Below are 144,179 nucleotides of genomic sequence, written 5' to 3'. Positions count from 1 at the left end.
CTTGAGACGGACAACATCGTGCTCGACAAAACAACACTGACAACGTTTGGGAGGTGATTCCTGACAACAATATAATTCAAAAAGTATAGACCAACCTGTGTGCACAAATGCTTCCTTTCGGAGATATAGGCTGCCGAAAACATGAAAAAATGAACTTTACGGATCCATTGCTCCACAACCATGGGACTCACTGTAGTTAGGAACTAGCATGTGCCCTATCCAAATTCCGAGTTTCAGAATCCTGTGGTACTTCCACAACAATTTTTGTAGCGGTACTTGTTGAGTACTTCAAAATTATATGCCCGTAGCCAAACTCATTTTATAAAAATTGTTGCGTGAGTACCTAAATATTCTGAAACATGTATTTTTGGATAGCGCACGTATTTGTTCCTTAGTGAAGTCTTGACCCAATTGCGGTAGGTCCCATAGTTTTGGGCATTTAAAGTTCAAGTTTTCATGTTTTCTGCATCCTATAACTCCGAAATGAAGCATTTGTGCACTCAGATTAGTCTATACTTTTTATCTTACCTTGGTGTCAGGAATCACCTCTCAAACGTTGTCGGTGTTGTTTCGAAACACCCTGTATAGACTTAAGGATCGATTGTGGGAAGACGATACACATTACAGCATTCATATATCATTTACGCTTTATACTTATTTATTTCTGAGAAGATCTTCGATAGTGTTAAAAGACATTACAGTTGACGAGGAGAGTGGAGGGAAATGGTTTCCCATGATAAGAGTCGTTTCTGCCTCTGGCACACGCTGTTATTATACACGGAATATGTCTAACATCTTGTATGCCCGTAATATTCCACACACACGTATTACTTGCCTCTGGAATTCATTCAGGGAAGTGTAACTAGGATTTGTTAATTTGTGGCATGTTCAGCCCTGGCATTCTTAACTAAGCTGGACAGTTTGCAGGATCCCAATTTCAGATGTCAACTCTCATCTTTATACCACCTTGGTAACTTAGTATGTATCTTGTTGAGGGTAAACTACATTTCGGATAACTTCTTTAAAAGTAAGAAGGCTGTCCACAAGTTTGAAGTAATTTGATCTTTTATCCTGTGAGAATGAACATGCAATCAATTAGAGATGGGGAACTTTGAATATTCAAAGTGATCGTTAGAGATTGTTTAAAGTTCATTATTGATATTATTCTTGAGGAGTAGTGACCGATAAACTAGCTCACCTAACATTAGAAGAAAAATACAACTCGGTTCTTTGATAGAACCAATTTGAGATACGCGGTCACTTGCTGTCAACGCGTCACAGATTAAAACACCATACAGCACAGTGAACTCTCGCGGCAGCGTTGAGAGTGATGACTTTTTTTTTTATACATACTCGTCATTCTCTCCATTTGCATGGCGTATCACCGCTTGAAATTCATTGCCAGCTGAGTGAGGCATGTGATGATGATGTCATAGATGTGTCTGATGTTCCTTCATGTGTGTAACAGTTTGAAGAAGGCTGAACGTCGTGCGACAACAAACCGAAACATTCTCGGCCACGTACAAGCCGATATGACGACATTATCGAACGAGTAGAGAAAGTTGTTTTGGAGGATCACAGCATGAGTGTGGAACACGTAGCCTCCATAGTTGGCATTTCCGTGGGATGTGTGCACTATGTTGTCATATGTCTCACTCAACTGGCGATGAATTTCAAGGAGAGTCACACCACGCAAGTGGAGAAAATGAATGATTGCACGCTACTTTTGTAATGAAAAAATGTCGATTTTTGTTTTATGAGAATCGTAAGTATCAAAACCAGTCACCACTCTCTTTGCTGCCGCTAGAGTTCGGTGTGCCGTATTTGTCACGCACTGATAACAAGTGCTCACGTATTGTTAAATAAATAACACGATTCTATCTGTTACCAGTCAAAAGAAAGAAGAATTGGAGGTGTTGTAACTTGAATGCACGTCGTACGTTCATACCAAGGTAGAAAAGACAATTTTATGCCTTGGAATTCTTATCAGCTTAAGAGGCCTAAACACTGCGAAATTAAAAGACCGCTAATTTTACACTAATTATGTGATATCTTCAAATAGATAAAAAATAATAGAAATGTGGAACAAGGGCGCCCTAGAAAATATTATTTTGGATGATGTAACATTATCACGAGTCACTTAGTAGCTTACAGTGTGCATCCATTTAGAAACGCGAAAATAAATTCCGATTCTCTAAATGGTTGTAAACCGAAAGCAGATAAGTGAATTGTGATAACCACATTTTATGTAAAATAATATTGTATGGGAACTCTTGTTCCACATTTTGATTATCTTTTATCTATTTTAAGATATCATGTAATTACTGTAAAATTACAGTATTTTTATTTCGTCTTGATGGGCATCTTAAGTTTTTTGTTAGTTCCGCTAATAAGGATTCTATTAGACAATAATCTCGTCCTGGATATATTCTGAGTACAACTTTGGTTGTTATATATATATATATATATATATATATATATATATATATATATATATATATATATATAAATGCTTTAGGTAGATGGATTATATTTTAGATGATAAGAACTGTACATATTATCGTCTGCGAAGTGATAGAATATCCTAATATAAGACCAAAAATTGAACTACCTTTGATAAAAGTTTTATTAAAGCATAAATAATGAATGAGGGTATTGGTTTCATAAAGCATATTAGATCATTAGTAAATAAATACTTATCTCTGAAATTAATAACCTGTTCAGGAATTATTGAGATGGAACGGTTATCAGAAATAAATATTTTTGAAATCTGGAAATCAACTGAATGTGTCCTTACGTTGTCCATTGTAATTTTTTAACTATTTGTGTATTGAATGTAAGATACTTGTAATAACACAGGCCGACGTTTTTAAACTTTTGAAAAGTTAAAGAAACAAAACTCACTGATTCTGACTAATTTTTAGGTCCCTCAATATAAATATGATACCCATTTTACTACATTAGCTCGCCATTTTGTGTAACGCATAGTTGCCAGATTTACCATAATAGGAAAAATGAACTATCATGAAGTACACCGGCCAATGAGCTGTTTGTGTACCGAAAGGGAATCAACTTCATTTCGACAGTTGGTCAAGAACGATATTCAGTTTTAAAAATTCTTAAAATTAATGTATTGAATCAAATCAGTTAAAAAACTATGTATTCTGTTTGTGTATTAGCACTAAAAACTATATATATATATATATATATATATATATATATATATATATATTCTGTTAGTGTAGGCCTAGTAACATTTACATATACAGTGTAATTTGTAAAGTCTAATGTTTAGAGCTGCAAATAACACCATCTGCTTTACTTTTTTTCTTTTATGAAATGTCGGGTCCGCTCTCTTTACCAACCAGCAAGAGTCCCCCATCATTGCAGGGTCCCAACGTCCTTGATATCGAGTTTCCATCGTTCTTATATCCTGGTGAAACCGTTCTCCCACTTCGTCGCTTACATCTGCAAGATATTCTGGAAAGAAGTTGAGGTGGGAGTGCAGAAAGTGGATTTTTAAAGACATTCCCAGAGCTTCATATGCGACCAGAAGTTGCTGCACCAAAGCTTCGTAATTTCTACCTTTAGTTTTGCCAAAAAAAAAAAAAAAAAAAAAAAAAACTTTTACAACTTGAACAAAAGCACGCCAGGCACTTAACTCTTTGTCGTTTAAACTCTTTTCAAAAAATTCGTCATGGATAAGTTTCCGAATATCAATCAGGTCCTGTGAAAACTCCTTCTTTTAATTTACAATCACTTAGTTTTGGAAAACACTGTCTAAGATACTTATATCCTCCACCTTCTTTGTCCATAGCTTTTACGAAATTCTTCATGAGGCCCAAATTAATATGAAGAGGTGGAAGCAGCAGCTTGGCTGGATCGATCAGAGGCTCATACTTGACATTGTTGGTAAATGTCTCTCTGGAGGGGGGCACTCTTTTGTGAAAAATGTTTTCCTGTGGCTCTTGAGTTCCAAAGATACAAAAAACAACAGTCCTTTTAAATCCACCTTGCAGACCAAGTAATATAGCAATAACTTTCAAATCTCCGCAAATTTGCCAACCATATTCTTTGTAGTAATACGATTTAAAATGAGTGCGAGATTCTCGTAAGTATCTTTCATCGAAACAGAGAGTGCCACAGGAATAGACGGCAACTTATCTCCATTATGACGTAAAACTGCTTTCAGACTGTACTTAGACGAATCTATGAAAATGCACCAATCGGATGGACCATGTTGAATTTCTAATTCATTCTTCAGACCTTTGAGTTGAGTTGAGTTGATTTTAGTTTAGCGTCCCTTAAAGCAGCGAGGCTATATGAGACGTGGACCTACTGATTAACGTGGAATCCGAACCACATGAGCTCCCGCCGGGGATCGAACCCGGATCTCCCACGCCTTCAGACCTTTGATGTTCGTGCATACACAAAGGAAACGTTCCATTCTGTAGTATTCTGAAAAGGGCTCGTTCCTTTTCCTGTAGTGAGTGTAAGTAGTTTCAGGAGCCAGTAAATTCTACTCTTTGAGTCCAGCACCGAAAGTTGAGCTTTCTCTTTCGAAAGTTGCAACTCTCTCACTAAATCATTCAACTCATGTTGTAGGATGAAGCGAGGCTCATCTTTTACGTGGAAGAAACTGTTTCTCGGATCTTCATCTGCAAATATTGAGTTGGTGTCCTCATCGCTTCCTGTAGGCGCTGTAATATCGATAGTTCCCCAATCTTTCGGAGTAGTAGGTACAGGTAAATTTTCTCCATGGGACACTGGTCTGATCGCGGATTGCAAGTTTGGGTATTTGATAGCACGTTGTTTCTTCTTGTTACTTCCTGCTGTATTCGTCATACAGAAATAGCAATCATCATAATGATTCCGGGGTTCTCTCCATATCATTGGAACAGCAAAAGGCATCCTTCGTTTGATTTCTTTAATCCAGGCAGTCAGAGTCGCATAACACATCAAACATGAGGGCCCAGCTTTTAACTTGATCACCGATCTTGCAACCAAAATAAAAATAATATACTTTCTTAACGTCATCATTTATCGATCTAATCTGCGACTTAACCATAAATACGTCGCAGATATAACAAAATCTGTCCGGTGAGTTTTTACATCCTCTGCGGGAAGAACTTGACATTTGGCACAGGAAAGTGAAACTTAGAGCAACAGCACAACCACTTATTCCATAAAATCACTAAAAGATACCGAAAACACAGGCAAACAGTTATAAAAATACGGTAAAATAAAACTGAAGTTACTGACGTAAAAATTCCAAGTCAATTTTCCCGACAAAATACTTATACACTTGAGAGATTACTTACTGCAATGCATAAGAGCAAGACTGAGTCACGCAATAACGGCGCGGTCAGCGCTCTTTTTCGCCCGCGTCATCCTGCCGCTCATTGTTGCTACATAGACCCTATTTTTTAAACTCTGTTTCAATGGTCTAAAAACAAACAAACAAAGGAGGGAGAGGAACACCAGTATCAAGCATTTCAAACATCCCCGTCCTCCCGGTATTCATTGTTATATATATATATGCCAACAACAAGGGGGTCCTATCTGTCACCAACTGACTGAAATCTAATTTATTTCTTACTCAAGTAGCATTGTCAGACCTGTTACTTCGATGACAACTGAAGCCATCCCAACAAAATGTCAAAATTGGCAACAATGCATAACGCCAAAATACGAGCCAAGGTAGTAAAACGGCTATCAATTTCGAATTCAGCATCATAAAATTAGTCAGAATCAGAGGTTTTCCTTTCTGTAACTAAACTGACGTCGGCCAGTGTAATTAATTTCTTATATTCCTGTTATGATAAAAATGCCTTGTGTCCATCTTAAACACAAACTAAATACAACGTTCTCAAAGGCTGTCTATAATCTTTATTATAAATTAATGAGAAATGTTACAGTTGGAATAATAGTCTGAAGAAGAAAGTGATATACTTCCCAAACTGTAACATTTTTAATTAATTTATAATCAAGATTATAGACAGCCTTGTAAGAAAGTTGTATTTAGTTTGTGCTTATATTCCTGTAAATTTATTCTAAATTTGTTGTCAGAAATGAAACAAATATTTTCATTATCTTTTTTTTGAACACATTTTCAACGTATCTTAGTTGGTTTCTGTAAGACTCATTCCTTTTTTATTTTTTAAAAAAATCTTTCTTTTAACCAAAATAATGCGTATGGTACAGTAATTGAAAGTAAAAAACGCCAAATTATTCGCTTTCATTCAGCAAAGGCACTTAAGCGGGAATTTTCTATACATGACTGAAATACTTCATACACATTTCATAACGGTGTTCCATGTTATAAAATAAAATGTAAAATATTTAAAGAGTTTTGAATACGCAATAAAATTCTCAATTAAGCTCTCACCAGAGTTTTGTGATGTCGTATTTACTATGCATAATTAAAGTTTCAACAGACACGACAAATACTCTCTAAAATTCTCAAAAGTACTAGTTTGAAATGTCGACATAAATGAAGCAATATATATATATAAAGGTACGTGTAATTGAATTTGAGAAGTTCAGAAGGCATTTTTCCGTTTTTTAAGAACAATCTATAGTTTTCTCTCTCTCCCTCGGTACACAACTTGAGCTATTAAATAAAATGGTAATTTATTATATAGTCAAAGCGAACAGAAAACTCTTTACGCCAATTAACCTTTTCCCTAAGTAAGAAGGATTCATTAGACTTGCGGAAGCGAAGTATCTCACTCTTTGATAACATCTGCTGAGCCTGTAGGGGAAACTGTAAACTTCATAGACAACCAAGAGAGGGGAGGGGGACGCCTCCATCTGTTCATGAATATGTACATCATCAGTCTATAGAAAAATAATTAAGTGAGGCAGTTGGCCACACACATTTCATCTATGGGAGGGAAAAGACCTTCAGAATTTCAGTTTCATTCTGTGAGCCTTTCTCACCGCTCTGTCAATATTTATCCTCCATTTAAAGCTTTTCGTATACAGTAGCTAAAGTTTAAGCATATTATTTTATTATGTGATTGATGAGATATTTGCATACTTAATACAAACAGTCATGCAACCTATTAATGAAAGAAGTACGCAACGGTGAAAGAAAGAAATTTTTCAGTAAAATCTGAAATATCAAGTACACTTGAAGTTTTTTCTCGCTTTATTTCGAAACAACATTTCTCATATTTCCTCCTAATACATTGACTTTACTCACCTTTATTCTACCTTTTCATACTATCCAAGCGACAGAAACATCACACAGAAATACCTATGACAGTTAAAAAATGCACATGCTTCAAGTACATTAAACATCCGATAATATTATTTCTGCCTGTAAATAATAATAATAATAATAATAATAATTGATGAATCGAATGTTAGCTAGTGAACCTTCTTTTCTATTATTAGTGAATCAACATAAAAAACAACACTACGTTACTGCTCCGCAGTGGCGTATTTAAGAGGGATTCCGGGCTTAAGCCCCCCAAAATTTTATTTGCTATTTAAAAGTAAATGAAATATTTTGCATAATTTTCAGTTTTCCAGGAATAAAGTTAGCAAAGTCCTCTCTCCCCGAAACAAAATCGCAAATACGCCACTGCTGCTCCGGGTTGGATTTTAGGTTAAAGTCTATGTTTTCTTTACAAATACGTAACGTCAATGTTTCATTAGAAAACTCAACTGACAAGTTTTGCAGTTCTACGAGTCTATAATATAGATGTAATATAGTAAACATTTATTTATCTTTTTCTACATGACAAAATTATGAACAACTGCTCGAAATACTGAAGTAGTTTCTTTGCTTAATATCTTTTAATATGACTTTCTGTTCAAGAATATATATATCAGAGATGTAAAGAAAAGAAGAAAAAGAAATTAAAAGTAAAAAAAGAGAGAAGGAAATGACTTTTTTTAGATTAACGTCCTGCGTTTATTGCATTTAGACTAAAGGATTGAGATTATTACTGAAATAAACTTTGAAGTTAACTTCTTTTTTGCTCTCTCACCGAAAATCGAATCCGGGACTATGTGCATATTAGAGATAAGACAAAAGCAAGTTGTAATTTGGTTTAAGATATGTATATTACTTAATTTCCCATACTACGTAGCTGTGACGTATTTACAGTTTTCTTGCAATCATACATGATATAGGAAACGTTAGTGTTCTTTTCAATAAATTGCAGATATTTTTACCCTAAAGAACATAATTTCTCGCAGACAGGATTCGAGTCCATCTTTAAACCATCATTTTTAGAGGTTCTGTGATGCTATAAGCAAACCACGAAGGTATGCTAAGTTTCGTTTGCAGTGCTTTGCGTATATCTTTGTGATCCTGTCTCCCATCGAAAATTGTAAACTAGGAATTTAGTTTCTTCATTATATATATAAAATTGTGGCTGAGAATGTTCTAAAACTGTTCGGAATGAAGGTCGCCATTGATGATACGTCTTTTACAAACGAACTCAAAATGAATTATGCCCTCGTAGTTCCACTACATGGAGGGTATTATTTTATGCTCGAAACTGTTGTTTGACGACCGATTCAAGAAATTAATTCAACACTCTCTTGTTTGTTCTGATCCCTAAAAAAGGCACATCCATTGTTTTTTCGTATGTGCAATCTGCCTCAGAAAACGCACATAACCTGAATTTTACAGCTGTTATCGGCACTCGCCTACTCTCTTATGACCACGATGTGAGGATACACTTCCGCGAAGCAATGAGGCAGTCTTGATGGTTTCCCCGAGTTCGTGAAGAGCACACACTACGTGCACTGGTGCATGCTGAGTTGGCTTGACACTCGTAGTGTGCTGGTGAATGGATTTTCTTCAATTGGTTGTCGTGTGACCGTACCCTACGACAGCTAGACCATGCCTGATCGATACTTTTAAAACTTGCATGACATTTCTGGAACCAACGAGTTATTGTGTTGTGGTTCACTATACCTTCCACTATAGGTTGATGCCGCAGCATTATGTTCGAATTTCAACTCATATAGTAACGGTTCACGTATCATATGTTCTTCAACATTGATTGCCACTGTTACTAAAAACTGACTGAAGATACTTACGGAGTTGCGACCTCTGTGTTCAATAGTTCGATTGTCCTGGATCAATCTAGCCTTGTACTTATAGTGGATCACCGATACACACTTGCTTGCTGTTTGAATTTGTTGAACATCATCTGACAGCTGACGGTTGAAGCTAGTAGATGTTTAACCAATATTGAATTCTTAGTATCAGACGGAAGATATTGCGTCGTGTAATTGAGTAAACTTTCCACAAATCTTCAGTACATTTTAAGAATTTATTTCAATAAACGCGCAAATACTGAGGAGGCTTATGAAGAAACTTGAGCTGTTTATGGGGAAGACATGTTATCAAACGCTGCAGTAAACACATGATTCAGTTGCTTTTGTTCTTTAAATGTTGGCGTCCAAGATACACATTGGATTCGGGGATCAAGAGCAGCAATACTGGAGAATATTTTGATACAAACGTGTAATACAGTCAGGTAAGCATTCATGGCATAACCAAGAATCTAAACATCCATCACCACACATTGAAACATTGTTAAACCATTTACAGATAGCTAACTACCTAAAGAAGCTCGAAGTTTCTGTGCCACATAAATTGATTCAGAAATATTTAGCCGATCAAATTTCTATCTGATAATCTCTTCTGAAACGTAACTAACTAGAGATATTTATGAACCAGTTGTAATGAGAAGTAAACCTATGATAGCAATTAGTGAAAACTATCATGAGCGAAGCTAGGAGAAGTTTCACGGTCTGTGGCAAAGTTCACAGTTACTCCAATGACGTTTATGATATATGCTAGATGGTAGATATGGCATCACGAGACCGCAGAAGACGTAGTAATTTAAAGTGAACATAAAACGGCTAAATGACTATGGGTTACAGAACAAATGTTGCAGGACATGAGGGAAAGGAATAAGTGAAACAAGTTAATATAGAGATGTCATATAGAGTTGGTATACAGAATCATGATACCGATGACTAGGAAATCAATCCCAGAGAAATGTGAAAATTATAGAACTATCAGTCTCATATTGGATGCACAAAATTTTGCTTCTAATGATGAACAGACTGTTGTATGGAAGAACAAATGGAAAAATTGAGGAGGTACAATTCGGGTTCAGTAGAGGTAAGGGCACAAGAGATGAAATTTGATTATTAAAGATGGTCGGCGAAAGATTTATAGAAAAAGGAAAATAAGTGTGTGTAACATATATTGATATTGAAAAGGCTTTCGACCTCGTGAATTCGGAATCCTTGTTGGGACTTCTAAAGAAGGTTTGATTGAAATTCAAGGATCCAAAACTTCATAAGAAATGTGTTTATGAACCAACAAATAAGTGTTAGAACAGGGGATGAAGTGACACAGGGGAGTGCAATTGGAAGGGAAGTTCGACAGGGATGCTGTCTCTCGCTTACATTATTTTATATCTATCTAGAAGATATAGTGAAAAGAGTCTACATAATCAAGATTGCATTCCGGTAGGAGGTAGAATGTTTAGACCTATACTGTTTGCAGATGTTTCGGCACTTGTAGAGAAATCTGAAAAGAAAATTAATAAGGTATTAGAAAACTTTAGGAAGGGTTTGAAGAATAGGGGATCAAAATAAATGTTAGAAAGACAAAAGGCATGGTGATCGGAACAAAGAGCATTGTGTCAAACATACAAATAGGAGTGGAGAAAATAGGACAGGTGACTAGATTTCGATACTTTTCCCAGTATTATTAATTATGATAAGAAATGCGAACTTGAAATAAAAGCATGGGTACGAATGGTGTAAGAAGACTTTAGAATGAAAATCTATTTTGTTAGACCTTGAATAAAGAGTTGAGAAAAATACTCATAAAATGCTTCGTGTGGAGTATTGTACTGTATGAAGCAGAAACATGAACATTATGCAAAAATGATGAGAAATGACGGGAAGCGTTCGAAATGGGCTTAAATTTTGTACTAAGTAATTATCAGATAGAGGAAAAGTCTAACATAGTCCACATCATCACCAAACTAACAGTGTTGCCATCTCAATATAAAGTTTGTTTTATTCAAATAGTACTACGTAAGATCATATTAAATTTAAAATTTACATGTGAATCGAAACATTAAAAACTTCACTTTATTATTCAGTGTTGTCAACTATGGCTGCTAGAGTATCACAAGTATCCAAATTTCGGAGGACTCTAAAATTGTAATAAAACAACGTACATACATGAGGCGACGAGCATCTAAAGTGTCTTAGTGTCGGAACTATGATGATGATAATGATGCGTTTCGGACAAATAGAAACAAAGCTAGAAGAAATTGAAAATTCCTCTTTTTATACAGGCTTTATTTCGCAAAAGTGCTCAGATAAGCGCCATATCTAAGGTGTTAGATGGTTTTCAACTGGTAAATTAATCATAATTCAATTCACAGCAATTTGATATCTTAAACTGCTCGGGAGATATGATAAACATTGGTCTGTTCTCTCACTTTCTGTAACTTGTTTGCGTAGATTACTAGTTTTGCGAAACAATGCTAATCCTAATATATATAAGGGAAACATGTCACACTAACCTGGAACATTGTAAAAGTTTGCTAAAGCATTTGTAGTGTTCATAGTAGAAAAACAAATGCACAATGTGATTTTCTTATACTAGAAGAAAAATGTCTCAGTGCATTAAACTAATTCCTGACAGTAAACGTTCACGCTAATAGGTCTCAATATGTACACTATCTCTTGACTGTCTGACTAATACAGACCGCTAACTGAGAGAATATGTCACATAATGAGGATGACCTTGCAAAATTGCTTCAAAATATAGTATAAATTTGGGATGGATGGAGATTAACTGAAGAAATGTTAACCGTAAAAAAAGGTTTTAATTAAGTACGCTCTTAACATATAGTAAGCTGATAACCAACATCTAGAACTCAACACCTAGCTCAAGTAGGGTAAGTTGTTCAAACACGGCACCCCTAGGGACTTTGTTCCGGAATAGCAAGAAAATATAGATTTTGAAGAAAATGCAATTTAATTATTAACACTATTGTTTTTAGGTTATCAGAAAATACAGGTTTTATCCACTAACCAGACATCTAGTCTGCACAATAAAACAAAATAACGGGTATTAGAAAGTAGACTGTTTTTGCAAGCATTTGTTAAAGTCGGTCTACCGTTGAAAGATCGGTTGTGCGAGGATGAATCCCCTTAAATTGTACTCCGATATATATTAAATAATCTTAATGTTATAAACAAGTGAACAATAAGACTTCAGCATGTGTATTCCATATTCCATATACCCACTATAAACCGTCACTAATCACTACAAAGAGTACCTTCCAATTTGGACTCTATCTCGCCCAATAGATGCGTGATGGAACCAAACCTTGCAGTCGTTACACTTGAACCAGTTCTTCACATCAACTGTAATAATAACAGCCACACTTACAAGAATGGATTGAGATTCTTTTCTTGAGATTCCTTTCCCTCGATTTTTACAACTCTTTTGCGCCTGAATACCTTCCTTTCTTGACTGTTCATTTCAGCAACAAACAATGCACCAAAAATACAATTTCCATGATACAAAAGTACGACTTACAGTAATTAGGTCAATTCTGATTCTGGTCACCGGTGCATGCTTCCGACTAAACCATCTTCTGACAGCTAATTACCTGCTTATGTTATGTGCATTCATGAAAATGGAACATAGAGATGAGCCTTGTTACTCTTGTATTGCATATCATTGCAAGACACATGTTTATTAATCTAAATTCTCAATATATTAAACCAATATAACAATAGTTGTTGTAGCCGACTTACCCCACGTGACTTATGCACAGAAGGGGCCGTCTTACGACAACCCCTATCAAGCAGACAAAAAACAAAGGACACGCTTCTACGTTGTTGCATTCAAACCAGGAAGCAGAACTGGATGCTGGACACCTCATGTAATACTCCTATACACCTAACTTTTATATAACTACAGATTCGATTCTTTATCTCGCCTTTTTCATTAACCAGAGAGTTATATCAGCCATTTTGATAGTGGTATTTTTTATCACTTACCTTTGTGTTTAGGTGTATGCAGAAGGATGCTTCCTTTTACCAACACGGCGCATATGTCACTCAATTTCAGAAAGCCTCACTGCGTCTTGGAACAGGAACCGTTAGCTCCAAATTTCGCTGTGAAACACAACGTTGCGAGTAGGCCGTCTTTAACAAATGGCCATCTTTGAAGAAATGATCCTAAACGATGTATGAATTTCTGGCAAAACTCATTAATCTTCGTTTCAACATTTCATATATTCCATGATAACAGCACTATGTTTGGTTTTCGTCCATGTATAACTGGGCCAATTATATAACGGGCCTTGAGTTTGATCTCATATGTCCCTATTCGGGCATAGAAATTTATATACGTATTCGCTTATGATTCACATATGTCCCTGTGAGGTGATAACAATTACATCGCGGTAGGTTAGTCTTGACAATGTTTCAGATACACCAATGCGACCGGACGATAGAACATTAAATTAAATTGTTCTTAATATATCAAGGCAATATACCTAGGACAGATTCTAATTGTAAGGCTACCGCAAAAGATCTCAACAATATAAATATTGTTGAATTGTATAAGCATTAATTTAAATATACTAAAATGGAAAGAACAAATTAAATATTATATTTTCATGCCTTAAAATGGAAATTTATTTTATCGTTATATTATGTAATTATATGATTTTGAAAGGATATGTAACACTTGAATTTTTAGATTTTAATTGACGTAACTGAAAGTCACTACACAATACATACAACACTTTAAATTATAAATTGGAATATATATATATATATATATATATATATATATATATATATATATATATATATATATATATATATATATATATATATAATATTGGCATATGAATTTGTTTGACTTTAACGTAATTAAATCGTTTTTGTAATAATTTCAAAATTTACGTCTTGTATATCACTCGCGAAAGACACGGTTGACTGGTATATAGGGTGTTTCGAAACAACACCTATAACGTTTGGGAGGTGATTCCTAACACAAAGATAAGACAAAAAGTATAGCCTACGGTAGGTCCCTTAGTTTTGGAGCTATGGACCTTCAAAGTTCATTTTTTCATATTTTCAGCATCTTATAACTCTGAAAGGAAGCATTTGTGCATGTAGGTTGGTCTCCGCGTTTTGTTTTTCTTGATGTCAGGACTCACCTCCTACACGTTGTCGGTGTTGTTTTGAAACACTCTGTATATTCATTGTTTCATTAGTGATAATTAGTGATATCTCATTTTTTAAAAATCATATATAGATGAACTTTCCTGGGTTACTTATCATTTTAAATGATGTATCCTTATTCTTCTGAAGAAGACGACTTCAATAGCATGTCACTTCGTGTCGTAACATTCTTCTTTGTAACTGAATATACTAAATAATTATTGTCTATGGGACTTTCTCACAGTAATTAAACTATTCGTATTCGGGATTTTGACATATATGAACTGTCATGAATAATTTTATGTTTTGTGTCTATTCTGTAGTCTCAATCTATAATGGTACATTGCACTGACTGTTGGTCGCACAGTCACTGCAAGTCTACTGGCTCTTGATTCTACAGCCTGTCTTGCTTCTATTAAAAGGAAATTCTCAATTTAACTGACAACGTGAATTGAATAATTAAATTGCTGATGTAATTATTAAAGTGATGTATGATTTTACTAATTGAGAGGTGTTGTTAGGATTCTTTCTTTCTTCATTATTAAGCAAGGAGAAGTGAAAAAGTCCAATTGCATCTTGGACGAAGTCAACAGTTCTCACTCTCAAACGTATATGTAAGTACATTTAAAAATAGCACATTTCCAAGATTTTTTAATACGAGGGCTCACCAAAAAGTAAAAATTGATATAACACATCCATGTGCTATACCATACGAGTAGTCTTAAACTAAATTTCATATATTTTTTTTCCTGGCAACTATGAAACAAATTATTTGTAACCTATCTTTTAAGGATTCTCTTTAACTTAGATATGGTGTTACTACATATTTCTTGTTCACCTGGATGTTGTGAAATAGTATAGTCTCTTCTCTTAACCATGCATAATTATACTAATTAATCATACCGATAATGTGTTCGTCTGTTTCCGGAAGAATTGGCTTTGTTAATAAATGGGCAAGCTCAAAATTTTGTTCTTAAATATTTTTAAAAGTAATTCTAAACGTAGTTCTATACAAAATTTCAATTCTAAGCCCAAAATCCCAATAGAATTGAGACAGGTTCCTTACGTCAAGATGCAATTCGGAAATTTAGTCTTACACTATCGCTAATGAAGGAGACATATACCAACGTTATTATCGAGATAATCATGTTATCGCGATAACTTGTAAATTATTACTATACATGACTCCATATTTCAATATCTCTATATTAACCTTTTCTCCCCATCATTGAAATATTTAGTTCTCTATTATGCACTCCATTTTTTAAGTTTTTCGTTCAAATTACATTTTTCAAAATGGAAATATTAGTTACGTTTTTTCTTATTGTTTAATTTCAGTTTTAATTGCTTTCCTCAGTGACCTACCTTCAACCTCTGTAGTGAGAGACGAAATGTATGTCGCAATCTTATAGTTTCTTCTTGGTAGTAATTCACTAACAGGCCGTCATCATAATCACAAGCACAGTGGCACTCGGGGCAATCAAGTTGATTACTCTTTATCTTTCCAAAGAATCCAAGAGGGCGCATCCGTGGATTTAACATCATTATGAATATGGTTCTGATGTTCTGCACGCGTGCTGATTGATGGTTTTCTCATGTTAAGTCACAACGAAAAGAAAAGGCTGTAACAGTGAGCCCTGCTTTTTTTTCTTTTTCTTTTTCTCTCTCTCTCTTTTTTTTCGATTTGTAAAGATAAAATTCTTCCCTAGCTCTTCCGAATGGTAATCATTTTGTGGGGAGGAAGTTTCGTGAAGGTTGATTATGATATCTAACCAGAATATTTCCTGTCGAGAACTAACAACTGAAAAATTGTTAGACATGCATTTATAATAGAAATGAAAATGGAAGAGCAGATAGCGTGCATAAAGAACAGCTTATTCTGAAGATCCTGCTATTATAAGTAGTGCAGCTGCAAGTAATGATTAAACAGTCTTCACAGCGTTGCAACAGTTAATTACGGAAGAGAAGACCAGACATTCTACACTCAAGAGCTACGAATGATTTGGCTAATGTTATAGTAAACATCTTTTTGTCCTAAGTCATTGAATGAGCTATGATGTAAGTCATGTTAGTTATCTAAGTATCAATAAGGACTTCCGATTGGGTCCTGTATTTCTGTTGGGTAAGAAGAATAGAACTCTGAATGTTCTTAGGAATTTTCCTTTAAAGTTACCAAATAGTTAAAATAAAACATTTCAGTTTAACGTCCCACGTTTATGCCCTTTTAGACTAAATGAGACGAATAATTAAGGCAAGAGAATGACGTTGAATGAATCTCTTCAAGAATGTGGGAGGAAACGGAAGTATCTCGAGAGAATCTATGGACAACAGAAAGGATCTATGGCAAGAATCAGCACAGGATCTACTGAAAACCAGGATACTGCTGCTCACAGCATCATAGAGTCCACACCAGAGACAGAGCGAGTCATGTGCTCTTTTATGAGTCCGCCACTCATAAACACGGCCCGTGGTTTGAAATAAGGTGAACAACGACTCACACGAACATGTCAAACGTTTCAGACATTAGACACCCAAGCTGCAATTCTCACGCTCATCAACTCTTCACACCTCTCGAGCAACAGTTGAGATTTTTTAACATATGGCTTCCTTACCGCAAGAGAATATCCAAGTTCTTATCCTTATGATGCATCGTCTGTTGAATTCAATTAGATATACGCGTTAATAAGCTCCATGTATTCTGTTAAGTTTCACGGATGTTGCATGGATCGTTAAGTATAATCATTTAAAAATCTTTGTTTTACGTACCACGTTTATGCCGGTTAGGATAAAGGAGGCTGTGATGGTAAAAAATACAGGAAATGGTAAAATGAAATATGTGGGAGGAAACGAGAGAACCCACGATCACGGTGTTTGTCCACCACAAAGTTCACTTGGCTCGAACTGCGATCGAACCAAGGATCCTATGACCAGAGGTGCACCACAGGCTCTACCACTGAGCCACCGCGGCCCCTCTTGTATAATCCTTTAATACATATATTAACTTATAACCATACATTAACCTATATATCTATAAGATCTGCATTTCGTACCTCTCAATGCTGCATTTTAAATATCCTGCATGGGAACGCATTTTGGAGTATTCAATTTAAATACATGAAACTAGCTCAAACGTGGAATACACAAAGAAATTGGTCGATAGTGGTGATTCTAACATGATTCTAGAGGGGGCACAGAGAATATATTATACCAGGTGTTGAGAAAATGTGGTAACATTTTCGAGCGGCAGTACAAAACTAACTAAATAAATAAATGAAAAGAATGGGAAGATAACATTTAGCAGATCGAATTCATATTTGCGAATCTCTATTGAAACGTAACGAACTCGATCCATTTACGAAGGAGTTGTTATAAGAAGTGGATAACCTACGACAAGAATTTATGAAAAGGATCGTGGTTGAAGACAGATGAAAATCCGTAGATTTAACAAAGCCTCCACTAACTAAAATTAAATTTATGATGAACGCATGATGGGAGTGGAATCCCACTATGCATCATGAGCAGCTGCAGCGGGCAGAACGATAGACTTAGGCCCGTATTGTGGACGAGAAAAATGCCAGACAGTATACATACTTAAAGTCCTGTCTGAAATTGAAAGAACCTGGCTGAGAGTTCTTACTGTCAGATTATCATTTGTTTCGGCCTCTGCAGAGCTTACTGAATAGTGTTCAATTACTTTCAATAAAAGTCTGTGGAAACCTCATGTTACATTTTTTTTGACCAGAAACTACAACAGTTCTATGGCCATGGAATTATCGTGTTGCTGGAACAGAAGTATATATTCTTTCCTAATATTAGTCTCAAAAGTATGACAGTAACATTAAATATATTTTCAACTTTGGTCGAAAGGCTAAATATTTTGGGATAATCTGATATATATGGTTATCAAAATTATGAAAACAAGAAAAGAAAATATACCTATTAATTAATCCAGTACGGAACAATCATTAGCAGGCAAAATAGCTCTGATTCGTCATGAAATGGAAACATATAGGTCATGAATGGTTATTGTACCTTAAGTTTCAATGCTCTTATAGATATCAATTTCTGTACCATTTGAGTATAATTTCTTTCTACAGTTATAAAAGACGAAAATAGGGACAACCCTCATATTACTTTCCTTGAATTACCAAGTATTAACCTTATTTATAAACATACCACCTTACAGAACCCAACATAAGGAAACCATATGTTAAGTACTTTGGATAGATCGTCTTAAACTTATTTTAGCAGTATTACGTCAATACTTATTTAGATTTTTATTTAATTTAGCGTTAGGTATTAGAAGCCGACGCTGTCAGATTCTTCTATATTAACTTCCTGCAAAGAACAATTAATGTATCTTGACAATATTGTGCGCAAAAGGCCATACAAATCCAGACGAAGCCTTTACAGAAGAACAGGGATTAGGTATTGGATTATATCAAGCACGACTAAAAATGAAAAAAGTATCAAAGGAGCATGACCCTTCTTTTTAACAAATGTACTGAACTGGATAACACCATCTGCTTTGCTAAAATAAATGATCTCTCTAACGAGTTATTTAGTTTCTTTTGTATTGAGAAAATACATTTATTTGTATGTTTTTCTTCTTTCCAGTTCGTAAGTATTCCTGATGTAATTAATAATAACTTGGTTGGTTTACTCGTGTGATTCGCGTTTAGTCTCCAATTTAGCAGCAATACTATATGCAACGTGGACCTATTACCTTAGCGGAGAATCTGAATCTAGTGCTAATCGAATCCGGACCTCCCGCATAAAAGGCATGCATACTAACAGTATGGCCACCAGGGATCTGTTTAATAATTTGTTGTAACACATTTAAAAACAAATTCTTTCATTCCGAATATAATTAAGATGCTGACTCAACTTCTGAACTCCATTCTACTCTTTTGAAGCGTTATATAAATCATTAATACTTAGCAAATTTATCGAATAATGATATACTAAGTCCATGCTGAAAATGTGTAATATTAGATTCTTTATGAACCAAATTTTGTTCCATTAAAGTAAACCTAGTTGTTAATCTACAGGATTTTTTATTTATTTGCCAGCAAAGTCTCTGTTAGGTGATAACTTAAAAGTACCCTAACTTAGTGCTAGAATTATACATGTCCCATTTATTAATACACACCTTAACAATACTTTTGTATGCCCTTCGTTGTGCGGTAGTGTTAATCTTGTAACTGGTCTGTCACAAACCAAGCAGTTGATAGCTAAAAAATGCATTGTCGGAATCGTGCAAATGACGATGCAAAATTTACTACTTAATTTAGCTTCAATGGTGAACTGATCAGGAGGTAGAGTTGAAAGTTATGTTGAATGAGGAGTATACATTTAGCATATTTGTCTCATGATGCACGATAATGTACTTGTGAAAATTTGCACATAAAGGCGATTGTTGCGGTTTGTAAATCATAGGTGGTGTTATAAAACAAACTACACTAATCAACACTGCATTTAAATTCTTTCCTGCCGGAAATGTGTAATGATGTTATTCCATTCGTAAAAACTTTATTTCTGGTTCATGATGATGGTATTAGGTTTTGTCACTTATACTCCATAGACTCTTTCCTTTCAATATATCTAAAGAACTTCTTGTTAGTGTTTTCTGTAAACATTGCGTTTATGCTTTAAATAATTGTCTTCAGAACTGCATTAAGGTAGCATCTTCGTGGAAAGGCACTGAACTTGAAATAATAAGAGTTTACTTTATTATTAGACACATGTTAAAAGCAGGGGCAAAAGATGTTTCAATACCTTCATGCTGCAGTTATTTATTACTTACACCGCGTTATGTGTCACATTTTTGTGCAATTCTATCCAGAGTAACAAATATATTTAATGATAGTGAAAATCATTTCCACATTGCATTACAACCAGAAGGTTAGTGAGCGACTATTACATGCCTGATCTTCGATGCTTCTGTTTCCATTTTTTATAATGTTTTACTCGTATCTATTTTTAACGTCAATACATACATCTCCATACGCATACTGATTCCCATTATGGATTTCAGGAGGAGGAGTTTCCTCCTTAACAAGAAATTTAATAACAGAACAGTGTTCTCACAAACGAAATATCACTCTCAGCCATTTTTGAAGAATTGCATGCGCTCATATGGATGAAGTCATAGTACATCTACGTGTTCAGTGAAGTAAGTTTGCTATTAGTTACGTTGTCTGCTTATGTGATGGATTGTGATTCTTAGTATTACTCTCACTAATACCCTCTTACTGACTTTATACATTTTTATCTCCTTGAAACTTACAATATTTATTATAAGTACATTAGTACATAAACATCAGTTCATATGCATCACTAATGATTTCATATTTTCCATTTAATATTGTTTCCTAAAAGCGCTAGACGTTTCTAATAATTTCCTCCAGAACTGCATTAAGGTAGCATCTTTGTAGAAAGGCACTGACATTGAAATAATAAGAATTTACGTTATTATTACACACATTCTTGAAAAAATGAAACAGAAAGAGATTCATATGAACTTGGTACATATCTAAGCTCAAAAACAAAGACTGCCTTCCAGAGACTAAATCCAAAAGTTGAACCTAGATTTTTGAATCTACACTTACAGGGAAATTTATTTTCCCTCCATTCTGACAAAAAGTCACATTTGTGGTCTTACAAAGACAATTGACCATCTGGAAATTACCACCAATAAATATACAATTGGTATATAGTATACAATAATACACATGCATTATCGATGCAGTCGAAACCTAGCATAATAAGTGATACGGAGTTCAGCACTTATGCTACATAAGGGGTCGTTGAAGCCTTCTTAATGTTCCTCTTCGAGAATCACGTTCCCCAATTAGATCAATGGTGAGAGCTGTGCGATACTCATTTCAGTTACTAATATTTGTCCTCGAGTAATGTGACTTGGCTCCTTATATGTGATTGACTATAGTAAAGTGCAAGATACGAAACATCTGACTCGAGAAAATTCGATAGAGAGTTCCCACCTCTTTAAGCAGCTTGCCCCTTTCACAGTGTTGTTGGACCTCACTTTCACCACATAAACGAACATGACAAATCTCGCATAGGGCTCGATTGACACCCGTAAATGCACACAATGATGAGTAGAGAAAGTGAAACCGGTCTTGAAATTACTAGGGCCTCTCATTATCATGCGAGGTTGCAACGTAGGGATCAACTTCAGTTGACGAGGTGAACCTTGCAGAAGTATTTCCAGCTTTACATTAAAAAGAATAAAATCACAGTACTAAGACAATAATTTTCTGTTTAATTTCTAACAACCTGAAGATCGTATCTTCCCATTTCAATACGATAGTGTTTATACTATAGAGACAACATTTGTTATTTTACTTTTAATTCATAAATATACTTTAAAATGTTCCCTGGTGGCTACATGGTTAGCATGCGTGAGAGCTCCGGATTCGGTTCCTAGAGGTCTCACATGATTCTATATTTAATATTCAGCTGTAGGTCTGCACTTAAGGTAGCTTCAGTTTCGCTAAGGGACGTTAAACTGAAGTAAAGAAATATATTTTAGAAAATAATTAAGAAACCTTACTTCTATCAATTACGCATTATTAATACAAAAGCATTAATTTCAATATTTTCAGGATGTTGCTTGGTTAGATTTGGGTTTACTGTCCATCGTAGCACCAAGGCTATACGATAAGTGGAACTACAGCTTAACATGCAATCTGAACCAAATAAGCTCCACAGAGAATCGAACCCGGATCGCGCCCGCTAAAAATTCATACATTAACTATATAGCCACGAGAACTAATTTGAAAGCGTATATTATTATTATTATTATTAATAATAATAATAATAATAATAATAATAATAATAATAATAATAATAATAATAATAATAATAATAATAATAATATTGATGTTTCCTTTTTCATTGATAGCTTATATCGGAGAAGAATGTATATGCTGTTTCTAGGCTATAATTTGAACTACAGAAGAAAAATTAAGTTAAAGCACTCTTAAATAACATTTTTAAATGTCAATACTACAAGCAGCGCAATAACTGCACACTGAAACCTATTTAGCTGTTACCTAGTAAGTTCTAAACTTCATCCACTCTTTTCATCAAGGTCGTTTATTCATTTTCAATTTAACGTCTTACGATTATGCTCCAAGGGTAAGAGAGATGATGATAATAATGAACTAAATGGTGGAATGAAGAAAACGTTACACCGTACGAAACGCGAAAACCATGGCAAAATACTACACACTGTTTTTGTCCAACAGGAAATCCATTTAACGCGAACTCTAAGCAAATTAGGGACCCAACCGCTCAAAAGGTGAACGTTTTACTACTGAGTCATAGTGACCCATCCTTGAAGATCTTGTATTCGTTGCAAGATTCATTATGAGAACATAGGAAAACTAAAAAGGCACGTCTGTCAATTAAGGTAACTGCAAGTATATACGAAAGTTCAGCTAAATACGCCAAGTGGTCAATGCTGGGACGTTTACGACGAAATCCGCTAGAAGGCTTCTCCAATATGTGCCATGGGCTTGGAAAAGTCCGATTTGACAAATACTCTGGGAGATAGCACTGAGACTGCCACGCTGTGCAGTATTGTTTGTTGCGGAAAGATTACGTGGAAGGACGTTATTATTTCAACAGAGGTAAGAATCCGTTATTAGTACCGTACTAACCCAGAACATTGCCGACTGTTTACAGCAATGTACAGCGTATTTTGTGTCCTCTAAAAACACTTTGTTTTGTAAGTATAACTTTAGTATGTGTGATTTCATGGCTACGATGCAGCGAAATACGCCAGGGCTTGTGCGGGATTGACTGCAGAAGAGAAAGATGTTTTCATTTGTCCCATGTTCCATGTAATATGAGTGTAGCTATTTTTTAAAGAAGAAGTACAGTGACACTGTTTATCTTCTTATGGTCTAAAACCTTTCATCCTGGAACTTCATTTCAACTTCGGAGATTATCGTTTTGCATTTTATCTTTTCATCTTCATCTTGAACTTTGGTTATTCTATTATTTTGCTTCAGTCATGCTCGCCCAGAGCTTACGCCGCATTTTCTTTCCTCACGCTGTTGGTACAAGTATTACTATTACCTTAACACTAAAACTAGTCTATAACTTTGTAGTAGTATTAGTAGTATTAGTAGTGGTCTCACAAGACATCACATGCCGAGTCTCATCTCAAGATTCATTCAACACCAAGGAAGATGTAATGATTAACCACAAAAACACTAGGGATCTTATTTCTGTTTTATCCTTATGTTTTGGCTGTTACATTTCTATTAGAATGTTTCATGAGATTGTTCACACGGATTTTTTCGCCTCGATGCAACATCACTCTAGAGTAATGATCTCGAAGTCAAGATCACTCAAGGGCAAAGACCTTAAGGTTAAAGTCAAGTCTCGTCGTCAACAGTTATTTTCTTTTAGGTTTCACTATATCTTTCTTTTCTGTTTCTCGCGCTTCCATAAGAATGTTCCCACGAGGAAGATTGTTTCTATGAGAATGTTCCAACGATCATGACAATGTTTCCATGGATTTTTCCCACGGCCCAACGTTGCTCAAGGCAATGACTTAAAGTCAAGGTCAATGACCCTCCCCTTCAAGGTCAAGGTTAAGGTCAAAACTAAAGGTAAAACAGTTTTTTGACTCGGCGTGCTATAGACACCCTTATCTACTCCTGGCAGTGGAGGGAAACAAAGCAGGGCTTCTTCGGTCGTCATAAACGAAACTCCTGCAGGATAGAATCCTGGAATGTGTGATCGCTAGTACAGTGTGGAAACCTGGAAAACTTGAAGAAAGAAATGGAACTAATGAAGATAAATATCTTATGAATCAGCGAAGTTAGGTGACCTGATGAAGGAGACTTCTGGAACGAGGATTTTATAATGATTTATTCAGTAGCTGTAAACGGTACAGCAGGATTCGAGTTTGTCTTGAATGAGAAGATAGAACAGAAAGTTATAGGCAGTTGTTAGCATACACGACTCTAAAAGTGCATTACCACTTGCAATTCTCCCTTTCCTGTGATAGTAGGCAACCCAAAAACAGGGTCGTTGGGGTGGTTGAGAATTAGAAAGGCGTTGGAAGAAACCTCAATTTTGTTACAAATATATCAACGTGACAAACTGCAGATAAGGGAATAAAATGAATTCTTAAGAATGACAGGTTTCTTATCGTAAGGGCAATGGATGACAAAAAATTACAAAATAATCTTACTTAGTACTTCCAATAAGATGAATAGAAAGAAATAGATATCAGAGGAAAGCAGTTTCTCTTCTTCTCCCCCAAAGAAAAGTAAACTCTTAAAAATCAAAAGGGTTACATAGTGTAAACTTTTAATATAAAAGTCTAACAGCACAAAAACATTCACTCGATACGGAGAGGCAAACACAGAATAAGTGACACTAGTTATGTAAAAGATTTGTAGGTCTCCAATGCAAGAGATAGCACCCTATTGTAAACTCCGTATGTGTACATTTGTGAACAAAAATTGATATATTTTTCCTGATCGTTTCGTTAAATCTGCTCGATTAACTTCTGGCGTACTCACGCATGAGCGTCTGAACATGACATAGATTTTTTCCGGTAACCTCGAGTGCAAGTGGCAACTGCCTTTCAATTGTTTTTAGATGGCAGGTGTTGGTGGAACACAGACTTTTGTAAGTTTGAAAAGCAAGTATCATTTTCGCCCAAATATATTATTGTTACAATCAAGGTATTTTTGTGTTAAACAATTAAAGTTTCAGAGACTTGTTGGCGATTATTAGCTTCGCTTTATCTCTTGAGAACAAAAAGCAATGAGAACTTATTTTTTAATGTCCACAATTGTCTACACTGGTTTTATATTAGATAATTGTTTCTCTATATTCTTGCGTATACCTTTTTAGGTTTGTTTTGCAACAAAATTGTACATGTTTGAAACGAAACATGATATTAAATGCATTGAAGGAAGTAAAATATATTTTTTAACGATAGCATTATTTAATTATCATTATTAGAAAGTATAGAAGAATTTGTAACTATAATAATTTCTACTATTTGTTCTAATCATTGATGTAACAAAATTGCAAGCATATAGTCAACGGTTTCATTCTTTTCATTCTTAGGAGTGCTTACCACAAAAGATGTCTAGATTTGCTTTAGGGTTCAGATATCGACGATCCAGATGAGTATCCAGATTTTATGGATAATGTCTCCAGAAATTCTAGCAGTGAAGATAGCGATGGCGGTGTTGCAACAGACGAAAATAACAAGCAATAAACTGTTGTACTCGTTATCTGTTCTAAAAAACTGAATTACATACACGAGTTTATTTGGCCAATCAGAGGCGGGTCCATTTAGTTGTAGTGCGATACGTTCAAATTTGAATTTTTACTACCTCAGAATTTTGTCCAATCTTTATTCAACCAAGAAAAGAATTTGTACAATCCGCGGTAAAAAACCTGCAACATGAGCATATAAGTTTATTGTGAAATGACGAAGTCTTTTGCTCCAAAATAAGTGTGCACGGGAGGAGGCCGAGGTTTATCCTGGCGTGATTCGTTCCACTTAGACGTTATGTTCATTCCCTGTGCTGTTAGGCGTAGTTTCACAATAAACTTACATCCTCATGTTGCAGGTTTTTTGCCGCGGATTGTACAATCCAAATAAACGACGGAAGGGTATTTCAAAATGTGACCACTTAAATTATCTATAGCGCGACAATTTCTAAATAAACAAGCTTGTGAGTGGAAAAATAACTTTGTGTAGATAATTCAATTTCTTAGATCCCAGCCCACGCCAAGTGAACTTTGTGGTGGCAAACACCGTGTGCGTGGGTTTTCTCGGGGTTCTCCCATTTTCTCCCACTTTCTTCATTCCACCATTTCATTCATTCCTCATCATCACCGTCTCCTTTAACCTGACCGGCTAACCGTTGGACGTAAAACTCAAATATTTCATTTCATTTTTTCAATTTCTTAGAATAGATAACGAGTACAATTTATTGTTTACCATTTTCGTCTCTTGCAACACCGCCATCGCTATCTTTACAGCTAGAGTTATTGTAGTCATCATCCATAAAGTCTGGATCATTATCTTAATCTTCGATATCTGAACCCTAAAGCAAATTTAGAACATCTTCTGTGATTAGCACTACTAAGACTGAAAAGAACGGAAACATTGACAATATGCTAGTTTTTGAAAAGTAGAGATGAAAATTGCTTTTACTTGTTCCACAAAAATAAGAAAATGGATATTCAGAAACACAAAAAACAATTTGATGTCATGTTATGTTCTTAAGAAAGGAGAAAAATGTAAAGAAAACATTACTAAATAAAATAGTGTAGTATTCTGTTCATGCTATTTTTGGTGTACAAATGTAGCTGTTGTTTTATTGTTTCACAACAATGTAATATGTCAGAAGATAGGTGTAGTATAGCAAGAAACGGTATAAATGTATACTAATTGTTCACAAATATTTAGATATGCAATTGCTTTTTTACTGAAGCAATTTGCACAAACGTGGACATAATATTTTCTTGTAAAACAATAAACAAATTCAAATTCTGAAATATAAATTGAAAAATATTATTTCAAATGCTACAGGATACAAACAATTGAAACATGTTACCGAAAGAGTTAAGAACTCGTTTCCCTTTCAAAATTTCTGACTCTGCCCTAGAGCATGTCTGCACATAGCTGTCATGTGTGCACTTTTTGTCAATGAGCTGTTCCCAAAGCCAAACGATATGGAAATCTCCGATAGAGAGGAACAGAAAACTTTCTTATATGATAAATTCCAGGTGAAGGTTCGAAGCACTTGCTTTAGGCAAGTACTTTTTTGTTTCATTTTCGGAAACAAAAAAAAATTTGCGGCTAAGAAATTACAGTATATAATATGCAAAGTTGGATTTATTAAAATGGAAAGGTTGAAATTTGATATACAACAGTGAAATTTAATAATCAAACAACCCTTCCACCACCAACTTTGACCCCGTCTTCTTTGTTTCTTATGGCGCTCAGCCGCTATAACTTTGCACATATATACATATTTTCACATCCACTATTAGGCGCACTGTGTTTAATCCCGCAACTCGATTCATCCATTTGGACTCTTTACTTGTCAGTGAGAGTGATAACAGGGTAAAGACCAAACAATGCATATGTATATAATATAAGTGCTAGAACCTAATTAAAATTAAGAGAAACTCTTACCTGCACAAGGTACTTATAGTTAATATTGAAAAATGCTTTATTTCTTAGTATTACAGAACATTATTACAGAAATATGAAATAGAGTTGAGTTGATTTTGAGTCTAATGCCCCTTTCAGCAGCGAGGCTACATGAGACGAGGCCTATTGATTAACGTGAAATCCGAACCACATGAGCTTCCGCCTGGAATCGAACTCAGGCCTTCCACGCCAAAGGCAATATATACAATTAAATTGTAAATTAATATATCTGTTTTTCACTCAATAAAATTGTTTGTTATTCTTCCCTTTCTGAATCTGTGTTACTCGAATAATTATTTCCAGCTTCTACGCAGTGAAAATGGCATTTCATCCTTTGTAAATATCTGGAACATATTTGACATGCAATTTCAGCACATCTTGCAACTGACTGGTGCTTATTGGAGTACATTTTTAATAAGAAACTAAGAACGAAAATCAGATATGTATTTGGTCTTTGTCTGGTTTTCATTGTCAACAGAAAAAAAACTAAGTTTTAAAGTCCTCTGATGGAGAAATGGGTAAACATATAACTCTTTCGTCACATATAGCTTGTTGCAATATAACCAGTTGTTTATATTTTACATTAAAGAAATGAAAAAAATAAACTTTTCACACATCATATTGTATGGAATCATTACCATATGGACTTGAATCAAATAAAATATTTATAAATAAACTACTAAAAGTAGTTTCATTTAATAAATAGAGTTAATGCTTGAAACTTACATTGCAAATCTTTTATTTATAGATTTTCTATTCTATAAATAAAAGAAAGGAGTCATTTTATATCAAAGATAACTGTGCAACAAAGAGTGATACAAAGTCCATGTTCCATTGTTTCATTTTGATAGTATAGTTCTTCACGTTTTCTATTGAATAGCTTCGTTGAGATCAAGGCACAGTGTTTGGCTTCGTGATGGACTCATTCTTCGCTGTCAGGAGATAAAGCAACCTCAAGTAGAAACGATGTTTGTTCTAGCTGAAAGACGATGTCTGGAACTTCAGCTATGACAAAGAACTTCATAACCCATCTTGTATGAGACTAGCATTATTCCTTAGACATATACGTGTTCTATCGATCATAAACTTGTTCAAACGAGCAAGGAAATGTACTAAATACCTGCTGATATTCGTTGTTTAGATATAAATATATTTCATACATAGAATATTTTTTAGATAATCTGTTGAATTATTATTCGGAATTTTTAAATCTTTGAAAGAACGAAAAATTTTTTTTTCTTTAGTTAAAGTACAGCGATTTCGTCATCACTCTCTTCACTAGGACGATGACTCAGTAATAGAGCGCTGACTCCTGGTGGTATATTTTAGGGGTCGCAGGCTCACTGATAGAGCGTTCACTTCTGATGGTACATCCCTTTTTTAGTTATGAGATATAATTATTGTACGTAAAATTAAGAATTTCATACATTTAATTTCATCAGTAATAGACCAGCTCCTTTAATTATGGAGGTGGGACGATTTCTCGGTGAAAAAGCCTTCACAAGTTTGTTATTGATCGTGACTCTTTCCTTACTTTTAGCCACTGACATACACGTGTGGTAGAAACCTAAGAATATCATAAAATTTATTTCATCAGTAATAATCCATTATCTTCACTTGGCGGAGGGGGAATGGTTACCTGGTGAAGAGCGCTCACTTCTGGTTCTACGTCTCTTTTAGGCATGGACATTCCCATGAGACGGACACTTGAGAATTTGATTCGTTTGATTTCATTAACAATAAATTATCCTTTTGACTTAGGGAGAGAAACACGTAACTCAGTGAAAGAGCGTTCACTTATTTGTAACTGCTAACTACTGGTTCTAGCTTTCATTTCTTTTAACCATGGACATTCACGTGCGACCCAATATTAAGAATTTTTTATTTAATTTCATCAGTAATAGATCACCTAAGGGAAAAAGCAGGGCGATTCAATGAAAACGTCTTTTTTTGATGCTACATCTCTTTTAGAAATAAGGGCTTAAATTTGGAACGTGAAGTGTAATGAAAACACACTCTTGAATAATAATAATAATAATAATAATAATAATAATAATAATAATAATAATAATAATAATAATAATAATAATAATAATAATAATAATAATATTATTATTATTATTATTATTATTATTATTATTATTATTATTATTATTATTATTATTATAAATAGATGAATGATCCAAAGTGCTACAAAGAAACAACAACAGAAATATTCCCACTATCCCCTATCAGGATACATGCGTACCATGTCATTAAGATAACAAAAAATAAATGCAAAAATAGACAATAGAAGTAATTAAGTAATTTCATTCCGAGAATATAATTTTATCTATCTATCTATCTATCTATCTATCTATCTATCTATCTATCTATCTATATATATATATATATATATATATATATATATATATATATATATGTATATACAGGGTAGTCCAGTTTAATCTTTGCACGGAAATATCTCGAAGATGGTTGAAGATAAATGAACCGAACAAAAACTCAAATAAGAAATGCCATGAGGCACATCGAATGGTATTATCGTGGTACTCCCCAGGGCCTGCTTTCATGGGGACTCAGGGCCCAACCTTGAAAGTTTAAATGGAAACATGGTCGAGTGATATATCGCTCGATAGATCTTTAAAAAGTAAAAAGCACTGTGGTAAAAATTTTTCATATCGGTCACCATTTCCAAAATGGACACCATAACATGGTGCTTGTATCAGATAAAACGTCTAGTGGCACTAATTGAAAACGGTTGGAGATAAATGAACGGAACAAAGCGTGAAACAGGAAAATGACATAAGACACGTCCAATGATGTATCGGTGCCTCCAGGGCCGCTCTTCATGGGGACACACGGCTACCTTCAAAACTTTAGGTAGAAACATGGGTCGAGTAATATCTCGTTCGATAGATCTTTAATAACTTAAGAGTAATATGGCAAAAGATTTTGCATATCCGACACCGTTTTCAACCGTCAAGACATGGTACCTGTATCAGATAACACATCCAGTACCACTAATATGAAAATAATTTACATAACCTACATAATAATTAACATGATGTATTACTAAAATCTTTGTTTCACATTTCAGTTGCTTCTTTTTTTCACATAAAATCACACTTTACAATACAAATGGGTGTTAACCTTCAAACCGAATTTCACCTTATTTTTATTAATTGCACTACCGGTTACTTGTACACAACAATGTTTCACACAAACCATACCTATTGCAAGTAAAAGTGGGGTTCTAATTTGAGATTTTGTTATTCATTCCAGCTTCACCCACTTACGGAGGAAGGTAGGAAATATAATTTTCTAAGAACTCAATTTTCTCCTTTCCATTACGTCATTTTTAGTTAAAACATCTTTTCCTCCATTGCATTATTCTTGAGCCGTGGAATGACAATTATCCTCTGTGATTTCCTATGCGAGTTTTTATCCTGTTCATTTCCAACCGTTTTCATATTAGTGATACTGGACGTTTTATCTGATACAGGTAAAACATACAGATGCATGTCTTGGCGGCTATTTTGAAAATGTTGACCCATCTGAAAAATGTTTTGTCACAACGCAGTTTAGTGTTTGAAGATCTATCGAAAGAGATATCACTCGACCCATGTTTCTATTTAAAATTTCGACGTTGGGCCCTGATCCCACATGAAAGGCGGCCCTGGAGACATCGAGACAACATCATTCGTCGTGCCCTATGTCATTTTCCTGTTTTACTTTTTGTTCTGTTCATTTATCTCTAACCGTTTTCATATTAGTGGTAGTAGATGTTTTATCTGATAGAGGTAGAATTCTTGGCGGCCATTTTGAAACGGTGACCGATATGAAAAATCTTTTGTGACAGTGCTCTTTAGTTTTTAAAGATCTATCGAACGAGATATCACTCGACTAATGTTTTCATTTAAACTATCAAAGTTGGAGCCTGGCCTCCATGAAGAGCGGCCTTGGAGGGCACCGCGATAATACCATTCGATGTGCTCCATCGCATTTCCTATTTGAATTTTTGTTCGGCTCATTTATCTTCAACTGTTTTCGAGATATTTTCGTGGAAAAATTAATATATATATGATTTACTGCACTTTGTTACTGATGGCACAAACGTGTTCAATCATATTTGCTGTTCCTACGCTAGTAGTTGTACTCAAGTCTCTTCCGTCTCGGGTTAAGTTTCATCTCAGTTATATAAAAAATATTACGTCAGATTTTATTACAATATATTTCGCTCTCAGACTACATAATAACCAATCATCTGCAATATTAGAATCTATCATTATTTTTCAGAGTCAAACATACAGTTGCATAATGTTCTTTCTCTAATGTCCTTTCGCATAGTTTACTAACAGACACTAGCAGCTCAGAGTCTTTAACTATTATATAAAGTTACAATATAACTTAAGCTAATATATTAAGTTTAAACATATTATATATATATATATATATTTGCATTCAGACGAGAAAAAACGAAATTAATGTCAAGTATTTGAGGTTCGGGTCTCCTTCATTCTTATGAATATAAATGACGTGCATTGTGGTAGATGACTTAACTCTGATGCTACCACACGTCTGGTTCAATCCCTGGAAAAGTGAGTTTGTGGTGAACAATCAAGGATATGATCCAAATACATTTCCTACTTTACAATTCGACCTCCACGAATTCCTCACCAATCATGAAATACATCTTCCATACTAAAATTACTTACTTCAAATCCTGAGCACATTCTGTTAAGATACGCGATTCCTTCCTTACCGAAGTGATTTTTTTTCTTGAGAATCTGCTACGCAGCTCATGGAACACGTAACGGGCGCACTACCTGTGCGACTATACAGACACACCCGTGTCAGTAGTAGTACTATCTGAGAGATTACAGCACCATCTCATATGGGGAGGGAGTGAAAATGGTACTGCGAAAATACTGATAACATCGTTGAACAAGGTCATAGAAACTCGCCAAGGAAAATTTCGTAGCTTTCGGAAAGGAATAACATTTATTCCCCGGGCCCCTTATTACAATCATCATTAATTCACATAACTTCGACAATATAAAATGCCAAATCTAATATAGTAATATGATTTGAGATATGGCTAACTTCTCTCCAAATCTTTGGGCTCCATCAGGAATAGAACCAGGAATCAATTGTGTTTGGAGTACATATTAACATTATTGCATACAGAGAGAACTTGCTTGTTTAAACAAAGATCTAGCAAGTTTTAAAGTGTGTTGTATGAAACAAGATAATCTATTACATATTTTAACATATAATATTGTTTCAATTTTTTAAGTGTCTCAAAGGTCCCCTGACATGGGGTCACTATGTTATCAGAGTTACAACAAAATGTAAGAGGGGAAACCGTCTCTAAATATGATGCTTTTAATAAAAAATGAAGGAGTTTTTATTTTTTAAAATTGGGCTGTACACTCTTGTAAATGAAAATGCAACGTTGCCATTTAACTGGAACCACAACATAAATGATTGCAGTTAGTGTTTGAAATGGGGGCTTGCCATCGACACGTCAGCATAAAAGACAGTAACTTCATTCACTTATGTTGTGGGTTCAAATAAATGGCAATTTTGCATTTTCATTTAGTATTGGGCACATAAAAATTGCACAGCCCAAACGGCTCGTCTGACTTTTTTAAAAAATCCTTCATTTTAAATTTAAAACATCGTATTTAGAGACGGTTTTCCCTCTTACACTTTGTTGTAACTCTGATAATAATATATCGTTCAGAATACTGTTCGAGTTACCCTACGTCAAGGGACTTTTGGGACACCCTATCTATCTATCTATCTATCTATCTATCTATCTATCTATCTATCTATATATATATATATATATATATATATATATATATATATATATATATATATATATATATATATATATATATGAGTGTATGTGTAGTTTTTTTAAGTACATAGTTCATTTGTATTATCATCAGGCGTTTTCTCTTTTCACATAACACTGTGCTCATTCGTAGTAAAAATGAGGAGTGTTTACTTTTATTTTTATTTGCTTAACAAGATAACAGAGAAACTAATGTGACTTGAATAGCATACTCAAGTGGCAATCTGGGGGCGTGGTGGCTCTGTGGTAGAGCGTTCATCTCCGGTGCTTGCGGCTCCTGGTTCGATCGCAGCTCTCGCCGTGTTGACTTTTTGGTAGACAAACACAGTGCTCGCGAGTTTTCTCGCGGTTCTCCCGTTTCCACCCACTTTCTTCATTCCACCATTTCACTCATCTCTCATCATCACCGTGTCTCATTTAGCCTAACCGGCATAAACGTAGGACGTAAAACCTAAAGATTTCATTTTTTTCAAGTGGCGATCTGATATAAGACCTTAATATATTAAAACTCAACTGATATTTGGGGCCGCTCTGTTTTAGAACCGAAAACAATATGAACAATGATTGAGAAAGGGACTTTCCCGTTTAAAACGCAACACCTTTAACATCAACACATTTATAAGGCACACAACAAGAAACTGTTTTCAAAAGTAAAGGATTTTTTTCTTCTGAAAGTCATACTTTTACTGAGAGAATGTCTTGGCATTCGATAATTTTAATGTGGTAACCCTAGGCTAACTGAAAGTTTTGCTTGTTGATTAATATTCAATATACACCTTGCAGTGGTAAACATGTCGTTCAGAATACTATTCCTAAAAGGGCACTTCTAGTTGCCGGCCTTCTTATGACTCTTGTTATTGGTAAAGAACAAAAGGTTCCGTCAATTTTTCGTTAATAGTCCGTTGAATGTCGAAACTTCGGTAGATCTGAATCATACATATAAAAGAAACAAACAGATTCCGTGGAATTTTCGTGAAAGTAGGACTCCCTCCCTCACAGCTGAGCGTGATATGAACATTTCCCCTCCTTCACAGAAAGGCATATGAGAATCAGAAAGTAATTCAACATGCGTCAGTGATCTTTGCGCCCGGTTCAGTAGACCTTTATATATTCCTTTGTCTTACCAAATTTACTAAGACAGTTTGTGAAAGTTTAAGGTTTACTATCGTTTCTGCATCGACGGACTTTCAACTTACTTCAGCCATAAATGAAAAATAAATCATAACACCAGAAACTACAGTTAAAAACATGTTTTAACAAATCTTACAGTTGAGAAAGTTTTACAAATTCAGAGAAAATAGGTCCTACTAGAATTTACGTGTATTTGTTTTAAAGTGAAATGTTTGTTTTACTTAAGGGCTATGAATTAAGACGTAGATTTTAGTCTACGGAATATAAGCACATCTGCAACTAAGTACTGACTGCTAATTGGAAGATGTAAATATTGTATTTAGTCTTGTCAGGTGAAATTTAGGATTCTGTTGTGTCACTGACGTTACATAAGAGTGGATGTAAGGTTGAATATACAGTTTGAATTTATAAAAATTGTTTCCACCTGGAATTGATCTAAAGTTCCTTGAATATATGTAACAAATCTCAACATTCGTTTATAAATATTAATTTATGCATCTACTAAATCAACAGTGATACATAATGACGATTTACCATCAAAATGCCTTTCAAACATTTCGGAAAAGTTCTCTTTTTTTTAAAAAAACTAACAGTAACTGCCTGCAGGAGAATCTAGCAGATCTCTATCTTTGCAGATTAATGATAATGCTATCCATAAATCGTGCAGCAACATAATTTGTTTTATAGCTGCATATGTTTGGTCTTAACAGTCTTAATAAAAATGATAGATGAATGCTGAAAAACTAAACTCACGGACAGAACTCTGATGAATGTTATTTTCGTTACTATAGGCCTAACATGTTCTGTGGCTCGTATGTTTATCACTTTGTTTTCCTCTTAACATGCAAAATATTCGTTTATCTTCTTACTCTTTTGCATATGTAACTCTACAAAATTAATTTACTTTTTCTGTACTTCAATGTATTTTGAGTTTTATCTCATCGCAGTTTTTCCCCTTTGTAAAGAACGCTATGTTCCCACCCACTACAATGTGCGAATAACCTCTATAGAGGCAGACGTGATAAGAAGGATGGTACCAAGTATACGTGTACATAATACTTCATAATCTTGTCAAATACGAACAACGACGGAATACAAATAATAACTGACATCTGTGCATTACATACGAATATATTACAGAAAGGTTAATTATCAAGATTAGTAACGATTTATATTAGGAAACAACACACTTCAAAAAATACGGAAAAAATATATTTTAAAAACTATTCAAGTTATTTACCACTATACGTCAAGAGTTTAAATTTGCTATATACTCATACATCCCACCCCGACACACACATGCATGTATACGAAGGGTGATAATTAATTTTCAAACTAATGTAACTTAAAAACTAACGTAATGAAAAAGTTTAAATTTTCCAGAATGCAAACGTCATTAAAGGGTCATTGTTCAATATATTCACCACAAGCAGTGCTGACCAGGAACGAGCAGGAACACGTCATCCGGACATCCGAATCAGGCCTAGTCCATTCGATATGTAACAAAGAAATGTTCATGCACAAGAAAATGGTGCCATGGACAACGGAGTAAGTCCTTGGGGCCTATTAACCCTGCTAGTATAAAGAAAATCGAAGATTCGTAGTGAAATAGCTATTGCACCAACACTGTTCATTGGCAAGTCATGGTTTGCAGTTCATTTTCTTCCGCATGAAACAAGTTTCCCAGGGGTGCTATGTATGAGGGCCCATAACGTACTTTAACTGGGGAAAATTGGGAGAATGTCGGGGAAATTTCCTCCAGAAATCCATCCCATTCAACTTTAGACTCCTCTTGGATGGCAGACTATTTCCCCCGGATGTGTTATGGCATTCACTCTGGCTGCAATCCCGAGAACATTGGATTATTAGTAGACGCCAGTAAAAGTTCAAGATAATCGTGACTAACCTCTAAGGGGAGGACATTTGCAGAAAGCTTAACAGATTACAGACATTCCGCCAGACCAAAGGAAAGTTGTTATCTCGGTTGGCTTTGCTACTACTTTGCAGAGACCGAGTATCATTCCAGACTTCGCCAAGGTAATCAGTCATATCAAGTCACAAAAGGCACAGTCGGTCCTTGTTAGGACCAGCCATGTTCTAGTCAGGGAACAGATACAGGAACTTCACAGAAGACTAGATCAGCACGACAGTGAATTGAAACTTCTTCTTCTGTATCTACCAACGGTGCTCCATACCTGGAACTGGGTATGCGTAGATTCCACCACGTATGCATATGGCAGCAAGCAGCATGGATTACTCACAATTCCTCTTAAGAAGAAATTCGAAAAGCTTAACAGTAGACAAAACCCTGAACCCTGAACAAAATCCTGAGCAGATAAAAAGTAGTACTGAATCTCTCCTGCAAAATACTAAGTGAAGCAAGTACAAGTATTCTATACAAAGGCCTGAAATTAGCTCCAACACCAGAACACCTTCCCATTTCAGAAACCGTAAGCGGTATTGAACAGGCCATAAAACACTTAGACCAAGAAACAGCAGACCACTACGTACAGAAGCCACTACGGTCCTTATGACGACAAATCAGCAGAAACCAAAATACAACTATCCAGAGAAGAAAGGAAAGCCCTAAATGACCAACGAGTAGATGACAGCATCATAATATTACCAGCAGGCTATAAGAATACGACCGCTATTCTCAACAAGGAAGACTACCACTCAAAACTGACATGCCTACTGGAAGATCCAGCATACAGGAAAATTAACAGAGATTCAACCAAGGCCATCGAAAAGAGAACCTCCATATTAATACAAAGTTCCAGCCTGAATGAAGAAGAAAAGAAGAGTCTTCCGGTTCAATACCACCAAATGTTTATGGCCTTCCAAAGATACACAAAACAGAAGTTCCATTATGACCTATAGCTAACACCATATGAGGCCCCACGTACCACCTGGCCAAGAGATTAACAGGACTGTAACAGCTACTAACAGGAGAGTGTATACAACATATAAATTTCAACAATCCCGCACAATTACTACACAGCATCAGAACAACGCAGAAGACATATTTGTCAGCTTTGATTTGGTTTCTCTCTTCATGACGATACCACTAAAAGATTCTATCAAACTCCTGAAATGTTACTTTAACAAGGACATAAATACATCTCTTCTGACACACTCTAACGTCTACCTATTCAGTTGTCATGGCAATTTCTATGAACAAAGAGCTGGAGTGGCAACGGGTTCTCCTCTCTCTCCAGTAATAGCAAACTTCTATATGGAGCATTTTGAACACCAAGCACTGGAAGCGGCAACATATAAACCTAAGATATTTTACAGATATGTAGGTGACACTTTCGTCATTAGCCCCATGCCAGGCAGAAACTCGACGAATTATTATATATGAATTTTATACACCACAACATTCAGTTCACGCTGGAAACAGATGGAAGTACTCGTATACAAGAAATTAGATGGAAGTCTAGGCCACTCAATTTACAGAAAGTCCACGCACACCGATCTCTACCTCGATAGTACCAGTTTTCATCATCCTTCACAGAAGATGGGGATGTTACATACTTTAATACACAGAGCATATCAAATAGTAGATGGAGATAATATATGCATAGAACTCTCTCACCTGGAAACAGTGTTCAAATTCAACAGATATTCGTCGAAACAGATCAAGACAGCCATGAGAAAATACATTAATGGAAATTGTGCCACGAAAGAGGACAATTCGGCAGATAAGGAAAATATTGCAGTTATGCCATACATGGGAATATCTCCAATCAACTAGCAAGACTACTGAAGAAATTCAGCATCAAGACGGTACATTGGCCTCCACTCTAAGATGAGGAGTTTTACCAACCCCAAAAAGACCCATTGCCATCTGTAGGAACACACGTGAATGTAACACCACTTACATGGGCAAAACGGGAAGGAATATTGTAGACAGAATGAAAGAATACCAGCGACACACCAGACTGAAACAACAGAAAAAATATGCAATAGCCGAACATTGCACACAATACAATTATACGGCTATGTGGGACCAAATTGAAGTTCTAAAGAAAAGCAAACAGTTCTGGGATAGGAAAATACATGAAGCTCGATTCATTTTGAGGTAGCGTTTTCTCAGAAGCTCAAATCTAGTATTATTTTGAAGCTACCAATAATCTTGTAAGAGTTATTACGTTTGAAAAACGAAATGCTTCCATTTAGTTATATTATTGTGGTTATGGACCACGAATTTGTAAGAATTTTGGAGATATTTTATACAAACTGGAAACAAACTGCTAGAGAAGGTTATGAACTACAAATAAGTTTTTCCCATCAAGATGATTCATACATCATTATGAGGAAAAGAAAAATTATAACTTGGGAGAAATTGAAATATCCGTTATTAATGTAGCAACTTTGTGGTAAGTTTTCAATAAGTTTTCAACCTTATTTGCTACACGGTTTGATGTCACTTTTGTCACATCAAGGAAAAGATTGCCTATTCGCCTTCACTATCTGTAAAAAAACTGTTACTGATCCTTATTTTTCGTAAAAACGTTGTTGTAATCTTCTGTTCGTTTCACTCCCTTTTCTGCTGCATCGTTTGTCACGGAAATGAATTTAACTATTGTCTTCCTTGAATATAGTCATTGTTATTTGACCATGAATTCGGACACACTCAAGATACAGTTTGGGTATTTTAAATCTGTCGAGCAAAAATTGTTTGTTATAACAAAATCATTGATTTCTCTTTTCACAAGAATTTAATGGTATCACTTCTTGCGTCAAGCCTCTTTGCTGCTTCACGGTCTCTCCTTACAGTTTTAATTCTTTCAAACAACTTTTGTTTTTCCACTATGCTAACTTCACCATCAAAGAACCCCAATGCTACGTATTCCTCATTCAAGCACTAGAGATGCCGAAAACGTTTAGAAAGATACACTTCAGATAATTCAGTATATATTTGTCTATTACTGTACAAACCTTTAAAAAATTGTAAGTCTTGTAATGGTGAATGGTTTACTTGATCACATTTAAATCAAGCTTGAAGATATAGTCGTATCAGAAAAATGCATGCTCTCCGAAGACACGTTTTTATTTGCTTCGTTACAAGAAGTTGTTGACGAAAGAGATATATTTTTAAGCAGTAGATTGCTTTTCCCATCCACCTTGCATGGGGAATTGCTCCAAGCAAACGAAAGAAAACTCTTCGAGGAGGTATTCCACCCAAGAATATGATGGTGAGTTCTAACAATTCTCTGTCATCTTCTCTGCATTGTCCTGCTCCTACAAGTTTGATAGCAAATTTCAACACTTCATTTCTTACATCTGAAATATTGTTTCTTATGCCATCATCATCAATTTCTGGAATAAAGTTAGTACAATCTATTTTAGATCACTCATTTTGAAAATGCTTAAATAGGGGAACGTCCGGTCCAGATGCAAACGAAACACGACACTTGTCAAATACACCTTTTAAAACGAATTCATAAATGCAGTGTCTACAAAGAAGGTATAGAAGATTATTTTGGAGCATCTGCTCTAGCAGGATTCAAGCACAGTTCACATGACACATATTGCAGGAAGTAGTGTGACAACAAACTGCCTGCACGAACTTTACCAAGTTGCATTCTTCAAGCTAACGAACTGTAGTATGTTTCCTCTTGATGATGACAAACTGAGAACACAAATTAGCCTCTCGTGGCTATCTCCTGTAATAAATATTAATAACCCGTCGATAGTCTTTCTACCAGTCAAATTCAGCATTAGGTTTCCGTCCCATTGCACAACTAACGCACATGTTCCACTCCGAAATTGTTTTTGTGGTCTTATGCAACTCCGCTACGGATTTTCGCTCAGCATCGGTGAATAGAAGACCTATTTATCACTAGTTACTCTACATTATGGCCTAATCCTTCTGCCGTCGCTGTCGTATGTATTGTTGCTCTATCAGTGGCCTTATATCGATCAAGACCAGCAACGTGTCTTGGAGTAATAAAATTAGTTTTTCCCCTTTTACATCTCTTGCAATGTCTGGGCGCACACAAGCATCCATATTTACATCTTCTCTAACATTCTCAACTGGGTTTTCCTCTTCATTTCTTGAAATCCTCTTCATTTCTTTTGGAGTATAAAATTCAAATCAATCATTTTCTGAAGTGCATTTTTCTTTGGAGTTCCCCTCTCTTTTGAAGCCGTGCATATCTTTTTTGTTCATTTCCCGTCAAACTAATGTTTTTACTTTTAGTCGTGTAAGAGTTATTACCTGTGAAAAAGATAAATCATTTTACAGGTAATAATTCTTAGACGACTAAAGCTATCTTTAAAACAGTGCCAGATTTGTGCTTCTAGATCCCAAAACGATGTGTCATATGGCCCTCTTCCTATTTAAAAATTTTGACCTGAATCCAAGATGGCGGAGTTCAAATGGTCGCTATGACAGTATTATACAACATTAGATGCGTTTCTTCATCTAGTTCCATTATCCGGGGTATCTTCGCATTCCCTTAAGTCGTTTCTAAATTACAAGAGTTTATTCCAGATTTTATTTCCATATACTGTGTATTATAATCGGATTCAAAATTTTAGGTCACTTGAGCCACCATTTAATATTATTCAATGGAGCTAATTTTTCTCCTGACTTAATTTGGTCCCATATGGAACCATTTTATGGGGTTCGTCCAAAGAAATTCAGAAATCAAAAATTAAGGACCACCCTAAGCTATTCATTTGTACACACAAGCCCTCCATCACCAGAGACGAAGGTTATCATTTACCTGACATCTGGCGGCAGGTACTCAGTACGAAAAGAACAAACAGCCGATCAGAGAACTACAGGAACGTCAGAGCACAACGTTGGCGAATAACAACAACCCATAGAAACGCAGCAATCCCTTAAGACTACAATATAAATAGTACGAGCAGCACACTTGAATCCATAGCTCTGAAGATGTTACCGCTGTATGGTAACGAAAGCTCAGAACAACAACATTCACTCTGTAAGCAATCCCGAGAACATTGGATTAATAGCCAACAAATCTTCAAGATCTTCTTTGCAATTTAATGACTTTCCTAACTTTCAATAACGGATGCACGGTGGCTCAATGGTAGAACATTTACCTTTAGTATACAGGATCCCTGGTTCGATACCCGGCCAAGTAAATATGTGGTGGATAACATCGTGTCTGTAGATTTCCTCTGGGTATTACCGTTTCTTCCTACATTCTCATGCTACCCATTGCCCATTCCTATATATTGGGTGTTTCAAATAAATTATTCAGTACTTATATATAACAAATGGTTGGAAATAAAGGAATGAAAAAATGGAGACAGAAAAATGTCAGAGAACACACCGAAGGGCTTTCCTTGCCTCATATGATCTACTAACAAAGATCTCTGGGGTGCCAAAATATTAGATTGTACGATTTGACTTATTTACATCACTAGAAAAATGTAATGAAATCTTTGTTTAAGGTCTCACGATTAGGCTATTTAGACTACGGGGGGCTGACGATTAAGAAAATTTTCCCTACTATATACAACGACTCACCAAAGGTAGTCATCAACCTGGTTCGGCTAATAATATAAATAGATTTCGAGTGGTAGTAATTGTTTACACATTAAAATATCTTCTGTGATTACATTTACTAGTATTCTCACCTTTTATATTGAAATCACAAAACGATGATACGTATTAAACAATTTTATTCGTTGATTTTCTTTGAACGAATATGCACATAGACTGTATTGCAATCGTACATGTTTGTTAGGTATCTATCAACAACAACATAGCAACTCATTATCCTATAATGTATATTTCTTACATATATTAGAAACATTCTTCTTTTGTTATTTTTAAATTAACATTATATCTGGTATAGTGCTTATATAGAAGCACTTTCTGCCCATAAATACAAGTAATTATCAATTTATACAAGTATCCCGTTGTATATACAACATTTGTTTAGTTTTTCATGATTGTTTCAATGATGTGAACTGTTTCGTATCTTTCGGGTGAATTCCGGTGCCCCATGATGAGGGACCTGTCGGGAAAGCCAGAGCATTTCAGTTGATTTGCACTATGGCGTTTGTTACCTTGTTTTCCTTTCATTCTTTTATGTCTAGCTGTTTGTGTTTTATAAACATTTGACGTTTTACCTGAATATACAAGATATCACAATTAAGTGATGCTAATTTCTTAAATAGTCCCCCTATAAAATGTCTTTTTTTCTACAAAGGTTGTTTGTTTTTTCATGATTTTCAATAATGTAACTAAGTACGTACTTTACTATTTAAAAACTTCGTGTAAGACACCGGAACCCGATGATAGGGTAGCATGCGGAGAAATTAGAGCATTCAATTTAATGAACCGACTGATTTTTGTATCATATTTTAGCTTCATCCTTATATCGCCAACCATCTGTGATTTACAAGAATTGGACGTCTTATTTGAAATACCCGGTATATATATTCAATCTGCAGGAAAACAGCACAAAATTCCAGGAAGTGGTTCCTTACATAAAGTGAAAGAATTAAATTCTAATAAACACGGATCGAATGACATCTTGTCTGAGAGTTAGAAACCACTGAAAATCATAAATATCGTGTTTTAAATTGCAGTAGCTTAAACACAATGTATCTTTCCCAATCGGCCCAAGCAATTACATAGAAACAAGTACACTCACTATCTAAGGTAAATATACGTTTCCGAACCAACCGGTACTTTGGCAACAAATTTTGTAAGACACTAGTACAGTGATACACTTTTAAGTATTAATAAAACATTAATACGAATATTCAATTGGATAATTTAAAATGATTTTATTTATGTGTTCTTAGTTTAAAATGACTAATATCATCTTTCTATTTCATGTAACAACCAATGTGGTTGTCAAGAGTTATGAAACTACACGTAACATATTTTATATTCCAATCTTTAAAGAAAAGTTTCATATCATATCAAATTTCGATATTAAAATATAATTTAGTAACGTAAACAACTGATATTTATTTCGTTCTTCGTTTCAAATATGAAAATTACCAAGATATTACAATTCGGTAATCGTTTCTATCTTGAAAAATATTTATAATTGTAATTGTTTTAACAATAGCAAGGAATTATACAAATTAATCGTTAGAAAATTAAGAAAAAATACAATAAAAATATCGTTCAATTGACAGAGAATTGAAGCCAAATATCTTGTTTGATGAGGATTTCTCTACCACTTATGACATATTTTTCTGTAACTCTGTTACTTGTTATTATTAATAACACAACAAAACAATTAAATTGTTATTTTGCACTTAATTATCCGCAGGTGCAGTAGGAAAAGGTGAGAAAAACACGTAAACATCTAGAAGTTGGAAGGAATAGGACGGAAACTGCAACTTACCGATTGCCTGATAGATGCCTTTTTTTAAAAATTCAAAACAACAACTATGCAATTTATAATGTTATTATTATTATTGCCGTCTCCCTTAATCTTGCAATATGATTGCGGGACGTTTATAGGCTGAGGCGTTTCGAAGCCGTGTGACGTTTCGCCAGCTTCCTTCGTCTAAGCGAAATACCTGCCGAACAAATACAGACATTAACGTTGGGTCAAAAGAATGTAAAGAAAGTCACACCACACCAAAATGATGCATACAGAAAGAAGTAGAGCGAGCTGTATAAATTGACTCTCCAAACAGAGAAGGGAATTCACCAAATAATAGTGCTACAGTTTAGGCTATGATAGAGACAAGTTGAGAGATGTGTAATAAGACCGAAATGGTAATATTATTATTTATTGAAACTTATTTGCTTTAGTCAGGTTTTACTTTTGTTTAAGGCAGCACAGTTCCAAAATTAGAATGAGATCATTCAGACAGTGAATTGATTACGTAAAGCTCGGGTTCGTTCTACGTAAAATTACAGGTGTAGTATTAATGCTTAAAGAAATGCGGAAATAACGCAATGAAATTCATGTCATAGTTTTAGTGGTATTGTATTAGTAGTGTAAAAGAGACAAGCAAATGTAAATTTCACAATAGAATTATGCAATAAAATATAATACTGGCAAGCTGTTATAGTAAGTCGTTCCTAAGAGAAACTCAACTGAAGAATGCAGAAAATTAGCTGAAGTAATTAGATATGATCCCAATTGTTAGACCAAGAAGGTAAATTGCTTTCAGGGATTACCAAAACTTCAATATTGGATTTACTGCGCGCTAGGTTTCAATGGTTTGTATTTCTTAAATAAATAGATATGGAAAATTATCCTTAACTTCTCAGGAAACTGAGTCAAACTCTTTGTAACGAATTACGTTTATGTCCCAAAAGGTACTATACAAAAAACTAACCACTTCATTCTAGTATTTTTAATCATGTTAAATTCAAGACTTCTTTTAACATGATAGTTGAATATACAATAGACTAGCATTATACAATAATGAATATATGTTACAGAAAAATAAAACATATTTCCCAGAACTGAAGGATGATCTAGACTTATCAATATTGTAAAACGTAAGAAGGATGATTAAGAGACTCCAAAATAAGCCAAGTTACTGGTGCTACAACCAGGAGTGCGCTTTTATTTTGTCCCCAACATGATATATTTTATGATAATTCTTACACTTTTACTTGTATTAAATATTGATAATTATATGGGTTATGCACATGTAATCCTTACTATTATTTAAAATGTTTTAATTAACTCGAAATCAGTGAAATAAATAAATAACAAAAACGTAATTGCTGCTAAGGTAAGTGTGGGTTCGAATTTGACCCCATGCGGACTTAATGTTACAATATTCAATTTGGATTTCTAGAGTTAAATGAAATGTATTTTACGTGCTAATTAGTATGATAGAAAATGTCAGTATTTTAAAATTATTTTCATAAAGACAAAGTCATACTTACCTCTATGATATTCCAGCTTCAGTTCACAAAATAGGAGTATAGCATCCAATTATTTTAACGAATTTTTAAAAATGAATTGCTGTTTAATTATTTTAATTATTATGTTGTTATAATTATTTTAATCAATGGGATATCATTTTCTGATTGACATATCGAAGTTCTATGTAAAATTTGTTTTGATCAAAAGTGTAATAAGGATTTCTTTTTAAAGTAATTTAATCACTAATATAAATATATTATAATAAATAAATTGGTAATATTTCTAAATAAGGAAATCAAATTGAGAAGTCAAGATCAGTGCAGATCATAGTTCGTTTAATAAGGGACATATAAAGTTACAGTGACTAAGAAGACTAGGCACATGAAATTTCGTACGCAGAGGGAGCATCTTTTCAGTAACATGCATTCAAACCGTGTAAGTGAAAGACTGCTTCAGTTACCATTAATTCTCTCAGACACCGCAGCTATTTTACTTTTTCTATCGAAACTTTTTACATGAAGCACGATTCGTTTCTTTTTTTCTTTCTGCTACACACGAAAAGAAACTTTCATCTATCTAAATAGACAGTAAGGAACCGAGACAAAAGGAATGGGGCGGAACAGAACATATCGATGTAAAAGATGTGTGCTTGAAAGAAGTAAGCGAAGCTTTCTCTTTCCAGCTTACCACCCCGCTGTTGGTTCAGTTGAGTTCAGCATTGCTAGGAATACACATTTATCTGTAGGTCTACAATTAGTTGAAATCAATTCGTAAAATAATAATTTATGGTATGATCTACACGTTTTGAAACTGATAAATACATAGTTCTACACAAGTATGTAAGATTTCCAACATAAATATGTTAACCTTTAACAACACACGCTCATCTCTCAGACTGCTCAAGGTACCACTCACTAGCTTTTTTTCTTTTTTCCTGTTGCAAAATTACATTTCTCTACCACCTGTCGTTTCTTGTGCTGCTGCCGTTGCAACCTCACTGTAATGTGTTTGTAGCTCTTATAGGGATCACATGATTAATTGTTCATTCTGGCTTGCCGTCTGAGAGACGGGCGTGTGTTGTAACGTAATGCATGTTGTCCCTGGTCCTTCGCTTGTTGTGAGCTTAAACGACCCATCTTTTCGGAATGTTGTTACCCAGTGGTTGGAGAAAGAAGAAGGAAGTGATGAAGATTTGACAGTTGAAGAAAACTTTTATTTAGAATCGAACCATGATGCAAATACTATGATCGGAGCATGAATTGTACCATGAGTGTAATGTTAAGATTTGCCGCCATTGTACAAAGCAAAAAGTAAAAGCAAGCAAAACGACTCGGTGTTTTTGTTTTAAGAATATTAATTAATCTTGATCACAATGGGAATGGAAAAGATAGTGGTCTCTGGTACAGTTTATAATAACTCAAATATTGAAATTCATAGCAGAGTTTAATTTTCCATTTAAAAGCATGACTTTATAGACACCGTGTATTTATTCTTAAAATGTTTGCCTTTTTATAAGTTTGTGTATTTTTCATAAAAAAAAACCTTTTAATTTTTCAGGTGTATTATGTTGTTTCTGTGGACTATAGTAAAAGTGTTTTTTTTTTCAATAGTAATATAGTACTATTAAAATAGACAAAAGTTTTCGTCAACATATTTTGTATTTGTAATAGTTATCATGTAACGAATTTTCTAACGGCTATTTGCATTTATTTTGTTAAGTAAACATTGACAGAGAATAAAAATGCACAACTTTTATTGTTCAGTACAAACATCGGCTAATAAGGACTGTAAATTCCAGACGGAGTCTCACAAACGGGCCTGTGTTGTTATGTCAAAAATTTTGGCGTGTGTTGTTACGGGTTAAATGGATACTTTGAAGCGACTACTAACAGTGAACTATACAACATAATATGGAACTCACAAATCGAAATATATAATGTTACATTATTTATTAATAATAACATATAAGATATATAATATATTATTTTACATTTGCTTTTGTAAAACGCGTGTGGATAATATTGTGTTTATTATGCTTACTAAAAATTCAAATGCTTTAGTAGGTTTAGGAACCACAGCAAGTCATTCTGCACTTTTAACCTTCAAATGTATTGTCTGTTAACATTTCCTTTGGAAAAAAATATTAAAGAAATCTTCTCTCCTTTTAAGGTTTTCATTTATTTTAATGAAAGTAGTATTTTTGAATAGAGCTATTTTGGATAGGTGTTAATGAACAAACCGTAAGTTAATTTAGTTTCTCCTATAGAAAGATTGAAATAACTGGGAATAAAGGAATGAATAAATACATAAATTACTTTTAAAATTTATTAGAGTTTTTGCTATTTAAAGTTTTATTTTTCTTTTATTAGTGACACTGCACATTTCAAAAATGTTTGATATAAGCAGTTATGAGTTCTTTCGCTACTCTTAAGCTGGAAAGGTATTTTTTTCTTTAAACCAGAGGTAAGGATAGGAATTGTTGAACTAGGGGCACGAGTGAAAAACGGAAATATACAATTGCAAATTCCCCGTATATATAGACTTGCCTTTGAAACGCCAGTGCGAATAAAATAAACTACAGATGGAATATATTTTCTTTTTTCTTTTTTATTTACCTATAAACAACTCAGTAGGGATTATGTAGATTATATACTCTTAATGATGGTCGTGATTAATATTGTAAGATCAGAAACACTGATCGTTTGACAATTTCTTGTCGTGGGAATTACATTTTAATCCTAGTATCTGATATCTAAAATTATTTTTATCAGAGAAGTACAAAAGAGTTTCAATTTTGATCTTTTATTAAATCTCCAAGCGTATCAAGTAATACAAATAATATAATCAACTACAAATTGAAGTGTTAATATTTCGATGATGTTTTATAAAAAGGGTATATCAACATAACGCCAGCTTTAAAAGAGCGTATTTAAAAGTATAGTTTACTCATTTCGTTAATTTCTTATACATCAATAATTAAGACATTTTAATGAAATGTAGTATACATACATGCTACAAGATTGACGCATATAACATATAAATAACTGTCGGTATTACATAAGAGGCAATGGGGGGCATGAGCAACTCCGAACTCACACCAGGTAACTTGTCAATATAGACCAAGACGGAAACTGATATTATACTAAACTCTTTCGAATTTGATTATCGACACTTCTGGTATGACTGATGCTGTTTGTCAATAAAGTATGAAAATTAATATGGCCCAGTTTAGTATACTACGTCTGTGTATTGCAGCACTTGACAGAGGGGAAACTTACTTGTATACACATGGTAACTATATCATTATATTGGTTTTCTAATTTATTGTATCATTATGTTTCCTATGTCTAATAAAAAAGTTGGAAATTGCTTTTCTCGATCTTCCTTAATTTACATTTATTTCATTGAAACGGAAAATTCATTATATCTTATGTTCTTTAAAAAACGTAAATATGTAAAGCTTACTTTTACATAATGAGATTTTAATTTTTGCTCTCCCTTTTATTTAATCTTTTTCAAAGTTTTACAGAAGACTGAGACATCTTCTGAGTACAAATGTTGTCCTAAAACCGTAAAATGAGGATAAGATGGGTTTGTGCGAGCTTCGATCTCTTCCATGATCCTGTATTATCAATATGAACATGAGTCATAACGAGGTACAGAGAGCCAAAAATACAAAATCTCCTGATCTTGTTCGTCTTTACTCGAAATCAGATGCATCAGACAAATGATTATAAAAAATTATTTTTTTTCAAATGGAAAACAATAAAAGCGAACTAATATATTATGGTGGTGTCCTCACTAATACGATAGTATTATCATCGGTTCCGATTTTGTTGGGGCAATCTTCATCTCGGAGAAATTTTCCCATGTCTCGACGTAGCACTGTCGGGACGTTAAAATATCCTAACTTTCATGTTTATTAGTGAAGATTGTCACTATTATTATTATTATTAGACTATTATTATTATTATTATTATTATTATTATTATTATTATTATTATTATTATTATTATTAATAATAATATTGAAATTTAATTTCAACATTGTTATTCATAATCTGCAGAATAAGAGGAAACATCACTACAATAACAGACAAATACGAACCATATGGTCCTATACATAAGCTACATACAACTTAACTTAATAGCTTATGTAATATGAATAATCAGACGTCATGTTTATTACTTTTAAATTAATTGTAATCATGTATCTACAAGTTTTGCAGACAGAATATTGTAACACAATTCCATCACGGTCTTGAGAGAGTGTTATTGTTTAGACAAGCTACCAATGTCTCAGGGTTTACTGGCCAAATGTCTCAAAGAATACCGTTGCTATTCAAAGGACAATCGTATTTCACATACAACACTCTTAAGGAAATGTTAATGTCAAGGCAAGAACTAAAAGTGTAAACTAAAGAAATCAAATGTTAATTTTTTATGAAGATAAACTTTCTTTTGTTATAAAGATGTTGGTATATTATTCTAAATACTCCTGCGCATGTGATCCGATTTTCAGGTGTGTCTCTCACTGTAAGACTTTACAATTCAAATTCCTGGTAGAGGTCGTTACAAATCTTTAACACGTTGTAAATCTAGTTTGAAATAGCAAACTGTATACAAAATTTACCACTAGGAAACTTCATGAACTAATGGCATAAATTAGTCATATTTGTAGTACGTACGTATGCTATATATAAGTCCAGAATGCCCATTTTTCACACTGGAAGACTAAGTTTTATGGAAAATAATGGAAATATCTGTAGGGTAAATAAGGTAGGGATGAATCACTTGTCTCCAATAATACGTATCATTGTACATGTATCATTGTGCATATTTTTCTGGGGCTTTCCGTACTACAAATACAGGTTTTTAGGATAAAAAAAGAAATATTTCTACACAAAATTTAAGCTTGAAAAAATAGCTGACTCGTCCATCTATCCCATAGTACTATGGATTAGATGATCTTTGAACAGTGGCATGGATGGACCATTTGTAGAATCTGAACAATAAAGAAATAAGCGCACAATTTCGAAGTTTTGTCTTTAACTAAGTTATGTTTATAAAATATATACTATTTATTTATTTGTTTATTGCATTAACACATTACATTATTAATTTTCCTTCCAATGTTTTTTATTGAAATATAATATTGATCTAATATGATCTAATATTGATTATTCAGATTCAAATATTGAAAGTGTAAAAATGTACTTCCTTTTTTAACATGTAATGTAGAAAAGAATAATTTGTAAGTGAGAAGAATACCTAAGTTGAAAAGAGAATGCGGATAATTACATTGTACCGTACATTGAATCTTATTTTGGCTATTTGAAAAATTTGCCACACGAATCACAAATATTATCATATTTTGAACAGTCTTCATGTAATCAGCCTTCACACATAATACACTCTACGCAATCGTTTTCTCTTATCATTTCCGCCACATCCAACGCATTCGTTTTCACAAACCCCGTGTGCGTGGGTTTTCTCGGGGTTCTCCCGTTTCCTCCCACTTTCTTCATTCCACCATTCCATTCATTTCTCATAATCACCGTCTCCTTCAGCCTAACCGGCATAACCTTGAGACGTAAAACTCAAAAGATTTCATTTCATTTTTTTCATCCATTTTCATCGTACTCTATTTTATCACTGTCAGGATATTATAGATTGATCACCGTTGGTGGATGGAGATGAAAATCGGATCGGAATTTTCTTCTAGTTATTATTTGTCTCTTGTTTCTTGCGGTCGATTTGATGCACAAAATCTTCCTTTTCCAGTTTCTCTATAAGCTGACGTATTCATCTAAAGTGAGTAATTTTGGTAAACCCTTGCTACTTTTCCTAGCAGATTCTAGAAGATTTAGAGAAGGAACTGGTGATATTGAATTCAATATTTTAGAAGATAATTTTTTGGGTAGTTTCAAGGATCTTATAAAATAGAGGATCTGCCCTTAAACAAAATCTTGAAGCCATACGTCACAGTTTCGCTACCCCTACTCTGCCCACTCGCAATGTTTTGAGCCAACAATTATGGCGGAAACGAAAATAGCCAATCAGACGATGGTAGAAACGAAAGTAGCCAATCAGATGTGCCGATGCTCGGTTGGTTTTTGGCTTCACCGATTTAATAGGGTGAAGATACATTTGGGCAGATCCTCTATTTATAACATCCTTGGGTAGTTTCGTCTAACATCGGATATACGAGCAAGACAAAATAATAGCGTAATGCTATTATTTTTCACTAGAAAAGTTTCGGTGCAATTTGGAACCAACAGCGATTGTCAACGGGTGAACAATAGTACCTCTATTTTTCCTCATAACAGCGGTATGGCTTCCTTGTGTTTGGAAAATTATACTGAATCTAATTACTTTTAAATCTTTAAATTTTAAACGCTGAAACTCCGTTGTTTTCATTAACACGTCCTATTATGATAAACACGCTAATCGGAAACAAGAGCGAAATAATGAAGTTTAAGAACATGGAATATTGCTTCCAATAAAATGTACTAAAACAAGTTTAACCTACCGGAAATTAAAAAAAAAAAACAAATCTCGTCCTGTACAAATGTGGGATCTTCTACTTGAGGAAAACACACAATGTCTAGATACATAAACCATGACACTAGACCAATATTTGCGCTGCACTATGAAGGGTAGTTTAAGAATTATGGACCTGGTCCATCACACCCACAAAGTTCATTTGTATGACTTACTTTTTTTCTGTTCCCAAATTTCCTTTCGATTCAAATTTGGTATCACTAGACTTTTCTAAACTCTCACGGAATAGCTTCTAAATAACTGTTATTTACTGTTTTTCTCAGCTCTGAAACTTAGTCAAATCGACTTCTCGCATGATATATTCTGTAGGCCAAATATATATAGTATACAAATTTCTAGTCTGTAAGCTATGCACATCGAAGGAACTTCATAATAATAATAATAATAATAATAATAATAATAATAATAATAATAATAATAATAATAATAATAATAATAATAATAATAATAATAGTTTTAATCAAGCTACATATCAATCGGAGTGGCTATAATATAAACTTTATGTTACACACAGAACAGGATAGATGCTATACAAAAAAAAAAAAAAAAAAAGTCAATCAATTTCAACTTCGTAGAGCAAGAAATGTCTTACGTCTCTTTCCATGCTCTTAGATTTTGAGTTTCAGAAGATTCTGATTTCTAAGTGGCTATTAGTCTGAGAAGAACATTAGTGCAAAATTTCATTTATCTAAGGCACAGTGTTTCGAATATCTGAAGGATGGCAGAAAATTTTACAAGCCTTCATTTCCCTTGGAGGTCGCATTTCGATAAAAATCCGTCTTACTCCCAGCCTACGGTTCAATGAGAAAAATTGCGCAAAATAACACAAAATACGTCCTTACCTATGGTCGACGACCCAAGGAAAATATTGACACAAACATTCAAGATTGTACGCCTAACGATGTCTGAGATCTGTTGATCAGTGAATCAATAAGTGAATAAGTTGATTTGCTCTGATCTAGGATTACTAGTTCATTTCTCCTCATTTCTTCCATTACTTGCATGAAATGGCTTTACATATTGCTTTGGGAAGGTGCAACCATAATCGTAACCTTTTACATATTTTTGAACTTCCATTAACCAACTAGTCCGCAGCAAGCATCCAGTACGAGTGCTGCATCTCATATTAGGGAAAGAGCTGTGGGAAAGTTCTAGAATAAGAAGAATTTGTGGTGGGCGAAGATGCAATAATAATCATACAGTATCAAATTTATCATTGTAGTCAGTTGTTTGGATGTATCGTTGTTTTTGTAACTCATGAAATGAATATGACTGAAAATGAGTATGAAGTGCTGCAGAAACTATACAACCTAAGCAAAGTAGTTATTAAGACGAATTCTGAGTTTCAATCTTCTGCCCAGGCCGACTCTAGACGTGATGGAACACGTGAGGAGGACCTCTTAGTAACAAACGGATTTACTGTGTAGAATATGAAGATTAGATGAGGCGGGATATACGATGTGCTAGATACCAGGATGATACAAGGAACTTAGCCTACTTTGATATGCTGTGCTAAATGCAACTTTGGATCTCAGGAGGAAGTGTGTCCTTATATGGCATGAAAAAGGATAGTGGTGTAGGAGTGTTTTGATGACTGAGTGTAGGAAGCATTGCTATAGGCTGTTGCAAAGAAAACAGTTGCTCATTTTCATAGTGTTTACGAATGTATTTGAGATGGAGAGCTAGATGATATAATACGGTCACAGACTCAGAAATTTACTGTGAAACGCAGTTAGCATATTGTTCCATAATTAGCAGATTTTATTAATAATATACGCTTGCCGATATTCGTATGGAGAAACCATATGTCAGAGCGAGTCGTAGAAAAAAGTTATATATGTTAGGTACTGTTGAGGTATACACAAGTATGGAATTGTTCTGGGGTAGGGTATAGTGGTTAATGGTAAGGGCAAGACGATCTTGATTTCGACGAAATAATTGATGGAATGAAGAATATGACTTGGGTTCTGGTGGCGTTAATCGTTAATCACCATGTCACTAGTTGCTAAGTCTGTTGATAGATTCGATTGATAGATAGATAGACAGACAGACAGACAGACAAACAGACAGATAGATAGATAGATAGATAGATAGATAGATTGATTGATTGATTGATTGATTGATTGATTGATTGATTGATTGATTGATAGTTTCGCAATATTTATTAGTTAAATAGTTACGGAGGCTGTGTCGCCAGCATACGGGAAATTATGATCATTATGAGGTATGGACGGCATATCACTAACAGAGAGCATATATAAAAGTGGAAACAATGCAGAGTTTTAACGTACACTACTGCGATTATACATAGGATGATAGATACTGAAATGTACCTAGATATATGCTAGACGGTTGGTAAGAAAGTTAAACATGAAGCGGACGTACGTGTAAGGAAGACAGTTGTTTATGGAGAAGTACTAGGTGCAAGACTTTATCAAATGCCTTATCCTGATCAAATAATACCAAACATGAAGTCTTCAAAGAGCTATAATAGTGATCATATATTCATATTGGTGAGTCGAAGTAACTGATCTTTAATACTAAAGCCTGGGCGGAATCCAGCTTGATATTAAGGAAGCATATTGTTGACCGTGTGAAATCTGTTGATACGTATATGTTCCAGAATTTTGCAGCAAATGGTAGTTAATTGTATTGGTAGGCATGATGATACTGTATTTAGAGGTAACCGTTTATATTAATTATTAAGTATCAAATATCATGTCACTAATCAATTAACCACCACCATAAATGAATAACATTTTTTGTATTTCATACCAAATCTTTGTTACTTCATAATGTTAATTATTAATCTTTTTAATTTTTATCTATTTTATTTTAATATTTATGTACTTATTTTTATTTTCATATACTTGTCAAAAACACAGAACGTAAAAAATACTGAAAGATATTGCGTGTAGATCTGACAATCGCCAATTGCGTTTTTCTCACCCTGCTGACATTTACACGAAAGAGAGAAAGAGAAAACGATTTTGGTTTGATCCTGTAATCACGTAGATTCAGGTCGTTCTGTTAACTTTTTAATTTCCTTCTTTGGAAAGCTTCATAGTGGCGACATCTTGTGTGAATTGAGAGGAAATTGCCGATGAAGTCTTAGAAGGTGAGAAGATAGGGTGACTTTTTCCCCTCTGAATTTCTCTCCTTGATTCAATAAATTTTCTCACGAAAACAGTTTTAAACCAGAGAACAACCTTTTCCGTCTACTAAACTACTAGACCATTTAAGAAGACCGACACAGAGAAAAAATGTTAGGGTGAGATGTGTGAAAGGGGTTTGGTCGTCAGGGTTTAACCATACACTGTCTATTCCCATCTACGTCAATTGATCGATATTCAATTTTCTTGAACTTTCAGCATGAAGGGAAGGTGTCAGAACTGCAGATTGCTTCCGTCTCTAAATTGTATCTTTCCCATCCCTCTTCCTCCTTATTCTAAATGAAACTTGTACATTTCTTGGTAGGTTCCTCTCCACGAAACTTGCATTTTCTTAATTTATCGAGTACCTAATATCCTCAACGTAGCATTTATTATAAACACAATACTCAGTTCATTAACAAAATTGTAATATTAGGTTGGTTATTTTATGTGATAAGAACCGAGGATATTTCAGACGTAGACATAAAATTTAACGTGGGATCTAAACTACAAGAATTCTGACAAAGAAATGGTAACGGCACGCTCTGAATACAGGAACGACAACCATATAACCATGACCGGGCTCAGTAAAATTAAGCATCTGAGAATTTAATGAAATAGTGTAATGAAGGGTAAGTACCTGTTAGTATTTATCCTTTGAGGAATTGTTTCTTTCTCATCTTTAAGTGTGGTTTGTTGCCGAAATCAAATCTATTTATAAAGGAAGCTTGCACTGTAGTTTTCAGACATAGATTGCCATCATGATTAAAGGTTAAATATATTCCCCTTGATGTTGGAAACCCTGGTTCAATTTGCATCTACACAATCTCCTATAACTTCAATGCTGAATTAATCATTAACCGCTTCCCGGATTAACCCGAGTTATTTCGTTTTACTAAGTAGATAAGTTCTGGTCGAATTTTTTCCCAAACGTGACTATGTTGTACACGAAATACCTCGCAATAAATCACGAAAGAACGGTCGACGAAACAAAGTTCAAATTTATTCGTCCTGGTCCAAATTGAAGCACATGCGGAAATCTTAATAACTCGGGTTGCTCCGCCAGGAACTGGTTACCTCGGATAAAGTGGACCGGGAAATGGTTAAATTGAAGACAGCTGACCTTTCTGAAGTTTTCCATGAATAATGACCAATAATCATTAAAAATGTATTTATATTTTTTATCAGCAGCCGCTATTGGGTATGTCAATCACCTTGTTTCATAGCCATTTAAAATATAATATTATTTGTATTGGTTTCGTTGCAAACGGAAGAAAAAATCACATGGTTCTTACTTTGGTCATTATGAAATAAAATAAATAGAAATATGCTGTTGTCAAGTGGTATCATTTTACCTCTAGAGGGAAGCAATTACTCCATTCTCTGAGTTCGAGTGTGGATATATTTAAATCAATATTATAATAATAACATGTCAACGTAAAACATGAATTCTACTAATATAGGAAAGCTTTCTCTCTCTCTCTCTCTCTCTCCAAAAGCAAACTCTAAAAGTCACACTATTGAATTGTAATTAGATAGCTTACAGTAAACAAACCTAGAATACAGATATTAGATATGTGAAGGGAACAAATTATGAAGCAATAATGAAGTAAACTTCGTGCCATGCCTGCATGCTTCACGTCTACGGAGTAGCTATGGTATTTGGTCTTCAACAATTAACAGACAGTCTCATATTTCCTAAAGTGAGGAAAGGAAAATTTTAGAAGCTTAATGCAATATCTTAATAAAATACTAAGATAAAATTTATATTACTTGGCATTAAGTTTGCGAATTCACAATTGAAGTCAGAAATATTGATCTCGAATTTAAATGGAGCGTATAACATCATAAACGTGATTCAATTCGCTTACTGAGAAGCATTTCAATTAATGTTCTTGCTGTACTAGTGATGAACTATTTAAAAAGTTGGAAGTGATTTATGCAATACGAAAGAAGTTTGATTAGCAGTTAGAATGAAATGTAATGCAATCTTAGGGTGCAACCACTACTCTCTTTAGGATGAGAGAAATGATGTCCTTTGAATGCACCGTAAAATCAAGCTTTTATATTTATTGTGTATGTCTCGTCTTTCGGAAAATTAATTTAGTAGTGACGTGGGAGAAGACATGAAAGTTTACGTTTCTGTGAATTCGTACCTCTATCTATGTGATTTTTAAGCGAAAGAGTTGTATTCTTTAATTAAGCATTTTCAGTTAATCTTATTTTTATACGAGGATAGTAAAACATATGTACATTGTTACAACAGAGAAATTAGTACATTTTGAATTACTTTTAAAATTTTCGCAGTACACTAGTGAAAACGAAATATGTGCTGCTAAATAGGGAAGTTTTATTAGTCGATTATAATATGTTTCTAGAATACAGATCACAGTTTCAGCAACTACCCGAGTGAAAAATCAGAAAATAGACAAAAGGTTATATTATATACCTAGGTATCATGCTTGCGTATAAAAAATAGCATACATTTCGTTTCGTTCAACTGTTCAGTGGCTCGTCGCTTGCAATTTTCTCTAAGAAATTGACGTTAACACCATCTTCTAACATTGTATTTCCCTAAAACGACTTGCGTGTTGGATTATTGTTTTTATTAGTTGAAATGCTTATGGCAATAATGGGAATATTGTACATTTTTGGGGAAATTTCCAATTTTTTGCCTCCACTTTAAGGCTTTATCTATGGCAACAGATAAAAGCGTGAAAGTTTACGCAACTTCAGTGCACGTACAAATGTATCTAGTAAGGATATAAAATTTGCCTCTATCACTGCATTATGTATCAACATATTTAAATCTGAAGTTGACAATCGTTCAACTTCTCTTCATTTAATGAGAACATAGACAAGTATACATATCATACTTTTGCATGGAAAAAAGAAAAAGAAAAATACTAAATTGGAACAAAGAAACATTTGAGGTCTTACTAATAATATTTGTGCTGACTAACAGTACTTACAGCAACATTTGATAAACTTTATTTGCTTCTACTATTTCTTTATCTATATTAGTAACAATTAATCTAATCTTGTTTGTGATCGCAACATGATTGAACAGTTGGACCGATTGACATGAACTTGTGAACGTAGAATCTTCTTTGAGCTGGGCTTTTATCGCGCAACTGAATAGTAAAATCTGTGCAGTAGTGGTTAGTGCAGTTAAAACTTTATACCAGAAACAATATTTCAGAACACAATAATGGACACATTAATTATTATGTTTAAATATCAGCCATGTTTCATTGTTATATGTCATCAAATATTTTCTACAATTTGTAACGATATTCAGCTTAAACCATTGGAACTGAGAAAACAAAGCAACTTAAGAACGAAAACCGGACATGCAACTTCTAATGACAGAGGTAGAATAACACAGTGAAATGCAATCATACTGCTGCATATTCCCAAATAAGCTTTGTTATTTTGGAAACCTTTGATTGCCCAGAGAGAGAGGGGATCTCTCTCAAGACTAGCTGCCGGGGACACTTGCGGTTATTAACCTTCCCGAGGACATCGTCTGCCCAGAGGACATTATGCCGAGTTTTGTCGCAATCAGAAAGACAATATTTTTCATAAATTGTAGTCTCAAGCATCAATCGATGCATGAATGTAAAATTCCTTAAGAAATAAGAATGTCAGCGACTTTCTCTTCTTCCTATAGTTTCTTGCACTTACTCATCGCCTTTTTGTTTACCTTCCGTCATGATTTCTTTCTATTTATTTTCGCTAATTGGTCCTGTATTTCCTATATGTCATCAGGCGCAATACTTTTGGTTTTCTGCGACATTGTCAAAGCGTCTAGGACAGCGTCCTTAAAGTCGATGAACAACACGGAAGCAGCCATCGTTAGTGCACTTGTACTTAACCCTACATTGTGCTGTCATCGAGCTGAATTTGGATTTTTATCAGAAATAAGGAAATAGATACCACGAGAAGAAGGCAACAACCAGTTGCACTCAAAGTAATTGCATGTAATAAAATCTTGTCATTTTCGTAAATCTTGGTTAGATCTAATGAGGTTGAGGAAAAGAGAACGTCGCAGCGCGTGTCGAACCTCATTCTGTCGTGAGGATAACCTCCATCTTATATCCCACATACAGGACAACTGAACGTTTAATATCTTCTCTATCTTAAGACTTATAACTTGCTATACTTTTATACACATGTCTAACTAGTCGCTCTTGTCTCTTAAATTTGAAATGGCTTGTTTTTATTTCAGTAAATCTTACTGGTTGAGAACACATTGGTGTGTGAGATGCTCGCAGTGATCCAGAGTTGAGGTACGAGTACGGCATTCATCCCGTACTTCATTTGCTACTATACATATACCGTTGAAGCAATTTCTTGGTATTTTTATCCCGTTACAATACAAAGACTTTAGACAATGAGACAAACAGTGTCAGCAATTAGAGGAGGAAAACTACAAAAAGGAAAAGATAAAAAATAATATAGTTTTACATTTACACTTTGAATAATGAACTTTACTCTCGGAATGGAGTTTAATGTTTTTGCAATTAATGAGGGCTGCACCGTTAAAAACTGCATCTGTGAGCACTTGCGTATTTACTATTACAGTTCATTGACTTTGATTTGATTTTCAGTTTAGCGTCTCTTTCAGCAGCGAGGCTAAATGAGACTTGAAGCTACAGCTTAACGTGAAATTCGAACCGCATGAGCTCCTGCTGGGCACTGAACCTGAGTGTCCCATGCCAAAAGAGCTTACGCTAACTTCTTAGTCATAAGGGAGCTCTATATTTCGATTGAATCTTCATCCTAGGTAAGGATGTTCATATACTATTATCAAATATTTCCCTTAGACTTGTTTTAGTAATAATTTGATGACATGAAAAATAATATTATCATCGTGGTATGATTATGCAGCTTCCGTGTAGGGAATCCAGGTGCAATTTCCGGTGGGAGCTCATTAGATTCAGATCTTATATTATACTATAGGTTCATGTCTCATACAGACTAACTGTTGGATGAAACGCTGAACTTGAAATCAACCAACCAGAATACTAACAAAAGTTGCAATTAATTGTCACAATTATTGTTGTTCTATTTTATAAAATACTATAGTAAATATATACTCAAATTAAGCTAAATTAATACAATAAATACCTATAAAATCTACGCATTCTATATACCGTATCCTTTTGTGAGTTATATCTGAACGAATTAATCTCATTACTACATAGAGAATGAGTTCTCTCTACGACAAAAAAAAAAGTTTTTCGGAATAGAGTGCCCAGCACGTGTTTTCTGTGAATAGTTTCGGGTTCGATTTCTTGTAATAATTTTAGCCCCATTGAAAAAAAAGCAATCAGTGGTTCGAATTTTAGTCTATAGAGTAGGTCTTATCTAATATGTCTGGTGCTGATCTCCAAGAAAGAAATTTGAAATTGAATTGATCGATTCTCGAGTTTTTCATAGGCATTTCAGTGAGTATTAGTGGTATATATACAGGGTGTTTCAAACGAAATGAAATAAAATCTTCCAGTTTTACGTCCCACGGTATGCCGGTTAGGCTAAGGAGACGGTGATGATGAGAAATTAGTGAAAGGGTGGAATGAAGAAAGTGGGAGGAAACGGGGAACCCCGAGAAAACCCACGAACAAGGTGTTTGTCTACCACAAAGTCCACACGGTGCGAGCTGGGAAACATGGATTTCTGTATACGGCACATACTAGTTCTTAAGTGAAGTCTTGACCTGACTACGAGAAATCCCATAGTTTTGGAGCTGTGGACCTTTTTCAGAAAAATGTCGAAAAAATCACTTATCTGATTTAACACCTAATGATTTCTTTTTGACATGTGAAAAATAAGATGCGTGGCGAGTCTTTTGTGTGGCCTGAAAGAGCTGTTGATGCATTCCAAACAGCAGTTTCTGAGATGCTCAGAGACACCTTAAAATTAATGCAAAAAAGTAAACAAATATGTTCAAACAAATAATCAATGATACAAACACAATAAAATTTTTATTATTTTGAATTTTATAATATCGAAACACTTGCGTCACTCTAAGTAGTGGTTTTCAGAAAGTTTTCTAGCAGCCCCCGTATCTTATAGCTACAATTGGCAATAGTCGTGGAAGAAAGCACTATGTAGCAAATGACAATTTCAAACAATAACAATAAACAATTCTACTTGTGCTCATAATATTTTAATTCGTTCCCAGAACCTAAAGGGGAGACTGAGTTGTTCTCAACTTGAATGTAAAGAACTGTTTTTAGATACAAACGTTTTGAAACTTATGTACTCACGATAAAGAAGTTTAAAATAGGAAGAATCGTGTATTCGTTGCAGAATACAAATAGCATTTACAGATTTGTTCCTGTATTAATTCTGAAAATTAAAAAAATGAAAGATAAACAGTTTTGTTCCCTTGCATTAAAAATTTTGAAGTTAAATAAATTTGTCAAATTGTGTATAAAAATGTTAAAACTATTCCTAAATACAATTCTGAGAAAGAACCCTATAAATACGTATTAATAAAGATTATATAGTATGTACAATAAAAAGTAATGACCTATCGTATTAGCTCGTATTAGTAGAGTATTAGTAACTCTCTGTGTGTGGGTGGCGTGATTTGGCAAATTTGCGAACGTCTCACAATTATGCTTTTTAACCTAAAGAAAGCAGATGATCAATATAAGTGCATGATTATAATATAATTGAAGGAATGAGACTGTGGTAAGGAACGTGAAAAACTGTCAAACCCACGATATTGTCCACCACAAGCTATTGTAAACACGATATTGTCTATGGCCTAGAACCAAACCAAGGATCTGTGGAAGCAGAGGTGACCGCTATATTAGGCTAGTATTCCCCATTATTAAATAACAGTAGTGATAGTAGAGTATTAGCATTTAGCATTCAAGTAACAATACTAACCTAGTCATAAAAATCACAGTAAGAAGAAAATTGTTAAAATAAATGAAAATATGTATGCATGTGGTTACTGAAAAATACATAACTTTATTTTTATATTTTGTAGTTGCCGAAATCTAAAATAAGCTCAAGTAGCAAAATAGAGTGATCTGGTAGCGCTCAGTTTATGGGTTCTGCAAGCGAAGTGCTCACTTTTGGTTTATTATAGAGAAATGATTCTTCCATTTCTTCACGTTCTGTATGCTCATGTCACAACACCGAAAAACGTCTTTTACGACTCACTTTTATTTGTAATCCGTTCTTTTATTTCGCCCAGACGTTATCCAGTTCTCCTGTTTTAAGCGGAATGTCTTCTAAAGAATGCTATTTCACTAACAACATGAAAAAAGGGCAATAAATAAAATCTTGTTACAAAGTGCACACTATTATCTTATTCTGTCAACAACGTTCTATCTCAATCATACTGCAGTTGCTTTGAATATATGACGTTAGAGTGTTTTATAGCATATATTCATGTATCCACTGTAACATATTCACTGGAAAAATAAATTAGTATATTAGAAACAGGAAATTAATTTGTTTACACGAGCCATAAGAAATTGTACTACGTTATACTTTGCTTCTGGATATTTAACAAGGTCCCAGCAATTGTTTTGTTACAGTTAGATTATAAGAGATTATAGTTGTTAGTTAGATCGTGGGAATAAGGAGAAAGTACTTCTCAGTGTCGGACAGTTCCTTCATTTCCTGAAGTATCATGTTGCAACAAAGAATGATTTATTTTTATAAGTCTGTAAGGACGAGTCTTCGCCCTTACTGTGTATATTAATAATAAATAAATAGTGAATTAAAGTTATGTATTCTAGATGTTTAGAAAGGTAAGTCTGGCCAAACATATATATTCTATAGTATAATTAATAATTATATTCATATATATATGTGTGTAGATAGGATAAAATATGATTTTAAATCTTATTCTTGTAATTGTATATATGCTTCGTTGTGTATACTTCTGTTTTTTTCTAGATGCTTAACGTTATACGTTCAAGTTTTTATTTATATGGCTTTTCTAGTATGCGATGGAAAATTCCAGAGGGTAAGGACGGTTACAAAATCTTTTCAAACGATTTTTTGCGGATCCTTTTTTAGCGAAAATAAGAAACAGCATAAAAAAGATATGGTCACTCGAGGATATATAAGTGAAGGGGGCCATTGCATTGTGCGGGAGTTGGGAAGGAATCTTGGCTGTTAGAAGCCTCCCGTCGTTGGACTAGATCATTTCCTCGCCTGGATTTTTTTTTAAAACTTTCCTATCTGTTAGTGATCGGTTTGAGTGCTAACCGAATGACGGAGAATTGAGTCTGAGTGATGACCGTAGTTAGTATGGAAATTTAGTTTCAGATAGAAATAAGCTTGAGTGATACCTTATCTGGATGAATGATTCCGGTAATCTTCTATCTAGGAGAAAGTAGGATATTGTGATTAAAATAAGAAAGAAACCTCTGAGGCAAACTTCATTAAGGTACTATTTTATTTTATTGATTTCTTTTTTGTTAGGCCAGAGAAACCTAAGTGATGATTTTCTCTTTCGATTGAATAGCCGTCTTTGGACTAAGTGAAGTTCTTTGACATTTCTGGTTATTATTATTATTATTATTATTATTATTATTATTATTATTATTATTATTATTATTATTATTATTATTATTATTATTATTATTATTATTATTACTTGTACGGAGGGTTGGAGTCAGGCCTTCCTGATAGATTTAGGATAGTACTGAGCTGTGAAGAAATGACTGACCAGTGAAGTCTGATTAGTGACTGATAGGTTGATGTTGTGCTTGCGAGTCAAGCTTAAGGGACAGGGCTCCGAAGTTTAAGAGCCGTGAAGATTTTCTTTCACTAATTGGATGATTCATATTTTTATTCTGATTTAATTCCTGAATAAAGATTTTTCTTTATCCTCAATTTGGTTACAAGTTTTATTGAGAGGTATTCACTTTAGTGGGTTGGTTTTAAGAATTATTATTTATGTTAGTGTTTCTAATTATTAATATCTTCTACAGAAGCCTGAAGAGACGTAAGAGAGACCAGCGATAGATGTTAAATTTAAAAAGGTGGAAGGAAACACTACAAGTCAGTGTCTCGTTGATATTTGGTGTATATCGTACAACGTAAATATAATTTTAATACCATTCGTTCTAGCTTTGGAACTTGTTGTATAAAATTAAATTCCTATTCTGAACTAAGCATATATTATCTAATAAATAATAATAGCGTTGCAAGGTATCTTTTCCTTCATCAGACACTTTATAAAATACAATTTCTAAGACTATAGTTTATGTTGCTCAGAAAATGAGAGGAGGTCATATCTAGGGACCAAAATTGTTAAAAATGAAAGGGTGGATATGTTCCCAGATATGACCCCAAATTTTTTTAGATATATAAGCTGTAGCCTTAGAAATAGTATTTCGTAATGTGTCTAGTGAAGGCAAAGATACTTGTTCGAAACTGTAACTCTATTATTATTTGTTAGATAGTATATGCTTCACTCAGTATTTGTCTTTTATTTTGCAAACATAATATTCAATGTTAATTCCCTTTTACTTTGGTAAATCAATCCACCAACATTATTCTGTCTAGCGAAGTATTCTGAAGTAATTAAAGATTAATGTGAAATATAGATTGTCGATAATAATCATTAACCTCCAAGATGACAGGCTACTTGGTGACAAACCACTTATAAGTGTTCAGTAAGCAAGTGATACGATAGCACATATTGCGTACCTAAATTTCCTCCATTTTGAACTAGTCCTAAACATTCAAAGTAAATCTTTCAATAAATATTTTCAACTGAAATAGGTATAAAACAACAATCAATAATAATAATGAACTTTCATGTCTCGTGTTATAAATAATGAACGACTTTCGAGTTGGACGAAGACGACGACCTATGTTTGACTATCAAGTTGGAAAAAGTATCAACAGAGCTCGCTAGCAGTAAGCAAACAAGGTAGCCACATCACTACGTTGTAGCTCAACAGGAATAATTCTTTAATATGTTTAAAAATGTATGCGAAATTATCGTAAAAGAATAAAAATTTCAGATTTAATTACATTAACTATCCAAATGGGGATTGAAATTGTGGAAAATGATTCTAGCGAATTTCTTTCTTTGCATGAGAAATCAAAGACGTAAAGTGAATATTTGCACCTTGAATGCAATAATTAACTTTCTTTTATATGGTAGCAGTGTGGTTTATCAACACCGTAATCCTATCGCTACATTTTTTCTGTGGCTTTTGGTCCAAAAATGTGTCATATATTTATCCCAGACCTATAATAAAACTTAGTCAACATTATTCAGGGAGTTTTGCAGAGTCTGAAACAAATAATATTCCTTGAATGAAATGAAATCTTTAAGCTTTGCATCCCATGGTTATGCCGGCTTGGCACAAGGAGACGGTGTGAGCAAAATAAATGATAGTCTGACTTTGCCAGATCCGGGATATATGCAGAATGCATAAAGAATTTCCTGGCAAGTTCTCTCAATTTCTGACTAGTCGTTAATTTTCTATGTCAGATACAACACAGATTTTGCTGACCAACTCATGTCGTTTCTTTCAAATTTCTAGATGCACTTGCGCTAATTGTCGATAGTACAAGTTCGAGTATTTCGTTCTCCCAGATGTCAGTAGCCTGTGTTGAATTGAGTTGATTTTGAGTTTAACGTCACATTCAGCAGCGAGGCTGTATAAGACGTGGATCTAGTGATTAATGAGGAATTCGAACAAAATAAATTAGTATCCTGTGACGCACGACACACTTCCACTCCCACCTAACACACAGCATAACCCTTCCTGGAGTCAGTGTGAAATTTGCCACAGACTGTGGAGCTTTTACTGGCATCGATCACAAAATTTTTGCCATACTGTTGCCGTACTTTATCCAATTTCTATCAGTCCTGATTAACCGCTTGAAAAATAAATTTAAATCGTTACGTTTCAGTAGAAACTAGTACATTGAAATTTAATCTTAAAAAAATGTTTTGTAGTCAGATCATGTGGCACGCAAACGTGGAGTTTCATTCTGTAGTAATCTTTATCCAAATGGTTGGACGCTGTTTGCTAATAGACGCTTAGGTTCATTAGCGATGCCACGACTGGCGGTCATGCTCAACCTTTTAAAGAATGTTATCCAGTATTGTTGTAACTGGTCATACTTCAAGGATTGTCTTGGACGTCACAATTTCCAGCATTTGCGCCTTTATCAAAATAAAATTGTAAAACACAGCAGAATGCTCTCTCATCTTCATGACGTAAGATCCTAAGTATATTTATAATAATTCTATTGGTTCTAGCACATATACTAGCTTCAACTGTCAACTATCTTTAGGCATGATTTCTGCAACTTATATAATCTGAGCTGTGAGACACTAACGCATTGTCTTCCGCAGAAAACTCAATACTTTTTAGATTGCCTTATATTTAGTTAGGTTATTTTGGTGGACAACATCGTTTTCGTGGACTTTTTAGAACTTGTCCTTTCTCAAATTATTATCCCACTGTTTTAGCTACAGAATGCAATAGTGCTATGTTGAACTAACGAATCCTCCATGTTCGGTTTGATAGTAAATGGAAGCTAAACTTCAATTAAATACAATAAACAGTGTAGTGATGGTTACGAATAACTTTGTATATGAACTGCTGTAGAAGGAAACGTGGCATTGAGGAACTGAGAATAAACAGGACTTCAGCGTAAAGGCTAATATCACTATACCTTATTTCTGAAAAATATTAGTGTTGTTTGTTTATTTTTTGATTTTGAGAGTCCTTGTCAGTGCAGAGGACATATGAGACGTGGATCTACTACAATTTAAAATGGAATGCAAATCACCGAAGTGCATTTAATGCCCATCCATTGGGAATTGAATTTGGGACAATATGATAGTCACAGGACCCATGGTGATGCTCAGTTAATATTATAAAGTCCAAAAATATGTGAGATGTGGAAATGGATAAAAAGTGGAGTTATGACGTGTACAAATTTACTTAAGGATTACTTAGTTGAGCTGATTGAAGAAATTAAACCTTATGGTAAACATCCTTCCCTAAACTCTATTCGATATTGTTATATTATCTTAGTATGATACACCTAAGTAGTTAATAACAAAATTAATTGCACCACATTAATTGCCCTCAACGATAAACTCCACTTTTACGAAGACACTTATGTCTCTCGTTAAGAGGGTCGCTTGTTAGAGTGAAATTTAGAGCTATGTCGCTGGTAGTGCACTACAAGAAAGGCCACTCATACCGAAATGGTTTAGGTGGAGTTGCCAGACGAAGAGTGTTCTAGGAGAAGGAAGAAGTTTTACAGTAGCCAAGTTGTCGGAAATCATAGTGATTGGTACTGTAACTTCGACGTTAGTCCCAGGCGTAGCCAGAATGACTTGAGTGATACAGTTGAGTGGAAGGTAACGAAAAATTACTACTCTAATTTTCCCTAGTTTTCTAACATCACAAAGAGAACATATGAACAATAATTTTCGCATATCAAATTTAATTTTCAGAAGAAATATCCCCCAGTTGGATCATTGGGATAGGGATGTCTTGGGAAGGACTACTGGACGAAAGAGTAACAATATGGAGAAGATAGATAGAGAAAGAAAGATAAGTAAGAGCAATAGGTTTAGGATATTGATATGGAACATACGTACCACGTTACAGAGCGGGAAGTTAGAAAATCATAAACCTGAAATCAAACTAAATAATCTGTCCTTGGTAGGAGTTTACAAAGTTAGATGGGGATGCAATGGTGAGTTGAACAGTGAAGGATATAGAATGTTTTGCTTAGACAATGAAAAGAATGGTCATAATTGTGAATGAAAAGAGTGGAAATAATTCTTAATAAGCACTTAAAAGAGAAGATAGTGAATTTTTGTTCTTTCAATAGTATTGTTAATTATTTCTCCTAATTTAATTAGAATTCTCCTTGGATGGGTAGACTTTGCTGATGATAAAGGTACAGTGTTAAGACTTAAAGAAAAAAGAAGGATGTAGTTGTGATGCATACTTCCGATACAGTTGAAGACGTAAGGAAAAATTATAAGAAAATATCAGAAATTATAGACAGAAAGAAGAGGAGTGCATGTATAATTGTAATGAGAGATTTCAATGGAGTTGTGGGAGAAAAACAAGAAGGTAGTGTATTGGCCAATATGGTTTAGGTAAAAGAAATAAAACTGGAAAGGAATTGGTCAATTTGTGTAGACAGAATTGCGAACACTTAGTTTCATAAGCACAAAAGAAGAATATATTCATTGAAATCCTCAATAAACGGTTGAAAATATCAAACAGACTATGTTATGAATCAGGATAGGCATCAGAAGAGCTTAAAGAATGCAAAGATCCTTCCCGGGGCTGATATTTTCTCTGATATTGTGCCCCTCAAAGTGGATATCCAACTAAAAAATGTAGGCAGAAGAAAAGTAGGCAATAAGATGTTGAATACTGAGAAGTTAGAAAGCGAGAAAATAAGAAATCTTTTTGTTAAAAAATTTGAAGAAAATACTCAAAGGAGGAAAGTATGGGTGCAGGTAATAACAAAAAGTGGGAGCATATTAAATGTTGTATCAGCAGGCTGCAAAAAAAGTAGGGGTTACAGTGAATAAAGAAAATGGCTAAGAAACAACAACCTACAGCACAAATGTTGCAGAAAATTAGGGAAAGGTGGCCGTGGAAGCAGCTTTATACAGTAGAGAGTTGAAAGACGTATAGGAAGTTAATCAACGAGTTACAAATGTAAAGAGGTGGAGCAAGGGAAGAGTTTTACAACAGGAAATGGAAGTGTGTAGAAGAACTAGAGAGTTGGGAAATATGAAGAAATGTACAAAGAACTTCGGAGCAAATGAGGGTATTACGATTGGAGCAGAAAATAAGAATTGGGAAGATGTCAGTGAGAGAAGTGAAGTCTTAGGAAGATGAAAAGAATAAGAGGAGAGTAGAGATAGACCGTGTAACCTAAATATTGAAGTAGAAGATGAAGTACGCGAGCATGATAAATGATTTAGTATTCTTCGGGATGAGTTTGTAAAATGCTAATCCAGGATTAAAAATTTACAGACAACTGGGACAGATAATATACCAATCGAATTCATAAAGAACACAGGAGAAAATGACAAGAATGAATTGTTTCTACTTTCTAATTAAATGTATGAAAGAGGAGAGGAGCCAAAAAAATTTCCTGAATATAATCATTATACTGATGCCTAAGGAATCAAACCCAGAAAGATGTGAGGATTATAGAACTATTAGTCTCACATTGCATGCAGTAAAAATTGTGCGTCGAATTCTTAGCAGAAAGATGTATCGAAGGATAGACAAAAAGTGTGAAAAACAGTTAGGGTTCAGGAGAGGCAAGAGCACAAGAGATGAATTGAAATACTAAGGTAAAATGTAAATGGTTTATAGCAAATAAAAACTGAATATTATATTTATTGATCTAGAAAGGGCTTGTCCGCGCGAGTATGAAATTGTTTTTGGGAGTTATAAAAGCGATCGCATTTGAATGGAAAAATCGGAGCCTCATAAGAACCAACAAGTAAGTGTTATAGTGAAAGAATGAATGGCTGAGGGGAGTGCAGAGGGAAGGAGTTCAACAGGAATACTGTCTCTCAATAACATTATTTAATATATATCTAGAAGAAATGGAGAAAAAGAGCATACATAATGAAGATGGCGTTTTGGTAGGAAGTAGAATGAGTAGGTGTATACGGTTTGCAGATGATATAACACTGGCTGAGGAATTTTTACATAAAATCAATAAGATGTTAGAAAACTTGAGAAAGGGCTGTGTAGAATATGGGATGAAAATAAACGTTAGAGAGACAAAAGCCATGGAGATTGAAACGATGCACTTGGTGCCAAATATCCTATGGTACTTTTGCAACAATTTTTCTAGAAGTAGTTGGTGAGTACAAACTCCCTCTAGAAAAATTGTTACGCAAGTACCGCAGGATTCTGAAACTTAGATATTTGGATACGGCACATACTAGTTCTTAAGTAAAGTCTTGACCCCACTATAGTAGGTCCCATAGTTTTAGAGCTATTGATCTTTAAAGTTCATTTTTTCGTGTTTTCGGCATTCTATAACTCCGGAGGGAAGCATTTGTGCACCCAGGTTGGTCCATACATTTTGTCTTACATTGGTGTCAGGAATCACCGCCCAAACGTTGTCGGTGTTGTTTTAAAACACCCTGGATGTGTAGCAACCTTGATGTCCATGGATTACGGGACATTTGAAACAGAGCGCTATGTCAAACTACAGTTATTTGTATCCGACATTTTTATTAAGATATAAATATTCTTGTTTATGCTCTACCGTTATGCTCAAGAAGTGTACAATTATATTATAACTATTTCACGTTGAAATAGTACTACTCGAAAGTACGTTTGAAGATAGCTATAAATAATTTCTAACTTAATAAAAACATTATTATATACTTTCTATAATTTCATAAATGAATTATTTTTAAATTGTAACAAATATTCTTGCTAATACGAGTAATAATACATAATAAGATATATGTGTTGTTAGAAACGTTAAAAAACTGTTGCACTTGTACTGATACCAAACCATGACTGGATTTCTATTTAATTTTTAATTAGCCTTCGTAATTGATGATGAATGTTTCCGTAGTGTGATATCATTTGATAATTATAACACATCTACTATAATTCATCGCAAGAAATTCTATACACATACTAATGATATATTTGATATGTAGGTGAACAACATTATAATGCTTACTTAATGATAATTTTAATAATAATTTGATATACTGATACAATATTGACTCAAAAATTAGTTTCATTTTTGATTGCAGAAATGTCAATTTATGCGTAATTAATGAATGTGATCATAATTACCATAACTAAATGCACTTACGTAGAAGTATACAATAACAGTTAAACTATTTTATATGTTCAATGATCCTCACGATTTTATAGAAAAAGAATTACACTAATTATATAATTACACTAATTCAGATTGATTTAAAATTTATTTTTCACAACTAATGTAGAAATTTATTTTGTTCTCTGAATAGCAAATACGTTTGAAAATAATACTGTAGAAATTAATTATATGTTTTCCCCCCTAACAATGAGGGCTTGTTTGAATTGAAAAAAAAGCAATTCAAGCATTGTGAATGCTTATTTTGTATCAAATTTATTTTGTGAGTAAATTTTTCATGAAACAACAGTATTTATTTTCTCGTTTGTCATTTGATTTTGGTATTACTAATTTCATTTTCAAACTTATAATATTTGTAAAAGAAATATCAATCACTCATTCATTTTAAATATTTGATCAGAGTATATAAACTCTAATAAAAATAATAATAATGAGGCATGAAAAAAAAACAAATATGAAAAACAATTTATACATTGAATCAACTTGATTATTGAGTTTAAATATTTAGAAGATTCTTTGTCATCAGTTGTGAAGTACTACTTACTCGAAGTCAAATGTTATACCCACTGAAAATAAGGATAATAATAAATCTAGACTTTATACAGGATTTAGAACACTTATTGTCTTCTGTAGCTTAAGATATACGCAATTATGTTTCGGTTAACTAACATTAATTTTCTCTTTAGTGATTACATATTTCATACTATATTCATACTATACTATATTCATTGATTCGAACTTAAGAAGTTTCAAAAATATTTACAAAAATCCCAATGTTATATAGAGGATTCTAAAATATATTGACCAAATAAAATTACCATGCACTAATATTCACCAAAACTAATAACCAATATATGAGGTATATTCACTCTAGCAACTTTTTTCTATATTTTAGGATACTTTCCATGCGTTATTGTAAATTGTTATGGTGTAGTAGTAAATACTAAGGAAAATATCTTTATTATACCGATAATATACTTTAATTTGATATCTTAACTATACATTCTACATTACTATCAAAAGAGATCGGCAAATTCTGGTTGAAAATTATACCAATTTCAATTCCAATGTTCTTTAGCCATCACCACTTGTCCAGTGGCTAACATGTGTTTCTTTGGTGTACGTACTTCTGTTTCGATTCCCGGTAGCAAAGCAAGGAAAGTTAATCTCTCAGTCACTCATTTTCATTAAACATCCGTCTCCCTTAGCGTAAAGGGCGTAATCGTAGGATATTAAACTTTAAATGTCATTTCATTTCTTGCATGAACATAAATTATATAGATGAATGATCTCTTGCAAGAATAGCCAGAACAACAAATGCTGAAAGTCCTTTAAACATTTTTTAACGTTGATATCAAGATGAAAATATACAGGTTGGAACTTAATTCCTGTAACAAACGTCTGGATATGATTTTTGACACCGAGATAAGCTAAAACAGTTCTATCAACATATAGACTATTGGGCATATTAGCAGATCTAGCGAGGGCAGAAAACGTGGGAACAGTAAGTTCGAAGCGTTAAATATCAGAAACCAATAAACTTAAAGATGATGGTCTAGAAAGTCTAGAAGAGGAACCAGTGTTCAATAAGTAGTTGCTCGATTCACACAATGTAGGTGATGTTTTTGTTCAAGGCGCATGCAGGAGTGTTGAATAGAAGTCAATATTTTCAGAGTGTTGAAAAGAAGAAGTGACAATATCCTAATAATACATGGTGCGTTATTTAAACCGCGAACAGGTCGACATATTATCCATGTATATCCGTGCATATTGCAATGGCTGTGAATGAACACGCCTCTATCAGGAAGGAGCATTTTCCTAACAGACACTAACCACCATACAGGATTTTTGTCGCAATTTATCTACGTGTGTGTGAAACATGGACCTTACGACCTACCCATGTAGATGCTGGTTGACCCCATCGTGTACGAACATGTTATGTACGAACGTGTGATAAAAACCGTGGACAGTGATGCAGATACTAGTAAGGGGAACTTGGCCATGAAATGCATGTTACTCATATGACTGTGTGGTGTGCATTACATGAAAATGAATGGCACCTATACCATCTGCAAAGCGTGCAAGAACTGATAAAAGCAGATATCCAAACATGTTAAGCATTCTACGAGTAGTTCATTCAGCCGCCATGCTGTTTCAGGCATCAATACAGATCATTGACGAGACCGAGTTTGGATGGAATGGTATCATCAGTATGCATACAACTCACATGTTGCCAGATGCACATCCCCATGGTACGGTTGCACCTCATCCCCAACATCATTTTGGACTCAAAGCATGATGTGGCATTGGCCTGTCCTTTCTCCGGATCTGAATCCACTGGATTTTTATCTCTGGGGGCACATTAAATGTGTGCTGTATGCTAGTCCTTGTCAACTGTGTCAACGACTTGGAAGAGTGTATCCATAACGCCCGTGCAACTGTTCGTCATGTCGTAGATATCTTCAAATGGGTTTGCTAATCCTGGTCATGTGTTTCATGCATGCGTCGCTGCCTATGGCGGACACTTTGAACATGTCCGATGATGTGCCCGATGTACGTACGTTTGTTTCTCTCTGCATGTCCATACCTACCGCTTCTAACTTATTGTTCTCACGCTGTCGGCCCTCGCTAACTTTTTCCAATATGCCCAAAATGCTATATGTTTTTAAACCCTTTCCTGCTTATCTTGGTGTCAACAATAACGTCTCTACGTTTGTTACATTAATTAAGGTACACCTTGTGTACAGAAGTCAAATATTTCTTAAGTTTACTGTTTTGTTTGAGTTCAAATGTCATTGTATATTGAAACAATTACTTTCAGAACCTTCAAAACGATATTAAAATCGAAATGGGAAAGTATCGAAAAAAATTAAAATATGATTGAAAGACGCAAATAATAAAGATACAAGAATATTTTCAGTCTTTAGTTTATTCTTTGGTATTCTACGTGTATCGGGTGCAGATAGCACTAAGGTATCACCTTCAAGCGGGGTCTGGGAAGCACAAAATCCCATCGGAAATCGAAATCCAATCTAAAATACCAATCTTAAAAGAGAACCAGGTTTATCTTTGATAGACGTAAGTGTGGTTTAGATCAAACTGCCACGGTTTAGCAGTAGTCTAGGCACTTTTCTTATATATCATGCTGTAAAAGAGACATTACATTGCAAACAAACCGTTGCTAATGCTTTATTAAATATTTTATACCAATAAGATAAATGCCATGATTCTCATTTAAATTACTCAAAATTACATGATTTCGTGCTTTTATTTTGAAATAGTGTGAAACGGAAATTTTAAATTACTTGGTAGTTCAGGGAAATAAAGGCGATACCTAAGACATCACGCCATATACAGTCGGTATTCATGGATGTAAATACATCATAAAGACTTCCACAACAACATGTTAGCTAAACTCTGTGCTGCAACTAGGAAGTAAGAGTAGGTTAAAAGAGCCTGGAAAACAAGGAATCTTTGAGGGTACGGAGGGTAGCTATAACGGAGAGAATTAAATTAATAGAGCAAGAATTTTATTGCAGCTGTTTCATTCAGAGAGCATGTTATTACGTTTGAAATGTTGTGATAACTATAATGATTAAGGCCTTATGTTATTTCTATCAATTAGGTTTTGTAAGACTAACAAGGAAATGGTCAACCTCACATGTCCGAACTGGACAAAATTTCGTATAGATACTAAATTGAGGTCGGTTAATAACGTGCAAATGGTCATTCATTCAGTTTTGCGTACTTTACGAGCTACACAGGGTGATACAGAACAGAATGCAACATTGACAAATATATAATCCGAGTCCAGCAAGAAACTCTAACCAGAGATGTTGATCTTCCGTATATCATCCGTTATGACTTATGACTGTCGGTGGAGCTTAAGGTTTCATTTTGAGCGTCACGTGATCGGCGTGCGCATCTCCAACGGTGATTCCGAGTGTACTTGGATTAGCCTGTCGTATGAGTCTGCTTTTCGTGAGTAAAAGAGACACTTGCTATATTTGAATCGTGTATGCAGAATGACAGTCTCACATGCACAGCAAGCTACATTGTCAAGCAAGGCGCAGCGTGCCGCAAGCGAACACGTGCCTTAAGCTGTTTCTTTTACCAAATTTTGTATATTACTGTTTATCTTACTGTCTTTGGAATCCAGTTTCCGTTCTAATGTTGAGTTTTCAAGGTGCTACTGCAATTGGTAAACGGTGCGATTTCAGAGACGTGTGTCCTCAAAGACTCGTACTTCTTTCCAGGAACTCAGTATTGAACAGTGTTTCTTCTTTCATTTTCATGTGAAACCCACCTTACTCAACGGGAGATTTTCCTGCGACGCCACTCATTCCTCATTATCGCCATGAGATTCCGCCTATTTATTTTGGTATCCACGTGTGGGCTTTCATCGTTCTATACCGGTGAATCACAGAATGCTTCTATGTTATTTTACTTTTGCATCACCCTGTATACCTAGCAAAGTATTCAAAAGCGAATCCAATGACTATTCTCACGTTATTCATCGACCTCAAATTAGTATCTATAAGAAATTTTGTCCAATTCGGACTCGGATTACATATTTGTCTTATGTTCCATTCTGTTTTTTGTCACCTTGTATATCACGTAAAGTACGAAAGAGCGATGGGGATGACTATTCCCATGTTATTCACCGACCTAAAATTAGTACCTATACGAAATTTCGTCCAATTCGGACCTGTGAGGTTGGTACCATTTCCTTGTAAGTAATTCGAATATAATCAGGCTGTGATGTGATGTGATAGACAAATCAAACAATTCTAAATAATTATTTAATTTTTAGTTTCTAGAAACTGTATAATGACATACTCAAGTAGATATTTTTAAGTGTGTTACAGATTTCGGACGAGCTGCGCTTTGACCCCAGTGTCCAGAAATCCTTACCTTTAAGCTACTCGAGATAAAAAATGTGTAGCACATGTTACTGTTGTCTATATAAAAATGGGTTCCAGGGAATATAAATGGCAGTATGATTTCGGCAGAAATTAAATTAAGAATAGAGAGGAAGTACGAAACAATACCAGATGTTTTGTTTTCGTCCAAAGACATCATACTCTGACTCTACCATGAGAGATAATTATAACACTAGATCTGTACCAGAGAAAATAAGATGAATCAAGGTATGTAATAAAATAATCAGTGACTACTATACATGAATAAGTTATAAGAGTTATAAAATGTAAAAAGAATTGAGAAAGGTGAGAAAGTTATATTTTTTATCGTAACTTTCCTTATGGCAATGTGCCAGTTAATATTTATATGCAACTCACTTTCGAATTCAGACACGTGATCTCGATTTTACGAATGTTTGATGAATACATTCTTATTATATTTTAGAAGCACGAATCTCGTCACGTAACCGTAATAAAACAATCAAACTAACACCAATGAGATAATTATATTAATTTAACAAGGTAATTTAATGACATCCCTGAAAATCTTTATTTTATATTTATATACGTTCTCAACAACGTTGTAGGAAAACAATGGTCATATTAATATAATATGCATCTCCGATAGTGATGGTAACTGGTTCGATCACAATCCACGCAGTCCAATACCATATTTGACAGAGTACACTTGTAATTACATAACGTACACGTTCTCTTCTCGGGATTTGATTCCTAGTGGAGTTCAAACAGTTCTAAAAGAACCATGTGTCAGTTTTCATATTATTTTCTTGTTTCTTCCCATCAAGGGTACCAAAGGGAGGCAATGGCATCATTCTAAGTCTACTCTAGAGCATTTAAATTCTAGGGCATCAAGGAAAAGTAGCTGAAGTGGTCAAATCAGTTAAAAGTACATAATTGTGTTGAATGTGTATAGCGTTTTCAAGAACAAAATTATTCAATTATAGTTGAACTAATATAGAAGATATTATTGGATATAATTTTCTGGGAGACTTTTAGGGGAATCACAGGTAAAGAAGTTATGGACATTTATCTATTGTACTATATTCATTTTGTTGCCCATTACACCATCATATACTTATATGTGTGATTCGTTCTCATCTTGCAATGAAAAATTTTCTTGTGACGTAGGTGCCAGTTGTGACAACAGACGATACAAGGAAACAAAATCAAGGTGATACATAGATCTACAATTTTTTCCCTTGAATTATGGTTTCAAACATAAAAAATGCATTCATACTTTAGTTTAAAGGGTACTTTTCAAAATAACAGGGACTGATAGCATGTAAATGGAGTTTTACAAAACAGCACTGTGTGTTTCATGTCCATATGCAAATCTTGGTTTAAGCACTGAAATAATTCGAGATATTTGGAGCCTTCTTGTACATTATTCTGCTAGGAATATTTCTCAGAATATTTTATTTTAGTTGTACGTTTGCATAATTTACTGCACTTTAAAACTAAATTATACATATAATGAAAATTTTAACCATTAGCTAAAGGCTTCAAGCGCAATAAATTGTTCCAATCATTTCCTCAAATGAAATGTCTAAACGAACGGCAGTATTAGTGTATTTTATTATCATTATCATCTAGAAAACATTTGCGGTTGCAGTTATGTGGAATTAATTTAAGTCTAGTACTTACATTATATATATATATATATATATATATATATATATATATATATATATATATATATATATAAAATTGATTCATGGTTTCATGGTTTTAATCAGAATATATAGAGTAACTATGTATGACAAAGCATTAATTTCAAATGGCTGAATGCTTACCTTTCTAAAGAATTCGAACCACACGAAATACAAAGTGAAAAATTGCAAGTTGTTAGTAGAAGTATCTACATCGACCTCTTTTCATATATACTACTACTATTGATAATAATTGTTATTATTATTTGTTTTGTTCTAACACTGTTGCTCCACTTGCCACAAATTGATTAAAATCCTTGCTAATGGTACAGACTTCATTATTTTGCCATTTCTTCATTTTAGTTGTGATATAAATAATGCGCTTTCAAAGTTGTGTATTTATTTTATCTTTCCTCCCTACTCTACCGCCTACGAATATTTAAGTAAATTATTCTGCTTTGTTGAATTATCATACAGATTGTTCTTCTATACTTACCTTCAGGTAAAAGTTTCTGTTCTTTCTTTTTGTTCCTGAGCTTTTCTTGTTATTTTCTATGTCTACAATTCATTGTATTGTAGAAAGTTTTTTGTTGCCTTTTAGTAGTGTGTATTAATATCAAAAGTATGTCAACCTTCGGGTACCCAAGTGGTACAAATATACCCAATGCATATGTTTTACTGTATATTTTATATCAAATATATCTGAGGGTGATTAGCGTTTTTTACACTGTGAACTAAACTTTAAGGAAACTTATTTCCTCAATAACAAATTAGAAGATGGTTCGTAAATTCCAATTTAGTAATCTTCAAAATAATTCATACGTTTTATCACTTTCTTAGTTGATTTTTAATATTCAACCATGAGAAGCGTACATAATCAACTTTTTGCATATTTAACAAGATTCTACATACATACACACACTTATTTACTACGTTTCCATAGCAACAACTCTTTTTCTAGTTAACGATTACAAGAATAATCTCTCGATATCTCTGTGTGTCTTTCTTTTCTTTATATATAATACTACTCAAATAATTCGCCTCTGATCCCCTTTTTATAAGCTGGCACAGATTGCAAATACTATATACAACGTTATCGTTGTAAAATTATATTGTAAAGTGATCTGCTTGCGTGTGTGGCTAAAACTACACTGGAGTACATTTGTAACCCCTTGGGTATCTATGTTAACACATTTTTTTTCAAGTAATTTATTGTTTTGATTTTTGTTCAACGAAATATAAAATAACGAACAGCTAATACTAGATCCTATTGCAATATATCGTTGCAATTTTACATTCACATTCCAATATCACAAACTTCTGCCATTAAAATATTACCAAATTAATTTTGTTTTATAGCGTATACATAAATTACCGTTTCGCTAACTTAACATACATAAACTTAACCTACACTAACAAAATCAACATAACCTTACGAAGTACCACCCAACATAAACTAACACAGCAATATTATCGATGTCACAGATAAGAGTGTTTCTAGTTGCAAATATTTGAGTTGGCGTACACTTGTACCCCTGTTGGAAATCCGGCGTTAAAAATATCATGGGTATCTAAGGTTAAGGTATATTTTCAATTTCATTTCTAACTCAATACGAAATATTTGTTCTTTCAATCAGTGAAGTGAATTTAGTATTCGTGCAACAGCAAAATAACTAAGTTGTAGTAAAGATGGCTTGAAAGCTCATCTTCCGAAAGATTTTCTTTTTCTTTTTCTCTGTTTTTAATAAAACATGTTGTTACTAGGAAGGAATAGTATGACAATATATTTATTTCTTTACATGTTTAACTACATTATTTAATGTTGAAATAACCTATTTTGAAACAAAATGTAATTAAATTTTAAAAATCGAATGAGAAATACAAAGATATTAATGTTATGATATTTTGCTTAAGATTTTGTGTAAATTGAAGAATTACATGCTTAGTAATATTTATCTGCGTAGAAAATTAACAAATCGCTCTTTCTTATGCTTACTTCATTTAGAAAATGAACAAAGGTCACAGATGCAACAGTGTACTGACAAGATTGTCAGTTGTCATGGAATACGAAGAGCGAGTGCAGCCTAAAATTTTTCCATGTAGTTCTGGGTGTTAGCACTTAACTCATTATGTCAGTTGCACCGTTAGCAAAAGTGATTTGTAACCCGTGGAAGGAAAGTGACATACCCCAGCACACAAATTCATCATTGTAGCTGACAGCAACATATTTGTCTGTTTGTCCTGCAACTCGGAAGTCTTTATTTTGTTATGTCGCTCTGAGATTCATCTTTTCCTGGCGTTCAATGTTAAAAGAAGTTGTTTGAGATTTGTGTTCCAGAAAGATGTTGCTACTAATCTCTGCTATACATATAGATTCAATGAAACCCGTGTATGTGCTACAATTAGATAAGGAAACCTACGGTGTCCCCTCTAGTTCCTACGTATTAATATTAGCAAATCTGACTATGGATGGTATTATCATTAAATTAGTGTTTGTGTTTTAGCTTAATGTCCCACGTTGATTCTCCGAGGGAAACGATTAATATAATAATGAATGAAGTGATGGAATGAAGATAGTGGGAAGAAATGGGTGTACACATAAGGTATTTATCAGCCCCAAAGCTTCTTAGTTCGAGTTGGGATCGAATCTGGGATTATACCTTCCAGAGGTATATGCTCTTCCACTGAACCGTCGCGTAAAAACAATCCTTTAAAATGGTCAATACAATTATGCAAGTTCAATCAATATCACCTATGCAGTATTTTGTTGATCAAACTAAATTAATGCAATAATTCAATACTTTTAATGTTTTACATTCCAATACCAACTTAAGTCCACAAGCTTAATTTGAGATTTTTTAATAACTTTTACTTTACCATCTTTTGATGATGTTGTAAACTTTATACTGGAAATCTGGAAATTTATGCAGAAATGTCCAAATTGTAGCTTGAGGGCTATATATAGCACGGTAACCAAACTTCTGCAGCTCCCGAATTTCTGAAGTTAAACATTTTGGAAAGTGAACACGATATGAGTAAATACGAAATATATTATGACTCTTTAGAATACATGATAGCAAGTGAGATTATTGATGTACACACTTTATGTGAATGTTAAAAGCTCTCCAAGGAAATATCAACTAGACAATGGATCCCAGGAAATGATTTACAACTTAAATACAGCTCACAGACTTCAAATGATTTAATAACACGGTCTACTTCTATATATTTCCTAGCTACTTTGTATTCCAGGTTCGATTTCAGATTAGAACACATTCAATAATTTGTTTATTTTATTTTAATTATTTTGTTAATAATTTGTTAACATTCACATAAAGTTCCCGCTTAGATATTTCACGTCTTTTTCCGAGTGTCTTGTCCTGGAACTACTATTATAATATAAATAACAAATATTCGATTTCCTGTTAGACAAGTGATTACCGATTAATAATTTCTCCACATTTACTTATGGACTCTACGTTTATATATAACCATATTTGGGATGGTTTCACCTCAAGTTGCAGATATAATAGTTGTAGAAGTAACTCGGATGTGTAGTCATTGGCTATTCATAAATGATTTAACTTAAAGTGGTCTATATTTCATTAAATTTATTTTAGAGATTGTTTGCCAGTTTTATGAATAACTGCTGCAGTCCTTATTGTGTAGATATCAAGTATCATGCATCAGCACATAGAGGATGATATTTTAGTATGTTTTGACATTTCTACAACTGAAAGTATACCCAATACAACCTACACAAAATATTTTCTTGAATGTTGAAACGACTATGATCATATAATGTTATATAACAATACCTAAAAACAGTGTAACATTTTAAGTTCTTAACGCTTTCACTGAAACAGATATAGGATGAGCTGCATTATGTTTTTTTACTATATAACTGCAAACATCTGTGCAGTAATATTTAGAAAATAACATGGAAGAGCGTAAAAACTTGGTATATTTCTCGAAGATTCTTGAATATATACAGGTGATTTACAAGGGGATTACCAAAGAGAGGAATACCAATTGAATGTTAACATTTTCTAGTATATTGTGGTATTACGAATCTATTGCAGATGAATAAAGAATATAAAATACTTAAACCAAATATTTGGGAAAATTGTTTCATTTGGTATGAGTTTTGTTTTCAATAAGGTTTCCTAAGAGTGAAACTATAGATAAGCTCTGATACATTAAGGTTTGGTTGTCTTTGGTCTTAAAAGAAAGGATGCAATTGCGGATAGGAGTTCCGAGTCTTCTATTGCATTCAATTATGAGAAGATATTGATATAAACAATGTCCAAGTTATTATTATTAATATTACTAAGGTCTGAATTTGTCTCTTCAATATAAAAGAAGATAAATTCCAAAATATTTCTAATCAGAAAGATATTTAAATAATAAATAAATAACAGCTATTAATATTAATAAACACACGTATGCCTTTCTTTTATTTTTATAGCAATCCAATTCTTTGTGCTTCCGGCTTATATTCGTTAGTGCAATCAGTGGAGAAACACTACTGATGCTACATTTTCTTGGTAAATTTAACATTTTTCCGAGTAGTCCAACAACTCATAATATCATCTTCTAATTACTTCTGTAAAATGGTACAACCTGATCAACTGGATTAAATAGTGTTTGAAACTACGGTTTGCATTTAACTTTTTCTTTCATACTTTTAGTGCTTTTTACCTTATGTTTCAGTAGCACACTGTCCTGTTTATGCATAGTGGAATACAATATAGAATCTGATTTCATTCCATTGTGCTTTTCATTGGATTGTTGTTGCCTACGAGATGTAACATAAGATTTTCTATTATCTAAGAACTCTTATCTAAGACGATTATCTAAGAACTATTTCTCGTCTCGATTATCTAAGAAGCGTTTATAGTCTCGATTCCCTAAGAACTCTTTATCATCTCGATTATACATGGACTTTGTATCGTCTCGATTATCTAAGAATTCTTCATCGTCTCGATCATTGTCCCGATTATCTAAGGACTCTTTGGTTCTCTAAGAACTCTTTTCGTTTTGACTAACTAATAACTCTTTATATTCTCGGTTATCTAAGAACACTTTATCGTCTTGATTATCGACGAACTCTTTCTCGTCTCGGTTCCCTAAGAACTCGCTATTGTCTCGGTTCTCTAAGAACTCTTTATCGTTTCGATTATCTAAGAACTCTTTATCGTCTTGATTATCTACAAAATCTTTTCCACCTCCATTCTCTATGAACGTTATACAGTCTCGATTATCTAAGAACTCTTTACCGTTTCGATTATCTAAGAACTCTTTCTCGTCTCGATTTTCTAAAAACTCTTTCTCCTCTCGTTTCTCTAAGAACCTTTTATCGTTTCGATTATCTAAGAAATCTTTATCGTCTCGATTACCTAAGAACTTCTTTTCATCTCATCTAGATTTTTACAATGCTTTCCTCTCCTCGTTCTTTTTTTAAAAAGTATATGTATAAATGTGTGCCCTGATTTTCTTCTTAATTTCATCTATATGATCCATAACTCTACATTACAAAACGTACAAATCGTGTGACTTAACAACATTTAAATCATACATATTTGTGCAGTATACTACAAAAGGACTTGCGTATATTTAAAAATTGACTAATGCTCTTGATTGGGTTTACTCAATCACTTTATGAATTTATATTTCTTACATTATGAATCCTGTAACACTAAAACAGTTTGACATCTAAGACTTGGGTGAACTAGAATTGGGCACGAGACTCGATAGTTTCTTATCTGGAAAACGATACCAAAATTGCAATGTTTCTCGTTCCGTTTCGTATTTGAAATTGCACTTGTGGTCTGGTGGGTAACACTATGGATTGACTATTAGAATTAATTTAATTATTTCTTTGAGTGAAAGAGTTCATAATTTGCACTTTTTCAAATGTAAGAATTAATGCTTTTACGTTTATGAGTGTTCAAAAGTACAGATACAGAAAATGTGCCTATATCAAATAGGCTGAAAAATCAATAGTTAGAAGTTCAAAGCCAATGTATCGTAGTGAGACAACACAGAACATTTCAAATATGGACTAAAGACTACAGTTTCTTTTCAATCAATAGATTCTCTGTTCGAGTCCTGTGTCTGACCATTGAAAATAAATTTTATACAGGGAACTTCCTTGTTTCTGTTTTACAGTTCCGGGGTGGTATCTTAGCATATAGTAGTAGGTTTCCTTCCATTTCTGTTGGGTAGAGAAAATATGTTATATATCTCAAAGGAGTTTCCTGTTTCCATAATACTGTACATTACCTAGTAGCTTTTAAATCTATAATCAATGAAGTTGTACGGTCACTCTCAAAACACATATTTTATTCCTACTTCTAGAATAATTTTACCGTAAAATAAGTTTTCGGCAATATATAATGAACAGATTTTTATATCAGATATATTATCTTTCCCATGGAAATTCTTATAGCTTTATGATTATGTAGCAACTTTCATTTTGATATGTAGTAAATATGCCAGTCGTTAGACGGTTTGGGTACAAAACCTCGCGGCGAAAACCTCGCCTCCCAAAACCTCGCGTCCTTGAATCTCGCCGGGCCGAAACCTCGCCTGGTCAAAACCTCGCCGCCCAAAACCTCGCGGGACAAAATCTCGCCTGACCAAAACCCCGCCTGGCCAAAACCTCGCCGCCCGAAACGTCGCGTGCCAAAATCTCGCGGGGCCAAAACTTCGCCTGGCCAAAACCTCGCGGGCCAAAATCTCGCCGGGATAAAACCTCGCCTTGCCAAACCCTCGTCTTCCAAAGCCTGGTGCCCCAAAATATCGCCATACCCAATATCTCGCCTGGTCTAAATTAAGCGAGACGTAGTGTCGCCTGGGAAGAAATGTCGTCAGGATAAAACCTCTTCACGACGATTTCTTCAATGTAGAATGTTCTATATATTACTATATGTATATATTTAGCAATAACACATAATTACATTAAAATAATGACAAGAAAAGTTCTAATGCATGCTTTAGAAATATATATATATATATATATATATATATATATATATATATATATATATATAAATTAAATAACTATGTTTGTTACATTATACCTCTTGAGGCATCCTACCGATCTCAATCAAATTTTCAACATAGATGAGGTTCGAGCTTAGGATGTTTTTTATAATTTCACTTTGTCGGCACAACAAAAGAGAGTGGGATATATATATACAGAGCCGTAGCTAGAGATTTCGGCACCCGGGGCGAAGTAGAATTCGGCGACCCTACTCTCACCACACCAAGTTATTACTTAATTTTTTCCTTTTTACTTATAAGAAAAGTAGCAGATATTGTTATACTACACTGAATTTTTATTAAGCTGCAGGCGAGGTTTTGGCAACGCGAGGGTTTGGCCACGCGAGGTTTTGGCCGGCGATATTTCGGCTGCGAGATTTTGTCCGTATCCCCGTTAGCCTTCCCTCTGTAGATACTCAACTTATATATTTAGGAAAATAAATGAATTATAGCTTCTGATCAAACGAATCGCAAATAAACATTTAAACCAGAATTTCTCTAGTCAGCCTTAGAAGTTCTGGTCTGGTTCACCATCTCGTGAAAGAAGAATGATTAGTGTCTAGGTTAGTAAGAAGAAGTTTTGCAGCTCAAACTTTAATTCAGAAATATCTGTAAATATAGAAAATCTCAGCGTGGCTACTATGTGAATAGAAGCTTCATAGCTATTTCTTGAAAGTTCTAACCCCAGATGATAGTTCTAGTCTACAGAGGGGAAATACTGGTCCAAAAATGAAATAGAGCTAAATCAGAGCAAAGCATGTTAAGTGTTCTATTTCCTATATAAGACTTGAATTAAATGTATTGGGTTGTATTTTTACAATGCGCAAGTATGCTTTCAGATTAGTTAGTGTGTCTCACTAGTGTTAGTTAGTGTGTGTCAGTGTGTTGCACCATATTATTCCTATTATTTTTAATGTAATTACGGATAGTAGGCACTCGCGTAGATTAAGTGTCGGTTTATGGACAATTTGACATATTGGACCAACGTCATCCCTCGTTTATTCGTTAATATGAGGGAAAAGTGTATTCAGGTTTTTTCCTTTTCTTCGTTCTTACAGCTGTCTATATGTGTTATATCATAGCGGAAATTGAACATCCCCACAGTCTAACATCCACTAATATTTACAAATTAATAATAACAGAAATCTTGAAATGGTTGCCTGTCTTCTGACAAAAAGAAAATATAATTTCCGCATTTTCCTTAAAAGAAATGGATATGACTATCTTTAGGATTCAAAAAAACAGGTATGTCCTGTTAAAGAAAAGTCTGGTAGCCATAATTTAAAGAGATTATAAGGATCAATCAAATATAATACATCTACAAAATACATTCTTATTGTGTTACTATTTTGTGTATAGGCATCCAACTTCCATATGCATATATACAAATAAAGGGCAACATAGGCTAACTCAGAGATTATAACGCTTGTAAAATATGAATCAAAAGCCAGTATTTCGAATAGTCACACTTTGTGGTCAAACCTATGTACCCCAACAATGATATTCGCTGTTGCGGTTTACTGTTAGTTATTCTAGAGCAAATTGACAAGTAGTACCTTAAACGTATGGACATCAAATAAATATAAGTAATTTTTTTTCAATTAACTTCGACAAGTATATCCAAAAATTACTATATTCCATTTTGTACATTACCCTCATTCGTACTCTTTCGTTCACACTTTAGAAAGTACATTGCATTGCGTAGGATTGGGAGTAGAAACGGGAAATAATTATTACTTTAGAAAGAGAAATTGACAAAATGTTCTATTTAGAATTTGGCAAAATTTCATGTTACACCATTAGTGTGCAAGTAACTATGCTTGTTACACCAAATATTTTGTACTTTCTCCAAATCAAAGAAAGATGCTGTAAAGAAGGAACTTTGTAAATTATTTTCCTCTCGGTTCTTTCTCTGCCTCTCTTGTCGAAGCCAGCGTATTATCAACTTCATTACACACTGCTCTAAGTTTCGTTTTGTTCCAAACCTTGAGGCGTATTTGTTCAAAGCTACCAAAGATCATGAAAGGTCAGATACTTTTTTATTCATTTTCTCTCCTCAGGATGCGCCACGCTTTCCTTTCAAGCATTAATGAACCTTTTACTTTTAAAGTGAGTCGTTATTAGGAACACTTCCTTCCACAAAACTTTGTTACAATTCTTCTGAAAGACGATTCATCGTAGTATGAAAGAAGAGTTGCCTCTGTGGGAGAAGAAGGTGAAGGAGACTTAGAGAAGTTGTTCAAGATACGACAAAAGAAGCGAATCTTGTTAACTTCTAAGTGAGCTGGCAACCCTAAAGAAAAGAAGGGATAATTAAATCTCAAAGTTAAAACAATGTACACTTACACCATCTTGTTACTAATTTTAAAAATTATTCAGATGTTAATGAAGAGAACACTGATGATGTACATTCGTAAGTAATGAAGTCACGTCTCTTTACATACATTGTGAATGAGTTCTATATATTGTTTTCCAGAATATAAATAGACATTTTGAACCTATTCTAAATACTAGTAACGTATTCAAGGAATGCTTCCAAGGGCGAGCTAAAGGAAGAATCATTCAGATAATGGTTCCAAGGTCATTTCTGCGGAGAAATTCATTAGTAGGCTAAAAACTTGTTTGTAAATTCTGACATTTGAAATAACAAAACACACCAAAGGTGTACATTTAAGAATGTCTAGGATTAATTTTGTTTTAATGTCTCCTAGATAAGGTGTAATGCGAGAAAACGTGTTCTCTTACGGCTAGAATAGAAGTACAAAGAAGAGAGGGTTAGTTTTGTACATAAACAAGGAATAGGTTTTTCTACCTTTCTGCTAGGAAACACCAATAGCAAAGATAGTAACGCTGAAGCACAAAACCTCTTTCGATGTGTAAAAACATTTTAACTTTGTTCTTCCGAAACAATATGTTAATAAGTTCATTCACGATCTACCGAAGTATGTGATTACTGCTTGGATTGTTTTCAAACAAACGATTACATTAGCGACGACCCGTTTAGGAATGTTAAAGATTTTGAATTAATATTACTATGCTAACTTTGCAACTGACATATTGCAGTGTGAAGATAATGGTCTTCTTCATCGAATTGTGCTCACACGGGAAGGTCCCACAAGTTATCGCTAAAATCTGATTGTCACATAGCACATCTGATAGAACATCATGAGAAATGAAAATTAGCAAAATTTAAGGTGCTATGAACAAGAAGGATAGGAGCTACGGGGATTCAAAATTTCAATATCCAAAACATTATATCATGGAATTATGTAGTTTAAAGTAAGTATCTCGAAAACAGTGCAAAAACAACAATGTTGCCATACGTGAAGAAGTGTTGCCAACTCAGCATAAATTATTTTGTTTGAGATACCATTATATACAAGTGTGCACTGATTTAAAATGCACTATTATCACTGAATATAACAGTGAAGAATAGTGGTTTAATGTTACACCCTGTTGGAGTTAAGTGCTCTGGAAATGTACAATGGAGAAGTCTGATATGTGACAGCAGAGGGTAATAAAGGAATACATTAGAAAAATTGAAGGATCTGCATTATATTTCCGTAACCCTGGTGAATAAGGAGACAACTCGCGAAAACATAATGATACAAATGAGGAAAGAAACACATGTTTCCTAATTCTGTAAACTGGTTCTACAAATTATCTGATCAATATTTGGAAAAGTACTTTCTTGGTTTGTCTTTCGTGTTAAGTGATATATTAGTTTACTTCCTCTCTTATATACCATGTGCTTATGTTTGTAAATTGTAATATTACCATATTCACATTAGAAATATAATGATTTTATTACTACCTAATACATCTTTAGTCGGCCCGAATAGCCATGTGGTCTAGAAGGCTAGGCAACCGACATACTAGGGATCAAGGGTTCTAATCTCTCCTCGAACATGCTTCTAATGTACTTTTCACCTTACATTTCTTTGTTATCTTTCTCTTTCATAGTGGTTCGCATCACACTTTACACTATAGGTTCCGTCCTATATAGCTTCGGAGCTGATACAGGATGTAAAACTAGCATCACTCAATATCGTTTTTCAAATGCATCAATATTTTGTGATGCTGACACTTTACTATCTTATACTATTAGTGTTATGCATTTGAACTAAATTCGTAGTATGAAACCCAGTTTCCTTTATAACCATCTGTTGTCACATATCAGATTTCTCCATTGTACATTTTCAGCACTACCTCCACCAATGTGCAAATCATTACCACTACACTTCACTGATATGTTTAGTGATAACAGTGCATTATAAATCTGTGCACACTTGTATATAGTGCTATTTGAAACAAAATATTTATATGCTGAATTGGCAACACTGCTTCACTTATGGTAACACTGTTTTTAGTTTTCGATAGGACATTTTATTTTCATTTATTAAGCAACTTTTGTTTTGATTTGTTTAACGGTTTTCAAGGTACTTACTTGAAACGTACGTAATCCCATGATATAATTTGCTGGATATTAACATTTTGAAGCCCCATAGCTCCTATCCTTTTGGTCCAAAGCACCTTAAATTTTGCTCATTTTCATTTCTCCTGATTGAAAATGTTTGAAAATGTTTGATCTTGGACAGGATTTAAACCCGGGTCCGCGGAATATAAGTAAAATGCGTTAAACACTTACTTGCTTACTTTATTAATCACATATTTGTCTTTATACAAATAGATCTACAAGAAACGGACTTACTCCGTTTAGTAGAATATAACAGTTCTTACATACAAGAAAAAGGAACACCGAAACTTACAACAATAGTCGCCAAAAGTAAAGAAAAAATAAACAAATAAATAAATAAAAACGGAAATGATATACATATATCAATGGTAGATTTTTCATGGCGAGAAAGAAGCTTGCTGCAACACCAGTTCTGAAAACCGACTAAAATACTGCCTGTCCAGTTCAGGGGGAAAGATCTTTCTGCGAGTAAGTTTTCAAAACTTCATGTACGTAGGTGGAAGCATCCAGCAAAGGAACGTGGTGATGGATATAGACGATTGTACACGCCACAAGAAAATGTACAACTTGCTGTTTAATCTTTGGCAGGTAACGAAAATCCGGGAACAATAAATGTGACACTGTGAACTGTTGGGGAGGTCGTCGACAAATGCGTCCTAAGAAGGAAGTGAGACAATTCCAGATTGCTTGAACACCCACACACTGATCGTAAAGATGGGCCAGTGTATCCTCTTTGGCGCACCAAGAACACAGTGGGTCAGGAACACGATTCAGGTCAAATAAACGAGCTCGCGTAGGGACCAACTGATGAACCACTTGAAACTATTCAACCTGTATATATGAAGGTAATACCACTGGGGAGATATTAGCCAATACCTCGGACCATATAGTCAGAGTGTATCGTTGAGGAATTCGGAGAATAATCTGATCGTAAGTCAACGAAAGTAGGAACCTATACAAGGAACGCAAAGTGTGTCCCGTAGTACAGAGAATTACACCGGCGTATGTCCAATAATGTATTAATGAAGTAATGTACAATCAGCAAAGTTAATAAACGGGGGGCTGACAGGGAATTTATAACTTGGCCAGAAACATCATATTCATTGGTGTGTAAACTATTTATTAGTAGCGACGGCAATATAGAAACCTAGCTAAACAGAGTTCGAAATTTCAATCTGGCATGGATGAGACCCCCGCTAGCGGGGAAGATATAGTCCTGTATGTGGAATGCGAAAATAGAAGCCACGTCATATATTCCATAAGAATAAAGAGTCAACCCGTTTAGTAAAATATTCCGGTAATGGGAAAAATCGAGCCCGGTACCACAGTTTGGATGCAATGCAAATATTGATGAAGTGGATACGATGAATTAAATGAAGGCGACAAAAACGCCAGAAAAACAAAATCTGGCGAATCTGCAGCAACAATTTCTTCGAAAATGGGGGGGAGTTTGTGATGTAAATGGGATATCTAGGATTTTCAACGATGTGACGTGAGGTACACACGAAACCCCAGGCTTTTTGGCAGGTAAAGGAAAACCATTGAACTGTAATAAGTTAGATTTCTCTACATTATACAATAATCCGGAACAAAGAGTGAAACGAAGCAACACAGCAAAAACCCGCGCCATAAGAATAGGATCCACCCCGGTAATTGTGACGTAGTCCGCATACCCAAATATATTTTGACTCAAGAAGGGGGTGCAGGTTGACCAAAGTTCTAACTAAAGGATTTAATGCAAGTGCAAAAAAGTCGTTGACACATTACACCCTTGACGTAATCCACGATTCAGCGGAATAAGAGTAGGCATGTGCACGTTAATTTGGATAAGAACATTGGATGTGTTATATGAATTATTGATGACAGTTTGGAAGGCTAAAGGAAACCGCCATGCTCCAAGTACTTGCAACAAACAACTGTCATACTGTCATACGCTTTTTCTAAATTTACAGCTAGTGCATCCGCGGGCACCTGCCGAAAATAAAAATAAACTAATATATTGCGCAAAGAGAAAGGTGAATATGAAAGTTTATGCGTAGAATGGAGTGCCGCCTGATAGGGACTAATGTAGTGACGGATGATTGGTCGAAGTCGGACTGTCAGCACTTTGGTGGACAACTTTGGATTGACGGGCAATAAGAAATAAGTCTATAGTCCTGAACATAATGCGCTGCGTTACTTAATATCGTAGTTGTCCTATATTCACTTTCTAACGATCGGTGAGAGTTTCCGTAGAAATTCTTGCAATTATACGCAGTGATCGCAATTATTTTTCACTTCATAATATATGGGCATTAGTTACTCTTGACCACCGGAGTTCACTTTAGAAAAAAAAATCGTCTGGAAAAAATAATATGTAATAATAACCGGGTACACACGACTAGGACGGCTCCTGTTGTTCCCTTCGGAATTCTTCGCGACGAATGAAAGGAGTGTGGCAACAATAAAGTCCTTGCTGCCAGGGACAACTGGCTCGGGCGGGCATTCCGGCCTGGGCTCGTTGAGTAAAATAATAATAATAATAATAATAATAATAATAATAATAATAATAATAATAATAATAATAATAATAATAATAATAATAATAATTTTCACATACTACCATTCAAGTAGAACTAATTCCATGCAAAGAAATATATGTGATAAGGCCTCCTTGGATACGACCGGGGTGAAATGGAACCTTATAATTTGTTATGTCGAATCCCTGGCTACGCTTTTCTGAAACGACGTGCACCAATAACAACAGTACTTTATTTTTACAGGAGAAGTTTCATGGCACATTTTAGAAAGAATGAATACCAAAGAGCAGAGCTCCCATTCCGTCTTATTTATTACGTATATCAAATATAGCTGTATGAATGTATTCAAAACCTGATTATGATGCCGTGAAGAGTAGCCGGGCCTCTTCCCAAATTTCCTAATATAGAAGTTCCTTGAGACGATAATCGATTAATGGTATTATTTGCCTCTTTTCATCAGCGGCGGCTGTTCAGATTTTGGGCCTCAACAAAAGAATTTGAGCCCTCTTGACACGAACCAATTTCAGGACATTGAAGGGGAAGCAAGGAGAAGTGGCCTAGTGGTGCCACACATCCGCGGAATTCCAAGGAACAGAGCCTGTTTTTGCGGAGCTAATCTCGCAGAAACTGTCGGATTTATTAGAGCATAGCGCATTTCGCAAGAAGGTCCTTTAAACTCATTCTACATACTAGGGACTCATGCGACAGAATTCTAAAGTAGTGCCTCTGAATCCTTACTCTGTAAGATCCGCACTTGAAGCCCTATAATTTTGCACTTCAATTTCTCAGTTCTCATGTGTTGCATACTTGAAAAGAGGCAAAAATTAATAAAGTTTAACGCTTCCCTGAGGTTTAGTCAATTATTTCAATGTTAATCAAACTAATTGAATAAAAATACAGTAATCAAATAAGTTAGCTCATTTTTTATAGTTTTATGTACCGTTATTCACATCAAGCCCGATACGTTGAACCAAATATTAAAGTTACAAATCAAGAGACATCAAAGAATTTAGATTTTCATCTGTGTTAGTAGCAACAAAGTCATGTGAGTTAATTCCTTCTCTTACATTGTATATAGTTATATTATTTGATTGTAATTTCAACAATTATGAAATTCCATAGGTAGTATCATGTATACTATATTTAGGGCATTTATGATATTTAGGGTGTATAGGACATATAGCGTATATTATATTTTATTACTACAAAGTAGTAGTATTTATTGCATACTTTAAACCCTTTGAATTTCAGCCGCAAACATCCAAACACCTATATATATATTTAATATATATATATATATATATATATATATATATATATATATATATATATATATATATATATATATATATGACCGGATCCAGGATTTTACGACTGGGGTGAATTGAATTTGATTTTTTACTGACTTTAGGCATCTGTGGTGTGAATGAGGGAATGCCCTGGAAAGGTTCCAGCCTCGAGAACTAATCCTATGACTTGCCGAAAAAGGAGTCAACGTTTTACGAACTCTGCCACGGCCGATTTGTATCGGTAGCCTGTAATTTGCATTATATAATTAATTTGATTCTTTATATCAGGAATTTCTCTAATCATTGAGTTTGAAACTTGTTAATATGAATATAAAACTTTACTCCGTTGGAATTTATATGGACAAATTCCAAATTTGAAAATACCCTTGTGTAACATCTTTTCCATAATGGACATCATTAATACAAATGTTAATTATTTAAAAACTATTTTAACTTTTCTTCGGTTTTAAAAGCCAATGGCTTGAGTTACAGGTTGTTTACATTAAGAAGCAGTCTGATTGGCCAAATTAAAAAGACTTCAACGATTTACCGCTCTACATGCAACGTCTTCTTCGTCTCCGTGGCGAAGTCGGAAGAACTTGGATAATGAAAAGAATTTTTTATCATTTGAAATATTGCTCTTTAAAATGTAAAATAACATGGGAAATATCAAATTCCTGTCAGTCTTAATCTTGGGACAACTTTCTTCACTAGAGGCGCAATAGAATACTGGCCTATGAAAGATGATATCAGTTGTATCAAACTTGATTCGTACAGTCTGGGAATATAACGTGTTTTGCGAATAGCTTATGAATACGTAAGTCATATCGTTAGTATGGGTCAAACAAACGAATGATCAAACACAAATGTTTCCCAGCAATTGCTTATAAGTTTCTACTACTATTACTTCTTCTACTGGCATTACTGCTAGCAATATTAATCTTTGAAGCAATTCTCCATTTCAGATACGTTCCATATCAACAAAAATACTTGAAACTCAATCAAAAATTTCATAAAATGTAAATTATGTAGCCAAGTCTAGACTATTCATTAACTATAATAATAATAATAATAATAATAATAATAATAATAATAATAATAATAATAATAATAACTACAATATTAGTTCCGTACACAATAGTTTCCATTAAAGTAAAAAGTAACTGCCACGACGCGATTCGAACCCGAGTCGCTGCCATATGAGTTTTATGCTTTACTACACTGATAACAATTCCTCATACAAACACGAGAAAACGAACTAGTAGTTACGGAAGATATAAATAGAACCTTCTATTTTTACACGTGTTGATATAATTCAAAGAATACAAAAATAAATGCTGCCATCTTTTCTTCTGTGGAGATTAGAAGTTAAGGTGAGGAAGAATAGTATTTGTAATGTAAATCGGGATCATCCTTGAAAATGATGAGATAGCCTCAACTTGAAGAATGTTTCGTGTTGTTTTCCTCATTGACGAATTCCTTTATATATTGTTTTGAGTTAAGGAAGGAAATCTCGAGTAAGTTACGTTAGACTCACATAAGGAACGTCTTCCTATGCGAGAATTAGTATCTTGTGTATAGTCTTACATGCAACGATTTTAACTAGCTAATAGTTTAGGTGGAAAATGAAGTTAAGCAATAGGTAAGTCTCAAGTGCATTGAACTTCTAGTCGGGAGACACTGGTTGAAATCCCGGCCAGGTTGAAAGTTTTTCAAATTTTTCAAGATCAATGTCAATGCATACTTAGTGTCACAAGCAAGATCTTCTCTCCTCTAGAAAGCAAAAGATGTTGGAATGAAAAGAATTGGAGGTCTGTCAATGGAGGCAATCATTTGCAAACTTATTTCCAGCAGCTGTACTAGATTTGATATATTTCGTCTACTTTCAAGCATTTTCTGATCCATACGTGATCAGTGTTTTTATTCCTTTAGATGTATAGTATAAAAGGAAGTGATACATTACATGCACAGCAATATTGAAATTAACATATGATGTTCATTGGATAACGCTCTGAACCATAGCGATTCATCTCAGTATGGAGAACTCTTCCATGCGTCATCAACACACAATTTTCCTTGCATAAAGGCCTGAATGAGTGCTACTAAATGCTGTCAGTGTTACGTGCAAGTTGGGTTGCATCTGATCAGGCATTCTCACAACTGCAAATTGTCTGGATCCCAAGTAACTGATTTAGAGCTCTAAGGGGGGAGATACTTTTGCTGGTGGCTGTACACTGGTAGCGCAGGAGACTGGGATTGATTTCGTCTGGGAGCTCATGTGGTTCAAATTCCACATTAACTAATTACACATTTGGTTCTTTAGTTATTTATTATACAATCAGAATATTTCCTTAAAGCATGTCATTTCTGGAACTGAATATAATTAAACGTATTTTTTCCTTAAAAGCAAAATTTTTATCTTTAGTCCCAAACAGAATTAGTGATGAGCGAATGCAAGACCAGGACCAGGACCGGGGTGGTCTTGGTCTTGCACATCCAGTCTTGATCTTGGTCGTGCAGTGGAACCTTTGGTCTTAGTCTTGATGTTGCTCTTGCACACCCAGTCTTGGTCTTGGTCTTGTTTGCAAGAATCTTACAAGTCTTGCTTTTAAGAAATCGTATGCTTTTCATAGGTAAATTTTATTCTGGATATAAAGGATGATAAATTCCACAATGCAGCAATAGCAACGGAAATAAAATATATGTTTCTAAATTTAATATAGTTTAACTTCGTGTAAGTATGATGATAGTGTACAACATAGGTGATGACCTTTATTATTATTACTTTTTGATGAGTGCCGACGCTTCACTACTTATAAGATATGCCAAGACCTGAACGTTTCGTAATCTTTCTATATTTTTTTAAAAAAAGACCCAACACTCCACTGGTTCCCAAACTGGGGAGACTACCTCTGAGACGTATGAAAGAAAAACAAGACGGCACAGATTATTAAAATACCATGAATTGCAAAATTATTTTTACACTCTAAAGGCGTCAGATATTTCTTTTCAACCACGATTAGCAAATCCTTGTATTAAACAAAATTCCAATTAAATATTGAGATTTCGTTTTACTGCTTCCAATATGTACTCTATGGAGCAGAAACATTGATATTACGGAAAAGCGCGAAAAAATCGAAACTTTCGAAACATGTGCATGGAGACAAAAGGAGAGAATTGGCTGTTTAACGGAAAACGAATGAGAAGGTGTTAGAAATATTAGCAGTAGGGGAAAAGAAGAAGAATTTTAGATATTGTTAAGAGGAGGAACTGATTAGGATATTGGCCGAGGAGGAACTGTATTATGAGGGACGTGCTAGAGGATATTGTGGAAGGAAAGAGGGGGAGTGAGCGAAGGGTACTAGTTGAAGGAAGGTATTAAAACAGAGAATTGCTACATCAAGACGAAGAGACTAGCTGAGGACCGTCGAACCTTCTCAATTGCAGCAAGTAACCTGTCAATAATGGCAGAATAGCTATTATGATGATGATCATATGTTTAACAATATTGACCAAAAAAGGAGAGAGAGAAAATTAAAATAATAATTATTATTATCAAACCTCTTAATATTTTAGAATAGGTTGAGTGAAAACTATAAACGATTCAACTGTTTCTGTCTTTTGTGTAAACTCAAATTATATAAATGCTTTTGACCTGTATTAGAAATACAAATAAAGCATCAAACTCCAAGTTATTTGAAGTCTTACTTGTGAATATTTATTACTAGCATTAATTACCTACTTCGTTGGGTTAAACTAATAATAATAATAATAATAATAATAATAATAATAATAATAATAATAATAATAATAATAATAATAATAATAATAATATATTTCGTTAGTTAATTACTTTTTACTATTAGTAAAGCGCTCTCTGATATTGGTCATTTCCGATTATTCTTATATTTCTCTCTCCTCCTCCTCCCCAAGTTGCGGTGCTGAATTTGGATTTCAACGGAATTGGAAGTGTCATTCTTCATTGACCTCGAAAGCCGTGAGTTCGACATTGATAACGGTCATTTTCGATAATTTATATATATCTATATATATACATATATATATATATATATATATATATATATATATATATATATATATATATATATATATATATATATATATATATATATATATATTAAATATATATATATATATCGTTCTTCCCCCAAGTTGCGGTGCTGAACTTGCATTTAAACGGGATCGGAAGTACGACTGTTCACCTTAGCGACGCCTAAAACTATGGATTCGACATTAATATTTGGTCATTTTTGATTATTATTATTATGTGTAATTTTCGATCATTTTTATATCTCTTCCCTTCCCTCCGCCCAGCTCTGGGGTTGAATTTGGATTAAAACAGCATCAGAAGTGTCGTTGTTTATCTCAGCGACCCCCAAAACTATAGATTCCATTTTAATATAGGTCATTTTCGATCATTTTTAAATATATTTCCCCTCCTCCTTCCCTAAACTGCATCGTCAAAGTGATATGACAGAAACCATCTCAGGTCCGATCCTCGTCTATGTTGAAAGTTTGATTGAGATCGATCAGCTGGTTCAAGAGTGATGAAGTCACAAAGACAGTAACTTATATTTTTTTTTTACATATATCTTCCCCTCCCCTTCCCCAACGTCAAAGTAAAATCATAAAAATCGCTCCAGGCCTGAACTTCTTCTATGTTGAAAATTTGATTAAGATCGGTCGACTGTTTCAAAAGTTATTAATTTTTACTTATTTTAAATATACCTCCCCTTCCCCTCACCTACCCTAGGTTCTACCATCAAACTGAAACAAAAGGAACAAATCTCATACATGTTAAAAATTTGATTGAGATAGGTTCAAGAGTTTTTAAGTTACAAACTTAGTCACTTTTATTTTTATTTATATTTGTTTTTGTACATATACCCATCCTCCTTCTTCCCTAAGTTGCGCCGTCAAAGTGAACTGAGAGATAACATTCCAGGCTTGAAACTTATCTATGGTAAAAATTTGATCGAGATTGGTCGTTTGGTTCAAGAGTTATTAAGTTTTATTTATTATTTTATAACTCCCCCTTATCCCCTCCCCTAAATTTTACTGCTAAAGTGAAATGATGAAAACACTTTCCGACTCAAACCGCATCTATGTTGAAAATTTGATCGAGATCGGTCGGGTGGTTGAAGAGATTAGGAGTCACAAAAATTGTAACTTTTAATTTTATAATATAGATAGTTTAATGTTATATCCAGGCCCAAAACCAGTCACAGAGGTTTGGAGGGGGGCACGAATATTTTAGAGGGGAAGGTCATTAAAAATTTCCTTAAAAATATCTTAATTGTGATTTTTGTACTGATGTCTGGAGGGTCACGAAAAGTTTAGGGGGCCAGGCCTCCCTAGTCCCCATCTGGTTGCGGTGTGGTTATATCGTTCAATCCTCGATGTGCCGTATACCTAAGGAGGCTAAAAGGTATATTAATAAACAATTATTCAACGTTTAAGCATCCTCCCATGAAATTAAACTTGCGGTCACATGAACTAATTTTTTGTCAATGTCATAGAAATGTTATTTTGATATTAATTTTATGAGCACACATTAAAACTTTGCAACGGATGCTTGAGTCTCGTAGCTAAGGCCATACTCATGTAGTCGACACCTATGGTGTACGGTATTACCGATGTTCATTACCACATTTCTCTTAGGTTTGGAAGAAGAACACCACTAATATGCTTTGAAATGAAATGAAGTATATAGTTTAACATCCCACGAATATTCAACAAGCCTAAGGGAGAGGGTAATGGTGAAAAATGACTTAAATGGTAGAATGAAGAAAGTACGAGGAAACGGAAAAATGCCTAGAATATCCACGTACACATTGTTTGTTCACCAAAAAACGTCACATGGCGTACGATGACACTTGTGCGGCTTGAAAACGAGCAATTCTACAGAAAACGCGAACAACCAATTCAGGAAACGACATACTGTTGCTATATGCTACAGGGGCAGATCGACTCAGACGGATTGCATAAATTCCTGGGAACACATCCACTCCAGCAGCATTTTTACTGAAGGCAAGTAATTCATATCCTTCCTTTTTACATTGTATAAAAAAATCAAGAAATGCTGGTATTTGTGCAAGACTCTTGCGCAAGAGTTTTGGTCTTGGACTGGGTCTTTGTCTTGGCCTTGCACCTCTTGGTCTTGGTCTTGCATCGGGATTCCTGGTCTTGGTCTTGGTCTTGCATGCAAGACTGTTGCAAAAACTGCAAGACAAAGACTCTTGCGCTCATCACTAAACAGAATAGAAAGCATTGTTCAAATATTGGATGGACACCAGAGATATTCACACTCACAGAAAGTCGGGAGCCACAAAATAACGACTATTCAGTAAATTTAGTGTAATTTAGGGGTGAGTTTACACATTTTAATATAATTTAACCTTACATTGAATTTGGTTTCCCGAAAAGATTTGAAAAAATTAATTCAATGTGATGTCCACTACTCGATGTTCACGTGTTTCATTCCTGATGTGGCATTTCTTAATCTACGGTGCCTTGACTATTGTAAATATAATTTCATGTTCATTCATCTTAAAATATTAACAAATAATGCAATAGTTTTGAACGCAGACTGCGCAAAAATTAGGAAAGTACTATTTGGTTTCAGGAGTATCTCGTATATTCTACGCGACACGTTTTAACGTGTTCACTTCATTAAATTTTAACTTCCGCTGTAAGAGAAACAGTTTTTCTTTCCTGTAATTCTTGCATGTTTACACTTTTATAGACCTTGCAGTCCACATATCTTCCAGTCTACATATCAAGAAGGAAATAAAATTACAGATTTAATGATAAAATGAGATAGACGGCAGTATCGTGTTTGTTAGAATTACACCTTAAAATGAAATTAAAGTTAATGAAAAGTTAGTTTAACGTCTTATTATTCAAAATCTCAGTAATCTCTCAACAGGTATTGAACCCACGACTAAGCTTACTCTTGGTGCCTCTCTTACCATTAGACAAGCGGAAAAGACTAGATCACCTAAACAACTTACAAATACTCCTGAATATGACGATGTATCGTCGTCTTCGGGTCTACGGGTCGGACTGCTACAAGGTCACGAAATTCATAACCTGTTTCAGCACTGCTCCCCAATACAACGTTCATTCTAATGTAGATGGGTAAGAACTAACTATGTTCATATTCCTTTTCCCTAGAAACGAGCTTTAATTTCGGAGCTATTGTAGTTCAGATCCCGCGTCAAGGTGTAGGCTGACATTTCATATCGTATCGCTACTAAACGTGACATTATTGTATCAAATCAACAATAACAATAATAAAGAGAAAATCGAGAAGGTGCTTTGTAGACTATTTTCTTAACTAAATTTTATTCTTATCGAATACAGCAAACCCCTATATATAACAAACAGAAATCTGTAAAACCTTCAAAAATCTTTTAAAAAGTTTGATGTAGGGACCTCTACTAATAATAGGTTCTAAGAAGCAAAGTAGGCTATTTTAGACATTAAAACGGATCAGGTGTTACATTTGCTAATGAAACGTTGACTCTACTTAGTCTTTCTGAAATTTAAGCACAGGAAAAATAGACTTTCATCTAAAATCTTACATGTAGTATGAATGTAATTACTTATATTGATTTATAAACAAGTCAGGAAAAAGATTGTGGTTCAGTGAGCAACTCTCTGGATTTATCACTACTTTAGTCTGTTAATAACAGAATATTACAAACACGGGACGTGAAGCTTGTGTTGAGTTTCTCATCTTTAATGTTCTTGACATATTTCAAATTGGTCACTTCTTTATCAAAGACGTGTCTTTCAGAATACAAGGAAAGATATTTTTGCTCACTATCAATGCCTTGGACTTCATTCCAGTTTATTTTAGTACAAACTACCGCTTCATTTATCACAGAATTGTTTATAATATTTGTCACATTATCTTCGACATTCTGAAGAATAAATGTATTCGTTTTTCTACCTATTTAGCTACGTAATGAAACGTAATACTAGAATGACATTTTGAATTATACTTTCTGTTCTGTTTGGAACTAAAGACAAATATTTTGCTTTTAAAGAAAAAATATATTTAACTATATTTTGTTCTAGAAATAAAGGTGATGAAAGCCAATGTGCTGATCACATAACAAACAACTGAAATCCATCTCGTTCAACACGTCTGGACGACTATTTAACATTTGTGGACTACAATGGAAGGGAAAGTAAATTAGTGTTCAGCTTCAACAATTTTGCTAGCTTTTATAACACAAAGGTCTAGAACAGTGTTTACGCTTGTAAAATCCTTCTGCATGTTTTTTTTTTTTAGATTGACAATAAATAAATAAAATCTTGCACAAAATCAATCACACCTAAAATTCCTAACCAATGTAAAAAAAAAAAAAAGAGTAGGCCCTAAGCCACAACAATATCGAACAACGGTGGTGTGGATGTGAATCTTATACGGATTCAATGAGCCACGGAATAACATGTAGCAAATCTCCTGTACTCTGTAAACATGTGGCGAATAGCCGTAAGTTTCAAGTTGTGAAAGAACGTAGTTTTATCTTACTTTTTTTTTATTAAGTTCTATGTTTCTGTAGTGTTTTGCGAGACTACAAAGAGAAAGGTAATGCATTTACCTCTTTTGTTAAGGAATTGGGCCTTTAAACATTGAATAAAATCACGAGGAGGTCGAAAACGTGTTTCACTTTCATTGTTGTAGTAAGGGGCAAAATATACTATCCTGCAAAAGCAACATGTATTTTTTATTGTGAAAAGTAATGCAATAATTGTGAAAGATCTTGCAGATTTATTCATAAGAGAGACGTGTTGCAACAACAGGCTCCATGGACTATCTTGGAGAAGAAAAATGTAGTTTGCAGGATTGCCTGAACACTTCTGCAACCCATTTAACATTTCTCTCAATTGGGTTGCCTAGCATTTCGGTGGATTAGGGAGTAGCGGGTGGGTTCTAGAGGTCAGCAAGGATCGGAATTGTTTGCCCGGGCCTAGCCCGGCCCGTGAGTTTATAATATGAGGCCCGACCCGAGTCCAAAATATTTTTTAGCATTTAAGCCCAAGCCCGAGCCGAGTTTGTGTGATATTCAAATGAACACGAAATAAGCCCGAACTACAGAAACTTAATAATGAACGTAAAATTGCATTTTTAATTACAGCGATTAGAGGTTTAATTTTGAAGTCGTACTTTAAGAGTTCGCCAGAAAGAACGGTCCAATAAATATAGTTGCGCAGTATATTTACAATGTTAGACCCGAAAAGTCCTCACAAATATGGTTGTGTATATAAAACTTTACGGCTCCAGACAGGGCTTAAACCCGCGAGCTTTATCCGAGCTCGTGCAGACCTCTAGTGGTTACTGGAAAAGTTTCGGTAATAACGCGATTGTTGATATGAGTAAATTATATCGAAGAAAGGATGCTATTGTGTATGAAATAGATCGAAGGGATACAAATTAAAAGATAAATGATACGAATATAGATACTGCACTCCAGAATTTCCTAGCTGTATATGAAAAATGAGATATATCGTTATTGATTTTTTTAAAAAAAATAATGCAAAATGCGGCTGTTGTAGCTAAACTAAATCACCATGCACGAAGTCTATCTAAAGCCGAGCAATCGGTGGCTTTAAGTTGGTGGATATATATATAATAGGAATGGTATGAAATAGGTATCAGATCATATTTATGTATGTCAAACTCGTCAACGGAAATTTTTCGTTCGTGTGATCCTTTCAGCCTCCAAAGGGCACAGGGTTGACATAATTGCAGAGCAGCGCAAACTTGAAGAACACATTTCTTCTAGGATGAATTCAATGGCTCGTGTAACCTTCGGCGCATATATATAATTCGTTCGGTGAAGCTTATCTTACCTATCAGAATCAGATCGACAAGATTGCACAAACAGCTCCGAAACCTTGCCGGCACTACTAATCAGGATTATGAATCCAGCATACAAATTGGTTTCGCATTTATGATTTGCTCAAAAATTAAAAGGTAGTATCGAAAGTATTGGAGTGATATTTTAGTTACAAACCTGATTATGTTTAAGAACCTCCAATAGGTTCTATTGTCAAGAAGAAATCTGTATATTCTTACCACTCCTTTCAAAAATTAAGGATTAATTTTTAATATTGGCCATTCGCCAATAAATCTTCTCTATCTAATTTTCATAATTGTTTTCTCGTTTACTTGATAACTGCAAAGCAAGAGAAACAACATGTTTTTATTATCCACTGTTTGTCAACTTAATAGCATTGTAGCTGTAATTAATCGTACCAAACAGATTATTTCTTATAATTTGCAAATAAAATAAATCTCCGCTTAGAAAGACCATGATACATACTATTTACATATTAAATTATCCTTATCTTTAACATAATCAAGGAAATATAAACGCTATAGAATCTACGTCATTTGTTTCAATTATTTGCCTCAATTGCGTGTTATACAGAAATTACATAAAAGAAGGGCCATGAGTTCACACATATTACATAAGGCAAATTGATTCGCTATTGACTCCAATTAAACAAAGTTCATCTAATCAAAACTCAGAACTATTTTTTAAAAAAGGTGAGGGCTTCAGTTTTGTTATTCCTCTAATTATTTATCTAATTATTCACAATTTCTACGTATTTCACGAATTACGAATGACTAGGGCGCTGTTACTGATTAGTCTATTCACTTGTAAAAATTTTAAAATGTAACACAAAACTCTTATATGTGTAATTTAATGTATACGTATATAATTTAATGTGATTTTCATGAGTCACGATCATCTTCACAAATTAAAATGCATTCCATTAATGCATTATGTACTACTGTAGATATTTTATGAAAACCCGAGTTACTTTATAGTAAACTCCGTCCAATATTGAATGTTTGCTTTTGATATTGTTTATATTGGCAGATTTAAGTAGCTGCTTTGCTTCAGTTTTAACGTTCCGTCTTAGGTAGTGGTTGTTAGTTGACAATAATTCAATGATTTTGGTGGGGAAAGACTAATGTCATTGACCATTGTGCCGATCTTGCAATCTTATTAAACCATTTTCGGATAACTGTGATGATGTGTGAAGATATTCTAACTTCTTCAAGATAAACACTTTAAAAATTCGCAAGATATAATTTACGTATTCGGAATGTTCGTGCCATCTTTCTGCATTTTCTAAGTGCTTAGGCAATAACTGATTCTTCACAAAAGAATAATTTGATAGGATGATAAGAAGAAGCCATGCTGCATGTATTAAAAATATTGATATATCTCTTTTGATAGAATGGATATTCTTTTGTACATACTGAGTAATAAAGTGAAATGTATGCACACATAACAATAGAGAACTATTTTGTGGAGATTCCAATACATTCATTGTTAAGTTGAGAGGTATAGCTCAGTTATTAAATGTACCGGTATCTATTTATAATGCTGCTAGACATCCAAAAGTTAACATCAGTAGCTTCTGCAAAAAATCAACAAACTATTTGTAATTATTTCCATTCTCAACAAACATGGTGTGTTTTACTAAATATTGCTAAAAATATTGGTTCTGTACAAATCTAGAGGAAGTGCTCAGTAAACGATTGACGGACCAAGATAGCTCTAACGGAATTTACTTATTATTTTGCACTGCAATTGGCAAGAGTTCTATGAGTAAGGAATACCATAGGTAAAAAGAAATATGACTGTATACAGCTTTGTAAATTATGCAAATTGATTCCTCAAAGCAGATTCCAAACACACCCATGAGTAGAAGACCTACAAAAGTACTTAATAATATCAACAATTTGCTTATGATATTCATAAAAAAGACAATATATTATCCTTGCTAACAATTATAATTTATAATTTGCGTAGGAATGACTATATCAAGTCAGATAGAATAAAAAGCTACTTTTACCCAGGAAATGAGACCCAAAAAGTGCAAAACGTAGAAACAATCCGATCAAGCTGATTTTTCGTGGGACCTTTGTTATGGGTAAAATTTAAGAGAAAAGTCTCTACGCATTTAATATGCGCACCAGTACGCTGAACCTGCGTTCAGTTGTGACTTCGTTTACAAAGAGAAGGTTGTGTATATTGTTGATTTTCTAGTTTCTTATCGGTTGCTGTGAATGTGCGACTATTCTGAGCAAGGTAAGTTGTAATACTTCATATTTTGCTCTGATATACAATTGTGTCTGTATAACATAAGGTGCTGAATCTGTATAAAGGCATATATTTGTAAAGTTATTACCGTACGCGTAAAACAGAACGTCCACATGTCATAACCGCAAGTTTTGGTGCTCTCTTCTGTTTCGTGTGAAAGTAGTACCTTCCTACCTAAGCATTACCAAAATGGGGTTATTTGAGTCGCAATATTGGGCTATTTGAGTCTATGGAAGTTATATGAGTTAGGTATAAACTTACATGAATATATTTAATTTATGAATTTTAATTTTGTATTCATGATTCATCCTCCTATGTGACGCATGTATGTAAACCTAAACACTTCATTTCCTTTTTAGATGGTACGGATATACAAATCAAAACATAGGTACAAGTGGACAAATGAAGACATGGAAAAGGCAGTGCAAAGTGTAACAAAAGATGATTTGAGTTTGCGTGAAGCTTTACAGCTCCACAATGTTCATTTTGAAACTTTGCGAAGGAAAGTTCAGGTAGAAAGATTGAGACTAACCTTGGATGATAATAATAAAATAGTTCAAAATGCAAAACTGAAAGCTATAGGACACACCACAGTACTGACAAACGAACAGGAGGAAGATTTGGTGTCGCGAATTATGACTCTCATGGAAAAGGAACTAGGTTGCACCCCTGAAACTACTCGAAAAGTTGCGCACCGATATAAAACAATAAATCAAATTCCGCATAATTGGAAAAAAGCAAAGGATTAGCTGGTGAGGATTGCTGTTCAAATTTCATGAAAAAACATCCGGAATTATCATTACGAAATCCTGAGGGACTTTTAAGAGCTCGTGCTGAGGGCGTTAATAAGGAAGCAGTGACTGCCTTTTTTAACTGTTGAAATCTGTTTCTTTGACGATTGGTGTCAACATATAGGCACAACATATATACAACGTTGATGAAACAATTTTTCCTCTTAATAACAACCCACGCAAGGTCATTGCCAAACGTCTGTGAAGTTGTCCCGCCCACCTAACGAATTTTTCTTTTTCTTATCTACATCGTTAGTTTATCGTTAGTTTACGTTAGTTATGCTAAAATTATCGTTAGTTTCGAAAAAATTAAATTTTTATTCAACAAATAAATGGGCAGGCCAACTTCACGGTTCCCCACCCACAAACGAATTTCAAGTATTTCATATCACATCGTTAGTTTATTGTTAATTTACGTTAGTTTTGCTAAAACTATCGTTAGTTTCGCAAAAATAACGATTTTATTCTAGAAATAAAGTTTTCCGCCAACTGTGAGTTAGCCCGCCCATATTGAATTCTCATAAAATTCCAACTCATACCGTTAGTTTATCGTTAGTTTACGTTAGTTTTGCTAAAATTAACGTTTCTTTTGCAAAAATAACGATTTTATTCGAGAAATAAGGTTTCCCGCCAAATGTAAAGTTAACCCGCCCATAAAGAATTATCATAAATTTCCATCTCACATCGTTAGTTTATCGTTAGTCTATGTTAGTTTTACTAAAACTATCGTTAATTATGCAAATATTACGATTTTATTCTAGAAATAAAGTTTCCCGCCAACTGTGAATTAGCCCGCCCATACTGAAGTCTTATAAAATTCCAACTCATATTGTTAGTTTATCGTTAGTTTATGTTAGTTTTACTAAAATTAACGTTTGTTTTGCAAAAATAACGATTTTATTCGAGAAATAAGATTTCCTGGCCCTAAAGAGTTATCATAAATTTCCATCTCACATGCTTAGTTTATCGTTAGTTCACGTTAGTTTTACTTTCCTTAGGGACATACTGGACACATTCCAGTGTACCTGACGGAACATGATAGGCATATGCCTACTATGTAATTGTGCTGTTAGGGTTTACATTTGGCGGAAATCTTTATTTCTCGAATAAAATCGTTATTTTTGTAAAACAAACCTTAATTTCAGCAATACTAACCTAAACTAACGATATGAGTTGGAAGTTTAAGACAGTTCAATATGGGCGGGCTAACTCACAGTTGGCGGGAAATTTTATTTCTAGAATAAAATCGTTATTTTTGCGAAACTAACGATAGTTTTAGCAAAACTAACATAAAATAACGATAAACTAATGATGTGATATGAAAAACTTTTGAAATTCGTTTGTAGGTGGGGAACCGTGAAGTTGGCCTGCCCATTTATTTGTTGAATAAAAATTTCATTTTTTCGAAACTAACGATGATTATAGCAAAACTAACGTAAACTAACGATAAACTAACGATGTAGATAAAAAAAAGGAAAATTCGTTAGGTGGGCGGTACAATTTCACAGACGTCATTGCCAAGAAGGAAAAAAAAGGTGCTTGCTCTGGCTGATGTCGAAAGAAGCGAGAATGTCACTGTGATAGTCGCTTGCAACGCAGTAGGACAATGCATCCCATTATTTGTTATTTTTAAAGATCAGCGCATGAGAGAATTCATAAACTATCTACCACCCGATTCTCATGTTTCCTTACCAGATAGTGGTTGTGTTAATGAAGAACTATTTGTTCGCTGACTCGAAAAACTGGATTTAGGGAAAATGTTTATTAATTTTGGACGGACATATTTCTCACTGTTCGCTACAAGCTCTCGAATTTTGTGATCAACATAACATTGAACTTTAGTGCTTGCCAGCTCACATCACTCATGTATTACAACCTCTGGATAGATCAGTATTTAAAAATATGAAGACTTTTTACCATCAAAGAGCTACAAAGTACTTTTATAAAATCAGTCCTTCACAGCCCGGAAGTTGAGGTCATAATCGAATTACAAAAGAAAGTTTTGGAAAGATATTTAAGAATGCGTGGGATAGAGCAGCAATTCCATCATATGCCGGACAGGGATTCAGTTGTACATGCATATATCCATACAACTCATATACCATTACTGAAGATAAATTCCTTCCCAGCAGTTTATTCAACAAACTGAATTTGCAAGCAAAAGACCCGACATCACTTGTACAACCCTAGCCTCACCGGAAGATACAGGTTCAAATTGAACTGTAGGAGTTAAAACAACAGCAAAGATTCCCTCTTCAACCTCGTATCAGAATCTGAAGAACGTTCATCAGCAACACAAACATGCTCAACATCCACATTCTTTCAAATTCTTTGCACTTCTACAAAAAATATCAAAATACCTCTACGAAGAGGAAGCGAACTACACTCCCACTTACTTGCTCTGAAAATGCCCAAGAACTTCGCACGAAACGGAAGTTATGAATGAGGGGATTTAGCAAAGCTGGCTCGAAAACGGAAAGCATTAAGAATATAATACTAAATAGACGTAAAACCTCAAGTGTTACGTATGCTGCATGTAATGATGATAGTGATCAGAATACATCCGAGGACAATGTACTATGTGGATTTTTCAAGGTGAAATATTACTCTAAAGAATCAGTGGGTAAAGGGGAGTGGATTCGCTGCCAATATTGTAAACAATGGTTCCATGAGATATGTTTGGAGCTTATGGGAGAAACAGTTTGTATGCGGCAAGTGTCTCTGAGTTTCACATTTCTCGATAACTTTCATTGTTTCGTATTACAGAAGTTTGAGAAACAGTAATTTCTCTGAAGTTTGTATAAAAAATAATTATAATTCACTTAGGTTTCTCTAGAACAACGTTTGATTTTTCCTTTATTATATGTTTGATTTTAATAGAAAGAACTATTAGTTAAACGTGATTTTGAACACATAGGTTATTGTTAGTTCAGTTTGTATTTTAAAAGTTAAATTTCAACTAAATTTTTCATTATTAAGGTGTATTATTTTTATTTACTTAAAATTAATGTAGAAAATGTGATAGTATACGAAGTTTTCTTTTACGCTATTCAGTCAGAAATTATCTCTTTTCTTTGCTTTTACAAATGATTATTTCAAAAAGAATAAGTCAAATCACTCTACATCGAACCTATATGTGTATGGTATTATGTAACGGATAAGAAAATAAATATTCTTGTATTATAAGGACGCTGCAGGAGTTTATTCTTATGTTATTCTTAACACTCTTTCCTAAAGATTTGCTCTACTTATTTTCGTTTCCTTTTGACTTATGTTTTCTCAAATTATATAGAAAGGGTATAATTTAAAGATACATATGAATGCTAATGTGATTAATGAATGCTAATATGATTAATGTAAACAATGTTGATACAGTGAAATATCCAAATAGCTTCCTAAACACCCAAGTAACTCCGTGATTTTTACTAGTTTCGAATTCTGCCATTTTTATTTTAAATACGGTTTCTGATTTTTTATGATTTTACACATTCTTTATTCTTTAATATGTTATACTTTAATAATGTACATAGATTAAGGCCTAGGTATTGAAATTCTAAAGTACGTCAATTTTTGGTAATCTTGATTTTTTTTCTTACTATACTCAAATATCTGCCCCGGTCTCCCCTACTTTTCAACCAAAATGATGCATCTACGCAACAATTATGCGGTATGATATGAAGCTTATCATACATTGAGGAGTTTTGTAGTGTTGCTCCGGAGACTATTATTATATACTCATAAAACTACCGGAAAAGAATACTCTTTGTAACAAACATTTAAATCGCTACGCCTGTGTCGAAGAATTGTGCTTGAACAGAACAAACTTCATTAACACACACAGATACAGACACGCATACACACACACACACACACACATATATATATATATATATATATATATATATATATATATATATATATATATATATATATATATATATATATGACTCAAAATATCAGGTTACCAGATCGCTATTGGCGACTAGAAACTTAAAGCTGGTGACCAGTGTTCAGTAGGAATTATTTCTGTCTAAGCTCACAGGGCTGCCAAGTTCTGTTTCGCACGAAAATCATTTTCACTGAGTAACAGAAAACACGGAACGTGAAGTCTTCACGACATTGTAATTTGTACCTCCTTTCCCTCCCTCAATCAAAGACTTCATTACGAGATTCTCAAATTTGCTCCTAATTGTCACATTTTGTGCAGTTTTACCTGTGAGTACTGCTTCATGTGAGAGATACTTCAGCAGTCTCAACAGAGTTAAGACTAACTACAGGAGTTCAATGAACACTGACACACTGGATGATATGCTGTCAATTTCCATCAGTGGCCCTTCGCTTAAAGAATTTTCTCTGAAAACTACAATCGACAACTGGTACTTCAGTACAAAGAGAGAGCGTTACACAAACCTGAAGTCTTAAGGTAAGATATTTTTTTAACATTTATATGAATTGTTCAATTCAAAAAGTGATTATTCTGAATACAATTGACTGGTTTTGAAATTTAATGCACTGATGAATTTCTTTCTTCGTCAAACCAAAGGCCATGGGGACGGGGGAGGGAACCTCTAATAATTTCTGCTTGAGAGATACTCGCGACCATGATTTTTGGATAGGCGACTACGTCTAACTTCTTAATTTTGTGCCATATATATGGGTCGAATGGAGAACCTCGACTTTTTTTAAAAAAAAGTTAAAAAGACGTATGTATCTCAGGTAAGTAGGTCAGAGTACCACACACCATCTATGTTAAAGAGGATTCAGGATGATATAGCTCAACTGATTTCAGAGTTGAAAACCTAACCACAAACGTGTCACAACGCAATTTGTTATAACTTAATGCACCTATAACCTTTATTCTATATTGTTGTGTTGCATGATGTATAATTTCCAAATCTTATTATTTGAAAGCTGCCTTCACTATCGAGAACGAATACACTGTTTTTTCTGACTTTAAAAGATTTTCTATAATTGCCCCAACAGTAAAGACGTTTTTTGCTTATATTTCCCTGATTTTCTCTGACAAAAATCAAATTCCCTGGTGTCCCGTGATTCCACAGGTCCGTAGGAACCCTCATAAAAGTGAGAAGAAGCTTAAATTAAAAAATACTTCTTGTGTTTGCAACATAGTATGTGTTGCCCCGTGTGGTATTGGAAGCTACTGGAAAATCAGCTCCTGTAAGCATTTCAGACTTTATTAAAATATTTCAAGCTGTGAATTTTAAAAACATATATATACCACGTTTGCAAATACAGTTGATGCAATACATAACGCAATATTATAACAAGCAAGGAAAATAGAAAAACTGTTATATGTTAACTTCCACACAATAGAAATATAAAAATCACTTGAATGTTCAAATTTTATCGCAGCAGTGCAACACATGAATGTCACAGAAGTGAGTAACGTTCTTACTTACAACTCCATTGATTCATGTTCTAATTTTAACGGAGTATATCTGTTTTCGCAGAAATAATAGCATTGCGCATTGCACTTTTAGATCTAGTTTCATTATAATAGATTTTCCTACATTTTTCTAAGGTAACAATTTAAGGAATCAAGTATAATTCTAGATCAAAAATAAGGGTTTCTACGTTTTTCTTCCATTGATAAACTACGTACAAAAATAAGCTTTACATCTGAAATTAAAATTACATGCAATTGAAACGAACGTAAAGAATTTCTACTATTTGACTCTACCAGCACGTGTGCCTCTGTTAGTCTGTCTGCCTGTTTCAGTATAATTCTGGTTAAGCTTATTCGATTTAAATTGCATCTTGGTATACGCCTTCCTCCAATTTCCCAAAACATACTTACTGTTTCATGTTGCAGAACTCTGCAATGAATGGGATAGTGAAACTAAATAAATTCTTCCTAATGTAGCAAATTTTTGTATTACAGGAGACGATTTTCTGGTAGAAATTTTGTAAGACTTTATTGTATTCGATAAAAAGTAGTGTATGCTTTCGTTTTGGTATCCCAATCGTCTCCAATGTTTGGATTATAACCGATCAAGAATAAGATGGTAAACAGGGGGGAAATTTCCACAAATTTCAAAATTTTATTAATTAAATTATATAATAAGAAAAAATACTCTTTGATAACTTTCACAAAAACGGTTTGATTTTAATGCAGTATGGTGCAGCCTTTCTCTAAGACCTCCAAATCTCCCCTCTGTAATGGGATAATGTTTGTTAACAACTTATTGGTGAATCACAATGAAGAAATAGATGTGTTTGATGATACGTTCAGTAAAACATATATATCATTCTTTCCAACACATTGTGTATATTATTTGAGGTTTTCGTAATTCCTCCTGGGTGCAGTTAAGATCCGTATAGAATAATGGGTGAATTTACTTTACCGGTCAAAAAACATGTATCTCGATAACTTTCGATTTTTGGAATATAGGATATGTATCAGAAAATTTACAATCACCTCCAATGCTTGGGTATTGAATCTCTACAGGACTAGTGAATACACTTAAGTTCTTCCCTCATATTTAGAAAATACGTCATATGATAGCCTTCGTAAAATAATTAAATTTTCGCAGTATATCCGTACTGGACGTAAGTTCGATTGGTCATGGACGTCTCATGATCTCATGTGAGTAATGGAGGCCAACATAAATAGACCGTAGGCTTAAGCCGTTTAAGAGTATGCTAAATTAAACAGCTTTGTCTTTGAAGACAGATTAATAACGCAAAGTATAGTTCCATTCTTCTTAAATTAGAAGATAAACCGCTGATGTTTCATTCGATCTTCCACATTTGAGTTTGGACCAAGTTCATTCTCTGGCCTACCCACTCTGTATCACTATTCAGAGACGTCCTTACAGTTCTTGAGTCACAATAAAAATTTCGAGCAATGTGAAACAACTTCTTACCATTAGAAGCATTACTTAGAAGACTTCTTACCATTAATAATCAAGCCGGTTTTAGAGCCAGTCAAATCTAAAAGTGTAAAATATTCGTATTGTATTCAGAAAATGGCCAAATTGAGGTAATAGAGGAACCGTTTATAAATGTATAATTGGATATAGGCCTGGTTAACACTTGAATCCACTTAAGATTTTATGCGTCAATTAAACAGCATATCTTAAGGGAGCGAGGGGGTTTTAATATGACTTACAAATATTCTTCAGAGGCCTTTCCTTTTTCTTGCAACGAACGTGCGCTTCAATTATATATATAAAGAAACAACCATCAATTTTTTTAGATGCTAGAGACTAAAAAATATCCTATAATTGTTCTTTTTCAAAGATATACTTTGAAAATTCTTTTTTTTTTCTAAATTAGTCGACTTACTGGATTCAGTTCCTAGAGCATCCGAACTGAATCCAGAGGAAAGTCTACTTGATGCTATTAGAGATCAACAGGAAAATTCGCATGAAAAGTCACCAAGAAAATTGGACGATCCTTGGGAGCTATTACTTAAGGCGTGATAAGAAGTGGCCCTGGATACCTCTATAATAAGGCGACTAAGAACTGCAATAGAACCTAATGGTTACTACCCAAGATTGTAATGTTAAATAAAGTTACATTGAACCAAAAAGCTCTTTTACAATTTCCTAGCATATACTTCTACAACATACAACGATTATTTACAGTAGTAGACTCAATGCTTTTCATGGACAAGTGATCAGTGTTCTCACTTTCACAGCATTAGATCTGGGTTCAATCCCTTATGGAGTACCTTTTTGTTTTTACTAAAGAGTAACATTTGTTTCAAAATCACTCACTTCCTGTGTAGAATATTTGAAATGATGATATTACAACGAGTAAGGGATGTGGCTATTTTTCAATGTTAGTTAGAGAAGACATTGGAATCCATGATAACAACAAAAATAACAATAATATAAAGAAAAGAAGAAAGAAAACAAGGATGGAAAACAAACATTGTAGAGGAAATGAACACAAATACACAAAATAATGATATTAATAACGCAAGGTTATGAGAGAAAACGTCCAATTGCTATAACGAGAACAAAGAATCTATATTGGTACATATATTTTTATTGACATATTTTTCAGTCAGCTGAAAGAATATTTCATCTAGAAAATTCTTCTCAATGCAATCAAGAAGTCATTATGAAATATATAACTACCATGAAATGTCACTAGCATATATAAGTATTAACTAAACAAAATAACAACTCTCCATATTGAATACCCTTGTCCAGAAAGCAATATAGAAAGACAAGCTGAAATTTTTATTCTTGGATCGAGAAAAATAGATTTATGCTAATTATTTGAAATCTATAATTGAACCCCTTTTCTTACCCTTTTGATATGTATTTGAACTGAAATGAAATTATAAAAATCCAGCTTGGCACAAGGTTAACTAACTACATTCCAAAATTCTAATGACACAGTTCAATAGCTTTCCATTGATAGTGAAGAGATAAAACGTCGATACTGCTTTTATATATTGATAACAATATTACAGAAATTGGCCCATCTCTCCTATACACTAGGAACATCCATTTACTTTAAAACTTCATATTTCAAGTGTCATATCTGTAATTTGAGAGCTCATGAAATATTTTTTTTTGGCATCTATTTTGACCTCCTCCCTTCCCCCTTAGGATACGCATTTTTAATCAAAATGATTAACAGAAACCGCGGTTTGATGTAAATGCAGAGTGCCACAAGCTTTTCAGCGTAGCCATCATCGGTTCTGCTCGTTGCAAACCAATCACCTTAATCGTAACTCATAGAACCGTTCGACGGTTCTTATGTGTATTTAATGTCCCATCCCTTTAAAACTTAAATAGACTAATGACCCTTCCTTGGTTATTTAAATCCGTGGAGTTAATTTTACAGGGAATTGTTGTAAATGATCTAAAATAAAAGTAACAATAAAATCTACCACGATTACTTTGTAGTGTGTTGTCGGTGGAAGAATATATAGTCGGTGGAAAAATAGCTCATAGGAAACTTAATCGCATGATGATGAATCAGGGTAGAGTGAAGCCCATTCTACGTTACCGAAAAGAAAGGTTCTTCATTAAAAACAAGGAAATACGTGTTTAATTGTTCTTGAAATTTTGCTTCTAAGCGGGAAAGACGTGTCGTTTCTCTAACAATAAAATTTCCTTTGTTTATAAAATGCTAAATGTAAAAATTATCTTAAGTTGGAAGTGTGCAATTTGACATATAGACATTTAATTTATAGTAATGAAATATGCTTCAGCGTTTTAAAAATTTAGCTCCTAAGTGGATATTTTTCATATTGGAATTTCCCTTTTTTCCTTTATTTTGAAAGCGCTGAATTAAAGGATTCGTTTTACACGGGAGTATCAAATTCGGTAAATATTTTTTAAATTAAAAATTAGGATATATGTGTTTCAGCGCTTCTAGAAATTGCATTTCTAAAGGTGAAAAATAATTAGTTTCTATAATATACAAATTTTCTGTTCTTTATTACAAAATGACCAACATAAGGATGGTCAAGTTGAGGATATAAAATTCTGAATATAAACTAATAGTTCAAAGTAGGGGAAAAGTTTGCAAACTCCTCTCTAACTAAGGAAGGTGTAAATCTATAAAATACTAAAATTTCTCTTTCTTTTTTCGAAAGTGCTCAATATTGAAATTTTCTTAATTTAGAGGCCTGCCCTGCAGTACACAATCTATTCATTAAAAGTGTGTCATTCTAACTGACTAACTAATGGTATGGCTTGTGGATCCCGGAGATTCACTGCCGCGTTCCCACACGCGCTCCATTAACTTCTGCCCTTAGCCCAGTTTCTACTTTGTATTCATATTTCTGCGAGATCCATCTTGATATTGTCCTCCCATTTGCACCTAGGTCTTCCTAATAGTCGCGTTCCGATTGGTCTTCCAGTTGAGAATTTGAAAGCGTTTTATCTTTCTTCTATCCTTCTATCCTTCTACCCTGCCCACCTAAGCCTCCTAGACTTGACGACCCTAACAATGTTGGGTAAACCGTATAAATTATGTAGTTTCTCATTATGAAGTTTCCGCTATTCCCATTTTCGTTTCTCTTGGGTCCGAATATTCGTCTCATGATTCTGTTCTCAAATACTATCAGTCTACATCCTTCCCTCAGAATAAGCGAACAATAACCATAGAGAACAACAGGCTTGATTATCGTTTTATATATATTAAGCTACAAATTCCTTGACAAAATTCGCGACGACAAGAGATTTTGAACTGAATAATAACACCAATTCCCTGATTGTAGTAGACATTTAATTTCTTCGTGAATATGATTTTCGACTGTTAATACTGGTTCTAGATATTTAAAAGAAGCCAGTTTATCAAAAGTATTATTTAATGTTTTAACACATCCTTAGTTTGCCGCATTACGGTCCCGACGCACTTTCATTTTTTCTAAGCATTTACTTCTAATCCTATGTCCTATCTCTGCCTTTCTTTATATTGTTCTCCTATCATCCTCTATTAAATTTACATCATCAGCACATGCCATAACCGGAACACATTGAATTTTAGACCCTGGTTGCTATCTTTGATTTTCCTTATAGTGTATTCCAGGACAAAGTTGAATAATAATGGCGACAATGCAGCTCCTTGCTTCAAGCCATTCTTCACTTGAAAGCTCTTGGACAAAAGTTATCCTACCCGGACTTTAGTTTGATATTCATTTAAACATATCTTAATTAATATAATTAGTTTTTTCGGTATTCCAAATTCTTAAGCTTTTCTAAAAATCAATCAATAGTTGATATACCGAGGTATTATATATCCACTTCTTTTCGAGTATTTGGCGAGTGGTAAATATTTGGTCGATAGCTGATCGATTACGCGTAAATTCGCACTGATAATCTCCAATAATGGGGTCAATCTTCCTAATAGAATGTTTGAAAAGATTTTATATAATGTTGTCAGAAGAGAAATGCCTCGATAATTATTGCAGTCAGTTTTTTCGCCTTTCTTATGAATTGGAACAATTACTGATGTTTTCGACTCTTGTGGCAATTTCAGATTGTTCCAGATAAGAAGAATGAGTGTATCTTGTTCCACATTTTCTCCTCCTGCTAATATTAACTCAGCCGGAATTTCGTCAACACCCGAAGATATATGTTTCTCTAATTTCCTTATAGCGATTTCTACTTCTATTTGGTTATGTTCTGGAATATACGGTTCTGTGGTGTGTGTCTCACTTTTTCCACGCACATTAGTTTTTGGGCGGGTGTTAAGAAAATTTTCAAAGAAATCTTTCCACCTATTTAAGATGTTATCTGTATCAGTGAGAACTGTTCCTTCAGCTCTCTTTAATATATAAGCACGAGGTTGATAGCCTTTCTTAAAATCGTGGATCTCCTTGTACATGTCCGGAATGTTTTTATTATTACTATTATCTTCAAATTGCTTAATTTTAGCTTTCAAAAAAAGCGTTTCTTTGTTCTAAAATTTTTGGAAGTTCCCTGCCTGATGTCTACGAAAATTTATGCAGTTAATTCACTCGGATGTGGTAACCAAGGTAATTTTGCCTGTTTTCTCTTCTCTTCTATTTTAATGCATTCCTGGTCGAATTCCGCGTGTCCCACTTTTTCTTTTAATGCTATCTCTAATTTCAATCTAGGTATGCTCAACACTAATGTACTCCAAATCTTCTAAAACCGAGAATCTATTCGAAACTTCACGATTAGGTTTTTGGATGTTGCAAAGTTCTCTAGTCTAACACTGTTGTTATTAGTTTCCTTATGCAGACTTTCGTTCCCTATAATCAGTTCGAACATATCCTCTCGTCCTACCTTTGCAATGAAATCCCCTAATAGAATTTTCAAATGGTATCGCGGGAGTTGGTCAAACATCCGTTCTAATTCTTCTTAACAGCTGCCTTTTTTATCTTCATCCTTATCTTCTGTTGTGACATGTACATTTAAAACAATAATATTACACCACTGAATCTTAAGAGTAATAAAATAATGTCTGTCAGTAACAAATTCAATCCGTTAAATTTCTGATATTATTCGTTTGTGCACGAAAACCTCTGTTCCCATTTGATGGTTTTTATTTCCTTCCCCGTAAAAGAACGGGAAATCTCCGGAATTCAGCATTTAGAAAATCCATATTTGAAGTTGGAAAGCACTACAGTTTCTACAACATACAAATTTCCGGGTTTGTATTATTACATCTTTACATCATCAGATGAACACCATTATATATAAATAATATATACACATCACTATATGAACATCTATCCATATTGCTTTCTGTTGAAGAGTAAACTTTAGATTGTACTGTATTGGGATTTAGCGTGGCTTTTAACACTGAGGTTATATAACACTTGGTCATATTATTTAACATAGGCTCCGAACCACATGATCTCAAGCCCGGAATCAAATATGGATTTCCTTCGCCAGAGAAAACGTTGAAGTCAAGAGAAGGTGGAGTTGTTAATTGGTTTAATACACACGTTGTAATGTACTATATTACATAGCTGTGATATATATTTATAAATTTCTTTCATTCAAACATGAACGCTGTCTGTCAGTAAAATTCAGATTATTCATTTGCATAAAGAAGCTTGTGTAACCAGAATTCGAACCCATGTTAGAAAGAAACCTTAACGAGCAGAACAATTCTGTTATCCACTAGTTCAGAAGGTCATGACTCGTTTCCTTTGTTTCTATTACTGTTCTCTTGACGGTGTGTGTTCCACAGGCTCTAATCTCGTGTCACGTAATACCAGTTTTTACTTTTAACTTCTTTTGTTATCGTATTTTATGATTGTTTTGTAGATGACATCTGAATATTTATTTGAAGGCAATGTCCAGATAGTGTATTTCTATTACAGAATATGCACACTGCTCTGTAATAGAATGCGATGGAAAATAAATAGGAGATCCGAGGGACGTAAGGATCTAGGTTCAACTTTCTGGACTTGGACTCTGAAAGATAATTGCACGTTTTGTGCCCAGAAGTGTACAAATATATTACAACTTCAGGTTCCAATATTGAGCCTCACAGAGTGAAAATAGTATTAGGACGCGACAAACAATTTTCAATGTATATTCAAATCCCCTAAATATGTTTCTTCTTAACTCCTATTCTTCTATTGAAACCGTCGGTCTCTACATTTGATTCCAATATAGTAATAATTATAATACGTAGCGAGAAACTGTTTTTATATTGATTCTGCATCCGAACGACAGGCTCCATCTTTAATTTTGTCCTTCTATTGCAAATTGAAATTTTAGATGCATTACCTCCAGCTTCAGTATCGAATTTGTATAATTCGAAAGTCAACCGTAGTTTTGCAAAGTGAAATGAAACTCATTTGTCATTGTTCCTTCCATACATATCACAAATTAAACGGTTTCTAAGTACCTAAAAGTCGGATAGTTTTAATTCAGTTTGCAAAAGATTTGCTCCTCACTTCATTTCGTGCTTCAATGTTGTCTCGTACTTTCCTCCCAAGTAAATCAACAGACTTCCTTCCTATGGCCCTAACATCAATGTAAAAGTCGAAGGCTTTTCTTTTTTGAAGTCTAAGACAAGAAGAAACTTGAACGACTTCCTCCTTCTTATGAGATTTGATTTTGCAGCTCATTGACTTAAGCGAGATCCCTCGCCAAAATCCACGCTTGAAATGAGATACATGTAAGAACTCATATGGACTTTTCTTTGCTGTCTCTCTGGAAAAAAATACTCAAGAAAAAATTAAAAGTTTATACTTTCCTTTTCTTATAACTAACGCGCTTTTTATACTGAATTTCTCAAGAAAACTCTGTAACATTATTTTGTAATATGGTCCACTTGGATATAACTTGATAATGTTTTCAAGCATCTTGCAAACTTCGTAGGTAGTTTCTAAATCCATGTATTGCACTTGTGGCACCATTACAGTAACTTTATATCTGTTCTTTATTTGTCCTAAGATTAAACTCAGTCAAAACAAATCCAAGCAGTATATGTGCTACCGTATCTTTATTCATAACCTCATACGTTTCGAAACTATATTGAAGTTGATATGAATTACACAACAGCAATATGATTAAACTATATTTTACAAAGAAACAAAAGCATTTAAATACATTGAAAAGCATTGAAAGCATTAAAAATACATTGAAATGAAAGGTAATTCAGATCCGAAAAAGACTACATAAACAACAACAAATTGATAAGAATTAAAGTTTATATTAATTAAAAAAATCATTTATAATTTCCAAGGAAATGTAAATAATATTACATTTATACGAAAACAAAAAAAAAATTTACTAAAGTACATGACTTGTAAAAATGTACGAGTGTAAGTCAATTAGTATCTAAACATTTTTATTATTTATTACAACACGAGTAAAATGTTTTTATTTATATAATTTTTCAACATAGTTACCTTACTCTTCAATGCACGTTGTTCAATGATGCGCAAGCTTTCCTATCCATCTACAAAAAAGCCACGAATGCACCATTTCCTTCAGCTGTTGTTCTGAGCTGAATCGACGACCTCTGAGAGCTACCAAACACATGGAAATACGACGAGTTCAGATCGGAACTGTATGTAGGATGCTCCAACACCTCGAAATATAGTGTTTATTACAAATTAGAGGCTTCAACTTACTTACCAGCACATCACTGTATCTTTTAGTGTTTATTATTGACCCCTTTTCCAGTTAATGTTCCTGAATTTGCCCTTATGATCCCAAAACACTGTGGGCACCACCTTCCCTGCAGACGGTTGACTCTTGAATTTCTTCTTGACGGGAGATCTATAGTGCTTCTATTGTATGCTATGGAGTTTGCTTTCTGATTCAAAGTAATGATTAAACAGCAGTTATGATTCACCTGACAAACGCATCACCTTCGTTAGGTTCAATAGGTGCTGACAGACTCTCATACATTTTCTCTTGTGCTTTATATCGAGTTTTTTTGGAACCCATCTCACACAGACATTGTGAAAATTGAGTCTGTTATGCATAATGTCAGGTGCAGAAACATAAGTAATCTGCATATTGGTTACCACTTCATCAACTCATTCATCTGCTGTTCATAATCAAGGCACGGATTAGTTCAATAATGCCATTAGTTGTTGTTGCAGCTGGACACCATGCTCTTCCTTCATTTTGAACTGTTGAATCCACTGGTAAACACTTCGCTGTGGCAACACATTGACCCGTATTGTGTTGAAAGCCATCTAAAGATTTTTGCTCCGCGTACACTTTCAAACCACAAAAAAAAAAAAAAAAAAAAAAAAAAAAAAAAAAAAAAAAAAGATGACAGAACGCTGTTCTTTGGTACATACGGAGAGTGACGCGGTCATCTTAACTTCGGAACAGCACAAAGTTGACTGATGTGATTACGCTGCAACTTACCATACACGAAGCCAACGGTGACACCTAGCGTCTGGTGAACACACAATGACGTAAATAAAACTTGAAAAGAAATATAACATAATTTCAGTTACTTATTGAATTACCCTCGTATAATTTAGATATGACAATGTGGTAAAGCTATCATATGGACAGCACAATTAAATAGTACGTACAGTAACGAGATGTTTAAGAAATACCAATGACAGAACACAGTTGTACCGGTACAACAAACAATAATGAATAAATATCACAAAAAACGCAAGAGAACATTTAGTAAACAACCTACATTTAAACTGTGTAAAACAACAAGATACTTCTAACTTTAAACCTGTAATTTGTTATGCGAAAAGTTTACTACTGTAAGAAAAGAGTTACTCACAAGTAATACTTCCGAAGTGTAACACTCCAATTTTGACAAAATTTGGCAGGTAGATACTACACATGAAATAATCGAATAGCCCTATGTGTTTTTTATTTTATGTAGAAAAAAGGTTTTAGGGGTTCAAAATCTCCCACGTAAAATTTAGAAAGTTGTGCCCGAAGGCAAAAAACAAATGAACCGAAGTCAAACAAATCATACACACACATATTGTAGACATAAAAGGAGGGAATATGGGTTTCGTATTTTCCTAGAAAAAAACGGTTAGGTGGGGCACGGACCCCACCAAAACTTTCGTCAAGAAATATCAAAAGTGCTAGTAACAGTATGCCAGAGGCGTGCAAAGGACATAAAGAATTGCAACGAAACTTTGTGTATGAACAATACATAAGAAAAAACGAACACTGTTTTTTTTTATTTTCGGCGGAAAAAATATTTTAGTGAGCAAAAGCCCCCACCCAAAAGCTTGAAAGTTGACACCCGAAAGGCAAAAACAAGTGAACCGAAGTCAACGAAATTGTACACACATATTGTAGACATAAAATGAGGGAATATTGGTTTCGTATTTTCCTGTAAAAACCCTTGGGTGTGGCACGGACCCCTCCAAAACTTTGATCACGAAATATCAAAAGTGCTTTAACAGTATGTCAGATGTGTGTAAAGGACTTGAAGAATTGCAACGAAATTTTGTGTATGGACACTATGCAAAAAGTAAACGAATACAGTTCTTTTATTTTCTGCGGAAAAACGGTTTTACGGGGCAAAAGCCCCCCTCCAAAATTTTGAAAATTCACGCCCGAAAGGCATGCGGAAGTAAACCGAAGTGAATGAAATTGTGCACAGATATTGTAGATATACAATGAGGGAATACGGATTTCTTATTTTCCTGAAAAGCAAGAAAACCGTTTAGGTGGGACACAGACCCCTCCAAAACGTTGATCGTGAAATATCAAAAGTGCTAATAACAGTATGTGGGAAGTGCTTAAAGGAAATGAAGAATAGGAACGACACATTGTGTAGGGACAATACACAAAAAGTAAATTAATACGGTTTTTATATTCTCGGCGGAAAAACGGTTTTAGGGGGCAAAACCCTCCACCAAAAATTTTGAAATTTGAGGCCCAAATGACAAGAAGAAGTGCACTGAACTGAATGACGTTGTGCACAGATATTGTAGACATAAGATGAGATAATAGATGTCCGTGGATGAATAGAGACCTTAAACCATTAATAAATAAGAAAACAAAATATTTTGTAAAAGTCAAACAATCAAATAATAAAATATGGTATCAGAGGTACTCCGATTTAAGAAAGGTGGTCAAAAAGAAATATCTAGGGGCTAGAAAATTTTACTTTTTAACGTTGGAAAACAGCGTATTAAAAGATAGTTTGTTCTTCTGGAGAACATTCAAAGAGTCACATAACAAACAAATACCAAACAGATAAAATATAATAATACAACAGGGTCAGAAATATTTGATATAGCAGAATGTTTTCAAGTTGTATTTCATAATTCTTTTAATTTTGACCCCAATCAAAATATAAAAAAATGAAAGGTTCTGAAACTGACAGAATATAATGATAATTATGTATCCATTTGTACTCCATCTATCACCCAAAAATATATAATTGAAAGAATCAGTACAATTAAAGGAAGTACTACACCTGGACCTGATAACATTCCATGTTATGTCATTAAAGCCCGCAGTAATGAAATAGCGTACAATTTAGCTATTATATGTAACGCTTCGTTAAAGACGGAAGTGTGTCCTTCAAAATGGAAGAAAATATATGTTGTGCCAATATACAAATCTGGTGATACATATAATGTTAAAAATTATAGGCCTATTAGTTTAGTAAGTGTATTTTCTAAGATTTTTTAATTAATTGTACATAAACATTTATATTTTAATGTAAAGGATATTTTAAGCGATCGATTGTAATGAATCTAATCCATTTTACAGATTTTACGTGCTTTGCACTAAAAAGTAATTTGCAGGTTGGTGTTATAAATATTGATATGTCAAAGACCTTTCACTCCATTGATCATAAATTACTTCTGATTAAATTATCGAACACTGGCCTATCACTATCTTATATTAAATTGTTTGAAAGTTACTTATCAAATAGAACCTTTAAAGTAAATTTGGCAACGTAACATCTAGTCAAGGTCAAATAGGAAAGGGAATACCTCAAGGGTCTCTCCTGGGTCCGTTTCTCTTTTCTCTATTTATCAATGATCTACCAGGAAAAGTCAAATACGCAAAAATACTTCTATACGCAGATAGCATAAAGCTCTTTAGAATAGTTAATAATGAGTATGATAATTATCTCTTGCAGAAAGGATTAGATGCAGTAATTCATTGGTGTGAAAATAATTTATTAACGATTAACTCTGGAAAAATAAAATATATTACATTTACTAATAACACTCAATACTTTCTCTGCAAATATAAAATTGATGGGGTAAGAATAAACAAAGTAGAAAAATTAAATATCTTGGTATTTTTTTATGACAGACAATTGAAATTTAATAATCATATAAATGATTTAGTGCAATCAACGAGAAAAACAATAGGTTTTAACTTTAATCAATGGCCTGATTTTTTAAATGGTAGTTCTTATGTGTACTTATAGAAGACGCTTGTTAGATCCAAATTTGAATTTGGTTCAGTCGTTTGGAACAGTTTGTCTAATATACTTATTAACAAACTCGAAGCAGTACAGAAATGTTTTATACGACTATTATGTTATAAAATGAAAAAGGACTACTATTCACACGAGTATGAATATTGGTTAACTTTTTGAGGACTTCAATCTTTAGCAGAAAGAATAAATTGTATAGATAAATGCTTTATTCAAATGGTACTAGGTAATAAATATAGTAGCGATTACTACATGGATAATATAGGAATGAGAGTGCAGAGTTATAGTGTAAAAAGTCAGTCGTCATTGGTAGTACTCGATTCAAAACGTGAAATATTGAGAAGAATGACCATGTCTTACAACAGTTTAAAATGAACATATGTTGGGTGAAACAATTGAACAATTATTTTATATATATATATATATATATATATATATATATATATATATATATATATATATATATATATATATATATATATATATATTCACAAAAATTAAACTGTTTTAACTTTATGACAAGGGTCTTGATTTTATTGTTTAAAATCTTCTGCATATCTTTAGTAGTAACATTTTATTCAAAGAACCGATATTTTATGTGGAAATGTGACAATAGGTAACCAAGATCTTTTACGTATCAGATACGACATTTTAAGCAAGGTTGACTCATTGTTTAAACGATAGTTAAATGAAGCTTTAATGTACATAGTTATGTAAATAATATATTATAATATTGACTGTATCTATTTAAATCTTGTTTTATAATCAGCTTAAATCTTGTAATATGAATATATTAATCTTCAGACAAGGGTCTTAACCTCCTAATATTCATTCTATGTCACAAATTTTCTGGTCTGTTTTAAATGATTGTATAATGGTTAAAATAGTGCTGTATTTTTGCCAATGAGCTGTTCACAGCACAGAAAATAAAATTATTATTATTATTATTATTATTATTATTATTATTATTAATAATAATAATAATAATAATAATAATAATAATAAAATTTAATAATAAAAAAGGAAACTACCCTTGTAAACATATTCACCACAATTGATTTGCGCAACATTGGAGATCTGTTAATGAAATACGAACAAATTCCTGTAAGATATTTTTAAAAATTCATCTCCAAGAATAAACCACCTCTTGCGAACTTTTCAAGGCAAATTAGTTATGTCATATTGTTAAATTAGAAATAGAACATGTATTAATGAAATATGAACAGAATAGCTTTAGTTAATTTCGAGAAAATTCACTCGGAAAAATCCAATTGCAATAGTAACTACCCTTTGTAGTTCTGTCTAGACAAATGACATACTATATGGCCAGGTTATTAATGAAATATTTATTTACGAAATATGAACAAGATCGCCTGGGTTGTTTTAAAGAAAAAAAGTAGTCCAAAAAACTCATTCCCAACAATAAGCTATACCCTTTAATTTTTCCTGGAAAACGAATGGAACATTGATTTATTAAATACGAACGTAATAGAGTTGTGTAAAGAAAAGAGCAAATTTTAATTTTTCACTTTTCAATAAACTACACTTGTTATCAAGGTAAGAAGAAAAGTTTAAAAAAGAACTCCCGTAGGGAATCTTATAAACTCTATAAAGTTTAAATTTTGTATTGATACGTTGAGCGGTATGGACCCTAGGGGAGTGAACAACTTTAAATCGTGAGGAATAGATGGACCGACATCTAAACATTCGTTTCTAAACATGTAGAGACCATGAAATGGGTGAACCGACTGAAGTAACAAATTTTATTTTATTTTTTACTATCACTACACTTTCCTGATTTCCATCATCACTCGAAAGTAAAAATGTTAAAAAGATAGAGAAAATCAAAGAAAAATAACATGGATCTCAGAGAGTTATACAATAATGTACAAGTAGACTAATATAATGCTGACGTGTGCATCAGGTTCGGTAAATGAGAGTAGATTATCGGTAAGTGTAGGCAAGGGGCAGACTCGGTTCAAGTCCTCCCGCTTTAGTACAGTGATACCGAAATGAATTCCGCTTTCATGGCGGGGGGGGGGAGTCGTAAGAGCATTTCTTCGTTGGTTGGGAAGTTTGTTGACGTTGTTGACGTGTTGACGTTGTTCAGACTTTTTTCCTTTCAGATCTACACTATTATTTATATGTGACTCACTCGTCAACATAAAGGTCGTACTACTATAGCTAAAATCATAACATTGGAGCAGTGAGCTCTCTTTCCATGAAAACAAATTATAAGAAACGGTTTTTAAAAATATGTATCCTAAGGGAGATTAAAGGGAGTTCAAATCTATTTTTTACAAGACTGAATATTTTACATTAGAAAGATAAAACTTGGTGCTTCCCATTAACTGAAATTAGGTTTAATCGTTTTTCGAAACTTCTTCTCTTAAATAGGGGAAGAGGGGACAATTGTTATCTTACAAATGTCGATTCTTTATTTTGAAACTACCAAATATTAGAATTCACTCCAGTTAGAGAAGTGGAATTCGGCATTTAAACTTAATTAAAAAAGAAAATACATATTTTGACAATTCAGTCTCTAATGGAGAAAGGGAACAATTTCTGTAATAAGGTAACTACAGGTATATACGCCAGTGTAGCTAAATACGCTCAGTGTTCAGTACTGGTACGTTTCCAATGAAATCCGCTAGAATCCTCCTCCAATATGTGCCACTGTCTTGGACAAGTCCGATTTGGCGAATATTCCGGGAGCCAGCGTTGAGATCACCAGGACATGCAGTGTTGTTTGTTTCGGGAAGGTTCCCTGGAAGGACGTTATTATTCCAGTAGAGGTAAGAATCCATTATTAATACTAATACTGTGCTAACTCAGAACATTCCCGATTGTTTACAACAATGTACCCCATTTTTCGTATCCGTCCAGGAACACTTTGTTTTGTAAGTGTAATTTCTGTATTTGTAATTCCATGACTACTAAATCAATACCAAGCATGGTGCAGCGAAATACACCAGGGCTTATGCAGGACTGACTGCAGAAGACAAAGATGTTTTCATTTCTACCACATGTTCCATGTAATATCGTTTTTTTTTCTTTTTTTTTGGTTACAGTACAGTGATACTGTTTGTTTGTCTTCTTATGGACTAAAACTTTTCAGTGTGGAACTTCATTTCAACTTTAGAGATTTTCATATTTATATTTTATCCTTTTATCTTAATTTTGAACTTCGGTTATTTTTTTTTCGCTACAGGCATGTTGTGTAGTAATATTTGAGTTCCTATAATACGGACAATGTAAACTGTTGCAAAATTTATTACAGATTTCTAGTAGTATCCTAGACTTGGCGTAATTATTTGCACGTTTTGGTAAATACGCCACTTTGTAATACTTTTTTCTTTTGCCTTGGACATAAAATAGAAGTGAGTCGCATCATGCCCATAATTTTTTCTACACACAGAAAAGGCTACTGTGCAATGCACATGTCGTGTTCTTTGTGTTTCGTGAAAATTAAGGACGTAAAAAATCAAAAATTCTTAACACGGCATATTTACCTGCACTTACCCTATTCAAATTTCCGAAAGTTGCAGGTAAAAAGTCAGGTACGTAAATTCCTAATTGAAATTTGTCTGGAACCTGTGTCAGCCTTTTCAAAACTTCGGCTCCTAAATGGAAAGGTACAATTACCATTATTCAAATTTTCGATTCTTTATTCAGAAAATGCTTAATGTGGGTATTCGCTTAAGTTGGAGCTATGAAATTCGATGTATAAACAAATAATCGAATTTGAGTAAACATGTGTTGCAAAGTTTTCGACAAATCAATTTCAGAAAGGGAAAATAGCAAAATTTTTTATACTATTCAAATTTATGGTATTATATTCACTTAAACCCTGTCCTTCCCATGTGGAGACTATAAACTTCTATTTGTTCTATTATACATATTCATCATTTGTTTTCGTAAATATGTTTAAATAAACATCTAACAGTCAAAGTTAAGGGGAGAGAAGGCGAGTTCGCATTTGTCCGCTCGTGGGTACATCCCTTTCTATCCTCCGTCCCTACTAAATATGTTCAGAATACTACAAATTAACTCAGAAACTTATATTAACTGTTACATAAACAATCAAGATGAAAATAAATAAATGCGCGAAACTTAGCAAAAGTAACAAAGGAATAAACATGTACACTCATGTCCAAAATTACTGTCGCATGTCTATAAGTATGTTGTTGTAGGAATATAATTTGATAATGAATTCACCCAGTATTTCTTATAATGTTAGTATGTGTGCAATCGGCAAAGACATGTATGTACCATATTTCATATCAAAAGGGCAGTAAATATGAACAACAAAACGAAAATAAAACTTTCTTCTTCATTTAGCTACATTTTGATTAACTCATTCTAATTTTCGTATTTATCATTCTTTTGCTATGAAATTTACCACAAATATAGATTTCCCGATTATACACATAGTATCAGTATTAAAAGTACCCTACAAAGTCATTATCAAATTATATTCTTACAAGAAGGCAGTTATAAATATGCGACAATCATGAGTGTATATAGAATTTCAGGTCTTTTGCCACACATCTGTTCAGTGTAATAGTGTCCTTCGTCCGTTTGATAATGAGTTAGTGACAATCAAATATTCTGCAAATATTCTCCTCTCACAAAATATGTTGCTCTAGCATCATTGCCAAATTATAGTTCATGTAACATGAGGATTATAGTTTGAAAAAGACTTCAAAAATTATTTAATTATACATTTAGGTAAATACTGTGATTCAGTATAACATAAAGCAATAGATGTAAAAATTTTCCAGAATTCCGGGGGCGTGGTGGCTCAGTGGTAGAGCTCTTACCTCAGGTGCGTGAGATTCTAGTTTGATTCCGCCAATAAGTTTGTGGTGGACAAAATTTGTATTCGTAGTTTTTTTTCTGCGTACTAACGTTTCCTCCAAATTCTCATTCCACCAATTCTTTCGTTATCATTCACTTGCCTTAATCATCGTCTCCCTTAGCCTAATGGACATAATCGTGGGACGTTAAACTGAAATATTTCATTTCATTTCGCATTCAAAATTCTATCCTAGTCTTATCATGTTACCGGTAGTGGAATAACATTTGAGTTAGTTCGGGAAAGGTTGCATGTTTAAGTGATTACTTTCCAGTCAAAGTGAATAATTTCTATTTTCATCAAATATCTATCCGAAAGTTTCCGAACTACTTGTGTTAAGATAAATTATCCAAACTTTGCTTCTCGATTTTGTCGTTGCAAAGATACATTTTTGGTCTCTTTCTTTAAAATTGTATTTTATGTTCGTTGAACATAGCGGTTGCTTGTATGTATTGTATTAATAATGCATTTGAAATATTTAACAAGTGATAAGTTGTTCTATCATATAGTAATAATTTATATCTTTAAGAAAATATTTGTCTTTTAATAGTCCTACAATATGGTGTTTCTCAAAGTGAGTAGCGGGCCATTTTTGGTGGATCACAAGAAGTATGTCCTTTTAAATATTTAAAATTTTATTTTGAAGCAGAAACATATGTTGTGAAGTACTATTCAGAAAATGAAAATTGGGAAAGTTTGTCAATGAGATGAAGAACAAGTGCTTACTCAGAGCCCTGCTCTATTGTACAGTCAGTAGAGATGCTGGGTAATGTTGTAAAAAACATTTTTTCTGTGTTTTTTTAAATAAAAAACATCGTTCTTTTTCATGTTTTTTCAAATGTCTGTTTTTTCTGGCATCTATTTTTTATTGATTTATGTTGTAGATTACTGAAATAATCAACAAAACTTGAGTCGAAACCCACGTAACTTACAAATCGTTTGTTTCTTTGTTTGTTTACGAGCAAATTTGTGTGATTATTCCTTTCGGACCGTGGTGAGTTTTGTCGTTTTCCTATATTTTCAGTTAGTGACTTATTGCTCAAAAATCATTTATTCGATTGATATAGTTAAGGTCTTGCCTTCTTAGAAAATGGATGTGGCTATTTTTTTATGTAAGTTGCATTGCAGTATTGCCAACGATTGGGAAATTATTCAGGGAAATGTAGGAGTGAAACTTGTTTAAAATCCCTAACCGAATTTCAAATTTTTTTGTATCTTGCACCACTGCTGCCATATTGGTTCAAGTCACCCAAAAAATTTTTTGGTGTATTGACAAAGTACAGTGAAGTCCTGGAGTCTCTGGCTTCCATTCAAAGAAGGAAAGAAAAATTTCCTGTCATCATAGACATGAAATTTTGACACCTTTTACGCCTCAGAAGCAAAAATCAAAAGATATGGCGGGGCTACAGCTTCTCTAATTATTCTATTGAAACTTTTTATGGTGCGTTCTGTAGGCCAAAGAGGAAGCTTTTAGATAGTGGTACGTCTGTGTCAATGTAGCCAGCAAGAGGGGAAAAGGGAAATTTTCCGAATTTTTCACATAAAATCGGGAATTAATTGTTTTGGTTGGAAACACTGCCATCAGACAGACAAAAACTGTCTGAAAATAAAGCTTTTTATCTCAAAAATACATCCTACAAGTATCATAACGATATCTAACAAACTAACTATGAAATTTAAAGAGAACATCTCATTCTACCTCAGAAATTAACCATTTTCTTACCATTTACAGAACATAGTTTATTATAAATCTCAACTGTACTTCCCCTAATTATTCTATTGAACCTTTTATGGTGCACTGTGTAGGCTAAGGACGAGGAGTTTAGGCTCTGGTACGTTTGTTCGAATATAGCAAACAAGAGGGAAATAATAGAAACAGAAAAACGAATTTTTCCAAAATTTCCCCCTAAAATCTGGAATTAAAATTTTCTGTAGCCGGTAACACTGCTGACAGACACATACAAACTATCTTAAAATAAGCTGTGATTCAGTACAAAATACTGTGATTCAGTACAAATTATCTTTGGTATCACTCTAATTCCTACAAGTATTGTGACGATATCTAATAAAGTAAACATGTCAACAAAAATATCTAATTCTACCTAAAAAAATCGCAGTTATCTTTCCAATTAGAAAACAAGGTCTACTGTAAACCTCAAATGTACTTCCCCTAATTATCCTATTGAAACTTTCTATAGTACGTTGTGTAGGATAAAGACGAGATTTTCAGATACTGGCACGTTTGTTACGATGTAGCCAACAAGAGGGAAATACTAGAGTCAAAACAGATAATTTTCCCAAAATTTCTCCCTAAAATCTGGAATTAAAATTTTCTGTGGCTGACAACACTACTATCAGACAGACGCAAAGTATCTTAAATTAAACATTGGTACACCACTAATATATCCTACAAGTATCATGGCGATATTTAAGGAACAGAGTTTCTAATTATCGGTACCAAAAATATATTACAGTAAACAGAAAAGTAGGAAAAAACTAGAAAAATCAAGGGTTAAAACCTAAATACGAATTTTTCGTGCGGCTCCTAATTACCCCATTGTAATGATCTGTACCGGCGTTTGTTCAGTAAGAACAAATGTTTGACTGGCGTCAGTTGACTTGCACTCGGACGTATAAGAACGGATTTATAAACAAAAATCTTAATTTTTTTTGCCCAAATTTAGAGAAAATTTTAATTTCCCTAATTTGCAACACTGCGCACAGGCCCGTCCAATTAATGTCAACAATTAAGTATCCATCCGAGGTATCTGCCTGGCAAGTCTTAAGGAGGTTTCTCTACAACGAAGGAAGCTACAGGGAAAAAAGAAGTAAAGGAAATTCGAAATTCGAATATTCTCGTAGTTTAGACTGGGGTCAAACTTGAGAAGGAAATTCGACACCCAGAAGAAAAAGAAATTAATATGATAAATAACTATGGTCTAATCATATTTGGCAAAAACAATATCCCGATATCTTAATTAGCGTCCACACAGGGCGGATTAAAATAGTGGCACACCTCCTTCTGTGCCACTTTGGCCACCTGGGTTCGAAAGGGTTATTGTACATTTGATTACATTTTTGTTTCGACTACCCGTGTTGTTGTAGTAGTTATAGTCTCGACTATTAATAATATCGTTTTTGTAAACAATAACTTTATAAAGAAAATGATCTCTTCTTTCTACATCTTAGTTCCAACACTGTTGGTGAGAAATGCAGGGTGTTTCAAAATGAATATAGGAGTTTTAAGTCTTCGTAGTACTTATTATATTTTACGTACTGTACGTCAAGTAAAAGAGCCTCAAACAGCATTTGCTACAAGTGTTCGATGTGAGATTCATTCGTCACACGGCACACATCTAGTCGATAGGCGAGAAAGGCCAATAAACTTTCCGCCCTATGGCACAAAACACATTCAATTTAGGGGTGTCTCGTTTCTACTGTACCATCTCCTGAGGATTTGCTGACCGCCACATCCGAACATTATGAGTGTTCACATTAGTTCTTAGGTGAAATGTCGATTTATCACTGAAGATGAAACGATCCAGAAAATCTTCATTGTTATGCAGGAATATTTCACTTGCGAAATTGGCACGTAAGCCGTTGTCTTTGGACCTGTAGCAATTGCAAACGATAAGGACGTAGTTGCAAGCGTCTCCTTAATATTCTTCACACAGACGGTTGCACTGTAACTACAGATTCAATCTTTATTAAAACACACAAAAAAATCTGCTCTCTAGTCTCCATCTTTGCTACTTGCTCTTTTTAACGGCAGACAGAAGAAACAATGTATGTGCATGCGTGCATACAAAAGTGTTTGAGTTGGTCTTCCATTTGATATAATAATTCTAAGTTAATTGTAATAGATACTACAGAGTTTCAAAACCTGAAAATTAATTTTAAACACCCTGCATTACTTCAAATTGTTTCATACTATATTTATGTCTTGTATATAGATATCAACAGGGCCGGCCCTAGGCAATTTGTCGCCCCGTGAAATGGCATAAGTTTCCGCCTCCATCTTTCTCCAGAAAGAACAAATCTGAAAAGTCATGATTTTAAGTATGCTACTCCAGCATGAACAACGAAGGGAAGGGTAGTGCAGTTGCACTCAGAAACGCTTAAATACTTACTAAAAATACAATCTCGTGTCTTTTTTTTAAATATTAGTCTATTGTGTTAGTGAAAGATAAAGCAAACACCTGCAGAGGAAGGAAGGTAATCCTTTATATAGAATTCAATATCGAGCTTCAATCTCAATGTACCAGTTTGCAATTCCAGTGCAACTAAACTTAGCTCTTTTATCTTTATTTCTTGATTTTTCTTCTACATCTGTTAACATTAAAAAAACTTGTTTCTATCTTCAATGATAAGGAACTTGTTTTTGACAAAAACAAGACCAGTTGTCATATCAAAACTGTGATAACTGACTAAATGCCTTTGAAAACAATCAAGCAATTTGTGCTCGGATTTATTTGACCATTTGCTTTAGCATTCTCCATGTGAACTTAAACTAATGCGACCTAAACATAATTTATGAATGTAGTATTCAAATAGAAGGTCAGCTTTGTAAATGTAACTACCATCATCATGAAGTATGTTTCCAACAAGAAATATTTAATATTTAAAAAGTATACTGATGACAGATTTTGACGGACCCTTCAAACTTGCCGCTCCATGCAAATGCACGTGTTGCACTTTGCTCACATATGGTAGAGCCGGCTCTGCGTATCATATATATCTAGTCGACAAATTATTTATATATGATATTTAGAAAAATACTAGTAGGCAAATTAGTATTAGTTTTCACCTTTAGACAAGTTAGTTGAATTTTATACTGTTCGTGACATTATTTTCGTACTTATTAAAGGGCTGCTTTCAGGGGAAAACAAAATTTCATTTCTACTTTTATTTCTTAGTTGATATTGATGAAAACTGCTGAAACCCGGATTGTTAATAGGTATGAATTTCATGTAAATTGTAAAATATTTGTAGCGTAAAATATTTCTAGCGTTTCATTTATGTTGCATTTTAAGGTGATTACAAATACATAAAAGTATTTCATACTTAAAAGGACGTAAGATGCATTACAAATGACTGTTTGAAAAAAAAAGAAAAAAACGAAATTTAGAAGAAACGAGAAGAAATGTTCTTTTTCTAAAGAAAACGTACATTTCTGCAAAAATACCAACGTTTTCTTTTTCTATTTACAACACTAATGCTGAGTTAGGATGGAAACAGAATAGATGAGTCGAAATCTGTTATGGCGTAGAATATTGCGTCGGGAGTAGGGTTAGCTCTCTCTTTTCTTCGTATGGAAATATTTTAACTCTCTTTAAGCAAGCGTACAATTTCTTATGATGCAGTTCTCGACAAAGAAATTTACATTATACTTGCTGACCCTCACTGACCGATATTCTCGTACCGACAGGGACACTATATTCATAGATTTATATTGCATTTTAGATGAAAGTCAGATATTTACGACAGAAATACAAGAAATCCACTAAATTTTGATTTATTAAAATTTAAGCATTGAGCTCTACTTTGTAACATTCGTGATTATTTCGGGTGTTCACAACACCCCTATATCAATTTCATGCTAATCACTCGTAGAAAATGTTGTTGAACGAACTTCAATTAGGGATACGATTTACAAAATGTAATTGCTTTGAAATACACCACCATTACGTAGAATGTCAATGTTCATTTAAATAAAAGTAGATGGGTCACAAAATACTTTTTATTGTTTAATGTGGGTCGCGACCAGTTTGAGAACCACTGCTATAATAAAACAATTTGTATTGCGTAATAATACATTTTCCAATGAATAAGCTGATAGTGAAACATGTGTGTGTGTTCCAATAGTTGGTAGATTTTTAACATCAATTTTAAAGAGATAGAAGGAAAACAATTGAAGGTAAAATTATCCAAGTACTGTTAATCCGTATTACTTTAAATGCTTTTGTGAATGTAATATTATTGAAAACTCACTTTACAATTGTATTTTTCTGTTAAAAGTTTGTCAAATACATTTGACTTTGTTCTCGAAAACGACGTAAACTTTGTTAGGATTATCTAATGTAATATAACTTTGCTCTGAGCATTGTAATTACATAAACCGTTCCACCGTGATACGCAAGCACAAACCACACTTCATTAGTATAAACCAACAAGGAATATTCTCACATAAAATATAAGAGTGATAATTTAATAACAAAGGACACAATATTGTTTTGTTAAGACTTCTTTCTAATCATTGAAATTATGTTCTATTGAAACTTGTATATACATATTGGAAAATTTTATTAGTTTTGTTGTTGAAAATAGAAACCAATGTGAATCAAACTTCTCCCTGAATACTTAAAAATAATGAATAATCGATTTCTGCTATTGTGCATAAAAAGCAAACCATGAAAGTATTCAAATAAATTAATTCAATTTATTTCTGTCAGTTTTATTTTAATCAAGTTTATAGAAACAAGGAAATATTTTCCCAAAACATTTATATTCCCTGCAGGTTTGAAAATACATTGAACGTAAAACATCCAATAATTGTACGTTGTATGTTTATCTACAAAGATGACATTAGTAACAGAACCAGTGTGTATTGTAGTAACAGATGTAGCATTTAAAAGAAAGTAATTAAATTTACAAAGAAAAGCAAGTGCAAATATGCTAAAATAATGACAACTATGCATTCACAAAAGGGGAAGGTTATTAGAGGGGAAGGTTATAATTAAAAGCTTGACATTGTTCTCTGTGTAATTGTTTTCAACAAAGCACCAGAAACTATTGGAAGCAACAAATTTTATTTTTATTTTTATTTTTATTTATTTTTATCAACGAACTTAAAAAGTTCGTTACTGAATTTTCTATGTCTGTCTGTCTGTCTATCCATCCGTCTGTCTGTTATTTGCGATTTTTTTTTTAATTTTGTACCCTGCGTTCGATAGAGCATCAAAAACTATCAGAGAAAGTGATTAAAATTTTCGCGTCACTCTTACCGTTCCCGAGATATTGGCCAAAAATGGCCGATTTCCAGAGATTTAAAGAGCTATATCTCGGGACCCGTAAGTCATACAGAGATCATATGGTGTTGACCAATATCTAAAAGGATGGTAAATATTCTGGTGCCAAATAGTAACCGGTGGCCACTGTCCAACTAATATCGGTACCAAAATTTTTACCATCCCCTTAGGTATTGATTAACACCAATATAATCTCTCTATGACATACAGTTCCAGTGATATTGACCAAAAGTGGCCAATTTCTAGATATTTAACAAGCCAAAGCTCGGGAACCATAAGTTGTAGAGAGATGATGTTGATGTTGGTCAATACCTAAGAGGATGGTAAATACTTTGGTACGAAATAGTAACGGGTGACCACTGTCCAACTGACCACTGATTTGGCCAGTGGCCAGTTAGATAGTGGCCATCAATTAATATCGGTACGAAAATATTTAACATTCTATTGGGGTTTAATTAACATCAATATGTTCTCTCTATGACTTACCGGTCCCGTGATATTGGCCAAAAGATAGTTCCGATTACGAGAGATTTAAGGAGCCAAATCTCGGGAACCGTAAGCCACACAGAGACCATATTGGTGTTGGTCAATACCTAAGAGGATGATGAACATTGTAATACCAAATAGTAACCAGTTTCCACTGATTAACTGCCTACTGGCCAACTGGCCACCGTTCCCCAGATATTGACAAAAAAGTTCAAATTTCTAGATATTTAAGCAGCCAATTCTCGAGAACTGTAAGTCATAGAGAGATGACATCTAGGAGCAATGACAGGTATCCTTCCCTCTTCATCCCTCCATTCTTTTTAAGTTCGTTCTAGCAATGCTTATGGAACATTCTCAACACTTTTTTTTATGTATTTATTTTCTTCTCTTGCGTAGAAGGAATATACTTGCACTGCTATTCATTTTCAACTTTGATGTACATAATTGTCATTACGATGTTAAAGTATTCAATTTATTTGAATTGTTCTCTGCATGCCTAGAATGCAATTAGTGGACATTCTCGTCAGTTGGTTGGTTGATTAATGGTTAACATTCTTTGGCAGCATCAAAGCAATATAAGATTGAATCTAAAAGTGCAATAAGGATCTCTTTTGTCCCTCATCAATGCACTGAAACAACTAATCAGCCGATTGTTAGTGCTAAATCTTAGTTTGAGCACTGCATTTACATGATTATCCTTGACATGTATTTACCAGTAAGAATATCCTAGTGGTTTCAAGAGAGATTGCAATGACAAAGAAATTGGAGGCGATGGTTTTAAGCAATGACGATAGTTTCTGTTACTGATGCAAACCGTGTGGGTGTCCGTAGAAAATGCAGGTAAATAGGAAAATTGCTTAAAATGAAGAGAGCATTCTATTCAGTTGGTATTTCGGTATGGTTTCAGTGAGATATCAATCATCTCGCTTCTGATATTCGTGCAGAATCCAGAACACTCTGGCATTCAACACAATTTTATTAATCATGTCCTCATATTTTACCTGCACAATTAGTTGACAAACATCTGCAGGCAGGGTCTTGCGCATCTCTATGCCGCCACAGTAACAAAGGGTACTCTACTTTATAGACGCCTTCCAGTAAAACATTCTAGAACTCTATAGACTTAAGTCCTGACAAGCAAATATAAAACATGGCTGAACGGCGTCTGATCGTCAGCTGGGCTCTAACAAGGATCATCGCTCAGCCATACCAGACATTTAGCGTCTGTACGACGGGCTACGTATTTAAACAGCTGCTTCTGAGTTTTCTAGGGGTTGCTAAAAGTGGTACTGCCATGTATATTATGTGTACTTTAAATATCTTTTATAACATATGTTTTATGAGCGCCATTTTAACACACGATATCAATATGTGATATGTGATGGGGACAATATCACATAGGTCATTATACACACCAACTTCGTGGCAGAGCTGTGAATTGTTACTGGGTATACTTTAGTGAGTTTCCAGTAGTGTATTATCACGAAAAAATATTGTAAATTAATGTTGATACTGTAATTTTGAACACAAATAAAAGTAAGTACTAATGCATTGTGTATATGCGAGTGAGTGAGTTTGTGTGTGTTTTCGTGTGTGTGTTAAGTGTAACCCGTTATTTTAGAATTATTAATGATAAAACTGTTATAGTTTTACTTTTTCTTCAGGTTTTCTTATAATTTAAATCTGAATATGATTTTAGTATATCTTGCATATTTAAAACCATTTGTCTGTGTTCATATACTGTCTGTCGTTCATGTATAGCATTAAACAGTTAAAAAGAAGTTCAAAATAGTGAAAATTCTTTGTATTCGTTGAAATGATAAAAACATGAAAATATGAACCAGTAACATACGAAGGATTTTTCACGAGTGAATAAACAATTCCACCATTTCTCTCTTTCTAACATCGACCACCAAACACGAGATTTTAAAATGTAGCGTTGAAGAGATACGGAAAAAGATGGAAAATCTACATGAATTATTTCAATGTTTCCTACGTGCAGATATAGTTGCTTTGTCGCATGAATGAATCCTCATCGAAAAATTCTTCTGCAGTTGCATTTCACTGTCTACTTCAAATATTAGCTATACTTACAATCTCGTTTCTATCTGCAAATGCCTCTTTCACACTCACTAGGGTAACAGAAAACGCTAAGGTAACAGGAAAAGTACAAACATATTGTACATTTTAGACATTGGAAAACATTAATTTCCACAGGGAATCCTCAGTATACGGTACAGCAGTATATTCAGTTAGTACTTCCATAATCGTTTCCCAATGTCTAAAATGTACAATATACACGATGCCTCACAAATTCCATTCTGGTAGACAAAATACATTGAGAAAATGTATTTGTTCTGGGAAACACCGTGACCACATGCTTTCACATTTCATGTCCCTCCACTTGTGTGACGTAAAGCTAAAAAGTTCATTTAATTTGTTTCATTATTTCCCAAAGCTTCTCGACTAGGTCTATGCGTATCCATCATACATTTCCTATGGAGGCAACGGCGCCCATAAGGGGGCCAAGGTGGAACGCTCCTCCCACCCCTCTGGAGGAAATTGTACTTCGGAAGATCGAAAACCCAATAGATTTTTCAGAATAGTTACCGCAAAATTTAAGACTACATTTGAAATATCCCTTATACTTGCCCCCCTGGGAACCACAACATGACGCTCTTGTATTGAGGCAGTATTCGATATGTTTTAAATAAATCAGTTTTCTTGTCATATGATATTTCGTAATATGAAAATATTAAGTTTTGTGCTTATTTAATAAAATCTCATTCTTTGTTGCGAAAATGCTTCTTTCTCGAATCTCTAGGTTTATGTTCTAATACATATACTGTATTATTAGCGATCTGCTCTTAAATTAATTCAATAAAACGGGATATATCATGCTTTTTCCGGTCTTAACTTTTAAAACTCTCAGCGACGATAGGAATGAAGAAATTGTGATAATTCTGAAATAATCGAATTCGAGATATCAATGAATTTACATATTTTATGGCATCAATGAAGATTTTTTGTATGTCTTATTGTTTATTCGTGCGGATTGTACATTCACTTAGAGGCCATACCGTTCAACACATTCAAAATGAATTTTAAATCTAAGGTCTTCGTAAGATTCGTCAATTTCTTTCCTCCGAATTTTCTTTCTAACCTCAAAATTAATATTTTTCTACTTGTGCTTTCATCAATTTCTCGCTGATATACATTGATTTCAAGGCGATTTCTTTACATACTGTCAAATATATGGCTTAACTACATCTTATTGTTGATTATATTCTGTACTGCAGCCCTATTGTATACACGACTCCAAAAGTGCATTACCACCTGCAATTCCCCCTTTCCTGCAATAGTAGGCAAACCATAAATCACTGGCATTGGGGTGGTTGAGAATTAGAAAGGTGTTAGACCAAACCTCAATTTTGATACAAATATAGCAGTGTGGCAAACTGCATATATGAGAATAAAATAATTTGTTAAGAATGACGATTTTATTACCCTGAGCCCAATGGATGACATGAAAAGTTACAAAATGATCCTGCTTAAGTAGTTCAAACAAGAAGAATGGAAACAAATAGATAACAAAGGAAAGCAGTTTCTCTTTATTTCCCCCCAAAGAAAAACTCGCAAAAAAGAGAAAGGTTACATAATGTAAAATATTAATATAAATGCCTAACAGAGCAAAAACAAACATCCACACGAAAAGCAAAGAGAGACAAACAAAAAATAAGGGACGTCACTCGCATAGCAAATTTGCGGATAATAATAATAATAATAATAATAATAATAATAATAATAATAATAATTATTATTATTATTATTATTATTATTATTATTATTATTATTATTATTATCATTATAAAACATTCGTTTCCTTTTCAAAATATCTGACTTTGATTAAGAGCGTGTGTGCATATAGCCGTCATGTGTGCACTTTTTGTCAACGAGTGATCTCAAAGACCACAAGCGGTGGAAATCTAGGACAGAGAGCAACAAAAAATTTTCTTAACATAAATTCAACGTCAAAGTTCGAAGCACTTGCTTTTGGCAGGTGCTTTTTTTTGTTTTTCTTTTTTCTGAAATAGAAAAGTTCTGAGAAGTTACACTATATAATATTGTAAATTTGGAAGTGGTTTTATTTATATTGCAAATTGTAGTCATAAAGAAATTGTCATTATGAGACATTAATGTTAAATTTAAGTTTTATTTCTTCATCCATAGCAAGTTATACGCCCCCAATACCTCACCTCCGAATATCGATATCGAAAATTTAGGAGGTTGATATGTCTATGTTGATATATTTGCAATATCGAATGTCGATATATGTCAATATCAATATCAATGATATCGATATATCGAAGTATCGCACAGGCCTAGATCTGAGAAATAATGCAATAATAATAATAATTATTATTATTATTATATTATTATTAATAATAATAATAATAATAATAATAATAATAATAATAATAATACGAATATATAGATGTTTGAAACATTCATTAGGCCACTCTTAAAATGAATGCGAAATTTAGTGGTCAAATAAAATACTCAACTTCCGAGACACATCTAGCATAATGTCAAACGTTTAACACATGTTTTGTTTCCGCGGGGTTCGGTTGCAAATTCGGTAGTGTTCATTGGACGTACTGATCCGAAATACATTCTAATAAACTCAATAGGTAGCGTAAGTCATATTTTCAATTCCTGACTATTAAGGCGAACTAAACAAAAAGAAAGTAAGCAAGGAAGGAAGAAAAGAAATGAAAAGAAAGAAAGAGAAAACGAATAAATGGTACTTTACTGGTGAATTTCTATCAGAAACACCCTATATTAAAATTACAAACTGTATGATAATGATACATATAAAGATTTGGGTATTACTTTCAGTTGTGATATGTCTTTTAATAAACATACATTGTTGCTAACACATAACGCTTTGAAGCAATTAGGATTTATAATAAGAAACACGAAAATGTTTACAAACATTGATGTTATAGGAACTATTTTTAAAAGTATTGTAAGATCAAAGATGGAGTACGCCTTAGTGATCTGGACTACGAAATACGTAACTCAAAACGATCAATTAGAAGCAATTCTGAAAAGGTTTTTAAGGTATCTATACTACAAGAAAACTGGACAATCTGCAATTACTAACAAAATTTCGTATTCCAGACTACTAGGTGAATTCAATTACGCAACTTTTTCGGATAGATGTGTTATTCTACAAGAAATGTGTTTATTTAAAATAGTAAATGGTAAATTCGATAACAGTGAGTTTTTGCAGTATATCAAATTCAATATAAAATCAAGAACTTTAAGAACGAGGAAATTATTATGGTATGCAACTGCGAAAACCAACACATACAACAACTCACCTTTAATAAGATTATGTTCATTATATAATAATATAGCTGAGAGTATAGATGACATTGATTTAAGTTTGAAAGACAAAAATATTTAAAAAATTATTGAACAGATATTTGTGTGAAATTAAGTTAAATGGAAAACGTAATTAATATTGGATATTACTATATTAACTACGGTAATGAGATTTGATTATTTTCTATTTTCATGTTATTGTAATGTACAATATCAATGGTGAGCACATGAATGTGTGCATGTGAAATGTGCGAGATATGTATGTGTGTTCGTTCATATATAGTTGCATATATATGTATATGTAAGTGTATATAAGTATTATGTATGTATGCCTATTTCTAGAATGAGAGCATGAGTTCGTGCTTCATAAAATGTATGCATTTATCTGTGGAATGTCCGTATACAAAGTTATACATTGTATTTACTTATTGCTAGCTTAATATTCTTAATATTTTCATTTATAAATTTCTGTTTTACTTATTATTATTATTATTATTATTATTATTATTATTATTATTATTATTATTATTATTATTATTATTATTATTATTATTATATAATGTAATCAATTGTGTACACCTCCTATAATTGGAGAGATCTCGCTGTTGAAGGAAATAAATAAACAAATTAAAAAAAGAGTTACAAATGTTCAAAAGAAAAATTGGATGTTCCCTACAGATGTAGCAGACCTTGCATGTTTCAAATTTCAAATGTGAATAAAACACATTGAATTATAGAATGGAAACAAATTTTGTCAAACTAATATAAATAAAATGTTGTTTTCAAATAACAAAAAAGGGGGGCCATTTTGTAGTCATCTCTGAAGATTTATCTGTTCCGAACGATTTCTTCTACTGCGGATATAACGTTGTAATTCGCACAGTTGGAGCCACTATTTTATGCGAAAAAACTATATTATCTGGCGGGAAATCGAACTGAAATTATTCATGTGGAAGTCTTGGATTCGTAAATCGTCTGTATCATGATACAGGTGTTTGCTTCCAGATTCTTAAGGATTGCTCGTCCAGTATGAGAAGTCGATTCTTCATGATCACTTTGTTATAAAAACACAACTTGGGCGTGAACAGGACTTGAACCTAGGTTAGATACGTGTACTACTTGTAAGTCTTCTACATTACCAATACACTATCATGCCACATCAAACTAAACACAATATTACTAACTTCAGCTTTGGAACGAAAGATTTCTACTTGTAAGGATATTTACATCAAAATGCACAATGAAATTCGTTTATTCGACGACCTAGAGACAAATCAGTGTCCAGTAGTAAGCGAAATGACATACAATCCAGGAGAAAATTACAGCATTAGTAACATATTATGGAGTAATTTTGCTGTGCAAGCTCAAAAGCAGGCGAATAATAATAATAATAATAATAATAATAATAATAATAATAATAATAATAATAGACGACTATACTGTTAAGGTGAACAATTATTATTATATTATTATTATTATTATTATTATTATTATTATTATTATTATTATTATTATTATTATTATTATTATTATTATTATTATTACTCGCGTACTTTTGAACTTGCACGTCGAAATTACTGCATAATATGTTATTATTTCTGTAAATTTTGCAGGGTTGTGTGCTTTTTCATTTATTAGTGGGTACTAATTTTTCTCCAGTTCGTCGAATAAATAAATTTAGTTGTATCGTGCCGGACATAAGTCCTTGACCAGGTAATGACGACTGGTATGAACCAAATGCAGAGTATAAGAATTAAATCTGTCATATTTGTAGTTTTGTGTGGAGAAGAAACTAAAAAAATGTGAACGAAAGATTTAAGAACAACTCATGTTATTAATATAAACTATCCAAAAGATTATTGACTTATAGCATCATAAAAGAAATACGAAAGACCTTTTGAAACGAAGAAAATTTACGTATAACTTGTGTTCCCAAAATACAATTTGGGGTTTGGATAACACTCCATTCACCACTGTTTTATGCCCCTAGCCCCCCAAAGAGGAGCGTTATCCAAAATAATGTTCCAGATGATTATAGTAACATTGCGAATATGTGTTACTGTATTTTGCAGCATTAATACTCATGTGCCCCAAATTCGTTACCAATAATTATTGGGGAAGACTGCCTAAAACATTTTAACATTATATCTCCCAAAGAAAAATGAACTTTTGTGCCTTCGCCCCAAAAGAGGGACTAAAGAATGACTTTTTTCACTTACTATTAACATTTAAAACGCTCAGATATTTCTCAATAAATAATGCCAAATTTCACATTAATAGTGTGAAACCTT

Source organism: Thermobia domestica, chromosome 12, assembly GCF_964235325.1.
Source record: "Thermobia domestica chromosome 12, izTheDome1.hap1.1, whole genome shotgun sequence".
NCBI classification, from domain to species: Eukaryota; Metazoa; Arthropoda; class Insecta; order Zygentoma; family Lepismatidae; genus Thermobia; species Thermobia domestica.
Note: the sequence above shows the minus strand (reverse complement) of the source record.